This window comes from Salvelinus alpinus, chromosome 3, assembly GCF_045679555.1.
Source record: "Salvelinus alpinus chromosome 3, SLU_Salpinus.1, whole genome shotgun sequence".
NCBI lineage: Eukaryota > Metazoa > Chordata > Actinopteri > Salmoniformes > Salmonidae > Salvelinus > Salvelinus alpinus.
The window spans coordinates 64,856,471-65,000,493 of NC_092088.1; the positions used below are offsets into that span (position 1 = coordinate 64,856,471).

The 144,023-nt window shown below is 42.5% G+C and overlaps 2 protein-coding genes across 4 annotated transcripts; both read left to right on the plus strand.

Annotated features, from left to right (window-relative positions):
• The first annotated feature begins 24,256 nt into the window (after nt 1-24,256).
• LOC139571125 (glutamate--cysteine ligase catalytic subunit-like) lies at nt 24,257-68,960 on the plus strand. 3 transcript variants are annotated; one of them, XM_071393712.1, is made up of 16 exons: nt 24,257-24,834; nt 48,889-49,001; nt 51,847-52,029; nt 52,133-52,246; nt 54,274-54,332; nt 54,514-54,650; nt 54,861-54,935; nt 55,112-55,228; nt 55,511-55,649; nt 55,878-55,990; nt 56,127-56,219; nt 56,430-56,534; nt 60,444-60,525; nt 60,623-60,729; nt 66,370-66,490; nt 66,844-68,960. In XM_071393712.1, exons 1-16 carry the CDS (start codon nt 24,685-24,687, stop codon nt 67,023-67,025), a joined length of 1,890 nt encoding a protein of 629 aa, XP_071249813.1. In that variant the 5' UTR covers nt 24,257-24,684; the 3' UTR covers nt 67,026-68,960. The 3 variants fall into 3 exon arrangements, with proteins under 3 accessions (XP_071249813.1, XP_071249814.1, XP_071249815.1); XM_071393713.1 differs by lacking the exons at nt 51,847-52,029; nt 52,133-52,246; XM_071393714.1 differs by lacking the exons at nt 24,257-24,834; nt 48,889-49,001 and having other exon boundaries at nt 51,853-52,029; nt 52,138-52,246.
• A 55,373-nt stretch (nt 68,961-124,333) lies between these two features.
• Nucleotides 124,334-138,843, plus strand: LOC139571128 (very long chain fatty acid elongase 5-like). Its single transcript, XM_071393717.1, has 8 exons — nt 124,334-124,576; nt 125,773-125,837; nt 126,255-126,442; nt 132,886-132,963; nt 134,156-134,327; nt 136,926-137,050; nt 137,414-137,548; nt 137,757-138,843. Exons 1-8 carry the CDS (start codon nt 124,434-124,436, stop codon nt 137,886-137,888), a joined length of 1,038 nt encoding a protein of 345 aa, XP_071249818.1. The 5' UTR covers nt 124,334-124,433; the 3' UTR covers nt 137,889-138,843.
• Nucleotides 138,844-144,023: the final 5,180 nt, after the last annotated feature.

Genomic DNA, 144,023 nt, shown 5'->3' on the forward strand with positions numbered 1-144,023 from the left:
TCTACTGAAGAATTAGCCTACTATTTTATCCATCCAGGTATTTTTTTATACAGCTTTTCACAACACACATTACCTGTCGTTGTTGATGAAGTCATCTGTGTCATCAGGGCAGTAACTCGGGACAATATCCATTGAATATGATATAGTATGTATTAATTTGTGGATGTCCATCATCCCTTTCATATATGTTTCAAATTATGATTCTTATTGCAATTCGTACAGTATGTTATTAATTTGTAATACATATGATATGTTAGGGTTAAGGTTAGAGTTAGGTTAAAGGGTTAAGGTTAGGGGTAGCTAACATGCTAAGTAGTTGCTAAGTAGTTTCAAAGTAGCAAAAAAGTAGTAAGTGCTTGCAAAGTTTCTATTGAACTAAAATGCTAAAGTTGTCAGTGATGAGATTCGAACATGCAACCTTTGGTTTGCTAAACGTTCACATTATATGTCGACCCATCCACCTCAACCAACCATTCTTTCTTCGTTTTTGCCTTAAGTAACCTTCTGTCTTATGTAACCATACCAAACATAACATATCACGCTAATTTGAGTGTCCCGGATTTACATTTACTATGTTACATCTAGGCTATGAGACCAGGCTGCACCATAGCTGCATTCAATATTTATTTGTGCCCTAGACATGGGTTGCACCTCGGCGGCTAATGTGACTGTTTCATGTAAATTACACTAATCTACAGTGGCATGGAAATACGAAGACTTTGCTAAAGTAGGCAAATAACTAGTAGGAAACAACTTTGCCATATTATGATGTTGTAAAATGTACTTTAGAGAGATGGCAATGTTGCCATTACTGTTACTATCAAAGTTAGTCAAAAATAGCTAGAAATGCTAAAGTTGGCAAGCTAAAATAAGGTGGTCCCATCAATCTTATTTAACTGGCTAAAGTTATACTGCATCTAAAGTCAATCTGGCAACATCACAATCATGGCAAATGTTTTTCCTACTAATAATTTGCTTTCTTTTGAAATGTTTCCAAGCCAAAACTGAGTTGTTGGCAGTGCATCCTGCTGCTAGCATGCATTGCATGGTCAATCCGTAAAGGGCTTTTCAGTCTCAAACGGCCGTGATCCGTTGAACACTTTGGTTGGGGGCTATGAAACATGGGAGCCCCATTCAATGATGGGAAGCGAAGTGGCCGGAGGGGCGATTTGCAAGTGGAGTTTGGCAAAAGGGGGGATGATTTGTTGACATAATTGTAATCCAAAACCAACCATAATTTACTCGTTGTGACACACCGAAGTTCTAAACTCTGTTTTAGATGAGACTGATTTTATATCCAAAATTATCCTATTTGCACTTTGTAGTAATTTTGCCACTAGAATAAATGTTTGTCACGTGTGCTCCCTCTCCGTCCTCTGGGTCACCAGGCTGCTCGTTATGGCGCACACCTGTCACCATCGTTACACGCACCTGCACATTTTCAGACTCACCTGACTCCATCACTTCCTTGATTACCTGCCCTATGTGTCACTCCCTTTGGTTCCTTCCCCAGGCATCATTGTTTCTGTTTCATGTCTGTGCGTTGTTCGGGGTTCTTGTTTCGTATTATGTTCTGTTTATTTTATTAAAACACTCACTCCCTGAACATGTTTCCAGACTCTCAGCGAACATCGTTACAGTTTCTGACTCATATCGACGCCGGATAGGCCTTTTTCAAGCGATTAGTTGTTTTTTAGGGGCAGTCACTTTTTAAAGTTAATATACTGAAATTCGACACATTTGCAATACGAAGTAGAGAAAATGTTGCAGTTTTAAAACAAGTTTAAAGCAGTTTTACACATTTTGCAATTGTATAACAAATATCATGCAATTCTACTCCTTTTGCCATGGGGCAGAGAGACATTTGTGCATTTGTATAACAAATTCCATGCAATTCTACTCCTTCTGCTATGGGGCGAGGAAAAATGTTTGCAATTTCATAATACATTTAATGTAATTCTACTACTTTTACCATAGGGCAGACCATTTTTTTCAGTTTTAAACCAAATTTCCTGCAGTTCTACTAATTTTGCCATGGCATATACCATGTTAATTATATCTGAGTGAGAGTGACTAAGAAAATCCATGTGGGCTCTCTGGAGGTAAGGGCTCCTGGGTATGTGCCCTGCATTCCCAGTCCATATAGATAACTGGCTAAACTAACTTACCAATCAAAAATTATTAGCTGACATGGTCAATTGAGAGACTGTCAGTGACTGACAAAACAAGATTAAAAACTGCTGATGCACAACCACATTTCGAACTTGCACTTTGTGTATTCTACTATTCTAACTCAACAGTAAGTTGAGATCCCCGACTGAGTTTCTAAAAAACTCAGGAGTCGGCGTGCCCATAGTGGCCGAGGACCCTAAGCGACCGCTTATGCCTCTGTTGTGGAAAACTGTATCCAAAGAATCTAGGCAGAGAATATTTAAGGTATAATAGTGAATCTTTAATACAAGCAACTACAGGGTAGATCCCTCTCTGATCTCAGTCAGGGAAGGAGCTCGAAGATTAAATCGTTCCATGTAGGGATGCACGATATATCGGTGAACATATCAGAATCGGCCGTTATTAGCAAAAAATGCCAACATCGATATCGGCCCGATGTCTAGTTTAACGCCGATGTCAAAGCTGACGTGCATACCTAAACTCAGCAAAAAAAGAAACTTCCTCTCACTGTCAACTGTGTTTATTTTCATCAAACTTAACATGAGTAACTATTTGTATGAACATAAAATTCAACAACAGACATAAACTGAACATGTTCCACAGACATGTGACTAACAGAAATGGAATAATGTTTCCCTGAACAAAGGGGGGTTCAAAATCAAAAGTAACAGTCAGTATCTGGTGTGGCCACCAGCTGCATTAAGTACTGCAGTGCATCTCCTCCTCATGGGCTGCACCGGATTTGCCAGTTCTTGCTGTGAAATGTTCCCCACTCTTCCACCAAAGCCCCTGCAAGTTCCCAGACATTTCTGGCAGACTTGTTTACATGCTGCTGTGCGTTTTGTTGCTAACCTTACTTTATTACCTGACAACTTTACGTATTTTACTTTTTAATTACCGTTTATATTTTTTGTTTTTCCCTCGCTCTACTTTTTTTCATTCAACTTTTTCACTCCGGACGCTTTATCTGGACGTGGTTCATCAGGACCTTCACAAGCCGAAGCTAAGTAGTAACATTAACATGATGCCTTCTAATTGCAGTCGCTGTACTCATAATACACAGGAGAACAATCGCCTTATGGCGAGGATAGCTGTGCTGCAAGCCCAGCTTCAGACGCAATCTTTAGGCAAGGGTAATTTCAGTGTTGGAAAGGATGAAACAGCGTCTGTGCCACCAGTAAGTACAGATAGTAGTATAAATCCCCTCGCACAGCCCACGTAGCCGGACAACTTTCTCATGGCTTCTGGAGGGAAATGCTGTAGGAATGCTCAACCGGTGTCGCTCATTCAGCCGACAGAAACTTTCAAACGATTCTCCCCATTAAGCAGCGGGTCAGAGTCAGAGGCCGAGCCTTCTCTGGTCTCTACTCCTCCCGTTACGGGGTCTGAGACGCTGAAGCCTCCCACCATTAGCTCTGACAAATTGAAAGCCCTAGTCATTGGCGACTCCATTACCCGCAGTATTAGACTTAAAATGAATCATCCAGCGATCATACACTGTTTACCAGGGGGCAGGGCTACCGACGTTAAGGCTAATCTGAAGATGGTGCTGGCTAAAGCTAAAACTGGCGAGTGTAGAGAGTATAGGGATATTGTTATCCACGTCGGCACCAACGATGTTAGGATGAAACAGTCAGATGTCACCAAGTGCAACATAGCTTCAGCGTGTAAATCAGCTAGAAAGATGTGTCGGCATCGAGAAATTGTCTCTGCCCCCCTCCCAGTTATGGGGAGTGATGAGCTCTACAGCAGAGTCTCACAACTCAATCACTGGTTGAAAACTGTTTTCTGCCCCTCCCAAAAGATAGAATTTGTAGATAATTGGCCCTCTTTCTGGGACTCACTAACAAACAGGACCTAGCCTGGCCTGTTGAGGAGTGACGGACTCCAACCTAGCTGGAGGGGTGCTCTCATCTTATCCACGAACATAGACAGGGCTCTAACTCCCCTAGCTCCACAATGAGATAGGGTGCAGGCCAGGCAGCAGGCTGTTAGCCAGCCTGCCAGCTTAGTGGAGTCTGCCACTAGCACAGTCAGTGTAGTAGGCTCAGCTATCCCTATTGAGACCGTGTCTGTGCCGAGGTCGGCAAAACTAAACATGGCGGTGTTCGCCTTAGAAATCTCACTGGAATAAAGACCTCCTCCATTCCTGCCATTATTGAAAGAGATTGTGATACCGCACATCTCAAAATAGGGCTACTTAATGTTAGATCCCTCACTTCCAAGGCAGTTATAGTCAATTAACTAATCACTGACCATAATCTTGATGTGATTGGCCTGATTGAAACATGGCTTAAGCCTGATGAATTTACTGTGTTAAATGAGGCCTCCTGGTTACACTAGTGACCATATCCCCCACGCATCCCGCAAAGGCGGTGTTGCTAACATTTATGATACCAGTTTTCGCCTTTTGAGCTTCTAGTCATGAAATCTATGCCGCCTACTCAATCACTTTTTATAGCTACTGTTTACAGGCCTCCTGGGCCATATACAGCGTTCCTCACCGAGTTCCCTGAATCCCTATCGGTCCTTGTAGTCATGGCAGATAATATTCAAATTTTTGGTGACTTTAATATTCACATGGAAAAGTTTACAGACCCACTCCAAAAGGCTTTCGGAGCCATCATCGACTCAGTGGATTTTGTCCAACATGTCTCTGGACCTACTCACTGTAACAGTCATACTCTGGACCTAGATTTGTCCCGTTGAATAAATGTTGTGGATCTCAATGTTTTTCCTCATAATCCTGGACTATCGGACCAACATTTTATTACGTTTGCAATCGCAACAAATAATCTAATCAGACCCCAACCAAGGATCATCAAAAGTCGTGTTATAAATTCTCGGATAACCCAAAGATTGCTAGATGCCCTTCCAGACTCCCTCTGCCTACCCAAGGACGTCAGAGTACAAAAATCAGTTAACCACCTAACTGAGGAACTCAATTTAACCTTGCGCAATACCCTAGATGCAGTCGCACCCCTAAAAACTAAAAACATGTCATAAGAAACTAGCTCCCTGGTAAACAGAAAATACCCGAGCTCTGAAGCAAGCTTCCAGAAAATTGTAATGGAAATGGCGCCACACCAAACTGGAAGTCTTCCGACTAGCTACAGTACCGTGCAGTATCGAAGAGCCCTCACTGCTGTTTCATCCTATTTTTCCAACTTAATTGAGGAAAATAAGAACAATCCAAAATTTATTTTTGATACTGTCGCAAAGCTAACTAAAAATCAGCATTCCCCAAGAGAGGATGGCTTTCACTTCAGCAGGAATAAATTTAAGAACGTCTTTGAGGAAAAGATCATGATCGTTAGAAAGCAAATTACGGACTCCTCTTTAAATCTGCGTATGCTCCAAAGCTCAGTTGTCCTGAGTCTGCCAGGACCTAGGATCAAGGGCGACACTTAAGTACTATATCTCTTGACACAATGATGAAAATAATCATGGCCTCTAAACCTTCAAGCTGCATACTGACCCTATACTGACCCTACTGGCCCTCCTATGTTGTATATAATAAACGGCTCTCTATTCACTGGATGTGTACCAAACTCACTAAAAGTGTCAGTAATAAAGCCTCTATTGAAAAAGCCAAACCTTGAAACAGAAAATACAAAAAGCTAATCGGCCTATATCGAATCTCCCATTCCTCTCATTTTTTGAAAAAGCTGTTGCGCAGCAACTCACTGCCTTCCTGAAGACAAACAATGTATACAAAACGCTTCAGTCTGGTTTTAGACCCCATCATTGCACTGAGACTGCACTTGTGAAGGTGGTAAATTACATTTTCATGGCGTCAGACCGAGGCTCTGCATCTGTCCTCGTGCTCCTAGACCTTAGTGCTGCTTTTGATACCATCGATCACCACATTCTTTCGGAGAGATTGGAAACCCAAATTGGTCTACATGGATCAGTTCTGGCCTGGTTTAGATCTAATCTGTCGGAAAGATATCAGATTGTCTCTGTGGATGGTTTGTTCTCTGAAAAATCAACTGTAAATTTCAGGGTTCCTCAAGGTTCCGTTTTAGGACCACTATTGTTTTCAATATATATATTCTACCTCCTGGTGATGTCATTCGGAAACATGATGTTAACTTTCACTGCTATGCGGAATACACACAGCTGTACATTTCGATGAAACATGGTGAAGCCTCAAAATTGCCCTCGTTGGAAGCCTGTGTTTCAGACACAAGGAAGCGGATGGCTGCAAATGTTCTACTTTTAAACAAAACGGAGATGCTTGTTCTAGGTCCCAAGAAACAAAGAGATCTTCTGTTGAATCTGACAATTAATCTTGATGGTTGTAAAGTCGTCTCAAATAAAACTGACAAGGACCTCGGCGTTACTCTGGACCCTGATCTCTCTTTTGACAAACATATCAAGACTGTTTCAAGGACAGTTTTTTTCCATCTACGTAACATTGCAAAAATCTGAAACTTTCTGTCCAAAAATGATGCAGAAAAATTAATCCATGCTTTTGTCAATTCAAGGTTAGACTACTGCAAATGCTCTACTTTCCAGCTACCCGGATAAAGCACTAAATGAACTTCAGTTAGTGCTAAACATGGCTGCTAGAATCTTGACTAGAACCCCAAAATTTGATCATATTACTCCTGTGCTAGCCTCTCTACACTGGTTTCCTGTTAAGGCAAGGGCTGATTTCAAGGTTTTACTGCTAACCTACAAAGCATTACATGGGCTTGCTCCTACCTATCTCTTCAATTTGGTCCTGCCGTGCATACCTACACGTACGCTACGGTCACAAGATGCAGGCTTCCTTACTGTCCCTAGAATTTCTAAGCAAACAGCTGGAGGCAGGGCTTTCTCCTATAGAGTTCCATTTTTATGGAATGGTCTGCCTACACATGTGAGAGAGACTCGGTGTCACGACTTCCGCCGAAGTTGGCTCCCCTGCCTGTTCGGGCGGTGCTCGGCTGTCGTAGTCACCGGCCGACTAGCCGCCACCGATCCCTTTTTCCGTTTTCTGTTTGTTTTGTCTTATTCGTTGCACCTGTGTCTATTTGTGTTTGCCTGATGGGCTTCCTTATTTAAAGCTAGTTTACCCGCTCTTGTTTTGTGCGGGATTATTCTTGTGTTACGTGTTTGTGTTGTTGGGTGTGTTCGTGCTCCGGACCGGGTACCCTGTTTTTTGGGTTGGTCCATATTTTTCGCGCCCTGTGTTTTGGGCATTGCTTTTGGTGCCATATTAAAGTGCACTTCTCCCTATGGAACTCTCTGTTCTCTGCGCGTGATTCTTCCCTCACACACCTAGTATTCCGTGACACTCGGTCTCAACCTTTAAGTCTTTATTGAAGACTCATCTCTTCAGTAGGTCCTATGATTGAGTGTAGTCTGGCCCAGGAGTGTAAAGGTGACCGGAAAGGCACTGGAGCAACTAACCGCCCTTGCTGTCTCTGCCTGGCTGGTTCCCCTCTCTCCACTGGGATTCTCTGCCTCTAACCCTATTACAGGGGCTGAGTCACTGGCTTACTGGTGCTCTTCCATGCCGTCCCTAGGAGGGGTGCGTCACTTGAGTGGGTTGAGTCACTAACATGATCTTCCTGTCTGGGTTGGCGCCCCCCCTTGGGTTGTGCCGTGGCGGAGATCTTTGTGGGCTATACTCGTTCTTGTCTCAGGATGGTAAGTTGGTGGTTGAAGATATCCCTCTAGTGGTGTGGGGGCTGTGCTTTGGCAAAGTGGGTGGTGTTATATCCTGCCTGTTTGGCCTTGTCCGGGGGTATCATCGGATGGGGCCACAGTGTCTCCTGACCCATCCTGTCTCAGTCTCCAGTAGTTTATGTGTCGGGGGGCTAGGGTCAGTCTATTATATCTAGAGTATTTCTCCTGTCTTATCCGGTGTCCTGTGTGAATTTAAGTATGCTCACTAATTCTCTCTCGGAGGACCTGAGCCCTAGGACCATGCCTCAGAACTACCTGGCATGATGACTCCTTGCTGTCCCCAGTCCATCTGGCTGTGCTGCTGCTCCAGTTTCAACTCTTCTGCCTGTGGCTATGGAACCCTGACCTGCTACCTGTCCCAGACCTGCTGTTTTCAACTCTCTAGAGACAGCAGGAGCGGTAGAGATACTCTGAATGATCGGCTATGAAAAGCCAACTGACATTTACTCCTGAGGTGCTGACCTGTTGCACCCTCGACAACCACTGTGATTATTATTATTTGACCCTCCTGGTCATCTAGGAACATTTTAACATCTTGGCTATGTTCTGTTATAATCTCCACCCAGCACAGCCAGAAGAGGACTGGCCACTCCTCATAGCCTGGTTCCTCTCTAGGTTTCTTCCTAGGTTCTGGCCTTTCTAGGGAGTTTATCCTAGCCACCGTGCTTCTACACCTGTATTGCTTGCTACACCTGTATTGCTTGCTGTCCGTCCTGTCTCCCCACCTCTTTAAGGAATACCTAGGATAGGATAAAGTAATCCTCCTAACCCCCCCCTCCCCCTTAAAAGAGTTAGATGCACTATTGTAAAGTGGTTGTTCCACTGGATATCATAAGGTGAATGCACCAATTTGTAAGTCGCTCTTGATAAGAGCGTCTGCTAAATGACTTAAATGTAAATGTAAATGTTTGGGGTTTTAGGCTGGGTTTCTGTACAGCACTTTGAGATATCAGCTGATGTAAGAAGGGCTTTATAAGGGCTTGTAGGACCTGCCTTACAACAGGCCTACAAGCCCTCAGTCCAGCCTCTCAGCTTATTGCGGACAGTCTGAGCACTGATGGAGGGATTGTGCGTTCCTTGTGTGACTCGGGCAGTTGTTGTCATTCTGTACCTGTCCCGCAGGTGTGATGCTCGGATGTACCGATCCTGTGCAGGTGTTGTTACACTGTGAGACAATCAGCTGTCCGTCCTGTCTCCCTGTAGCACTGTCTTAGAGTCACAGTACAAACATTGCAATTTATTTCCCTGGCCACATCTGCAGTCCTCATGCCTCCTTGCAGCATGCCTAAGGCATGTTCACGTAGATGAGCAGGGACCCTGCGCATCTTTCTTTTGGTGTTTTTCAGAGTCAGTAGAAAGGCCTCTTTAGTGTCCTAAGTTTTTATAACTGTGACCTTAATTGCCTACCATCTGTAAGCTGTTAGTGTCCTAACGACCGTTCCACAGGCGCATGTTCATTAATTGTTTATGGTTCATGGAACAAGCATGGGAAACAGTGTTTAAACCCGTTAAAATGAAGATCTGTTAAGTTATTTTGATTTTTACTAATTATCTTTGAAAGACAGGGTCCCGAAAAAGGGACATTTCTTTTTTTGCTGAGTTTATATGACGTTATGACCCACGTAAAATTTTGTGCTACACGTGCAACACAGCATTCTAAACCTAGCCCACAATGTCTGTTGTGTGGATCAAGCAGTCAACAAATCGAGCGGTCATTTGAAAGAGTAAGAGAATGTCAGCGAGACAACTCAAAAGCGAATTCCATTAACACCAAGATAATGGCATTCATTGCCCTTGACAATCAACCAATCTCTGTCGTGAGAGATGTTGCTTTCGCGACTGTTTGAGCACCGGTACACACTACCAAGTGCGCTATTTTTCAGATGTTACCCTACCGGAGTTACACAGTAATAGCATTCAGATGTTTCCCTACCGGAGTTACACAGTAATAGCATTCAGATGTTGCCCTACCGGAGATACACAGTAATAGCGTCACTGCTATTAGTTTCACGACATAATATGGAACGCCGTTTGGGTCTTTCCGTGTCAAAAAAGATACGTCAAATAACACTAGTTAACAATAACACTACTTGATGCGTTAAATAAGCTTTTATTTTGACACATCAAATAACACAGTTCTATTATAGAATGCATTATAGAATGCTGTGTGTTCTGAATTTGCACGTGCAAGCCAAGCGCCACCACAACTATCAGTAGCACTGTCAAAGCTGTACCAAAAAGTCTGCAAACAAGCAAACACCAGCCACGAACGATATGTTTACAATACCGCGTTGGTAATAAAGCATTATTTATTCGATCGCAACTTCTGGGGTACCTAGCTAGCACCAATACAACCAGCCCGAAAACAATGACCAGTAGAAACTGCAGTCATTTTCATTATTCTTAGCAATGATTGAGGAACCCTTGTGAGTAAGTATTAGCTAGGTTAGCTAATAGCACTGCGCACCAGCGACTCCTGTGGCGGGCCGGGCGCAGTGCGCGCTAACAAAGGGAGCCAGGTCCACGGTGTTTCCTCCGACACATTGGTGCGGCTGGCTTCCGGGTTGGAGGTGCGCTGTGTTAAGAAGCAGTGCGGCTTGGTTGGGTTGTGTTTCGGAGGACGCATGGCTTTCGACCTTCGTCTCTCCCGAGCCCGTACGGGAGTTGTAGCGATGAGACAAGATAGTAATTACTAGCAATTGGATACCACGAAAATTGGGGAGAAAAGGGGGTAAAAATTAAAATATATTTTTTTTTTTAAAGAATGTGAAGCAATGAAATGGGGTATAAGTCTACTCGGCGGCACCCACAGAACACAACTGTGCAGAGTTTACACAAATATTAGCATTGTTAGCATTGTACTATTGCTCTTTTCACGGGACTGTGACTGTGTGAATCACCTCTCCAGTCAGCCTATTGTGTGTATTGACATTCATATTGCACTGTACAGCTTTACCCAAGGATTGGGGATCAATGAAATGGGGTATCAGTCTACTCAATACCCATCTCCACAAAGGAACTCTGGAGCACTGTCAGAGTGACCATCTCCCCCGATTGCTCAGTTTGGACGAGCGGCCAACTCTAGGAAGAGTCTTGGTGGTTCCAAACGTCTCCCATTTAAGAATGATGGGGGTCACTTTGTTCTTGGGGACCTTCAATGCTGAATTTATTTTTTGTTACCCTTCCCCAGATCTGTGCCTCGACACAATCCTGTCTATGAGTTCTACGAACAATTCCTTTAACCTCATGGCTTGGTTTTTGCTCTGACATGCACTGTCACCTGTGGGACCTTATATAGACAAGTGTGTGCCTCTCCAAATCATGTCCAATCAATTGAATTTCCCACAGGTGGACTCCAATCAAGTTGTAGAAACATCTCAAGTATGATCAATGAAAACAGGATGCACCTAAGCTCAATTTCCAGTCTCATAGCAAAAGGTATGAATACTAATGTAAATAAGGTTATGTTTTTATTTTTAATACATTTTCAAAAGATTCTAAAAACCTGTTTTTGCTTTATCATTATGGGCTATTGTGTGTAGATTGATGAGGGGGGGAAATGATTTAATCAATTTTAATTTAAGGCTGTAATGTAACAAAACGTGGAAAAAGTGAAGGGGTCTGAATACTTTCCTAATGTACTGTATATATCATTCACGACATCTGGGCGGGAGCTATAATCAAGTTAATTATGTGTGTTATTGCTTGAACTTGGATGAACTGCTTTCAATGGGGAAAGACTGATTCCGTACCCCGCTTCTGTGATTGTGTTGAAAACATCACTTAACCTGTGTGGACCTATCAATTGAGCTTTCCCCAATTTAAGTCTCGCCCTGATAACGCTCTGTTTGCCGGGCTTCTCTCACCTTGCTAACTTTGGCGGAAGCCACTTCCTTCCATTGAAAATGAATGAACTCTGCAATTTTGTCTGAGGCCATCACTCACCCTAGTGGACATTGCTGGTTACTTCCCATGTTAACTGGGAACAATGTATCGCCTAACCACTCTAGCTTCGTCCAGAGTGGCTCGCCATGAGGTTGCTATCAAGCCAAGAGCATGCTAGTCAGTGCTATATATACACACATCCAATTCAGTGGAGGCTGGAAGCTATAGTGAGCTTCGATTAGTCAATCATGCCAGGATATCGCCAAGTATTTGCTTAAAGTTCAGCTTTCCCAATGTAGGTCTCACCCTGTTCACGCTCCCTCGCGTCGCCCAACGGTTCCTCAGCCAATTTGCTTCTCATCGCTTTTATTCTATTGAAAATGACTGGCTTCCGTTGTTTCATCGCCCGACATTGTCCCCCGTTAACACCAGCCGTTAGGCCTACTTTGCTTGCATTACTCTAGGCTGGCACTTGACACAATGCATGACAGTAATTCCACTTTGACTTAGTGGTGATATTGGAACAGACCAACCAGTCCTATAATGGCATGCACTCAATCCTAATGTTCTCCTGGCTATGATGTCAGCCACAGAGCATTCTACACATTTCTTCCTGGTCTGTTACTCATTGTATTATGAAAAACTATGACTTTGGCATAATACCCAGTTTGGCAAATATGGCTAACTAGGTGAAAGACCAACACAGTAAGTGAAATCACTTGTCTTGCATTGTCATCATTACAATAGATTTTTAGAGGTACTTTGCGTCATGGTTTGTGTGTTTTCTGTTAAATGTCTGCTCAGCCCACACTCTATATATGTAATGTATACATTAACTATGTATTCATACTATGACTCTCCCATTCCATGGAATGCCCACTGCCCTAATATGACATGTCTGCTAAAATGTTTTATCTTCAATGACAGACAGAACAGATAAGGTAAAGGTATACAAGAAAAAATCCAACTCATTACATGGAATGTGCACAGCTCCATGATGGGAAAACAGCATATGGTTCTTGAACACTTAGAGATTGTCAGCAGATGTGGTTTTGTTGCAAGAGTTACATTTCAAAAAATGAGAAATTTAAAGAGCTGGGTTGGAGAGACCTATGCTGCCACCTATTGCAGTAACAGCAGAGGTGTAGGCATCCTGATAAATAAGGATACACCCTTGTCCCTTCTATCCCAGCACACAGACCAAGAACGCCATTTGTTTATGTTGAAATGTACCTTACATGGTGAAAAATACACACTAATTTAATTGTATATCCCTCCATGGGCAAATCTGTTGTTTTTAGATAGAATTCAAGCTATATTAGATCAATTCCAGAAAGTAACTTTTAATTTAGCAGGCGACCTAAATCGTACATTCGATAAGATTGACAGATGTAGCAACGCAAAAAGACACTTAAGGAACCTCCAGAGGCTGAAAAATGTAATCTCTACAAATAACTTACAGGGCACCTGGAGATTACTATTCCCAACTACAAAAGACTACTCCTTTTTTTCTCAAAGTAAGAAAGGCTATTCAAGAATTGGCTACATTTCTATTTCCCAAAATTCTTTCAATTTACTGGGTTCAAAAATCTATGACATAGTGATATCGGATCATTCTCCATTATCATGATGAGATTACACCAGCAGAAAATACACATAGCGACAGAATATGGAGAATGAACAAAGCACATCTTCAAGAACCGAAAAGTATTTAAAATTTGAACCTTTACCATTACAAATGTAGGCATAGGGGACAGAGAAAATCCGACCCTCTATAGAATTTGGAATGTTAATAACGAATACATTAGGGTAATGATAATCGCATACTTAGCAAAAGTTACAGTAAATCTGAGGTAGAAATTCAAATGGGATCTTTTTTTATAAATCACTATTTTAGAAAAAGCCCATAAATCTTTACAAGATAAATCATATTTTGTTTTAACTTAAGCTGGAATATGATCTTTTACTTTTGAAGAGAGTCAACTACAGGTTAAACTCAACTAAAGCATACTACTTAATGGCAAATATACCTGGTTAACATCTCGCAGCCCTCACAAAACGAATACAGACAAACCAGTTATAATTTTAAAAGTGATTTCTGTGGTGGTGGGTTTAGTCAGCGGAAAATGCAATGTGTAGGGGTTGGTAATATTCTCTAGTTGCGCCGTGATTGTCTGTCACACATGGGGACACTACGTCACTGCAAAATCTATGTGGAAAGCTCGAAAATTCAAGCCACTTATGTGCTGCCATAGATTTACATTAGAAGTACCCATCTATGAAGGCTCAACGTCATTGGCCACAGATAAAATGCCATCAAATCACGTTATATCTACCATAGGTTTGATTGGACTGATCATGTCAACATCATACTTGAAAGATTAGTGGAATCTGTGTGGGTAGCTGGACAGGTAGGATGACTGACAGTGAAGTGTGACAGGTGATAGAGGAATAGATGAGACTGAGGCAGGAATTCCTTTAACCATCAAGTGGTATATTTACTGAGTAGTCGGTGTTGCATAACAAAGGAAACAAAATAACATGTATCCAATTAAATTCATAATCACAAAAATCAAATCATAACAATCATTCATTATTAACATAATTAGGGAATTCAACAATCGAGTTCATTAGGAAATCGATAAGAATCATCCATGAGTCATTTAGGCTCGTAACTATTTATCATAAATCATGAAAGAATACAAACAGTGAATGGTTATTCAATCTATAATCCCCATTAGTTTGATATCAAAGTCGAACAGTTAGCAAACAATGACGTTTCTCATTTCACCCTTTCAATTGTCTTCATGTGTACATGTAATTAATTTCATTACATATTAACCATATCGATTACATAATTGGCCTATGATGATCCGTAGGGCCGTGATCATTGACCATTCACATTACACAATATGTTTGAAGCGTGCGCTCCAAGCCGCACTCCGCGGTAATAACTATAAACAATAACTGATGGCCCACTTTCCCGATCGCAACAGATAGTTCAGATGAAAGGTAACAGAGTCGGTGGACGTGGATTCATGGACGCACAGAACTTCTGGAGCAGACGGAGTTAAGGAAGAGACAGCAGCGAGTTCAGGGGATGGCGTTTTCCTCCTTTTATGGGGATGAGATCTGTCGGTCATTTCCACCTGACCTAATTAAAGCTCCCCTGGCCCAGCTGAGTAAGTGGCCATGAATTAAAGGATTATTCCACCAACTCCATGGGCCTTTTCTACAATACTTTCAAAATCTTCCCTAGCAAGCTAGACAAGCAGTCATCATCATGAATCAAGTCGACAATCTACTGTAAAATCCTTTTCAATCCTTGTCATATGAAAGTATAGATAAAACGTATTGGTGCTCATCTGCCATTGGACCTAAACATTACACAACAAGTTGTAAATAGCAATTTCAACAATGAGTGGTTTGGATGGAATTAGTGGCTAACTGCAAGCGTTGCAAAGCAATCACTAGCCTGCTATTCAGTGGAGAGAGTGTGTGGTCCAGGTCTGGGTTTAAGGATCTCTTTTCCAAGCTTAAAAGGATAAACATTCACATACAACATCATGGGCCAGAAAAGGTTGAGTACATTGGCATGTTGTCAATCCAGCATGATTTCTGCCGCATTCAAAACCACTGGAAACTCGGAACTGGGAAATCTCAGACTTCAGTGAGTTCAAGACAACTGGGAACTCGGAAAAAAACTAGCTTCAACTGGGAAAATACATTTGAACGGTCAACCAACTCGGAATTTCAAGTCGGGGACTCTGGTCTCTTTCCAGAGCTCCGACCTGAGCTCTGGAGCTTTCCAGAGCTCCGACCTTTTTTCCAAGTTCCCAGTTGTCTTGAAAGCACCATAAATCCAGAGAATGACTTTGATGACAAAATTTACCCACAAGAAGGACCGCTGCTCCACCTTCCTGTTCAAGTGGGCACAGCACAATAAAGTGAGTCCAAAAATGTATTGTATGCATAAATGATGTAATATGCCATGGAGATATGTATACTGTAGCTAAGAAAGTAATACTAAGTGTATGTTGTGTAGTAAGCTGTTAGTAGCCCATGTGCCTCACCCTAATAATTTGGTCCCTTTCCCCCTCATTACTTAGCCTACTGTGCTGACTTGGTGGTGCACATCAGGCCTATAGCCTGTTTTAGAGAAATGTGCTCATCGAATATTGTAAGAGCTTTCATTGTCTGCTTATATGCCCCTTTTATTTATCCCATGGTGTCACGACTCCTGTCGAAGTTGGCTCCCCCGCCTTTTCGGGTGGTGCTCGGCGGTCGTCGTCACCGGCCTAATAGCCGCCACCGATCCCTTTTTCTTTTCGGTTAGTTTTGTCTCATTAGTTTCACCTGTTCCTATTTTGTATGTGCTTGATTTGCTTCCCTATTTAACGTGTGGAACCCGCCCCTTTGTTGTGCGGGATTATTTTCATATTCACGTTTGTGTCGTTGGTGTTGTTTGTGCTCTGGACCGTGTTACCCGTTGTGTTGGGTTGGTCAGTGTTTTGCGCCCTGCGTGTTTGGGCATTTACTTTTGGTGCCGCATTAACCTCCCTGGGATATGTGGGACGCTTGGCCAATAGCAAGGGAAAATGTAGAGCGCCAAATTCAAAAAAATGATATAAAATCAAACTTTCATTAAATCACACATATAAGATACCAAATTAAAGCTACACTCGTTGTGAATCCAGCCAACATGTCAGATTTCAAAAAGGCTTTTCGGCGAAAGCATAAGATGCTATTATCTGATGATAGCACAACAGTAAACAAAGAGAGTGTAGCATATTTCAACCCTGCAGACGCACCTTTCTCCCAAGGTGGCTTAGCAGTTCAGACGTCTTTTTCTGTTCCGTATTGTCGTGTCCTGTATATATATATATATTTACACCTTTCTTCGCATATCTTTTATTTATTTTATTATCCAAGAACTCAACTACAAAAGCTTTCCTGCAAAAGCTTTCCTGCAACCCGCTCCACCAATTACAAAAAAGTATTATTTACCTCAATCTGAAAATCCATCGTGGAAGCTAGCCAGGGGCTAATTCAGAAGCTAGCCTGAAAGCTAACCAGAAGCTACTCCGATAGCTAGCCAGAAGCTAATCTGTAGCTGCCCCGAAATTAGCCGGTTTGCTGGCTAGCGTTGGTGTTTCAGCTGCCCACGTTTTGTGGTCATCAGCTATTCCTTTAGCTCGATAATCTACCGGCACTTTTGTGCAACGCGACTCGGACCGGAGCATTCCGGGACTTTTTTTTCTCTCAGTTTCCCCGGATTCCAGCCGCAGGCTCTGGACACTTGCACCTTGATCTCGCAGCTAGCTAGCTGCAAACCGTGTGACTATTGGCTTACGTCGACCCCGGAGCAAACTCAAATCATTCTGGAGCTAGCCAGCTGAGGAGTTCCATCAGCCATTCCTGGGTACAGTCACCTATCCGGACCCGTTTCTTTTGTTGTTGCTGCAGATACGGAGCCCCTCCGGGCCTTCACGACTGACTGCCGCGACTGACTGCCGACGTTATCTGCCCGAGGGATTTATCCAGCTGGCACCTCCGTCCCGACGTTACCTGAACGCTCATCTGGGGCCCGCTAATCGTTAGCTGTCTTATCGGCTGCTATCTGAATAAGTATATCGGACAACTATTATTATTATTATTATTATTTTTTTTTTTTCCTTGGGTCACTATATCTATTTTGCCAATTTGGATTGATCCCCTCTACCACACGGAACCCCACTAACCTACCGACGGAAACGCACGAGGTATCTACAAACAGACCTCCATCCTATGCTGCTACCGATAGCCATATACCCGGCCAGCTGTCTGGATCGCCACGACCCCAACCAACCTCTACTCACTGGACCCTTATTGATCACTCGATTAAGCATGCCTCTCCTTAATGTAAATACGCCTTGTCCATTGCTGTTCTGGTTAGTGTTTATTGGCTTATTTCACTGTAGAGATTCTAGCCCTGCTCACTATACCATATCCAACCTCTCAGTTCCACCACCCACATATGCGATGACATCACCTGGTTTCAATGATGTTTCTAGAGACAATATCTCTCTCATCATCACTCAATACCTAGGTTTACCTCCACTGTATTCACATCCTACCATACCTTTGTCTGTACATTATTCCTTTAAACTATTTTATCGCCCCCAGAAACTTCCTTTTACTCTCTGCTCTAGTAGCTCTAGGCGACCAATTCTCATAGCTTTTAGCCGTACCCTTATCCTACTCCTCCTCTGTTCCTCTGGTGATGTAGAGGTGAATCCAGGCCCTGCAGTACCTAGCTCCACTCCTATTCCCCAGGCGCTCTCTTTTGATGACTTCTGTAACCGTAATAGCCTTGGCTTCATGCATGTTAACATTAGAAGCCTCCTCCCTAAGTTTGTTTTGTTCACTGCTTTAGCACACTCTGCCAACCCGGATGTTTTAGCCGTGTCTGAATCCTGGCTTAGAAAGACCACCAAAAATTCAGACATTTTCATCCCCAATTACAAGATTTTCAGACAAGATAGAACGGCCAAAGGGGGCGGTGTTGCAATCTACTGCAAAGACTGCCTGCAGAGCTCTGTTTTACTATCCAGGTCTGTTCCCAAACAATTTGAACTTCTACTTTTAAAAATCCACCTCTCTAAAAACAAGTCTCTCACCGTTGCCGCCTGCTATAGACCACCCTCTGCCCCCAGCTGTGCTCTGGACACTATATGTGAACTGATTGCCCCCCATCTATCTTCAGAGCTCGTGCTGCTAGGCGACCTAAATTTGAACATGCTCAACACCCCAGCCACCCTACAATCTAAGCTTGATGCCCTCAATCTCACACAAATTATCAATGAACCTACCAGGTACCACCCCAATTCCGTAAACACGGGTACCCTCATAGATATCATCCTAACAAACTTGCCCTCCAAATACACCTCTGCTGTTTTCAACCAAGATCTCAGCGATCACTGCCTCATTGCCTGCATCCGTAATGGGTCAGCGGTCAAACGACCTCCACTCATCACTGTCAAACGCTCCCTGAAACACTTCAGCGAGCAGGCCTTTCTAATCGACCTGGCCGGGGTATCCTGGAAGGATATTGATCTCATCCCGTCAGTAGAGGATGCCTGGTCATTTTTTTTAAATGCCTTCCTCACCATCTTGAATAAGCATGCCCCATTCAAGAAATTTAGAACCAGGAACAGATATAGCCCTTGGTTCTCTCCTGACCTGACTGCCCTTAACCAACAGAAAATCATCCTATGGCGTTCTGCATTAGCATCGAACAGCCCCCGTGATATGCAACTTTTCAGGGAAGCCAGAAACCATTATACACAGGCAGTTAGAACAGCCAAGGCTAGCTTTTTCAAGCAGAAATTTGCTTCCTGCAACACAAATTCAAAAAAGTTCTGGGACACCGTGAAGTCCATGGAGAATAAGAACACCTCCTCCCAGCTTCCAACCGCTCTGAAGATAGGAAACACTGTCACCACCGACAAATCCACTATAATTGAGAATTTCAATAAGCATTTTTCTACGGCTGGCCATGCTTTCCACCTGGCTACCCCTACCCCGGACAACAGCACTGCCCTCCCCTCTGCTACTCGCCCAAGCCTTCCCCATTTCTCTTTCTCCCAAATACAGTCAGCTGATGTTCTAAATGAGCTGCAAAATCTGGACCCTTACAAATCAGCCGGGCTAGATAATCTGGACCCTTTCTTTCTAAAACTATCTGCTGAAATTGTTGCCACCCCTATTACTAGCCTCTTCAACCTCTCTTTCGTGTCGTCTGAGATCCCCAAAGATTGGAAAGCAGCTGCGGTTATCCCTCTCTTCAAAGGGGGGGACACTCTTGACCCTAACTGCTACAGACCTATATCTATCCTACCCTGCCTTTCTAAGGTCTTCGAAAGCCAAGTCAACAAACAGATTACCGACCATTTCGAATCCCACCACACCTTCTCCGCTATGCAATCTGGTTTCAGAGCTGGTCATGGGTGCACCTCAGCCACGCTCAAGGTCATAAACGATATCGTAACCGCCATCGATAGGAAACAATACTGTGCAGCCGTATTCATTGACCTGGCCAAGGCTTTTGACTCTGTCAATCACCACATCCTCATCGGCAGACTCGACAGCCTTGGTTTCTCTAATGATTGCCTCGCCTGGTTCACCAACTACTTCTCTGATCGAGTTCAGTGTGTCAAATCGGAGGGTCTGTTGTCCGGGCCTCTGGCAGTCTCTATGGGGGTGCCACAGGGTTCAATTCTTGGACCGACTCTCTTCTCTGTATACATCAATGATGTCGCTCTTGCTGCTGGTGATTCTCTGATCCACCTCTACGCAGACGACACTATTCTGTATACTTCTGGCCCTTCTTTTGACACTGTGTTAACAACCCTCCAGGCGAGCTTCAATGCCATACAACTCTCCTTCCGTGGCCTCCAACTGCTCTTAAATACAAGTAAAACTAAATGCATGCTCTTCAACCGATCGCTGCCTGCTCCTGCCCGCCTGTCCAACATCACTACTTTGGACGGCTCTGACTTAGAATATGTGGACAACTACAAATACCTAGGTGTCTGGTTAGACTGTAAACTCTCCTTCCAGACTCACATCAAACATCTCCAATCCAAAGTCAAATCTAGAATTGGCTTCCTATTCCGCAACAAAGCATCCTTTACTCATGCTGCCAAACATACCCTTGTAAAACTGACCATCCTACCAATCCTCGACTTCGGTGATGTCATTTACAAAATAGCCTCCAAAACCCTACTCAATAAATTGGATGCAGTCTATCACAGTGCCATCCGTTTTGTCACCAAAGCCCCATATACTACCCACCACTGCGACCTGTACACTCTCGTTGGCTGGCCCTCGCTTCATACTCGTCGCCAAACCCACTGGTTCCAGGTCATCTACAAGACCCTGCTAGGTAAAGTCCCCCCTTATCTCAGCTCGCTGGTCACCATAGCAGCACCTACCTGTAGCACGCGCTCCAGCAGGTATATCTCTCTAGTCACCCCCAAAACCAATTCTTCCTTTGGACGCCTCTCCTTCCAGTTCTCTGCTGCCAATGACTGGAACGAACTACAAAAATCTCTGAAACTGGAAACACTTATCTCCCTCACTAGCTTTAAGCACCAGCTGTCAGAGCAGCTCATAGATTACTGCACCTGTACATAACCCATCTACAATTTAGCCCAAACAACTACCTCTTTACCTACTGTATTTATTTATTAATTTATTTTGCTCCTTTGCACCCCATCATCTCTGTCTCTACTTTGCACTTTCTTCCACTGCAAACCAACCATTCCAGTGTTTTTTAGTTTTTATTTTACTTGCTGTGTTGTATTCACTTCGCCTCCATGGCCTTTTTATATTTTTATTTATTTATACATATATTTGTTTGCCTTCACCTCCCTTATCTCACCTCACTTGCTCTCATTGTATATAGACTTATTTTTTTCACTGTATTATTGACTATATGTTTGTCTTACTCCATGTGTAACTATGTGTTGTTGTATGTGTCGAACTGCTTTGCTTTATCTTGGCCAGGTCGCAATTGTAAATGAGAACGTGTTCTCAATTTGCCTACCTGGTTAAATAAAGGTTAAATAAAAAATAAATAAATAAAACACAAAACGCAGAAATAAAATATAAATCATGCCTTACTATTGGCACTCCAATATGTCCCATAAACATCACAAATGGTCCTTTTGTTCGATTAATTCCGTCCATATATGTCCAAAATGTCAATTTATTTGGCGCGTTTGATCCAGAAAAAAATAGCTTCCAATTTGCGCACAGTCACTACAAAATATCTAAAAAATTACCTCTAAACTTTGCCAAAACATTTCAAACTACGTTTGTAATACAACTTAAGGTATTTGTAAACGTTAATAATCGATCAAATTGAAGACAGGTCTATCTGTTTTCAATACAGGAGGTCAACAAACTAACGCTACTTTTCTAGTCTTGCGCAACTCTCAAACAGTTCACATAACGTTACACTGATTCCAGATGGCCGTTCTTCTTCATTCCACAAAGGAATAACCTCAACCTATTTCCAAAGACTGGTGACATCCAGTGGAAGCGGTAGGAACTGCAAACAGGTTGATTAGAAATCTAGTATCCCAATGAAAACCTATTGAACAGACGGTCACCTAAACAAAACAAAAAAACATCTGAATGGTTAGTCCTCGGGGTTTTGCCTGCTACATAAGTTCTGTGATACTCACAGACATGATTCAAACAGTTTTAGAAACTTCAGAGTGTTTTCTATCCAAATCTACTAATAATATGCATATCTTATATTCTGGGGATGAGTAGAAGGAAGTTGAAATTGGGCACACTATTTATCCAAAAGTGAAAATGCTGCCCCCTATCCTAGAGAAGTTAAAGTGCATCTTTTCCCTGGACCTCTCTGCTCTCTGCACCTGATTCCTATCTACACACCTAGCCAGCCGTGACACATGGTTCTGATTTGGTGTACAGAGAGAATACTGTAAGAACGGCCCATGTTCTGAATTCTGTCGCTGTACATTTCAAAAGTTCTTAACAAATAGTTATATTGACTACGTCCATCTTAGCTCGCTCATGAATGTCTTAAACGAAATTACGGATTGCCTCTTATCCGCTCATCGTTCCCTTATGCCATAGTTTGTACATCTCAATTGTCAGTAGAAACCACGTTTGTTTAAGCAAGTCAGCCATATCAGCTATGTTTTTTTTAAAGGCAGTAAATGAGGCTGAATGAACTGTTTTGCTGCCAGACAAAGCTCCTGATAGCCAGGTGTAGTGGTGGTAAGGATTCACTCCATGGTGCTGAAAAGAAAACTAACAGTTTGTGAGCATCGTTTGTCACTGTTATAGTGCAGTTAATGTATTGTTTAGGGTTGTGTTGTGTAGTGTAGTGGCTTTGTTGGCATGCATCTAAAAAAAAATACGTTTTTTTAGCCCCACCAAGATTAACATGCTAAAATCGACACTGTAACAGTGTATAGTAAAATGCACTAAAGAGGAACGATGGGTACATATTGAAGATACACATGGTCATCCCCAGAATCTTTTCACATGTCTATTTTCAAAGGATAAAGCTAAGAACATTAACAACATCATAGTTAAGAACACGATAACAATATGGAAGAAAATTAAACGTATTTTACAATAACCAATATCACTCCCTAAAAACACAACTGTATGGAACAATCCTTTCATAGTTATTCCGAATTCACCCATAAATTGGTCCACATGGAGAACTAATGTCATAGAAACCGTAAATGACTTGGTAATAGGAAATACGTGTATTTCCATGACAGAATTAAAAAGCAATGTTGGACTGACCAATGTAGATATTTTCAAATACATGCAACTTAAAAGTTTTGTATGAAGAAATTTCGATTTGAAATCTTTGGACATCAGAACAATCTTGAGGGAATCCTGTTTGTGTCATAAAATTATATTTATATGATTGCTAAGATATACAAAACCTTGGAGAGACCGATCCAAATGACATTCCCTTAGAAAAAGCATAAACTATTGGAACCAAGACTTTAAAAAACTGATATTGGCACAAGATGGAGGGGATGTTGGAACGTAACTAACTAAATTACAGTTAACGAAAATGCGTGCCTTAATCCAGTATCAATTAATGTATAGAATGTATTACACAAGAGACAAAATTCACAAATTCTAGAGCATAATAGCAGAGTTATATCTTTAGTGTAAAACTAACAATGACTCAATAGTCCATGGCTTCTGGGAACGCTATAAAGTCCCAAAATTATGTGCAGAGTTAGAAAGTTGGCTGTTGGAAGTATTACAATGTAAATTTACTTTTAATCTGTCTGTCTGCATATTTAAAGATATGGCATATGAAGGTGCAGTGAGACACACAATGGGTTGGAAGATTCTTTACTCGTCAACACAGACTTAAAAACTGGAAATCAACCAGCCCTCCATCGTTAACACAATGGAAAGGTAAAATGCTTATTATCTAAATGTTGAAAGTGTGTGGGTGAAGGAGAGAAACAAAATGGTCCAGTTTGAGGCCATGTGGCAGAGAGTGATGTGGGTGCTGGAGCTGGGGTGTGAGCAGCTGTGTCTGGGGTGGGGATGTTGTGACTGAACAAGTGACTGTGTGGGGGTGTGTCATGTTATGATTCAGCAATCTTAGCCTCCTCCCTCAAAACCTTAAATTAACATTATTTTATAGTTGATCTACCAAAACCAGTCTATTAAAGTGTGTGTACAAAAATATATTGTTTTTTTGTAAGATTATTTATTAATTATTTTACAATACAATGGGAAAAAAATACACATATAATAATAATAATAATAGTCTTGAAAAAGTATGTCTACTAAGTACACATACTTAGTAGACTGGTTTTGGCATGCCAAATTGAGAATAATGTTCATTGAAGGTTTTGAGGGAGGAGGGAAAGATTGCTGAGTCATAACATGACGCGCGCCACACGGTCACGTGTGTTCAGTCAACGTTAAGTCTGTGAACTAGGACATTTTGCACACTCAAACAGTGGATGCTTGGCTAGCGGATTGAATTGGCCGTTTCTCACTAACGTTATAAGGAAGTGATTCATTCCCGGGAAATATATTTAAGTGTAATTTCTATTCTGAATTAAATAGGTATTGCATGGGGTAACAACCTTGGCATTTCTATTCCGCGCGTGGGACATTGTATTAGCTTTCGAGATAGCAAGAGATATGTGAAGGCCTCCCCCTTTTTGTCTAGCTACCTAATAAGTATCAGCGTTACAATTTAAATAACTACATCAGTGTTAATTTTGCTCGAGTTTTGTTTTGTTGAAAGTAACTAGCTAGCTACATCGGTGAACTTGGCTAAATAACGTTAGCTAACGAGCAAAATTAATAGCTAACGGTAGCTAAACAAAATAGTACGCGCTAGTCTCGCTGTTGGTGCCGAACGCTTGTGCTATGGGCTTGCTGTCACAAGGGTCACCGCTCAACTGGGAAGAAACCAAAAAGTATGCAGACCATGTCAGGAAGCATGGCATCGTTCAGTTTCTCAACATCTATAACAAGGTGAAAGAACGACAGAAGGATGTATTGTTATGGGGTGATGAGGTAAGGCTGCCATGGCTGAACTTTTACATAAACGTATTTTTTGTATTACATGTGATCTCAGTAATGTCAGTCAGTGAGTGTGCGCTATCACCAGTGAAGTTGCAACTATGTTGACAACGTGCCAACTTGATTGTGATGATGAAACTTGTAACCGATTTACAGTAACAGTGTAACTAGTGTTGATATCAGTCACATCTGGGCATCAGTACAGTAGTTCATACAAATGATAATCATAATTTTTTTCCCAGTAATCACACAAATGGACATGGGTGGAAAGAGTACTGTAAAATCCTACTCAAGCAGTAGTACTGTTAATTTATTTAAATTGTAATCAAGTAAAAGTACTGGTGTAAAAAAAAAAATCAACTAAAAGTAAAAAGTAGCACATTTTTAAAAAGTACTCAGAGTAAAAGTTACCAAGTTCTAAAATAATTTGCTATTTTGATGGTTATTTTTATTCTCCTTTTACAATAACTTTTACAAAAACTTTTCAATATACTACTGTATATGTAATATTGTTTACATGTAATGTTTGACAGGCTAAATGTTCCATAAAACACCAGAAAATAACCAACAAGATAAGATTCAGCACAGCTGATTTTAATATTTAATCTTCAACTTAACATATACAAATGTTCAAAAGGCATATTTTTTGTGGAACTGCCTATTGAACACTTAACTCACTTCAGTTGTCTCTGAATTTGCTGTTCAGTTTCAGTAGGAGCTGATTTTCTAAGTTAATTGAGTCTATCCTAGCTCGCTTTGCAGTGAAGCGTAGTCCAGCACAGCTAAAAAGACGCTCACAGGCGGCAACTTATTTATGTACGGAAACAAATGAAGTAAATCCATTTAGTCCGATGGACTAGCAAGATATCCATCCACCTCCCCTGTACCTTCTGACCGTTTGGTTGTCAGTGATGAAGAAATCTTCATCAGATGAATGCTGCCTTAGATGAGCAGTCTCGTCCTGTGTGATTGTGTCAAGATGATTCTTCAGGTACGCCAAACCTGTACATTGGAAACAACACAACATTCACATATTCAGTGTTTCAGCAAACTCTGTGTTATGTGGCTGGCAACACAATCATAGTATTGGCATTGCAATAGCTCTAACACAGACTTCCGCACTTGTTATTCTCAGATACTGAGATTGATTTGAGTTGTTCAAATACATTCAGACCTAACAAATTCTCTAATGAGGTGAGTCCATGTCTGGCTGTACCCAAACATAGTTATATGAAAAGGTTATTGTCCAGCAACTTAAATAATGGAAAATAGAAAACAAAACAAAAAAAACTATTTAAGAAAAGACTCAGACTAAAATATATAATCATATGGACAATGAGGTTAAAACCTTTTGGAGTAAAGAAATCATACTGGCTGTGATGACATCAGCTTTGTCAGTCCAAGACGTCTTGAACTTTGGCAGAAGGATTGCAGCAGCAATAAGCTGTGGCTCCTCTCATCATTTCTCCAAAGTGCTTTTGGAGACCGTTCTGAATGGCTCTGATAAGTGGTAGGCACATTTGGCAAGATGCTTCCAGCCTTTGAAGTTTTGTTTTTAGTAAGAAGATCACTGGCAGCAGCCACCACATATGCGTGTTGATCTCAGACTGTAGAATGTTCAAAGCTGAGACCAAAGGCTTCATCACTTTGCAGTACTCATTCAAGAAGGACATTTCTGCCAGGCTCAGCCTGAAGGATTAAGGTAAATGTAGTACCTCTTAGAATTCTAAAATTTCATGGACAATACATATTACTGTAATAGGAAAACATAACTTGGATTCAAATAATTGCTACTCACATTTTCACTTTTAATTCTTCACACTAATTTCTTATGGCATCCTCCCCCTTCTCTTGTATGATACGTGTGATCCTCTCCACAGCCAGGTAAGTTGAGTACCAATGTGTTTGATTTGGACGGATGAACTGCAGTTTGCACTCATTCTCTACAACTTCAGCAGCTAAGGTTGAACGCCCCATTTTATTCCACATGGCTTGGCATTTGGCAAAGACGTCCTGGACAACCTTTTGTAGCTATCACTATTTGTTTCTGCCAACGCAGAATCTGTTGCAATGAGGTTCAGCAGGTGACATGCACACAATTGATGCTGAGGGAGTTTATATTCTAGGCCACTGTCATTTTTCAGGATGGAATATGGGTCTTGGTATGCAACCTGCTCTGCTGGCTCTTCAGCATCTGAGTCTCGATCTGCGGACTCTACTGCCTGGCTCTGCTCACCAAGAACATTGAATGCTTTGATGAAGTTTGATCCACTGTCGGTTGTGGTTCTTACCACTTTCCCCCTGATTCTGTATGCACAATGGATGTCATCGAGGGCACCTGCAAGCACATCAAATGTTTGGGAACCTCTCAATCTCTTGCAAGTGAGTGCAGCAGAACGTCTCACCAGAGTTTCTTCATCTGTCCAGTGACATGTGACCACGATGTAATTCCTTTGATGAGCTGTCCAACAATCGGTGATGGTGGCAACATAATTTACCCTGCCAAGGTGTACCATAACTGTGTTCTTCATGTGATTGGCAGCTTCATGTATTCTTGAACGAACAGTAGGTCTGGAGATCAAATCAAATGTATTTATATAGCCCTTCTTACATCAGCTGATATCTCAAAGTGCTGTACAGAAACCCAGCCTAAAACCCCAAACAGCAAGCAATGCAGGTGTAGAAGCAAGGTGGCTAGGAAAAACTCCCTAGAAAGGCCGAAGCCTAGAGAGGAACCAGGCTATGAGGGGTGGCCAGTCCTCTTCTGGCTGTGCCGGGTGGAGATTATAACAGAACATGGCCAAGATGTTCAAATGTTCATAAATGACCAGCATGGTCAAATAATAATAATCACAGTAGTTGTCGAGGGTGCAACAAGTCAGCACCTCAGGAGTAAATGTCAGTTGGCTTTTCATAGCTGATCATTTAAGAGTATCTCTACCACTCCTGCCATCTAGAGAGTTGAAAACAGCAGGTCTGGGACAGGTAGCACGTCCAGTGAACAGGTCAGGGTTTCATAGCTGCAGGCAGAACAGTTGAAACTGGAGCAGCAGCACGGCCAGGTGGACTGGGGACAGCAATGAGTCATCATGCCAGGTAGTCCTGAGGCATGGTCCTAGGGCTCAGGTCCTCCAAGAGAGAGAGAATTAGAGAGAGCATACTTAAATTCACACAGGACACCGGATAAGACAGGAGAAGTACTCCAGATATAACAGACTGACCCTAGCCCCCCGACACATAAACTACTGGAGACTGAGACAGGATGGGTCAGGAGACACTGTGGCCCCATCCGATGATACCCCCGGACAAGGCCAAACAGGCAGGATAGAACATCACCCACTTTGCCAAAGCACAGCCCCCAAACCACCAGAGGGATACCTTCAACCACCAACTTACCATCCTGAGACAATGCCGAGTATAGCCCACAAAGATCTCTGCCACGGCACAACCCAAGGGGGGGCGCCAACCCAGACAGGAAAATCACGTCAGCGACTCAACCCACTCAAGTGATGCACCCCTCCTAGGGACGGCATGGAAGAGCACCAGTAAGCCAGTGACTCAGCCCCTGTAATAGGGTTAAAGGCAGAGAATCCCAGTGGAGAGAGGGGAACCGGCCAGGCGATCCATGAACTGATCCATGTTGACCATTTTGGGTTTCCAATGTCTCCAAAAGAATGTGCTGATCGATGGTATCAAAAGCAGCACTAAGGTCTAGGAGCACGAGGACAGATGCAGAGCCTCGGTCTGACGCCATTAAAAGGTAATTTACCACCTTCACAAGTGCAGTCTCAGTGCTATGATGGGGTCTAAAACCAGACTGAAGCATTTCGTATACATTGTTTGTCTTCAGGATGGCTGTGTGTAGCTGCGCAACAGCTTTTTCAAAATATGTTGAAAGGAATGGAAGATTCGATATAGGCCGATAGCTTTTTTAAATATTTTCTGTTTCAAGGTTTGGCTTTTTCAATAGAGGCTTTATTACTGCCACTTTTAGTGAGTTTGGTACACATCCGGTGGATAGAGAGCCGTTTATTATGTTCAACATAGGAGGGCCAAGCAGAGGAAGCAGCTCTTTCAGTAGTTTATTTGGAATAGGGTCAGTATGCAGCTTGAAGGTTTAGAGGCCATGATTATTTTCATCATTGTGTCAAAAGATATAGTACTAAAACACTTGAGTGTCTCTCTTGATCCTAGGTCCTGGCAGAGTTGTGCAGACTCAGGACAACTGAGCTTTGGAGGAATACACAGATTTAAAGAGGAGTCTGTAATTTGCTTTCTAATGATCATGATCTTTTCCTCAAAGAAGTTCATTAATTTATTACTGCTGAAGTGAAAGCCATCCTCTCTTGGGGAATGCTGCTTTTTAGTTAGCTTTGCGACAGTATCAAAAATAAATTTGGGATTGTTCTTATTTTCCTCAATTAAGTTGGAAAAATGGGATGATCGAGCAGCAGTGAGGGCTCTTCGATACTGCACATTACTGTCTTTCCAAGCTAGTCGTAGGACTTCCAGTTTGGTGTGGTGCCATTTCCGTTCCAATTTTCTGGAAGCTTGCTTCAGAACTCGGGTATTTTCTGTATACCAGGGAGCTAGTTTCTTATGACAAATGTTTTTTGTTTTTTGGGGTGCAACTGCATCTAGGGTATTGCGCAAGGTTAAATTGAGTTCCTCAGTTAGGTGGTTAACTGACTTTTGTCCTCTGACGTCCTTGGGTAGGCAGAGGGAGTCTGGAAGGGCATCAAGGAATCTTTGGGTTGTCTCAGAATTTATAGCACGACTTTGATGCTCCTTGGTTGGGGTCTGAGCAGATTATTTGTTGCGATTGCAAACGTAATAAAATGGTGGTCCGATAGTCCAGGATTATGAGGAAAAACATTAAGATCCACAACATTCATTCCATGGGACAAAACTAGGTCCAGAGTATGACTGTTACAGTGAGTAGGTCCAGAGACATGTTGGACAAAACCCACTGAGTCGATGATGGCTCCGAAAGTCCTTTGGAGTGGGTCTGTGGACTTTTCCATGTGAATATTAAAATCACCAAAAATGTGAATATTACCTGCTATGACTACAAGGTCCGATAGGAACTCAGTGAGGAAACTGTAAACAGTAGCTATAAAATGTGATTGAGTAGGCTGCATAGATTTCATGACTAGAAGCTCAAAATAAGATTTTTTGTAAATTGAAATTTGCTATTGTAAATGTTAGCAACACCTCCGCCTTTGCGGGATGCACGGGGGATATGGTCACTAGTGTAACCAGGAGCTGAGGCCTCATTTAACACAGTAAATTCATCAGGCTTAAGCCATGTTTCAGTCAGGCTAATCACATCAAGATTATGATTAGTTCATTGACTATAACTGCCTTTGAAGTGAGGGATTTAACATTAAGTAGCTCTATTTTGAGATGTGAGGTATCACGATCTCTTTCAAGATGACTTTGCATTGAGGATGCAGTGTGGTTACCAACTCTTTAAAAGCTGGTTGTTCGACCACAGAGAATGGCTGTTGGCCCTCACAGATCAAATTAATGACAAGCTTGTCAACGGTTGCCTGTGAGACGCACCATGCGGATGGCTGGCTACTAGCCACTATAATGTCAATGCGGTAGTAGCCCGCACTACAGCTTATAGTTCCTTCAGCTGTGTAAAGATGTTGGTCAGGGTTAGCTTCTAAATAGCTAGCAACAGGATGAGCTAGCTAATGTTAGCATTATGCTACAGATTGATTGCAAATGGCTAATAGCAACACTTTGTTAGCCTACACAACAAACGCCATTCATGGTGATAAAATATATTTCTAACTTTACTTTTCGTACCATTACATGTTTCCTCAAGTTTGACGCAGAGTTTTTGTAGGCAGCCACCTCCACCATCTTTGGTAAGCAGAACTTACATTCCATAATTACACGGTCTCCTCTTCTCTGCTTGAAGCTGAAGTGTTCTTTGAGTTGCGGCCAGGGATGTCCTTCCTCGTGGTCTTCAGAAGACCTGGCTCTGTCTCTGTGTGTGTCTGAGCAGGTTCAGGTGACAATACAATCTCGTTAGGAACCATTTATTCTTCAAGTTGATTAGGAAACCTTTTTTTTCTTTCTTGGCATGTAGCTACCTTTTTTTTTTACTGCCAGAAAATCCTGCTACAGATCATCATATGGTTTGCATACACAGCTATGATTGGGCTGTTTTTGTGAAATGCGTCGAATTGAATTGTATTGGTCCATCTGGTCATGTTACTTGTCACTGACAAACAAGTGAACATTTCGAGCTGCTACAAAAGGCTCAAACTTTATGTGCTTGCCATGATGATGTGTATCCTTTTTCTAGATTGTACTCTGTAATGGATAGTTTTGAAAATGTACTTAAGTACACAACAAAGCTACACAATTACAGGAACGTAAGTAGTTGTAATTCGTTTCTTCCACCCCTGCAAATGGATGCTTTGATGTTTATACTCTGTCCATAAACATTGAACCCATTCAAAGCAGCTGACCATTGCATAACTGTCTTTGATTTAGACAGCTCAACTTTGTTCAGTAACTTATTTATTATTCAGTTATTTAAGCTATGGAACCATTTGTATGAATACTAGTCTCTTAGAAAATGGAGAAGTAGTAGTGGTAGTGTTTGTAGAAGAGGTCTGCTCCATTCTGCTCAAATGATCAAAAATAAAAGTTTAGCCTCATGGCTGATGATCTTGTATTGTCATTGGAGAATAGAAAAGGTTTGAGGTTATGGCACACCAGGGCCTAAAATAAATGTTTGGTCCACCAGCCAAAATATTTTTTCGGCACAATTACATACAGTACCAGTCAAAAGTTTGGACACACCTACTCATTCAAGGGTTTTTCTTTATTTGTACTTTTTTCTACATTGTAGAATAATAGTGAAGACATCAAAACTATGAAATAACACATCTGGAATAATTTAGTAACAAAACAATTGTTAAACAAATCAAAATATATTTTATATTCTTCAAAGTAGCCACCCTTTGCCTTGAGGACAGCTTTGCATACTCTTGGCATTCTGTCAATTAGCTTCACCTGGAATGTTTTTCCAACAGTCTTGAAGGAGCTCCCACATATGCTGAGCACTTGTTGGCTGCTTTTCCTTCACTCTGCGATCCAACTCACCCCAAACCAACTCACCCCAAACCATCTCAATTTGGGTTGAGGTCGGGTGATTGTGGAAGCCAGGTCATCTGATACAGCACTCCATCACTCTCCTTCTTGGTCAAATAGCCCTTACACAGCCTGGAGGTGTTGGGTCATTGTCCTGTTGAAAAACAAATGATAGTCCTACTAAGCCCAAACCAGATGGGATGGTGTATCGCTGTCGTAGCCATGCTGGTTAAGTGTGCCTTGAATTCTAAATAAATCACTGACAGTGTCACCAGCAAAGCACCCCTACACCATAACAACTCCTCCTCCATGCTTCACGGTGGGAACCACACATGGTGAGATCATCCGTTCACCTACTCTGCGTCTCACAAAGACAAGTCGGTTGGAACCAAAAATCTGTTGGACTCATCAGACCAAAGGACAGATTTCCACCCGTCTAATGTCCATTGCTCATGTTTTTTGACCCAAGCAAGTCTCTTCTTATTGGTGTCCTTCAGTAGTGGTTTCTTTGCAGCAATTCGACCATGAAGGCCTGATTCACGCAGTCTCCTATGAACAATTGATGTTGATATGTGTCTGTTACTTGAACTATGTGAAGAATTTATTTGAGCTGCAATTTCTGAGGCTGGTAACTCTATGAAAGTTATCCTCTGCAGCAGAGGGAACTCTGGGTCTTCCTTTCCTGTGGCGGTCCTCATGAGAGCCAGTTTCATCATAACACTTGATGGTTTTTGTGACGCACTTTCAAAGTTCTTGAAATTTTATGGATTGACTGACCATCATATCTTAAAGTAATGATGGACTGTCATTTCTCTTTGCTTATTTGAGGTGTTCTTGCCTTAATATGGACTTGGTCTTTTACCAAATAGCCCTATCTTCTGTATACCACCCCTACCTTGTCACAACACAACTGATTGGCTCCAACACATTAAGAGGGAAAAATTCCACAAATTAACTTTTAACATGGCACATATGTTAATTGAAATGCATTCCAGGTGACTACCGCATGAGGCTGGTTGAGAGAATGTCAAGAGTGTGCAAAGCTGTCATGGCAAAGGGTGGATACTTTGAAGAGTCAATCTAAAATATATTTAGATTTGTTTCACATTTTTGGTTACTACATGATTCTATATGTGTTATTTCATAGTGTTGATGTCTTCACTATTATTATACAATGTAGAAAATAGTAAAATAAAGGAAAAACCCTTGAATGAGAAGTTGTCTCAACATTTGACTGGTACTGTATATATATTTTACGGATGACCATGCTTTGTAATGTTTCTAAAACAATAAATATATTAGTAAGAAGTAATGTGGTATATTGCTCAGTTTCATTACATTTTTTGTGACCGGAGCTTTGGGTCTGTGACCGGAGTGTTTTTAATCCCAGTCCCATCATCACAAGAGGCTTTTTGGCTTTTGGTAGGCCGACATTGTATATAAGAATTTGTTCTTAACTGACTTGCCTAGTTAAATAAAAAATCTAGTTTTAACCAAAATATCAGAGACAAAATGTTCAGCTGCCCCTTTAAGTGCAGGTTACCGTGGGAATGGGGCCCCTTAAGTCCGTCATGTGTCTGTGAGATTTGGGATCTGAGTGAGTAGGACGTCTCTTCGTTATCTGTTGAAGTAACAGACTCAAAGTAACGTTGAAACACAACCTAGCTTCTGAACAAAATATTGTAAATTGCCAAGAAAAGCTTTCGAGTACATGAGGCCAATTTTTATGCCTGTGTGCAACGCATCCAAAAATGAATCTATCAGCACTTCACTCAGTGCGCACAGGTCCCCTGCCAGGCAGTGTTACTTCACCAGTTGGGATATATGATTCACATTTCTTTGTTTGATTAGCAGCTATGAAACAAAACAGAAGAAATACTTAGAAGAATGCTGCAGTAGCTGTTTTCAAACGCTACCTCGCACCTGCTCATATTTTACTTTTGACTATTTATTATTCACAAATGTAATACTTGCACTGTAGAGCCCTGCAAATTGACGTGGCTGGTTAAATATATATTCTTACCAGCCAATACTGAAATCGACCCGCATTTGGCGCCGGAGGAGATGACTGCCGTTTTACGATCTCCTAACCAATTGTGCTATTATGTGAGGTTTTTTCGCGATATTTGTAAATTATTTTGTACATAATGTTTCTGCAACCGTATCTTACGGCAAAAAAGAGCTTCTAGATATCAGGACAGCGATCACTCACCTCGGATTAGACAGATTTTTTCAACAACAGCAGCAAGCAGGACTCACACGATATTCTCCAAACACCCCACAGGGCAGACATCCCAATTATTCGCAAAAGGAAGCGACGCAGATGAAGAAGAGCCGGATGCCTCGTCCGGACCCGCAGAAGGCAACTAGGAAAGCTGCCTTTACCGTCAATATTACTCGCCAACGTGCAATCATTGGACAATAAACTAGACGAGGTACGATCACGAATATCCTACCAACGGGACATCAAAACTGTAATATCCTATGTTTCACGGAATCGTGGCTGAATGAAGACATGGATATTCAGCTAGCGGGATACATGTTGCACCGGCAGGATAGAACAGCACACTCCGGTAAGACGAGGGGGGCGGTCTGTGCATATTTGTAAACAACAGCTGGTGCACGAAATTTAAGGAAGTCTCTAGATTTTGCTCGCCTGAAGTAGAGTATATTATGATGAATTGCAGGCCACACTACTTGCCTAGAGAGTTCTCAGCTATACCTTTCGTGGCTGTTTATTTACCACCACAGACAGATGCCGGGAACTAAAACTGCACTCAGTCAGCTGTATAAGGAAATAAGCAAACAGGAAACCACTCACCCAGAGGCGGCGCTCCTAGTGGCCGGAGACTTTAATGCAGGGAAACAAATCAGTTCTACCAAATTTCCATCAACATGTTAAATGTGCAACCAGAGGGAAAAAAATTCTAGATCACCTGTACTCCACACAGAGACGCGTACAAAGCTCTCCCTCGCCCTCCATTTGGTAAATCCGACCACAATTCTATCCTCCTGATTCCTGCTTACAAGCAAAAATTAAAGAAGGAAGCACCAGTGACTCGGTCTATAAAGAAATGGTCAGATGAAGCAGATGCTAAACTACAGGACTGTTTTGCTATCACAGACTGGAACATGTTCCGGGATTCTTCCGATGACATTGAGGAATACACCACATCAGTCACTGGCTTTATCAATAAGTACATTGAGGACGTCGTCCCCACAGTGACTGTACGTACATATCCCAACCAGAAGCCATGGATTACAGGCAACATTCGCACTGAGCTAAAGGGTAGAGCTGCCGCTTTCAAGGTGTGGGACTCTAACCCGGAAGCTTACAAGAAATCCCGCTATGCTCTGCGACGAACCATCAAACAGGCAAAGCGTCAATACAGGGCTAAGATTGAATCATACTACACCGGCTCCGATGCTCGTCGGATGTGGCAGGGCTTGCAAACTATTACAAACTACAAAGGGAAGCACAGCCGTGAGCTGCCCAGTGACATGAGCCTACTAGACGAGCTAAATCAATTCTATGCTCGCTTCAAGGCAAGCAACACTGAGGCATGCATGAGAGCATCAGCTGTTCCGGATGACTGCGTGATCACGCTCTCCGTAGCCGACGTGAGTAAGACCTTTTAAACAGGTCAACATTCACAAGGCTGCGGGGCCAGATGGATTACCAGGACGTGTGCTCCGGGCATGTGCTGACCAACTGGCAGGTGTCTTCACTGACATTTTCAACATGTCCCTTATTGAGTCTGTAATACCAAAATGCTTCAAGCAGACCACCATAGTCCCTGTGCCCAAGAGCACAAAGGCAACCTGCCTAAATGACTACAGACCCGTGGCACTCACGTCCGTAGCCATGAAGTGCTTTGAAAGCCTGGTGATGGCTCACATCAACACTATTATCACAGAAACCCTAGACCCACTCCAATTTGCATACCGCCCAAACAGATGATGCAATCTCTATTGCACTCCACACTGTCCTTTCCCACCTGGACAAAAAGAACACCTATGTGAGAATGCTATTCATTGACTACAGCGCAGCGTTCAACACCATAGTACCCTCAAAGCTCATCACTAAGCTAAGGAACCTGGGACTAAACACCTCCCTCTGCAACTGGATCCTGGACTTCCTGACGGGCCGTCCCCAGGTGGTGAGGGTAGGTAGCAACACATCTGCCACGTTGATCCTCAACACTAGAGCTCCCCAGGGGTGCGTGCCGAGTCCCCTCCTGTACCCCCTGTTCACCCACGACTGCATGGCCAGGCACGACTCCAACACCGTCATTAAGTTTGCTGACGACACAACAGTGGTAGGGCCTGATCACCGACAATGACGAGACAGCCTATAGGGAGGAGGCCAGAGACCTGGCCGGGTGGTGCCAGAATAACAACCTATCCCTCAACGTAACCAAGACTAAGGAGATGATTGTGGAATACAGGAAAAGGAGCACCGAGCACGTCCCAGTTCTCATCGACGGGGCTGTAGTGGAGCAGGTTGACAGGTGGACACCAAGGAATTTGAACATCAACAACAAACTAGAATGGTCCAAACACACCAAGACAGTTGTGAAGAGGGCACGACAAAGCCTATTCCCCCTCAGGAAATGAAAAAAAAATTGGCATGGGTCCTGAGATCCTCAAAAGGTTCTACAGCTGCAAAATTGAGAGCATCCTGACTGGTTGCATCACTGCCTGGTACGGCAGTTGCTCAGCCTCCGACTGCAAGGCACTATAGAGGGTAGTGCGTACGGCCCAGTACATCACTGGGGCAACGCTGCCTGCCATCCAGGACCTCTACACCAGGCGGTGTCAGAGGAAGGCCCTGAAAATTGTCGAAGACCCCAGCCACCCCAGTCATAGACTGTACTCTCTACTACCACATGGCAAGCGGTACCAGAGTGCCAAGTCTAGGACAAAAAGGCTTCTCAACAGTTTTTACCCCCAAGCCATAAGACTCCTGAACAGGTAACCAAATGGTTACCCAGACTATTTGCATTGTGTGCCCCTCCCAACCCCTCTTTTACGCTGCTGCTACTCTCTGTTTATCTTATATGCATAGTCACTAACTATACATTCATGTACATACTACCTCAATTGGCCCGACCAACCAGTGCTCCCGCACATTGGCTAACCGGGCTATCTGCATTGTCCCACCACCCGCCTACCCCTCTTTTTACGCTATTGCTACGCTCTGTTCATCATATATGCATAGTCACTTTAACCATACCCACATGTACATACTACCTCAATAAGCCTGACTAACCGGATTCTGTATATTGCCTTGCTACTCTTATTTTCAAATGTCTTTTTACTGTTGTTTTATTTCTTTACTTACCTACACACACACACACACACTTTTTTTTCTCCGCACTATTGGTTAGAGCCTGTAAGTAAGCATTTCACTGTAAGGTCTACACCTGTTGTATTTGGCGCACGTGACAAATAAACTTTGATTTGTGTTAATTTTATGCCCTTGGCTTTTATTGATGTTGAAAGCCTCTGTGGGCTTGAGGTTCAGTAATATAAAAAACGTAAACTGATATTAATAACATGAAAATCATGTCGGTTGAATTTGAGCTGTGATAGTTTCTAGGCTTGATTGTGCATCTTATACACATTGAGAGCTGAAAGAAAATAAATAAATTCAGCTATCACCTTTATTTAACCAGGTAGGCAAGTTGAGAACACGTTCTCATTTACAATTGCGACCTGGCCAAGATAAAGCAAAGCAGTTCGACACATACAACAACACAGAGTTACACATGGAGTAAAACAACCATACAGTCAATAATACAGTAGAAAAATAAGTCTATATACAATGTGAGCAAGTGAGGTGAGATAAGGGAGGTGAAGGCAACAAAAAAAAAGGCCATGGTGGCGAAGTAAATACAATATAGCAAGTAAAACACTGGAATGGTTGATTTGCAGTGGAAGAATGTGCAAAGTAGCAAGAGAAATAATTGGGTGCAAAGGAGAAAAATAAATAAATACAGTAGGGAAAGAGGTAGTTGTTTGGGCTAAATTATAGATGGGCTATGTACAGGTTTGCAGTGTACTTGTGATATTGAGCAATGGCAAAAAAATGTAGCTCTACAAATTTCTAAACATGTGGGTAGTTGTCTTTCTAGCAGGCTTGTTTGTCACAGTCACAATTGTACTGTTATAGGCTCACCCTGCATTAATAACCAAGTGGAAAGGTGGTATTTGCCACGTACGACTGGGAAAAATCCACTTGAACACCCCTCCAACTGGTAATTACTAGTGGGAAACGCGTCTGTCATTCATGACTTCTCCCAAATGCTGACCTTCCTACTAAGGAAAGGACCTTGATAAAGCATTTTTGGCAGTTAAAGGCAACAACAAAACATAGTTTTTTTTATAAATAATCTATTCATATGGTTTTTGAACACTAATTTATTTACAAGCATGAAACCTATAGTTTTAGTTTGTTTGATCCAGCTTGTTTTATGCATGTACAGTACTTATAGGACTTACTAAGAATGTTACATGGTTTATTCATACTTACTGCTTTAAATTAGGATAATTCTCCTGTATATCATCTTAGCATGCAGACACAGAGATAGACGTGTGTGTGTGTGATCAGTCCTCCAAGTAAACCTCCATCAGTGGAGACAGACACCTGAATCTTGTGCTCCTTTCCTTTGAAATAAAAGTAAAGAAAACCAATGTTTGTTTATGCTTAATTGTTTCTTAGCATGAACAAATCCTTTATGCTTCATTCAATTATGTATAATGTGCCTTGAACAAATTTGTTTCGTTCAATTGTGCCGTGTACCTTGAACAAAATATACAGCTCACATTTATAAAATTGGTAACGTTATCCTAGTACACACCTGACTGCAGGACATTGAGGAAAATGTCCATTGGGACAGCTGATCGGCCCTGGGCAAAGCTCTTGTACGGGGAGTACTCTGACATAACTTCATCTGATGTAATCCTTGCCATAGGCAAGAGCTCCTTGTAAAAGGCAACCAGACTCTAAGAAATACCTATTTTACGTAAGTACTCAGACCCTTTGCTATGACTTGAAATTGAGGTCAGCTGCATCCTGTTTCCATTGCTCACCCTAGATGTTTCTACAACTTGATTGGAGTCCACCTGTGGTTAAATTCAATTGATTTGAAATGATTTGGAAAGGCACACACCTGTCTACAGTCGTGGCCAAAAGTTTTGAGAATGACACAATTATACATTTTCACAAAGTCTGCTGCCTCAGTTTGTATGATGGCAATTTGCATATACTCCAGAATGTTATGAAGAGTGATCAGATGAATTGCAATTAATTGCAAAGTCCCTCTTTGCCTTGCAAATGAACTGAATCCTAGAAAACATTTCCTCTGCATTTCAGCCCTGCCCCAAAATGACCAGCTCACATCATGTCAGTGATTCTCTCGTTAACACAGGTGTGAGTGTTGACGAGGACAAGGCTGGAGATCACTCGGTCGTGCTGATTGAGTTCGAATAACAGACTGGAAGCTTCAAAAGGATGGTGGTGCTTGGAATCATTGTTCTTCCTCTGTCAACCATGGTTACCTGCAAGGAAACACGTGCCGTCATCATTGCTTTGCACATAAAAGGCTTCACAGGCAAGGATATTGCTGCCAGTAAGATTGCAGCTAAATGAACCATTTTATCGGATCAAGAACTTCAAGGAGAGCGGTTCAATTGTTGTGAAGAAGGCTTCAGGGCGCCCAAGAAAGTCCAGCAAGCGCCAGGACCGTCTCCTAAAGTTGATTCAGCTGCGGGATCGGGGCACCACCAGTACAGAGCTTGCTCAGGAATGGCAGCAGGCAAGTGTGAGTGAATCTGCACACACCGTGAGGTGAAGACTTTTGGAGGATGGCCTGGTGTCAAGAAGGGCAGCAAAGAAGCCACTTCTCTCCAGGAAAAACATCAGGGACAGACTGATATTCTGCAAAAGGTACAGGGATTGGACTGCTGAGGACTGGGGTAAAGTCATTATCTCTGATGAGTCCTCTTTCCGATTGTTTGGGGCATCTGGGGGAAAAAAGCTTGTCCGGAGAAGACAAGGTTCTGTGTCATGCCAACAGTAAAGCATCCTGAGACCATTCATGTGTGGGGTTGCTTCTCAGCCAAGGGAGTGGGCTCACTCACAATTCTGCCTAAGAACACAGCCATGAATAAAGAATGGTACCAACACATCCTCCGAGAGCAACTTCTCCCAACCAACCAGGAACTGTTTGGTGAAGAACAATACCTTTTCCAGCATGATGGAGCAACTTGCCATAAGGCAAAAGTGATAACTAAGTGGCTCGGGGAACAATACATCTATATTTTGGGTCCATGGCCAGGAAACTCCCCAGACCTTAATCCCATTGAGAACTTGTGGACAAACAACCCACATTCTGACAAACTCCAAGCATTGATTATGCAAGAATGGGCTGCCATCAGTCAGGATGTGGCCCAGAAGTTAATTGACAGCATGCCAGGGTGGATTGCAGAGGTCTTGAAGAAGGGTCAACTGCAAATATTGACTCTTTGCATCAACTTCATGTAATTGTCAATAAAAGCACTTATAAAATGCTTGTAATTATACTTCAGTATTATATAGTAACATCTGACAAAAATATCTAAAGACACTGAAGCAGCAAACTTCGTGGAAATTAATATTTGTGTCATTCTCAACTTTTGGCCACGACTGTATATAACGTTCCACTGTTGACAGTGCATGTCAGAGCAAAATCCAAGCCATGAGGTCGAAGGAATTGTCCGTAGAGCTCCGAGACAGGATTGTGTCGCGGCACAAAAACTGCCACCATCCCCACGGTGAAGCATGGTGGTGGCAGCATCATGCTGTGGGGATGTTTTTCAGCAACAGGGAGACTAGTCAGGATCAAGGGAAATATGAATGGCGCTAAGTACAGAGAGATCCTTGACGAAAACCTGCTCCAGAGCTCTCAGGACAGCAGACTGGGGTAAGGTTCAACCTTCCAACAGGACAACAACCCCAAGCACACAGCCAAGACAATGCAGGAGTTGCTTCGGGACAAGTCTCGATGTCCTTGAGTGGCCTAGCCAGAGCCCCGACTTGAACCCGATCGAACAACTCTGGAGAGACGTGACAAAGCTGTGCAGCGACGCTCCCTATCCAACCTGACAGATCTTGAGAGATTCTGCAGAGAAGAATGGCAGAAAGTCCCCAAATACAGGTGTGTCAAGCTTTTACCATCATACCCAAGAAGACTAGAGGCTGTAATCGCTTCCAAATGTGCTTGAACAAAATACTGAGTAAAAGGTCTGAATAGTTATGTAAATGTCATATTTCAGTTTTTTTATATATACATTTGCAAACATTTCTAAAGAATGTTTTTGCTTCGTCATTATGGTGTATTGTGTGCAGATTGATGAGGGGGGGAAATGAATAAATTTTAGAATAAGGCTGTAACGTAACAATGTCAAAAGTCAAGGGGTCTGAGTACTTTCCAAATGCGCTGTACGTGTCTGCAAAACTGAGGAAATGCTGTACTTCGAGCAGTACATGACATCTCCCTTCGTGTCATGTCGAACCCATGGAAATCCTCTTTCCAGGTCAGAATGAATTTGTGCGTCCTTTTCTACTTGTATGCTGCCTTTTTAGCAGCTGGTTCAAGGTTTGATAGTGGTGGTGGCGCTTTCTTGGTGCCTGGCCAGCATTCGGTGCTTGTAGAAACATTTTATTAGACAGCTATACAATATACATGGATCATTAGCAATATGGCGCAGATAGATGGTCGCCTCGCTTTGAGTCCTTAGGAAACTATGCAGTATTTAGTGTGTTTAAGTATTATTTCTTACATTGTTAGGCCAGAAAATCACAAGTGTTATTACATACGGACGGGAAGTACTATTGGATATCAGAGCAACGGCAACTTCCAACATTACGACCAGGAATACGACTTTCCAGAATGGATCCTTTGTTTGGACCACCACCCAGGACCGTTGATCTATTCCCAGAAGCCGACCCAAAACAACGTCGCCGCAGAAGAGGCAGACGGAGTGGCCTCCTGGTCAGACTCCGTAGGCGTACACACCGCCCACCGCTTCCGAGTATACTACTCGCCATGGTCCAGTCTCTTGACAACAAGGTAGATTAAATTATAGCATGTGTTGCTTTCCAGAGAGACATTGGAAATTGTAACATTCTCTGTTTCAAGGACACATGGCTGTCTCGGAATATGTTGTCGGAGTCGGTTCAGCCACCGGACTTCTTCATGCGTCGCGCCGACAGAGATAAACACCTCTCTGGGAAGAGGAAGGGCGGGGGTGTATAATTCATGATTAACGACTCATGGTGTAATCACAACATAAAGGAACTCAAGTCCTTCTGCTCACCCAACGTAGAATTCCTTGCAATCAAATGCCAGCCGTATTATCTCCCAAGGGAATTCTCGTCAGATATCGTCTCAGCTGTGTATATTCCCCCTCAAGCAGACACCACGACGGCCCTCAAGGAACTTCACTGGACACTATGCAAACTGGAAACCATATATCCTGAGGCTGCATTTATTGTAGCTGGGGATTATAAAAAAGCAAATTTGAACAAGGCTACCTAAATTCTATCAGCATATTGATTGCAGCACTCACGCGGGCAATACACTCGATCACTGCTACTCTAACTTCCACGATGCATACAAGACCCTCCCTTCGGCAAATCCGACCAAGACTCCATCTTGCGCCTACCGTCTTACGCAGAAACTCAAACAGGATGTACCCGTGACTAGAACAATTCAACGCTGGTCTGACCAATCGGAATCCACGCTTCAAGATCGTTTTGACCACGCGGACTGGGAAATGTTCCGAGCAGCCTCAGAGAATAACATCGATCTATACGCTGACTTGGTGAGTGAGTTTATAAGGAAGTGCATTGATGTTGTACCCACTGACTATTAAAACCTACCCTAACCAGAAACCGTGGATGGGTGGTGGCATTCGCGCAAAACAGAAAGAGCATTTAACCATGGAAAGAGGACTGGGAATATGGCCGAATTAATATAAACAGTGTAGTTATTCCCTTAAGCAATGTTGCTATAGAGACAAAGTGGAGTTGGAATTCAACTGCTCAGATATGAGACGTGTGTGGCAGGGTCTACAGGAAATCACTGACTACAAAAAGAGAACCAGCTACGTTAGACACCAACATCTCGCTTCCAGACAAACTAAACACCTTTGCCCGCTTTGAGGATAATACTGTGCCACCATCGCGGCCCGCTAACAAGGACTGAGCCCCCCCCCCCCCCCCCTCTCCTCCGTGGCCGATGTGAGTAAGACATTTAAACGTGTTAACCCTCGCAAGTCTGCTGGCCCAGACAGCATCCCTTGCCGCGTCCTCAGAGCATGTGCAGACCAGCTGGCTGGTGTGTTTACGGACATATTCAATCGCTCCCTATCCCAGTCTGCTGTCCCGACATGTTTCAAGATGGCCACCATTGTTCCTGTACCCAAGAACGCAACGATAACTGAACTAAATGACTACCGCCCTGTAGCACTCACTTCTGTCATCATGAAGTGCTTTGAAAGACTAGTCAAGGATCATGCCACCCTAGACCCTCTTCAGTTTGCATACCGCCCCAACAGGTACACAGACGATGCAATCGCCGTCACACTGCACTATCCCATCTGGACAAGAGGAATACCTATGTAAGAATGCTGTTCATTGACTACAGCTCAGCATTCAACACCATAGTACCCTCCAAGCCCATCATTAAGCTGGAGTCCCTGGCTCTCAATCCGCCCTGTGCAATTCGGTCCTGGACTTTATGATGGGCCACCCCTAGGTGGTGAAGGTAGGAATCAACATCTCCACTTCGCTGACCCTCAACACTGGGGCCCCACAAGGGTGTGTGCTCAGCCCCCTCCTGTACTCCATGTTCACCCATGACTGCGTGGCCATGCACGCCTCCAACTCAATCATCAAGTTTGCAGACACAACAGTAGTGGGCTTGATTACCAACAATGACGAAGACAGCCTACAGGGAGGAGGTGAGGGCACTCGAAGTGTGGTGTCAGGAAAACAACCTCTCAATGTCAACAAAACAAAGGAGATGATCATGGACTTCAGGAAACAGCACCCCCCCCCCCCCCCCCCCATCCACATCAAAGGGACAGTAGTGGAGAAAGTGGGATGTTTTAAGGTCCTCTGCGTACACATCACAGACAAACTGAAATGATCCACCCACACAGACAGTGTGGTGAAGGCGCAACAGCGCCTCTTCAATCTCAGGAGGCTGAAGAAATTTGGCTTGTCACCTAAAACCCTCACAAACTTTTACAGATGCACAATCGATAGCATCCTGTCGGGCTGTATCACCGCCTGGTATGACAACTGCACCACCCTCAACCACAAGGCTCTCCAGAGGGTGACGCATCAATGTGAGAAAACTACTTGCCCTCCAAGACACCTACAGCAGCTGATGTCACAGGAAGGCCAAAAAGATCATCAAGGACAACAATCACCCAAGCAACTGCCTGTTCACCCCGCTACCGTCCAGAAGGCGAGGTCAGTACAGGTCCATCAAAGCTGGAACCGAGAGACTGAACAACAGCTATCTCAAGGCCATCAGACTGTTAAACAGCAATCACTAACTCGGAGAGGCTGCTAACAGACTCATATCACTGGCCACTTTTATAAAATGCCCCCAAACATACTTCCAAAGTTGTGGCAAAATGGCTTAAGGACAACAAAGTCAAGGTAATGGAGTGGTCATCACAAGGCCCTGACCTCCATCCTATGGAACATTTGTGGGCAGAATTGAAAAAGCGTGTGAGAGCAAGGAGGCCTACAAACCTGACTCCGTTACACCAGCTCTGTCAGGAGGAATGGGGAAGAATTCATCCAACTTATTGCGGGAAACTTGTGGAAGGCTACCCGAAATGTTTGACCCAAGTTAAACAATTTAAAGGCAATGCTACCAAATTCTAATTGAGTGTATGTAAACTTCTGACCCAATGGGAATGTGATGAAAGAAATAAAAGCTGAAATAAATAATTCTCTCTACTATTATTCTGACATTACACATTCTTAAAATAGTGGTGATCCTAACTGACCTAAGACATTGAATTTTTTCTTGGATTAAATGTCAGGAATTGTGAAACTGAGTTAATGTATTTGATTAAGGTGTATGTAAACTTCCGACTTCAACTGTATGTATATACTGTACCTTATACCATCTATTGCACCATGCCTATGCCACTCATCCTTATATGTATATGTACATATCCTTTTTCCTCCCTTTAGATTTGTGTGTATTAGGTAGTTGTTGATGAATTGTTAACTTGTTAGATATTACTGCACTGTCGGAACTAGAAGCACAAGCATTTCACTACACTCGCATTAACATCTGCTAACCATGTGTATGTGACCAATAAAATTTGATTTAATTTATATACAAAGGTATGTGGACACCTCTTCAAATTAGTGGATTCGGCTATTACAGGCTCACCCGTTGCTCTGACAACTGTATAAAATCGAGCACACCACCATGCAATCTCCATAGACAAACATTGGCAGTAGAATGGCCTTACTGAAAAGCTCAGTGACTTTCAATGTGGCACGGTCATAGGATGCTACCTTTCCAACAAGTCAGTTCATCAAATTTCTGCCCTGCTGGAGCTGCCCTGGTCAACTGTAAGTGCTGTTATTGTGAATTAGAAATGTCTACGAGCAATAACAGCTCAGCCGCGAAGTGTTATGCCACACAAGCTCACAGAACAGGACCGCTGAAGCACATAGTGCGTAAAAATCATCTGTCCTCGGTTACAACACTTACTACCGAGTTCCAAACTGCCTCTGGAAGCAACGGCAGCACAATAACTGTTCGTTGGGAGCTTCATGAAATGGGTTTCCATGGCTGATCAGCCGCACACAAACCTAAGATCACCATGCGCAATGCCAAGCGTCGGCTGGAATGGTGTAAAGCTCGCCGCCATTGGACTCTGGAGCAGTGGAAACGAGTTCTCTGGAGTGATAAATCACACTTCACCATCTGGCAGTCCTACGGACAAATCTGGGTTTGGCGGATGCCAGGAGAACCCTACCGGATGCCAGGAGAACCAATGCATAGTGCCAACTGTAATGTTTGGAGTAGGAATAATGGTTGGGAGCTGTTTTTAATGGTTCGGGCTAGGCCCTTAGCACTGACGATTCTGTGCTTCCATCTTTGCGGAAACAGTTTGGAAGGCCCTTTCCTGTTTCAGTAGGACAATGGCCCCGTGCGCAAAGCGACGTTCGTACAGAAATGATTTGTCGAGATAGGTGTGAAAGAACTTGACTGGCCGGCACAGATCCCTGAGCTCAACCCCCATCGAACACCTTTGGGATGAATTGGAACGCCGACTGAGAGCCAGGCCTAATCGCCCAACATCAGTGCCCTACTCACTAATGCTCTTGTGGCTGAATGCAAGCAAGTCCCCTCAGCAATGTTCCAACAATGGAAAGCCTTCCCAGAAGAGTGGAGGCAGTTATAGGAGCAAAGGGGGACCAACTCCATATTAATGCCCATTATTTTGTTCAACGAACAGGTGTCCATATATTTTTGGTCATGTGCATCTCCCGCTCCCATCTCCTTCAGTTAACACTGACGAGAGTAGGCTTCACACATTTTCAGAACGGAGGTAAAACCGCAGCCACACACACAGACAGGACAGGACACGTGACGAAAGAGAGACTAAAGATCAACCTCTCCAACTCACAGCTCAATTCATTTAGCCAAATCTCTGTAGTCTACTTGCAGCCTACACTGATTAGATAGTTATGAAATCTTTTCTATCTATCTGATATGGTGGGTGTCCTCTTGTGTTTTTTGAGGTGGAACGATTCTAGGATTTATTCACGTCACAACTGGTCATTCCCACCTTCCCACTTCGTTATGAATGCAGCGTCAGGCTACATTATGTTAACCTGTCTAGGATGAGAGTGGCGCTAGCGGCACTCCCCCCCCACCCCCACTGAAAAACCAGTGCCGCGAAATTCAAAAAAAATATTTTTTTTAAATATTTAACTTTCACACATTAAAGTCCAATACAGCTAATGAAAGACGCAGATCTTGTGAATCCAGTCAACATGTCCGATTTTTTAAATGTTTTACAGGGAAGACACAATATGTAAAGATGTACACATTAGCACCTAAAAACACATTAGCATAATCCACCATCTTTTATTTGTCCACCAACACCAGTAGCTATCACCAATTCGGCTAAACTAAGATATTTATAGCCCCTAACCAAGAAAAAAACTAATCAGATGACAGTCTGATAACATATTTATGGTATGGGATAGGTTTTGTTAGAAAAAAGTGCATATTTCAGGTAGATGGCATCGGTTACAATTGCACCCACCGTCACAAATGGAATAGACAAACTACTTAGAGCAACGTGTTTACCTACTTACTAATCATCAAACATTTCGTAAAAATACACAGCATACACGAATCGAAAGACACAGATCCTGTGAATACAGACAATATTTCAGATTTTCTAAGTGTCTTACAGCGAAAACACAATAAATCGTTATATTAGCATAGCACATAGCACATAGCAGCCCAGCATTGATTCTAGCCAAAGTGAGCGATAAAAGTAAACATCGCCAAAATATATTAATTTTTTCACTAACCTTCTCAGAATTCTTCAGATGACACTCCTGTAACATCATATTACACAATCCATATAGAGTTTGATCGAAAATGTTTATATTTAGCCACCAAAATCATGGTTAGACAATGTGGAATGTAGCTCAGCTGGTCAGAAAAAGTCTGTGCGCCACTTAGACAGTGATCTACTCTTATACATAAATACTCATAAACGTGACTAAAAAATATAGGGTGGACAGGGATTGATAGACAATTTAATTCTTAATACAATCGCGGAATTACATTTTTTAAATTATCCTTACTTTTCAATACAGCTTGCGCCAAGCGATGCTACGTCAAAAAACATGGCGTCCGAAGCCACTAAAATGTTTCGACAGAAACACGATTTATCATAATAAAAATGTCCTACCTTGAGCTGTTCTTCCATCAGTATCTTGGGCAAAGGATCCTTTCTTGGGAGAAATCGTCTTTTGGTGGAAAGCTGTCCTCTTGCCATGTGGAAATGTCAACTGCGTTCGGGATGAACTGAAAAGCGTGCCCAACTTTTCACATCGTTGCAAAAATAAATGTCCCAAAATCGCACTAAACGGATATAAATTGCTATAAAACGCTTTAAATTAACTACCTTATGATGTTTTTAACTCCTATAACGAGTGAAAAGATGACCGGAGAAATATAACAGGCTAAACTAACGCTTGGAACAGGAGCGGGTCGGTGTCCAGCACGCGCGTTACGCAGCAAGGAAAGACTGATTAGCCTCAGGGTTTTTTAATTTATAGTGCCTGTGAACGCGCAATCGACACGATTCAAATCGTCATCACGTAAAGACATCCAGGGGAAGACGTAAGCAGTGTCCGTATAGTCATAGCAATAACAGTGGCCTTTTAACTGACTCCAGACCAGTGGCCAAAATTTCTGGAATCTGACTCCATGTCAGGGAAATTGCTGTAGAATGGGCTCTGTTCCACTTAGAGACAAAATTTCAACTCCTATAGAAACTATAGACTGTTTTCTATCCAATAATAATAATAATATGCATATTGTACGATCAAGAACTTTGTGGGAAGCCGTTTCAAAAAATTACACGATTAGCATAAATAGCCACAACAGCGCCCTCATCCCCAACAGGTTAACACTAATCAACATGAGCTTTGATTCTACTTTCAATCAGTTTTTAGCCAATGGGTTCTGTCAGTGGTCAACATGTGCTGTAGGCCTAATGGATTTCACCATGATATGCATTGCATTTGCACACAGTTTTTCAGGCTTCAAATATAAACTGGTTATGTAAAATGTTTTTTTTTTCTCCCCTTTTTAGGTGGAATACATGTTGATTGAAATGGATGAGAAAAATGAAAAGGTTCGTCTTGTTCTCAATGGTGGGGAGGTTTTGGAAACCCTTCAAGACAAAGGTGAAAAGACAAACCCCAAGTAAGTCAGCTTTAAATCTGTTTAGAAATTGACGGGCTGCCATGTATATACCTTATGTTAAAGTAGAATCTTTCTTATTTACACTCATATCGCTTTTTTTATGTAAATGCCATGTTATTAAAGGGTACAGACAGTTTTTGCGTTCTAACTTATTTTTGAGAAACTTGCCCCAACCAGCGATTCACTTCCTCATCCTCGTTGTGCAGTATGGGGGCTCAAACCTTTAGTAATTTATTAGATGCTCTTATCCAGAGCGACTTACAGTAGTGATTGCATATACAGTTGAAGTCTGAAGTTTACATACACTTAGGTTTGAGTCATTAACTCGTTTTTCAACCACTCCACTAATTTCTTGTTAACAAGCTACAGTTTTGGCAAGTCGGTTAGGACATCTACTTTGTGCATGACAAGTAATTTTTCCAACAATTGTTTACAGACAAATTATTTCACTTATAATTCACTATATCACAATTCCAGTGGGTCAGAAGTTTACATACACTAAGTTGACTGTGCCTTTAAACAGTTTGGAAAATTCCAGAAAATGATGTCATGGCTTTAGAAGCTTCTGATAGGCTAATTGACATCATTTGAGTCAATTGGAGGTGTACCTGTGGATGTATTTTAAGGCCTACCTTCAAACTCAGTGCCTCTTTTCTTGACATCATGGGAAAATCAAAATAAATCAGCCAAGACCTCAGAAAAACAATTGTAGTCTGGTTCATCCTTGGGAGCAATTTCCAAACGCCTGAAGGTACCACATTCATCTGTACAAACAATAGTACGCAAGTACAAACACCATGGGACCACGCAGCCGTCATACCGCTCAGGAAGGAGACGCTTTCCATCTCCTAGAGATGTTCGTACTGTGGTGCAAAAAGTGAAAATCAATCCCAGAACAACAGCAAAGGACCTTGTGAAGATGCTGGAGGAAACAGGTACACAAGTATCTATATCCACAGTAAAACGAGTCCTTTATCAACATAACCTGAAAGGCCGCTCAGCAAGGAAGAAACCACTGCTCCAAAACCGCCATAAAAAAGCCAGACTACGGTTTGTAACTGCACATGGGGACAAAGATCGTACTTTTTGGAGAAATGTCCTCTGGTCTGATGAAACAAAAATAGAACTGTTTGGCCACAATGACCATTGTTATGTTTGGAGGATAAAGGGGGGAAGCTTGCAAGCCGAAGAACACCATCCCAACCGTGAAGCACGGGGGTGGCAGCATCATATTGTGAGGGTGCTTTGCTGCAGGAGGGACTGGTGGACTTCACAAAATAGATGGCATCATGAGGGAGGAAACATATGTGGATGTATTGAAGCCACATCTCAAGACATCAGTCAGGAAGTTAATGCTTGGTCGCAAATGGGTCTTCCAAATGGACAATGATCCCAAGCATACTTCCAAAGTTGTGGCAAAATGGCATAAGGACAACAAAGTCAAGGTATTGGAGTGGCCATCACAAGGCCCTGACCTCAATCCCATAGAAATCTTGTGGGCAGAAACGAAAAAGAGTGTGCGTGCAAGGAGGCCTACAAACCAGACAGTTACACCAGTTCTGTCAGGAGGAATGGGACAAAATAAATAAATAATAGCTGAAATAAATCATTCTCTCTACTATTATTCTGGCATTTCACATTCTTAAAATAAAGTGGTGAGGCTAACAGACCTAAGACATGGCAATTTTACTTGGATTAAATGTCAGGAATTGTGAAACTGATTTTAAATGTATTTGGCTAAGGTGTATGTAAACTTCCGACTTCAACTGTATTTTCATATATATTTTGTTTCCCCGTACTGTCATTCTGAACTTTATCAGCAACGCTATATTACATTTTGTTGCGACTCAAATGGAACAGCTGGATAGGGGAAAACTGCTTGAGTCGCACAAAATTGAAATAATGTTGCGGATATAGTTTGGAATGACATAATTTCATGTGTACAACATCTAAAGACCTGCATTACTTTACTGAGGGCATTTTGGTTTCTAAAAGGACGTATTTGGGTGTTTTTGGAGTGTTTGTTCATATTTTTTCAGAGCTTTGTACATCGCGATGAGGAAGTGAATCACTGGTTAGGATAGGTTTCTCAAACAAGTGAAATCACAAAACGTATCTTGACCCTTCTACAACATGTCATTTACATAAAAATAGACATTTGGTTGTAAAACCTTTTTTTACATTGCAGGTACTGAAGACATTTGTCACTGCATAAGACAGTGTTCCATTAGCCTCTTTAGCAACTTTAAAAAATAAATAAATAAAGGAGCTTCCCTTATGGCTCGCTCATGCAAAGGCTACTTTACAAGTATGCAACTTCAGCATGAGTTTTACTTTTATTTTTATTTTTTTAACTATGCTCTTACAAATACACTTGAGTCTCCCTGCCTGCTACACCGTGGGCTGTTAAATTCCTTCTGCAGGTTAAAAAGCCTTTATCTCTATTTTATGTACTTGTGTTTGTACAAGCCCCACAGTAATGGTCTTCTTGCTAATAGCCCATGACGTCCTAAATCTGTGAAGCCTACTTAACCCAGGGGAAATACCAGTGTCAGTGTGGAATTGTAGCTAGAGCTGTAGCATTCCTCATTACTGCCTCTGTCGCACATACTGAAGAGCACGTGCCCTGAAACACAAACACAGCATTTTCCCCCCTGCTGAGATAGTGTCTCACATTAGATTTAAAAAAAAAACATGTTTACTTTAATGTGAAAGATCAGCATAACACAATGGACTCTATCTGATCAAGGACCTTGTTTTGTTAGACAACATTATTCATTGGCCTCTAAAAACGTAAGTTGGCTTTTACATTTTTTTTTTTATAATGCTTTGTTTTTCTTTGGAGCCATCCTACCCTTTGGAGGCCAGAGTATGGCAGCTACATGATCGAAGGGACTCCGGGGCAGCCATACGGTGGGACGATGTCAGAGTTCAACACAGTGGAGGACAACATGGGAAAGAGGAGGCGAGAGGCCTCATCTGTGCTGAATAAGAATGAAACCCTTGCCACCATCACATCATTCCCAAGGTAGTTTAGTACCTATTCTGTCACTCACTCAACCATTTGAAACTTTGTTTATTTCATTTATAGTACCTTAACATTATTGTTATTCTTGTAACAATGGTTTTAGGTTAGGTTGTCCAGGCTTCACACAGCCAGAGTACAACCCAACACCTGTTGAAAAAGGAGTGTCCAAATCACTGTTTTTCCCAGATGAAGCCATAAACGGACACCCAAGATTCAGGTAGGCTTGAATGTATATATGTATGTATGGCGGAAGTTTACATACACTTAGGTTGGAGTCATAAACTTGTTTTTCAACCACTCCACAAATGTCTTGTAAACAAACTATAATTTTGGCATGTCGGTTAGGACATCAAATTTGTGCATGACACAAGTAATTTTTCCAACAATTGTTTACAAACAGATTATTTCACTTATAATTCACTGTATCACAATTCCAGCGGGACAGAAGTTTACATACACTAAGTTGACTGTGCCTTTCAACAGCTTGGAAAATTCCAGAAAATTGTCATGGTTTTACAAGCTTCTGATAGGCTAATTGACATCATTTTAGTGAATTGACTGGCTGCCATGTATACCTGTGGATGTATTTCAAGGCCAACCTTCAAACTCAGTGCCTCTTTGCTTGACATCATGGGAAAATCCAAATAAATCAGCCAAGACTTCAGAAAAACAATTGTAGACCTCCACAAGTCTGGTTCATCTTTGGGAGAAATTTCCAAACGCCTGAAGGTACCACGTTCATCTGTACAAACAATAGTACGCAAGTATAAACACCATGGGACCACGCAGCCGTCATACCGCTCAGGAAGGAGATGTGATCTGTCTCCTAGAGAGGAATGTACTTTGGTGCGAAAAGTGAAAATCAAGGCAATGCTACAAAATACTAATTTAGTGTATGTAAATGTCTGACCCACTGGGAATGTGATGAAAGAAATAAAAGCTGAAATAAATCATTCTCTACTATTATTCTGGCATTTCACATTCTTAAAATAAAGTGGTGATCCTAACTGACCTAAAACAGGGAATTGTTACTTGGATTAAATGTCAGGAATTGTGAAAAACTGAGTTTAAATGTATATGCAGTAGGTATCTCAGATAAGTGGGAGGGAAGCCTAAGAGGATTTTATAAATAGGCATCAACCAGTGGGTCTTGAGACGTGTATACAGAGATGACCAGTTTACAGAGGAGTATAGAGTGCAGTGATGTGTCCTATAAGGAGCATTGGTGGAAAATCTGATTCCCCAATTGCAAAGAACATCTAGCTGCTCGAGAGCACCCTAGATGCCGAGCTATAAATTACATCTCTGTAGTCTAGCATGGGTAGGATGGTCATCTGAATCAACGTTAGTTTGGCAGCTGGGTTGAAAGAGGAACGATTACGATTGAGGAAACCAAGTCTAGATTTAACCTTAGCCTGCAGCTTTGATGTGTGCTGAGAGAAGGACAGTGTACCATCTAGCCATACTCCCAAGTACTTGTATGAGGTGACTACCTCAAGCTCTAAACCCTCAGAGGTAGTAAGCACACTGGTGGGGAGAAGAGCATTCTTCTTACCAAACCGCATGACCCTATGTTTTGCAGGTGTTCAGAACAAGGTTAAGGGCAGAGAAAGCATGTTGGACACTAAGAAAGCTTTGTTGTAGAGCGTTTAACACATAATCTGGGGAGGGGCCAGCTGAGTATAAGGCATTGCGCTACCTTTGTTCCACATATACACTACATGACCAAAAGTATGTGGACACCTGCTCCCCCTTTGCTGCCACAGCAACCTCCACTCTTCTGGGAAGGCTTTCCAGTAGATGTTGGAACATTGCTGCGGGGACTTGCTTCTATTCAGCCACAAGAGCATTACTGAGGTCTGGCTGAGATGTTGTTGCTCCTAGATGTTTCCACTTCACAATAACAGCACTTACACTTGACCAGGGCAGCTCTAGCAAGGCAGAAATCTGACGACCTGACTTGTTGGAAAGGTGGCATCCTATGACGGTGCCATGTTGAAAGTCACTGAGCTATTCAGGAAGGCTATTCTACTGTCGATGTTTGTCTATGGAGATTGCATGGCTTTGTGCTCGATTTTATACATGTGGCTGAAATAGCCAAATCCACTCATTTGAAGGGGTGTCCACATACTTTTGTGTATATATTGTATATTTGCCGTATGTTGTCTCACTGCTATGATATGTCAAGTTTGAGCTCTTCTTTTGAATTCCCTTGAATACAGAATGTTGTTAATGTTTTTTCAGCACCCTGACCAGAAACATTCGTCACAGAAGAGGAGAGAAGGTAGTGATCAACGTACCCAGTAAGTGTAAATAAAAACAGGTCTTCACCATTTGCACTTAAAAATTACACCACTCAGTCAAATACATTTTGTCATTTTCTTTTTTCACTGGTCAAATTTAGGATATATTTGCATAAATACAAATTTGAAACGGCTTGCTTATCGGTATCTATTTTCCACTGTGCTTCTTTCTCCTTGTTAGTCTTTAAAGACAAGTGCACTCCATCTCCATTTGTGGAGAAGTTTCCGGAGGATGATGGGGAGGCCGCCAGAGCAGCGCTCCCTGATCACATCTACATGGATGCCATGGGCTTCGGAATGGGCAACTGCTGTCTTCAGGTATATGCTACACATTATACTAATAGTAACATTGTATACTGTCGTTATTTGTTTGTCTTTGGATGCATGTTCCTTTTTTCAGTCGCACATCATAAATTACATGTTCATATACTAGACTAGAGAATATTTTTTAAAGGTTGTGGGCATGTTTATATAAGCCTGTTGATTAGTCCTTAAATTAACTTGAACCTTTTTATGATGTTTTTCCAGGTGACATTCCAAGCTTGCAGCATTGAAGAGGCGAGGTACCTTTATGACCAACTAGCAACATTCTGCCCCATAGTGGTAAGATATATGCTTAGAAAATGTACAGAAAAAAATTGCATTAAGTAGTAATTTCTTTAATCCAAGGTGTCGTAGCTGTCTTTGTTTGAATCATTACAGTATTCAATAACGCTTTGGTTGTTTCGAGTGCTTTTTGTGTGGTGGAAACTGGAAAGCTAACTGTTGATTGTTTACAGATGGCCCTCAGTGCTGCTTCGCCGTTTTACAGAGGCTATGTGTCAGACATTGATTGTCGCTGGGGAGTTATTTCTGCCTCGGTGGATGACAGGACTGGGGAAGAGAGAGGGCTGAAGGTGAGCAGATCAATCAGGAAAAACTGGCCCCTAATTAAAGAAACATGACCTTGCCAAATAAGGCCCACTCGCTTGTCGCTAGTTGCTTCAGGGGGTTGAGTGTCCAGCTCAGACCGTGTCAGGCTCAGATAGGCATTATGAGTTTCTCTGTTGATTTCCTGGTGTTCAATTGTAACGTTTGTCAGAGCAGGTTTTCAGTTATTTGTTTGTTGAATTGTCAGATTTTCCTACTTCTCATATTCATGGTCTTTTAATGTCTGTGAAAATGTGTTGTCTTTGCAGCCTTTGAAAAGCAACAAATTTCGAATCTTGAAATCAAGATATGATTCAATCGACAGCTACCTCTCCAGTTGTGGCGATAAGTACAATGACATAGATCTGACAATAGACGAGGAGATCAACAAACAGTTGCTGGATGCAGGTAAACACTGTAACAAAGACATCTGTAATAGAACATGGTGAATGATAAGTGACTGGGGAAAAATATTATTTTAAAATGAATAGTAAAATAATCATACAAAAAGTGATGTATTGTTTAAGCATTGAAACTGTACGACAATGTTTTTTAAAAAGAAATGTATTCGATTTGTATTAATGTTTTAATCATAAAATGTTCTATAGAGAAGTGATCAGAATCTGTGTTTTGTAGGGATCGACAAACTGCTGGCCCAACACATAGCCCATCTTTTCATCCGGGATCCGCTGTCACTCTTTGAGGAGAAAATTCACCTGGATGATGAAAACGAGTCGGATCACTTTGAGGTTAAAATGATACCCACTGACTTACTGTGGCTGCATTACTGTTGAAAACCAGACCAATGCTTGTGACAGATTTTAAAAGGAGGAATTTTTGTTTATATAATCAAAATGCATTTTCCATGTCACGTCTCTCTTGTAGAATCTGCAGTCAACCAACTGGCAGACAATGAGGTTCAAACCTCCTCCTCCAAACTCGGACATCGGATGGCGAGTTGAGTTCCGCCCCATGGAGGTAGCATAAGCCTTTCAACTCTGACACAAAAGATTTAATATAATTAGGATATTTACCTGAAATATGCTCAGTGGCAATTTATATATGTCTGCTAAATAGTGTTACATGAACAAACAATACTTGCAACAGGATTTACATGTACTGTGTCTTAACTTATTTTTGTACAATGTTAGTGTAGAAATATTTAGTGCACGTTTTCTTTTATTTCAGGTGCAACTTACCGATTTTGAAAACTCTGCTTACGTTGTTTTCATCGTCCTGCTCACCAGGGTTATCTTGTCCTATAAACTGGACTTTCTCATCCCCTTGTCAAAGGTGAAAATGCAGTTGTTCTTCTTGTTACTTTTCATTCGCTGAATTTTATGAAATTCAATTAAGTTAGACTGGTTGTTTTTGTGGAATTCCCAGTACATTCAATTTCGAGTCTCATAGCAAAGGGTCTGAATACTTACGTAAATAAGGTATTTCTGTTTTATTTTTAATACATTTGCAAAAAAAATTAAACCTGTTTTCACTGTCATAATGGGGTTTTGTGTGTAAATTGATGAGGAAAACTATTTGATACATTTTAGAATAAGGCTGTAACCTAACATGTGGGAAAATGTAAGGGGTCTGAATACTTTCCGAATGCACTGTATATAGACCTTCTTACATCAGCTGATATATCAAAGTGCTGTACAGAAACCCAGCCTAAAACCCCAAACAGCAAGCAATGCAGGTGTAGAAGCACGGTGGCTAGGAAAAACTCCCTAGAAAGGCCAAAACCTAGGAAGAAACCTAGAGAGGAACCAGGCTATGAGGGGTGGCCAGTCCTCTTCTGGCTGTGCCGGGTGGAGATTATAACAGAACATGGCCAAGATGTTCAAATGTTCATAAATGACCAGCATGGTCAAATAATAATCAGGAGTAAATGTCAGTTGGCTTTTCATAGCCGATCATTTAAGAGTATCTCTGCCACTACTGCTGTCTCTAGAGTTGAAAACAGCAGGTCTGGGACAGGTAGCACGTCCGGTGAACAGGTCAGGGTTCCATAGCCGCAGGCAGAACAGTTGACACTGGAGCAGCAGCACGGCCAGGTGGACTGGGGACAGCAAGGAGTCATCATGCCAGGTAGTCCTGAGGCATGGTCCTAGGGCTCAGGTCCTCCGAGAGAAAGAAAGAAAGAGAATTAGAGAGAGCATACTTAAATTCACACAGGATAAGACAGGAGAAATACTCCAGATATAACAGACTGACCCCAGCCCCCCGACACACAAACTACTGCAGCATAAATACTGGATGCTGAGACAGGAGGGCTCAGGAGACACTGTGGCCCCATCTGATGATACCCCCAGACAGGGCCAAACAGGCAGGATATAACCCCACCCACTTTTCCAAAAGCACAGCCCCCACACCACTAGAGGGATACCTTCAACCACCAACTTACCATCCTGAGACAAGTGCGAGTATAGCCCACAAAGATCTCCGCCACGGCACAATCCAAGGGGGGGGCGCCAACCCAGACAGAAAGACCACGTCAGCGACTCAACCCACTCAAGTGACGCACCTCTCCTAGGGACGGCATGGAAGAGCACCAGTAAGCCAGTGACTCAGCCCCTGTAATAGGGTTAGAGGCAGAGAATCCCAGTGGAGAGAGGGGAACCGGCCAGGCAGAGACAGCGAGGGCGGTTCGTTGCTCCAGAGTCTTTCCGTTCACCTTCACACTCCTGGGCCAGACTACACTCAATCATATGACCCACTGAAGAGATGAATCTTCAATAAAGACTTAAAGGTTGAGACTGAGTCTGCGTCTCTCATGGGTAGGCAGACCATTCCATAAAAATGGAGCTCTATAGGAGAAAGCCCTGCCTCCAGCTGTTTGCTTAGAAATTCTAGGGACAATTAGGAGGCCTGTGTCTTATGACCGTAGCGTACGTGTAGGTATGTACGGCAGGACCATATCGGAAAGATAGGTAGGAGCAAGCCCATGTAATGCTTTGTAGGTTAGCAGTAAATCCTTGAAATCAGCCCTTGCCTTAACAGGAAGCCAGTGTAGGGAGGCTAGCACTGGAGTAATATGATCAAACTTTGTGGTTCTAGTCAGGATTCTAGCAGCCGTATTTAGCACTAACTGAAGTTTATTTAGTGCTTTATCCGGGTAGCCGGAAAGTAGAGCATTGCAGTAGTCTAACCTAGAAGTAACAAAAGCATGGATTAATTTTTCTGCATCATTTTTGGACAAAGTTTCTGATTTTTGCAATGTTACGTAGATGGAAAAAAGCTGTTCTTGAAACAGTCTTGATATGTTCGTCAAAAGAGAGCTCAGGGTCCAGAGTAACGCCGAGGTTCTTCACATTTTATTTGAGACGACTGTACAACCATCAAGATTAATTGTCAGATTCAACAGAAGATCTCTTTGTTTCTTGGGACCTAGAACAAGCATCTCTGTTTTGTCCGAGTTTAAAAGTGTATAGTTTGCATCCATCCACTTCCTTATGTCTGAAACACAGGCTTCTAGCGAGGGCAATTTTGGGGCTTCACCATGTTTCATTGAAATGTACAGCTGTGTGTCATCCGCATAGCAGTGAAAATTAACATTATGTTTTCGAATGACATCCCCAAGAGGTAAAATATATAGTGAAAACAATAGTGGTCCTAAAACGGAACCTTGAAGAACACCGAAATGTACAGTTGATTTGTCAGAGGACAAACCATTCACAAAGACAAATTGATATCTTTCCGACAGATAAGATCTAAACCAGGCCAGAACTGATCCGTGTAGACCAATTTGGGTTTCCAATCTCTCCAAAACAATGTGGTGATCGATGGTATCAAAAGAAGCACTAAGGTCTAGGAGGACAGATGCAGAGCCTCGGTCTGACGCCATTAAAAGGTCATTTACAACCTTCACAAGTGCAGTCTATGATGGAGTCTAAAACCAGACTGAAGCATTTCGTAAACATTGTTTGGCTTCAGGAAGGCAGTGAGTTGCTTACCAACAGCTCTTTCTAAAATTTTAGAGAGGAATGGAGGATTCGATATAGGCCGATTTTAGCTTTTTTGTATTTTCTGTTTCGAGGTTTGGCTTTTTCAAGAGAGGCTTTATTACTGCCACTTTTAGTGAGTTTGATACACATCCGGTGGATAGAGAGCCGTTTATTATGTTCAAACGTAGGAGGGCCAAGCACAGGAAGCAGGTCTTTCAGTAGTTTAGTTGGAATCGGGTCCAGTATGCAGCTTGAAGGTTTAGAGGCCATGATTATTTTCATCATTGTGTCAAAAGATATAGTACTAAAACACTTGAGTGTCTCTCTTGATCCTAGGTCCTGGCAGAGTTGTGCAGATCCAGGACAACTGAGCTTTGGAGGAATACGCAGATTTAAAGAGTAGTCTGTAATTTGCTTTCTAATGATCATGATCTTTTCCTCAAAGAAGTTCATGAATTTATTACTGCTGAAGTGAAAGCCATCCTCTCTTGGGGAATGCTGCTTTTTAGTTAGCTTTGCGACAGTATCAAAAATAAATTTCGGATTGTTCTTATTTTCCTCAATTAAGTTGGAAAATTAGGATGATCGTGCAGCAGTGAGGGCTCTTCGATACTGCACGGTACTATCTTCCCAAGCTAGTCGGAAGACTTCCAGTTTGGTGTGGCGCCATTTCCATTCCAATTTTCTGGAAGCTTGCTTCAGAGCTCGGGTATTTTCTGTATACTAGGGAAATAGTTTCTTATGACAAATGTTTTTAGGGATGCAACTGCATCTAGGGTATTGCGCAAGGTTAAATTGAGTTCCTCAGTTAGGTGGTTAACTGATTTTTGTCCTCTGGCATCCTTGGGTAGGCAGAGGGAGTCTGGAAGGGCATCAAGGAGTCTTTGGGTTGTCTGAGAATTTATAGCATTACTTTTGATGCTCCTTGGTTGGGGTCTGAGCAGATTATTTGTTGCGATTGCAATCATAATAAAATGGTGGTCCGATAGTCCAGGGTTATAAGGAAAAACATTTCCAAGATCCACAACCATTTATTCCATGGCACAAATCTAGGTCCAGAGTATGACTGTGGCAGTGAGTAGGTCCAGAGACATGTTGTACAAAACCCACTGAGTCGATGATGGCGCCGAAAGCCTTTTGGAGTGGGTCTGTGGACTTTTCCATGTGACTATTAAAGTCACCAAAATGTGGAATATTATCTGCTATGGCTACAAGGTCCACCATTTGTTTTAGTGTGTTTTGTCTCGTCTTTGAACAGGTTGACGAAAACATGAAAGTGGCCCAGGAAAGAAATGCAGTCCAAGAGGGCATGTTTTACTTCCGGAAGGACATCTATAAAGGTGAGATGATACAAGTCCATTGTTTAAAAACCTGGTCAGGGTGTGTTTTGTCAAAATGCCTAAACAGTTTAATGCTTCCTCTTCTCTTGTGTCATAGGCTGTAACCCTGTCCTCGATAGCTCCTCAGTGGCCCAGAACGGCTTGGACAGTGAGGGTGACAATGAGTACATACTGATGAGCATTGACACAATCATCAATGGAAAGGTGCTTATTAATAATAGTTCTAATTTAATATATCTTTCTCCTGAGCCCTTTACTGCAAATCAGGTTTGAGTTCAAATTTGGATAACCGGTACCACGAAAGTGGCTCACCTTTTTAGCCAGGTAAATTTCTATGGCAACAAATCCTTCAGAACTAACCTGCTTCGAACAGGCTAACTCAGGGATAACTACATTTATCCTGAATTAAGTGTCTGAGCTATGAGTTGAAGACTAATTAAATAAGATACCCTCCCTCTCGCAGAGATTGTATCCCCCTTTTTGAGTTTAATATATTTTTTTATGTTAAAATACCTATCACACATTTAGTAATGATAGCATTTGCTTTCCAAACTGTAAATTTTTTGCGCAATTGTATTTAAAAAATTGTAAAAGTATAATTGACAGCCCCAACCAACCATAGACATACACTATATATACAAAAGTATGGTGACACACCTTAAAATAAGTGGATTCGGCTATTTCAGCCACACCGTTGCTGAGAGGTGTGTAAAATTGAGCACACAGCCATGCAGTCTCCATAGACAAACATTGGCAGTAGAATGGCCTTACTGAAGAGCTCAGTGACTTTCAACGTGGTACCATCATAGGATGCCACATTTCCAACAATTTCTGTAGCTGCCCCAGTCAACTAAGTGCTGTTATTGTGAAGTGGAAACATCTAAGAGCAAAAATGGCTCAGCCGTGAAGTGGTAGGCCACACAAGCTCAAAGAACGGGACCGCCGAGTGCTGAAGTGCGTAAAAATCATCTGTCCTCAGTTACAACACTCACTACCGAGTTCCAAACTGCCTCTGTAAGCAACGTCAGCACGATAAATGTTTTTCGGGATCTTCATGAAATGGGTTTCCATGGCTGAGCAGTCGCACACAAGTCTAAGATCACCGTGCACAATGCCAAGCGTTGGCTGGAGTGGTGTAAAGTTTACTGCCATTGGATTCTGGAGCAGTGGAAACGTGTTCTCTGGAGTGATGAATCACACTTCACCATCTGGAAGAATCTGGGTTTGGCGGAAGCCAGGAGAACGCTACCTGCCCCAATGCATAGTGCCAACTTTAAAGTTTGGAGAAATAATGGTTTGGGGCTGTTTTTCATGGTTCAGCCTAGGCCCCTTAGTTCCAGTGATGGGAAATCTTAACGCGACAGCATACAATGACATTCTAGACGATTCTGTGCTTCCAACTTTGTGGCAACAGTTTGAGGAAGACCCTTTCATGTCTGCATGACAAAGCGTGGTCCATAGAGAAATGGTTTGTCGAGGTCGGTGTGGATGAACTTCACTTGCCTGCACAGAGCCCTGACCGCAACCATATAGAAAACCTTTGGGATGAATTGGAACGCCTACTACGAGCAGGCCTAATCGCCCAACATCAGTGCCGACCTCACTAATGCGCTTGTGGCTGAATGGAAGAAAGTCCCCACAGCAATATTCCAACAATGGAAAGCCACATACTTTTGGTCATGTAGTGTATAATCCATAATGGCAGTTCCCATTCAAGTCAAGACTGGCAGCCATTGTTAGTGTACCCATGAGTTTAACAGTCAAATTGCCAGGGTGGTTAGAGGTTCCAAAACCCGTCTATGGATTATATGTCTATGGTATCAATGCAACAAGCTGTTCCTCGGGAGTGATATTAGTTGGAAGAAGGTGATCATGCATTGATAAGTACACCAAAGACAGCAATGACAAAGTAATAAAATAGATTGCATTTCTAAAAGACTATTTCACACCATAGCATGCTGAATTTGCAAGGTAACTGTTCTTTCGTTTTGATTTCAGCACAAATGAAAATGGCACTGACTCATCCATGTTTGATGTTTCAGTAATGTCTCAATGAATAATTCTGTGTTCGACTAGCAATGTTGTTCAGGCATGTGCAGATACAAGCCTGCTAGATTTAGCTACAGGCCGACGCAGGGTTGCCAGGTCTAGCTAACCTGAAAAGTTTTTAATTTTTTTCTCTCGCAGCAAAAGATGAGTTGCCACATTTATCCAAAGGTGTCTCCATAATGACCATCTAAATACAACTGGTCAAATTGCTTTACCTTTTTTCTGCATTTCTCCCTTTTGTTATTTGTTCATCACACAAAAAAAAAAAAATTCTTGAACCAGAAGTGATTGATAGTGAATGGTTAAGATGTGATATAGTGTTAGTACAAGTCACATTGCTCTAAAACAATAGTATTTTCAACTGGAGTATAAAAATCAATAGCGCCAACCGTTTGCTTTTTAGCTTTTTATTTAATTGAAAAATGTCTATTCATGTGTGGCTGCAGCCTGATGTCGCCGTCATCCATCCCTCTGGAGCAAAATGGATAGGAAAGAGATCCATCATGAGTCCAGTACATCAAGTTTTATTCTACTATTAATCAATCATTCACTGCTATTATAATTTTATAGTCCGTAATAGAGTTAATCATTTCTCCTCTGTCCTCACCTATGCGCTGCTGTGTAACACTTTCTCTCTCTCCTCTGACTTCAGCTTTCTGGACAATGTTAGCTAGCTAGCTTGCTACATACAGGACTCCAGACTAACTTTTTCTTTACCGTCCCAGAATCTTCCCGAGGTGCAATTTAAATGTAAACATACTGTATATAAACTCAGCAAAAAAAGAAATGTCCTATCACTGTCAACTGCGTTTATTTTCAGCAAACTTAACATGTGTAAATATTTGTATGAACATAACAAGATACAACAACTGAGACCATAAACTGAACAAGTTCCACAGACATGTGACTAACAGAAATGGAGTAATGTGTCCTTGAACAAAGGGGTGTCAAAATCAAAAGTAGCAGTATCTGGTGTGGCCACAAGCTGCATTAAGTACTGCAGTGCATCTCCTCATGGACTGCACCAGATTTGCCAGTTATTGCTGTGAGATGTTACCCCACTCTTCCACCAAGGCACCTGCAAGTTCCCAGACATTTCTGGGGGGAATGGCCCTAGCCCTGACCCTCCGATCCAACGGGTCCCAGACGTGCTCAATGGGATTGAGATCCGTGCTCTTCAATTGCCATGGCAGAACACTGACATTCCTGTCTTGCAGGAAATCACGCACAGAACGAGCAGTATGGCTGGTGGCATTGTCATGCTGGAGGTTCATGTCAGGATGATCCTACAGGAAGTGTACCACATGAGGGAGGAGGATGTCTTCCCTGTAACACACAGTGTTGAGATTGCCTGCAATGACAACAAGCTCAGTCCGATGATGCTGTGACACACCGCCCCAGACCATGACGGACCCTCCAAATCTATCCCGCTCCAGTACAGGCCTTCATATAACGCTCATTCCTTCGACGACAAAAGCGAATCCGAGCATCACCTCTGGTGAGACAAAACCGTGACTCGTTAGAGGAGAGCACTTTTTGCCAGTCCTGTCTGGTCCAGCGACGGTGGGTTTGCGCCCATAGTCGACGTTGTTGCCGGTGATGTCTGGTGAGGACCTGCCTTACAACAGGCCTACAAGCCCTCAGTCCAGCCTCTCTCAGCCTATTGCGGACAGTCTGAGCACTGATGGAGTGATTGTGCGTTCCTAGTGTAACTCGGGCAGTTGTTTCCATCCTGTACCTGTCGCGCAGCTGTGATGTTCGGATGTACCGATCCTATGCAGGTGTTGTTACACGTGATCGCCACTGCGAGGACGATCAGCTGTCCGTCCTGTCTCCCTGTAGCGCAGTGTTAGGCGTCTCACAGTATGGACATTGCAATTTATTGCCCTGGCCAGATCTGCAGTCCTCATGCCTCTTTGCAGCATGCCTAAGGCACGTTCACACAGATGAGCAGGGACTCTGGGCATCTTTCTTTTAGTGTTTTTCAGAGTCAGTTGAAAGACCTCTTTAGTGTCCTAAGTTTTCATAACTGTGACCTTAATTGCCTACCATCTGCAAGCTGTTAGTGTCTTAACGACTGTTCCACAGGTGCATGTTCATTAATTGTTTATGGTTCATTGAATAAGACTGGGAAACAGTATTTAAACCCTTTACAATGAAGATCTGTGAAGTTATTTGGATTTTTACGAATTATCTTTGAAAGACAGGATCCTGAAAAAGGGACGTTTCTTTTTTTGCTGAGTTTATTTTTGGGGAGGTTGATATGCCAACATGGCTATGGTCATAGGACCTAGGTCATTCACAGTGATTTTAAAAAGCTAATGAGTAGCCTACTACTGATAGATAAATGCAGCTGTCAACTGACCCAGAAATGTACATTAAAAAAATAATACTCTAAAAAGGCCAACATTGGAATAATATTTTGCAAAATTGTACAGAAATAATTAACCTACATAGGCTGTAGCCAATATGCATATAACCTATCATGTCCACATCGATACTGATATGGAGGCGCCAGAAAATGTAGCTGAACTTTGAGATACATAAAGTCTAAAAGCCAGTCATGTTTGACAGTAATGTCGGATAATTAACATCTAAAGGCTTGATTCTGTTGAGATACTCTGTGCATGATTCGTTCAGATCAAATGGCCACGAGCCAATTTAACCAAACTTAATTGTTCAATACCTGGAGGTTTTACGTCATTTTATAAGGCGAAAATCAGACCATATTCTTTTATAAACACTATAAAATGTGCCATTGATACCAGTATTTTCTATTCTATTGGTTTTCAAATCGACTTCCTTGTCCACCAGGCAAAGGCACATCCTACTCAGATTAGACACCCATACTAGTTGTTGCATCTTTAGATCTCCTCTTTCTAAATTTATAACATATTTTAATCTCTGTCACATGAAAACGCTTGCATGTGCCATGCGAGTTTTAGAACAGTGTGTTCCCGCTAATTGCATTTTGGAACCTTCTCCCGTAGCCTACTGCCGTGTGCGCGTTGCTGCACTTATAATGTGAAGAAATAATATTTTATAAACATTTTAAGATAAACGTTCTGATCTGTTGCATTAGCATTATTGCTTTTAAATATTTGTTGATGGACAGTAGTTGTCCCAGAATCTGTTTAAACCATCCCAGACATTTTCTTTTTTTTTTTGCATCCCCGGGATGACGGGACAACCTTAATTTAAAGCCCTGGCAACATACCAAGTGAGAAAGCACATTCTTCGATCCTCTCTCTGAAACTGTTGGATGACTATTTCTCATTTTCTTTCCCTTGCTGTGTTGCCTCTAGTAGGCTAGTGATTAGTTAGACTGGGGTGCGGTCAGGATACAACGAACGAGGCAAACAAGAATTATAGTGGGAGAAGTATCTAGCTAGTGCTAATTACATCGTTTGTTGTTTTCACATCACTTGTCATGACTGCCTCCCTCCCCACCACTCACTGCCTGATAGTCAGCAGTAGCAGGTCACAGTGAAATAAAATAATAATAATTAAAGAAAAATTCCATGGCAGCTGCAGTGCAATTTAGAAGTGGCCCAAAAACCTGCAACCTCTGACCAATACGTTTTCACCCTGTTACATTGTTTTCAAAGTAGCCCATTTTTGCGGCCAACCCATGGACATGGCGACCCTGGGCGGAAAACGATATCCACCTTCGTAGTATGGATGAAGCCTGACGTGAAATGTGATGCTGGCTAGCTTTCTAAAAGCCTGAGTAGATCTAGCTTGCTTCGTAGGATAACACTCTCCACTCTTGAGTTGTTGTTTCTTATCATTTAGGAAGGAGTTTTTCAAGGGCTGATACCAATCCTTAACTGCTACCTGGAAAACATGGAGGTGGACGTCGATACAAGATGCACCATCCTGAACTACCTGAAGCTCATCAAGAGACGCGCCTCAGGTACAGTATATTTAGCAAATGGACAATGACAATTTGACGCTGGGTTGGGTAACATGTTTTTGTGGGCTATTGTTGTGGCCCATGGGATTATCACATCATTGGTGGAGCTTAGTAAAAGCATGCAGCATTCCAATAGTGGAAGGCACATTTTGCTCCCTGACACTGTCAACAAGGTTTGGTAGTTCTTTGTGCATTAGTGTTGAATCTGAACTGAAGCCACATGAAAATGTATAGGATTATAAATGCCAAACATTAACTTGTTTGTTTTTGGTGTATATCTTAGTGTAACATCTTAATTATCAAAACCCTCAAAAATCATGATATTGCTCGCTTTCTCCTTGTTGCTGATGTAGGTGAACTGATGACCATGGCAAAGTGGATGAGGGAGTTTGTCGACAAGCACACTCAATACAAGCAAGACAGCGTAATAACTGACAAAATAAACTACGACTTACTCCGCAAGTGTGACAGTATCTCAAAAGGAGAGGAGCGATGCCCAGAACTTATTGGAGACCCAGTCAATCGGGGCAAATAAACCAATTGTCACAGCTGTAATCAATGAATTAATGTGTTGTCCATCATCAATGATGCACGTGAAAAGAGAGCCTGAATATCTGGCTGAACAAAGAAGTGGTCCAAACTACACTAAACAAAAATATAAACGCAACATGTAAAGTGTTGGTTTCATGAGCTGAAATAAAAAATCCCACAAATGTTCCGTACGCACAAAAACGTATTAATCTCAACTTTTGTGCACAAATTTGTTTACATCCATGTTAGTGGGCATTTCTCCTTTGCCACGATAATCCATCTACCTGACAGGTGTGGCGTATCAATAAGTTGATTAAACAGCATGATCAGTACACAGGTGTACCTTGTGCTGTGGACGAAAAGAGCACTGTAAAATGTGCCGTCAAGTTTTGAGTGTCCACCAGAGCTGTTGCCAGAGAATTGAATGTTAATTTCTCTACCGTAAGTCTGTCGTTTAAGAGAATTTGGCAGTAAGTCCAACCGGCCTCAGCTGTAGACCATTTGTAACCACGCCAGCCCAGGACCTCCGCATCCAGCTTCTTTGACTGAGAGCAGCCCCCCAGACAGCTGATGAAACTGGGTTTGCACAACTGATTAATTTCTGCAAATAAACTCAGAAACCGTCTCAGGGAAACTAATCTGCGTGCTCGTCACCCTCACCAGGGTCTTGAACTGACTGCAGTTCGGCGTCGTAACCAATTTCAGCAGGCACATGCTCACCTTCAATAGCCACTGGCACGCTGGAGAAGTGTGCTCTTCACGGATGAGTACCGTTTTCAACTGTACCGTGCAGACTGTATATGGCATCGTGTGTGCGAGCGGTTTGCTGATGTCCACGTTGTGAACAGAGTGCCATGGTGGCGGTGGGGTTATGGTATGTGCAGGCATAAGCTACGGACAACAAACACAATTACATTTTATTGTTGGCAATTTGAATGCACAGAGATACCGTGACGAGATCCCGAGGCGCATTATCGTGCCATTCATCCGCCACCATCACCTCATTTTTCAGCATGATAACGCACAGACCCATGTCACAAGGATCTATATGTACACAATTCCTGGAAGCTGAAAATATCCCAGTTCTTCATGGCCTGCATACTCGCATGTCATACATTGAGCATGTTTGGGATGCTCTGGATCGACGTGTACAACAGCTTGTTCCAGTTCCCGCCAATATCCAGCAACTTCGCACAGCCATTGAAGAGGAGTGGGACAACATTCCACATGCCACAATCAATAGCCTGATCAACTATATGTGGAGGAGATGTCACGCTGAATGATGCATATGGTGGTCACACCAGATAGTGACTAATGTTCTGATCCACGCCCCTACTTTTATTTAAATGTTTAAGTTATCTGTGACCAAAATATGCATATCTATATTCCCAGTTGTGAAATCCATGTATTAGGGCCTAATGAATTTATTTAAATTGACTGATTTCCTTGTGAACTGTAACTCAGTAAAATCTGTGAAATTGTTGCATGTTGCATTTATATTTTTTCCAGTGTAATTAAGTTTTAATGGAGAACATAGAATTGCATGTGTGCATTGCGAAGGTGAAGCCGGTGTATTGAAGTTGTATATACTGTTACAGATAGACCATAAAAAAATGCAATCTGATGTGTTATTGGATATGTAAATATTTTTCTTCTGTTCATGGTAAATGTAGTGAACACAAGTTCATTTTAATATTTAAGTGTAAACTGTACTTCCATCTGCTCTACAAACATTAACAAAGGTTCTTTTGTTTCCGAATGTGGTATATCTGCATTTGTCTGAAATAATTGTTGCTTTTGTGAGAAATGTTAAATGAAATAAGTGTGATTTGCTGTGCTGACATGACAGTAGAACATTTTAAGAAAGTAGTATTGCATTGAAGTGAATGTTAGCATTTGGTTGGAATGTCTCATTGAATAAATCTGTGTACAGCACTAAGTACAGTATTTATCTTGGTTACTTGGTTCTGTTTCCTCGATAATATGCTCAGTGTGGAATGAGACCATTCACTAGAGGGTGCTAGTGGCATACCAAATGTACATTACTGTTGAATGGTTCCTTTGGAGCGTTATGCCAATCTAATCAATGTAAACATCTTCCATACATTACATATTAAGGATGGATCAAATCTACCCCATTTACATAGTACCTTCAAGGGGACCACACTTAGTTCTTTACATCTGCATTGATTTTTTTATTTATGTTCTACGCCCTAAAAATATAGGCCTACGCTTGAATAGTATAAAAGTGGCAACTTTTTTAGTTGTGAACAGAGTGCCATGGTGGCGGTGGGGTTATGCTATGTGCAGGCATAAGCTACGGACAACGAACACAATTACATTTTATTGTTGGCAATTTTGGCAAATGCCAGATTGGCTGGTCCAATATCAAATTGTATTGGGCATAAACACATGGTTAGCAGATGTTAATGCGAGTGTAGTGAAATGCTTGTGCTTCTAGTTCTGAGCATGCAGTAATATCTAACAAGTAATCTAACAATTTTACAACAACTACCTTATACACACAAGTGTAAAGGGAGGATTATGTACATAAAAATATATGGATGAGCGATGGCTGAACAGCATAGGCAAGATGCAGTAGATGGTATAGAGTACAGTATATACATATGAGATGAGTAATGTAGGGTATGTAAACATTATATAAAGTGGCATTGTTTAAAGTGGCTAGTGATACATTTATTACATCCAATTTTTAATTATTAAAGTGGCTAGAGATGAGTCAGTATGTTGGCAGCAGCCACTCAATGTTAGTGATGGCTGTTTAACAGTCTGATGGCCTTGAGATAAAAGCTGTTTTTCAGTCTCTCAGTCCCCGCTTTGATGCACCTGTACTGACCTCGCCTTCTGGATGATAGCGGGGTGAACAGGCAGTGGCTCGGGTGGTTGTTGACCTTGATTATCTTTTTGGCCTACCTGTGACATTGGGTGGTGTAGGTGTCCTGGAGGGCAGGTAGTTTGCCTATAAACGCAGATGGAGCACATTCTACGTTGTCACCTCATTCAAAAGTAAATTTTGGGCAGCTGAAACCATGATTTGGTCAAACAGTAAAGTGCATTTTCCTTATTCCTGTATTGAAACTGCACTGCCCCTGTCCCTGTTTTACTGGGGCCTGTGGCTGTGAAGCGAAAGCCACTCCTCTACCCCATGCGCTCGAGAGAAACATTTGTTCTGATCGTATAACATTTCAAAATGCAATTGTAGGAAAAACACCGCTTTGGAAGCTTCGTCCCCTTGTCCCTGTTGAAGAGAAGAGGGTCTCAGCTTGCTGTAGATATAATCTTTATTTCTTAACTCTCAATATTCCGCTCAATAGCAACTATTGTACAACCAAGATATTTGATATGGAGCAGAACAGATGCGATGGCACCAGCCAATGCGAGAGCATAGGCTTATAGATCTATAAGTATTTATTTTGAGATCTAGTTAGTGTATTGAGTCTCCAATTCCTCAGGTGTTGAACCCAAAATTAATTAGCCTATGATATTAGTGCACATAAAGATATGTAATTCATCTTTATTGAACAAAAACTATCAGGAAATTCTGGAGTCCTATTTTGACAGTAAAATATAGCAACTATAGTGTAATTGTCAACCCGAAATACATGACAATCATTGTATTAGGTTGCACATCAAAATATCTTGTATCATGCATTTCTGCTTGGGTGTGTTAGATTAATTTATTTATTGAATACCTCAGTAGTCCAGTATTACATTTCTTAATAAAGCACTACGAATGAATTTATAAGATGATTAGGTCTACTCATCATTTGGGTCTGACCAAATCATGGGCTGGTGCACGTGCAGTGAATTGGGCTAGTGTGGATAAAATGCCAGGGCCAAATTCTTGTCCCAGTCTGCCCCTGCTATCATAGTGCTGATGTTCAACCATTTGGCCCAGGCCATATTTTTCATAACCAAAATGTTTTTAAAGATGCTGAAATTTTTTGTAAGGTAAGCAGTTCAAACTTAATGTTTTTTTCAGGCTTTGAAGTTTCCAGAGCAGGTCAAGTAGGCTATGGTATGTTACTGCAGTTGAACTTTGTACATTTGATGTGTAGATATGGGCGGGTCGTAGCCTAGTTTTTAAGAGCGTTGAGCCAATAACCGAGTGGTCGCTCTTTTGAACCCTGAGCCGAGTAGGTGAAAAATCTGTCTGTGCCCTTGAGCAAGTCACTTAACCCTAATTGCTTCTGTAAGTCACTCTGGATAAGAGTTTCTGCTTAATGACAAAAATAAATAAATATAAGCCATATACAAAACATACAGAAACAATTAGGTTTAAGTGCCTTGCTCAAGGGCACAGACAGATTTTTCAACTCCCTGCTCAGGGTTCAAAAGAGTTTCTGCTAAATGACAACAAAATAAATACAAGCCATATACAAAACACAGTTTTAAAATAAAAAATAAATGTCTTCATGTTTAGTTACCTACACACTAGAGTTTGACCTTCTTCCCCACTAGAAGGGGAAGAAGGTTGCCACTGAGGCAACCGGGGCTGCAGTCCAAACTCAAAGTAGACGGCACTAGGCCCTAAACCCTCAGCACTTGAATGAGGTTTTACATCGTCGCATTCGAGTGTACCTTAAATATCCCTTGCCCAGGCGAGGGAGAGTGATGGTCGGAGTGGAAATCTTGAAGTTGAGATTAAAAACAACCAACCTAAAGCTATTAATGTGCCTACATTAGCAAGCTAACGTAGCAAGCTCTCCTGTCAGGCTACCATTTCCCATAGCTGGCTAGCTAGTTTTATAGTTTGGTTTTCCCAAACAGCTAGCTACATTCTACAGGCTCCTCACTACGAGACTAAGCCAATTTGGCAATGATCAATGGAATCTATACAGGGGGGGGGACTTTGATTTTACTAGTGGGGGGACCTAAACTGGCGGGGGGTCTGGGGGTCCTCCCTCAGAGCAGCATGACCAGGTGGACTGGGACAGCCAGGAGACATCAAGCCAGGTAGTTCTGAGGCATGATGCTAGGGCTCAGGTCCTCGGGGAGGAGAAGGAGAGAAAGAGAATTAGAGGGAGCATACTTAAATTCACACAGGACACCAGATAAGCCTGACCCTAGCCCCCCGGCACAGACTATTGCAGAATAGATACTGGAGGCTGAGACGGGTGGTTTGGGGGACACTGTCCCCATCCGACGATACCGCTGGACAGGGCCAACCAGGCAGAATCTAACATCACCCATTTTGCCAAAGCACAGCACCCACACCACTAGAGGTATATCAACAGACCTCCAACTTACTATCCTGAGACAAGGCTAAGTATAGCCCACAAAGATATCCTCTACCGCACGAGCCTGCGGGGTGCAAAACCGGACAGGAAGATCACGTCTGTGACTCAACCCACTCAAGTGATGCACCCCTCCTAGGGACTGCATGGAAGAGCACTAGTAAGCCAGTGACTCAGCCCCCGTAATAGAGTCAGAGGCAGAGAATCCTAGTGGAGAGAGGGGAGCCAGCTTGGCAGAGACCGCAAGGGAGGTTTGTCGCTCCAATGCCTTGCCTTTCACCTTCTAACCGCTGGGCCAGACTACACTCAATCATAGGACCTACTGAAGATATGAGTCTTCAGTAATGACTTAAAGTTCGAGACCGAGTCTGTGTCTCCCACATGGATAGGCAGACCATTCCATAAAAATGGAGCTCTATAGGAGAAAGCCCTGCCTCCAGCTGTTTGCTTAGAAATTCTAGGGACAATAAGGAGGCCTGCGTCTTGTGACCGTAGCGTACGTGTAGGTATGCACGGCAGGACCAAATCGTGAAGAGATAGGAGCAAGCCCAGGTAATGCTTCATAGGTTAGTAGTAAAACCTTGAAATCAGCCCTTATCCTTAACTGGAAGCCAATGTAATATGATTTTTAAAAATTGTTCTAGTCAGGATTGTAGCAGCCGTATTTAGCACTAACTGAAGTTTATGTATTGCTTTATGCGGGTAGCCGTAGACTAGAGCATTGCAGTAGTCCAATCTAGAAGTGACAAAAGCATGTATTACCTTTTGTTAGGAATTTTATGAATAATGACTAAAACAATGTCTACATTTAGATAAAACTATAACTAATTGAACTCTGCACGGTATTATTATTATATCTGATTAATAATGTTAATTCATAAGGAAGGGATTAGGTAGTATGAACAAGGAGGATAAAAACATTCCAACTTAGTTAGAGAGATTTGTGCTGTGGGTTATTAAGTAAGCAAAAAGGGTCGTTAAACTATGGTTGAACTGACCCAACTTAGCCCTGAGATGTTTAGATAAGGCAGTGAGTAACTTTTTAGGTCTTCCATTATCTTGAGTTGCCTGCTAAAGTGGTAATAAATTATAGTGAGCCTTCAGGAGAATAAATGATATAGTGTGTCGTGTGTGCGCTGGAGAGTTGGAATGAACTTTTAACCCTGTTTTATCTTGGTCAAGAGGAGGAGATTTATTCTGTAACCAATGACGTCATATCTTGTATATAAACCGTTGTTTATGGTTAAATGGGAGCGTGCTCCGAGATTAAATACTATTATCTAATTTTAATAAGACTATATCCTGTCTATTTTATGTTAATAAGTATCTTACAAATTCTTATAAATAGATTGATTTTAATTAATGAGGACATAGAGGAATTATTAAATTCCCTTGACAATTGGTCCTTCGAGCCGGATTTCCAAACTTTGCCTCTGTCGTCCGAAAATATTACGCCGAAAACCGTGCACGGGCGTGTCTGGACCCGTTATTTAAAGTACTGGCCTCTGAATTGAGGTTAAAAAACAGGCCGGTATATATATATCTGAGGTCGACAGAGACGGTGACGGAATCCAACCGGCATTGCTTTTCCCAGTCTGCAAGACGACGGTAAATAGTCTTTATTCTCGAATGTGGGGGGTATGATGTAAGTTATCTTTGATTTGAAGTTCTAAACATGTTTAGAATGTATCAATAATAGGAGCTTCGCTATTCCAAACAGATTGTGGGTTACTTGTATGACCGAAATACAAGGAGGAAGTTACAGGTCCGAAAAGACCTGGGGTAGGTGCACTACCGAAAATAAATATAATGAACTTAATGATACGGGCCTTGCAAGCCGTGAGGGTTATTAAGGAGGATATAGTAAGTGTTGTTAGATAGGACGGTGGTTTTGTACAAATAGGACAACCATTAATTCAAAAGACATACCTAAATAAAGTTTTAACCTAAGTGGTCTATCTGTATATGGGAAGTAGTCTGACTATGAAAAGTAGCGGATAGATATATTAAAACAGGTGAGGATAAATTAGGCTTGGTGAGAAGGCAGGGTAATCCTAGGCGAACGGAATAACTGAACATATTCAATACTGAAAAGAGATAATATCCAAAAGAGTGGGAGGGAAACTTAAAATAGCGAAGTGAGATTGGATAAATACAACCCGAGTTTAACCAGGGATGTATGTCCCCTAGGTAATAATTGACAGGAGAAAGTGAGATCTAATGTCCGATCGATAACAACGATATAGATAAAGTTTCCAGAGAAGAGAATTATATAAATTGATACACATAGATTATAACTAGGTAACGGTAAAACGCACATAAATAGATCATAGAAATATATACACCTAGATTGTGAGAGCGGTAGGAAGTGGTAACACACACATAGAAAAATAAATAAATAAATAGAAAGACATAGATAAGTGATAAATACCATAACTACTGGTAATGGCAAGGATTTATCAAACATGTGTAGTAAATCCTCCAAGGAGGTCCCAGTATTAACGGGAGACCAGCGTTTTATGGAACTGAAAGATAAGAGGAACTTAGAATTCTGTCCAAAATGGAGTAAGCGGTATGAATTTGATGGGAGGCTGAATGTTGAAAAACTAGAATTGCTTATAAAACAGATACATAAGGAGTGTGGTGAGGATGAGAAGAAGCAGAATAAACAAGGGTTGTACACAGCTAGGATCTGGCTTTCGGAAGCTAGGAAAAGAGTAGAGGGGAATAACAGGAGGAAACCTAAAGAGAGCCAAAATACGCTGCACTCCGCTCCCACAGATGAAAAAGTTAGCCGATGGGGTGGGAGTCAAATACTATGTCCTTCTCTAGTAGACCAAGTATACAGAGGTAATCCTGTTGATGAAATAGTCGTGGTGAGAATACGGCTGCAGGAGCTAACCGTACAACCACCACCCAAATATGTGGAGTCTGCTGGAGCCGAAGGAGAGATAATAGAGGTAGAGAAAAAAAAAGTCGAGAAAAGTGGGTAAGGTGAGTCAAAAGAAAAAGATGAAAATGTTTCAATTGCAATAATTTAGGACATATCGCCTGGGAGTGTAATATTCCCTGCAAACATTGTGACAGGTTAGGACATAAACATCAAGATTGTAATTTAATTAAGGGGGAGGTCAGGCGCGGGGATCGGGAGAATAAGAGAGAGTCAAAAACAACGAAAGCGAGATTAATAAGAATTCTCGCTGAGGAAAAGCTTGAGCTTTTAAATTGGGGATATTTTGTTGACTCGGGATTGGAATTACGAATACAGATAAATGTAAAGTCGGTTTAAATGCGGAGAATTTGTAGTTATTCACATACCTTTGGTGGTTCAGTGGTAGAATTCTCGTCCTGGAACGCGAGAGTCCCGGGTTCGGTTCCCGGTAAATAATTTGACTAAAATCTGAGTTTTTGATTGTAATTAAACTAATTATATGGTTTGTCTAGAAAAATACGGTCGCTAGTGTTTGTATAAGATATAAATTGAACATTTTTAATGGATTGTTTAGGTTAAATTGAGTGACTGATTTATCTAAATAAAAATAAATAAATAAATAAAATAACGAAACGAATTTCGATGCAAGACGATGTCTGTTGTCTAAATGATCTGTTTGAATCATGTAGTGGGAATGGAGTCATAATTAAAATGCTGAATCAAGGAAGAGACAGTTACCAAAATCTAATGAATTCTAAAATAATAATGAAGAGAGAATTACAATAGATTTATGTCCATCGAAATGTTCTTATAAATTTAGCGAAGTACATGGTACGTTTAAATTTTGGAGTAGGGAAAGTTTTTTTTTGCTTTAATAAGAGAATTAAAGCAAACGCAATCCAAATAGGGGATATATCTTGGCCAGGAGTTAGGTTGAATTGTATCGTGAAAACGTAAAACTGCGTCATTACGTTGGATACACAATAACGTTACTCAAATTGATTTGAAAGTTGTTTAGGGACAGACTCCCACTCTTTCCTGTACTTCTGGCAGTATAATTTTGATTGGGAGATGTTGATTGATGTTGTAAGTTCTATACAAGTTCTGACATTTGTGATAAATTGGGTTTGGTTTATCGAACCTGTAAAACTGCTGCTACAGTCAGTCAACTATGATTGTGCAATTCGTTGAAAGTCGCTGGGGCATGGCCACGAGTTGAGCGCCTGTTACTGACATCACTCACAATGCACTTTTGTCGCCACGGCAATGATGTTGTGACTGAGGGTGACAGAGGAAATTGTTTGTGTCATTTAGAAGGAAAATGCGTGCATTATAGCTTTGAGTCACCTTCCAGAAGTTGATCAAAGTTCCAAATACATTATTGAAAGTGTTAGGGTTGCGTCAATTCAATCTGGTATAAGGACAAGTATGACAATGAGTCACTAATTGTATGCTATGTACTTTTTATTAACTAAGTAATAAATGGGAAATGCAATTAACGTATATACGGGTTCAGTGTAACATCACGCAGGATGAAAAACAGAGAAGACACTTGTTCCTGACAAAGATATTATAATATACTCATGACAGAGATAGTTCCCGCTTCCGAGCCGGCCTGTCAGAGTGGAGACTGGGCGTGGTTTAGACTCACCCAGCCTATCGTTGGTGTTGGCGCTTAAGCTAGTCCTAGCCCCTTAGCGCATGTGATGTCCCGACGCTGTTGCTGTGTAGATTACGCTCCCTCACCCCAAAGACTGAGGTCAGACAGCTCTGCAACATTGTCTGAGCTATTTGCACCTGTATACAAAGCCCACTGTTCTCGCTCAAGGCTAACCACAGCTTCCCAGCACACTTATCTGGGGCTAACTGTTACTTCCAGCACACACACACAGACACCCAGGCGCCCAGGCCAACAGTTGCTAATATTCAATTTGAGTATTCAATCACAATCACATATAGTATTGGGTTGTAGTGCATAATTCATAACCTCACAGATGATCTTCGTGTGTATAGTTTATCTATTATTGTCTATTGTACACCATAGTCAGCAGTCTCCTGATTCACCCCCCTCCCTCTACACCCCTCCTGTGCCTCTCTAAGATTAGCACAGTTTCGGTCACACAGTACAGCGCCCTTCTTAACACACACACACATTTCACACTGCTGTTCATATCTTATGCCCTTGTACATTGTTGCATACACACACATATTTCAGGCTGTGGCCTCATGGTTAGGCTATGAGAACTGTTACTCCTGAGAACAAAGACAAATTGTCAGGCCTACATGAGTCAGTAGCTTAAACTTTAATTAATGTAAAATCCTTCTAGTTTATAGTTATTTTAGCACGCTAAGCCTAGCAAAACCCCACAAAGTAGCTGAATATCGTCAGGGTAGTCTGAAAAGATGCTAAAATTAGCAACAAAATTGCTAGGTGGCCATCACTGATTGATAGCGTTCACTGGGATATATTTGGCTATAAGAGAGGGAGATCTAAATAATTGAATCGTAAAACATTGTGATAATGTGTTCTAATGGTTATTGATTTTTGGTTTGATTATTTAGGTTACACCAGTGAATTTGAACAAGAAGTTGATGTATTCTAAACATGATCTGTTTTCATTACGGGGAACAATGAAAGGTCCGCAAAGTTATTGCTGGCTGAGTTTGTTTTATTTTAAAGGGACAGTACACGTTTATCACAGTTGGTTGTCTGAGTCTAATGGTATGTGTATTCTAAATAAGGTATTTAGATAGACTGAATGAATTACATGAAACATTGAGGAAATCTTAGAGGGGTACGCTCACATATGGAATATTAGGAGTTTTAATTATACAAGTGAATTTTTTTGATAAAGTTTTTTTTTTTAAATGTCTATGGTATGGAACATGACTATAAAAGGGTGGTATAAACTTTGACCTTTATCATGGCTATCTCTTGTGGTCTGATCAGCCTCAGGGGAGGGCCATTTTGGATAATGAAATTGTGGTCAATTGGGATACTAGGTTTAAGGTAAATTAATTATAATGGAGTTTATAGCTCTTGGACTTAATTGTGGTTTGTACCACAGAGGAAAAAGTGGAATTGAGATAGGACAAATTATGGGGAGCAGGGGAATAAACTCTAGTGAGAAAGAGAAAGTGGTTCAGGATTCTGTTTTTAAACATTGGCTATGAAGGTTTTGAATTGGCTATTATTGATTTGGTATTACAACAGAAAAAATCCCATTTGTCATCGATAATAAATGGGGGAAGATATGATACATTGAGGTTTGGACAGGAGATATTTTTAGCCAATTGTAACGGCAGTCTTATCTCTTCCTCCTCTTCGGACGAGGAGAGGCGAGAAGGATCAGAGGACCAATATGCAGAGTGGTAAGTTTCCATGATTTTAATATCCACGAAAACAAGATACAATACAAAATAACTAACCGTAACAGTCCCGTGTGGCACAAACACTGACACAGGAAACAAACACCCACAAACCAAATGTGAAACCCAAGCTGCCTAAGTATGATTCTCAATCAGGGACAACGATAGACAGCTGCCTCTGGCAGCTCCTGGCTGACTGGCTCTGGCAGCTCCTGGCTGACTGGCGGCTCTGGCAGGTCCTGGCTGACTGGCAGCTCCTGGCTGGCTGGTGGCTCTGGCGGCTCCTGACTGACGGACGGCTCTAGCGGCTCCTGACTGACGGACGGCTCTAATGGCTCGGGACAGACGGGCGGCTCTGACAGCTCGGGACAGACGGGCGGCTCTGACAGCTCGGGACAGACGGGCGGCTCAGACGACGCTGGGCAGGCAGGCAGCTCAGACGGCGCTGGGCAGGCAGGCAGTTCAGACGGCGCTGGACAGATGAGAGACTCTGGCTGCGCTGGAGAAGAGGAAGGCTCTGGCAGCGCTGGACAGGCGGGAGCAACTGTAGAGAGAAACCGGAGAGACAGCCTGGTGCGGGGGGCTGCCACCGGAGGACTGGTACGTGGAGGTGGCACCGGATATACCGGACCGTGAAGGAGTACAAGAGCTCTTGAGCACCAAGCCTGCCCAACCTTACCTGGTTGAATGTTCCCCGTAGCCCTGCCAGTGCGGCGAGGTGGAATAGCCCGCACTGGGCTATGCTGGCGAACCGGGGACACCATACGTAAGGCTGGTGCCATGTACGCCGGCCCGAGGAGACGCACTGGAGACCAGATGCGTTGAGCCGGCTTCATGGCACCCGGCTCGATGCCCAACCTAGCCCGGCCAGTGCGGCGAGATGGAATAGCCCGCACTGGGCTAAGCACGCGTACTGGGGACACCATGCGCTCCACCGCATAACACGGTGCCTGACCAGTACGACGCCCTCTCACTCCACGGTAAGCACGGGGAGTTGGCTCAGGTCTCCTACCCGGCTTAGCCACACTCCGCGTGTGCCCCCCGCCCAAAGACATTTTTGGGTCTGACTCTCGGGCTTCCAGCCACGCTGCCTCCTCATACCAGCGCCTCTCTGCCTTCGCTGCCTCCAACTCTGCTTTGGGACGGCGATATTCCCCTGGCTGAGCCCAGGGTCCCTTGCCGTCCAGAATCTCCTCCCAAGTCCATGAGTCCTGTGTCTTCTGCCGCTGATGCTGCTGTCCTTTACCACTCTGCTTGGTCCTTTGGTGGTGGGTGTTTCTGTAACGGCAGTCTATCTCTTCCTCCTCTTCGGACGAGGAGAGGCGAGAAGGATCGGAGGACCAATATGCAGAGTGGTAAGTCTCCATGATTTTAATATCCACGAACACAAGATACAATACAAAATAACAAAAGAACTAACCGTAACAGGTCCCGTGTGGCACAAACACTGACACAGGAAACAAACACCCACAAACCAAACGTGAAACCCAGGCTGCCTAAGTATGATTCTCAATCAGGGACAACGATAGACAGCTGCCTCTGATTGAGAATCATACCAGGCCGAACACAAAACCCCAACATAGAAAAACACACATAGACAACCCACCCCAACTCACGCCCTGACCATACTAAATAAATACAAAACAAGGGAAATAAGGTCAGGAACGTGACACCAATAGGGCAGGAAAATACATAAGCATTAAAATTATTAATGAAAAGAAATAAGTTTCAGTTCTTAGGAGTGGTAATTTACTGTAGATAAGGTATCCACACTGTAAAACATATATTTAATTATTTATGAGACTGAGTTTAAGGTTAACCAATGTTATTGTTAAATAAAATACAGTGGACTCCTGGGGGAGAAAGCTTATTAGTAAAGAATGGGTTTGATATGGTTAGCAGTTGTTTTTGCTTTATTTGACCATTAGAAGATTTTTTATTTAAATAGTATTAAAGTTGACAGGGATATATGACATATGTGATGATTTAGGATTATTGATAGGATGGAGATAGGTTGATTAAGGTTATGTAAGGACTTATTTTTTCAAAAAATCCATGATTTTAGATAAAGCCAAAACAGTGAGACACTTAGTTAATATTTGAAAGGAACACATAGTTTTTACTGACTATCATGAGAAAAAGGCAGACAGAGGGGTCTACCCCGCACTGTTGAGACCTTGAAGGTTTGAGAGCAGAGAGGAGAGGGGGGACCAGGAAAGGAGCAAGGTAGGCTGTGAAATAAGATAGGAGAGAAAAGGGTTACTGTTTAAATCAATAAATATATATATATTTAAGAACATATATAAGCAGCACAGATACTTCTTAAAGTAGATAAGTCACTTGACAGAGAATTGGAAAAGGATAGATATGAATGGACGCCCAAGGGAGAATTGAACATGCAGAGAATAAAAGGGGCGCTCCTACATGATAAGGTCAGACATAAGGATAATTTACTAATTTTACCTAAGTCATTGGTTAGGTTAGGCAATGTTGTTACCTGGCAGAGCCAAGTATCAAAGGGGGGATGGGTAAGTTGTGGTCTAGGATAGGATGTGGCCTATTGGATGATAAACTAATTTAAAACTAAATCTAGCTAAACAAGCAGATATAGAAGTAGAAAGAAGTATTGTTGATCACATGAAAAGGTTGTTTGTTAACCAAACCTGTATGTCCAAGATTTTATGCACTACAGGTGAATTACAGGAGAAGGTGATACACTCAATCCAGTCCCTGAGGAAGGGAAGCAGCCCCGTTGGGAGGGGCCGTACAGAGGACTCCTGGTGACAGCCTTTGCTGTGAGAATAGTTGATAGAGCTACCTGGGTGCATGTCACGCATTGTAAGAGGGTAAGACACACTGACACTGGCGAACAATCACAGGGGTAGGAGCAGAACCGATACCAACAGGGTACAGGGGTTACACTCCTACTGAAGACTTCCCTTATACCCGACCTTTCCCCGCTGTGAGCGTTCATAGAAGTGAAAGTATGGCTTGGCCTCTAGTTGAGGATATGTTCTCCGGGAGAGGGTGAGGCTTTACAGGACTGCTGATTGGTCTGAGCTGTCTGATCGTGGGAGCCATATTCCTGATACACCATGAACCCCGAGAAGGCCAAAGAGGGTAGCTATACACATAGTTAGAGAATGAGGATTTTGTATTAACCAAGCATAAGAGATCACTTGATCTGGATTGACAGGAAGTTAGAGTAGAGATTGGGAAGGATGTCTCTGTGGAGTTCTATGTAGACCAAATGGGGTCTCTGACTCCTTGGCAGTTAGGACTAAGAGCAGCCATTGTAGAAGACATCTATGCAAGTCCCTGTGTAGTTCATGGAAACAGGTTATAGCTCACATCATGAGAGAGGGCTACATAAATCTACATACCCAGTATGGAAGAAGATGGAGTGTAGTGAAAGTAAGGGTTTCAGTTGACAACCTAGTGCCATTCCGGGTACGAGAAGTTAGAGCACATGATAGTCAGCCAGAATACAAGCAGAGCTCCTGACAAAGCAGATACTGACCGTGGAGTTGTCCAGAGCCAAGGGCCGGTGTGAATAGTTCAGATGAAATTGCTACAACCATGGGAATGGCCTGTATGATAAAGCGGTTCAAGAGGGCAGGAAGCTGAACTATGACAGTTGCATTGATCTGTGATATGTGTCCCCAGGTGCCGATTACATCCAGATTTTCTCTTTCACAGTGACAGGATTTTATGGATCGCTACATAACACACGGATGAGAAGTAGGGGAAGTCAGTACATGCAATAGGACTGAGAATGTTACAACCGAGGAGACAATGAGGGACCTGACTGGCAGATAAAACGGTTTAGAGTGTGGAGGTATGAAGCTGTGACCTAACCTGCCTACCAATTGGACCGGTAGTGGTGCATTAGTGCAGGTAGGCATGCCCTTTACCCAGAGCCAGGAGAAGAAAGAGAAGGAGTGCTCAGTCATGATCTTTTGACAATAGAGTTACATTGATAGCATTGGTGTTCCAGTGGGGTGCCAGACGAATTCAAAGCGAGGAATTAGATCATAGCAGGATTAGAGTCAAGTATTTTCTGGTAGTCCACTCTCTATAAGAATGTGGACTAGATCAATTATATTTATTATAATCAACAGCGCTTCATCTATTATACCAGAGATGTAATGAATGGCTTGGCAGAATAGAATAGAATAGTTTTGGATATGTTGCTGGCTGAAAAGGGTGGGGGTGTATGGGGTTAGTTTGGTCCCCGATGACACAGCTCCAGACGGATCAGTGACCAAGGCCCTGGCAGGGGACTCTGGGGTGGATAATGCTCTAATGAATTTTTGATAAGTGTGTTTGTGAAATGAATATACGTCATGTTCACTGTGTTTTGGGCAACCTTCACCTGTGTGAATGTGTTAGTTTTGTGTGGATGTTGTGGGAAAGGTACTCATTTCTAGGACTCTGGAGTATTCGATGACAACAGATGGTGATATACGGACCAATCCTAAGTTCTGACCAGTGGAATGATGAATATATGGCTCCAGACCCTGCAGAGGACTCCGGATCTTTCACACCTGAGGAGACCATATTTGATGTTTAGAGAATTTAGATAGTTTCATGTTTCAATGTATAGACTGTTTCTTTAATAAAGATAGTAAGGAAAATTCTAATTAGAAGAGTTATGATTCTGATGTAGGTTAGAACAGTCATTGATGATGATCGAGTGTAAATACATGTATTGGTTTGGTTTATTCTTGTATAACATTGATGTTTCTATATAGTGTTTGATTTGTTGTTATGAATTGTTTTGTCATTTAGGGTGGATTGTTAGGAACTGTATGAATAATGACTAAAACAATGTCTACATTTAGATAAAACTATAACTAATTGAACTCTGCACGGTATTATTATTATATCTGATTAATAATGTTAATTCATAAGGAAGGGATTAGGTAGTATGAACAAGGAGGATAAAAACATTCCAACTTAGTTAGAGAGATTTGTGCTGTGGGTTATAAAGTAAGCAAAAAGGGTCGTTAAACTATGGTTGAACTGACCCAACTTAGCCCTGAGATGTTTAGATAAGGCAGTGAGTAACTTTTTAGGTCTTCCATTATCTTGAGTTGTCTGCTAAAGTGGTAATAAATTATAGTGAGCCTTCAGGAGAATAAATGATATAGTGTGTCATGTGTGTGCGCTGGAGAGTTGGAATGAACTTTTAACCCTGTTTTATCTTGGTCAAGAGGAGGAGATTTATTCTGTAACCAATGACGTCATATCTTGTATATAAACCGTTGTTTATGGTTAAATGGGAGCGTGCTCCGAGATTAAATACTATTATCTAATTTTAATAAGACTATATCCTGTCTATTTTATGTTAATAAGTATCTTACAAATTCTTACAAATTCTTATAAATAGACAGATTGATTTTAATTAATGAGTACATAGAGGAATTATTAAATTCCCTTGACACTTTTCTGCATACTTTTTTTAAAAACTTTCTGATTTTTGCAATGTTACAAAGATGGAAAAAAGCTGTCCTTGAAATATTCTTGATATGTTCGTCAGAAGAGAGATCAGGGTCCAGAGTAACACCGAGGTCCTTCACAGTTTTATTTGAGACAACTGTACAATCATCAAGATTAATTGTCAGATATCTTTGTTTCTTGGGAACTAGAACTAGCATCTCTGTTTTGTCCGAGTTCAAAATAAACAAATTTGCCGCCCTCCACTTCCGCCCTCCACTTCCTTATGTCTGAAACACAGGCTTGCAGGGTAGGACATTTTGGGGCTTCACCATGTTTGTTTGAAATGTACAGCTGTGTGTCATCCACATAGCAGTGAAAGTTGACATTGTGTTTCCCGGATCACATCACTAAGAGGTAGAATATAGTGAAAACAATAGTGGTCCTAAAACAGAACCTTGAAGAACACCGAAACTTACAATTGATTTGCCAGAGGACAAACCATCCACAGAGATGAACTGATATCTTTCCGACAGATAAGATCTAAACCAGGCAATCTCTCCAAAAGAATGTGGTGATCGATGGTGTCAAAAGCAGCACTAAGGTCTAGGAGCACGAGGACAGATGCAGATCCATGGTCTGACGCCATTAAAAGGTAATTTACAACCTTCATGAGTGCAGTCTCAATGCTATGATGGGGTCTAAAATCAGACTGAAGCATTTCGTATACATTATTTGTCATTAGGAAGGCAGTGAGTTGCTGTGCAACAGCTTTTTCTAAATATTTTGAGAGGAATGCGAGATTCAATACATGCCGATTTTCATTTATATATATTTTTTCCCGAGTCAAGGTTTGGTTTTTCAAGAAAGGCTTTATTACTGACACTTTTTGTGAGTTTGATACACATCCGGTGGATAGGGAGCCATTTATTACGTTCAACATAGGAGGGCCAAGTGCAGGAAGTAGCTCTTTCTGGAGTTTAGTTGGAATAGGATCCAGTATGCAGCTTGACGGTTTCGAGGCCATGACTATTTTCATGAATGTGTCGAAAGATACAGGATTAAAAATAATTGTAGGATTGTTCTTATTCTCCTCAATTAGTACAATGGTACTGTAGAGCTCTTTTCATTTGCACACAATATAGCTGGATCGCCCCGTCCTGGCCCTAGGTGTCAACCGCCCTGCAGCGCCCCAAGCCAACACACCCCACTCAGCTTTAGGATCTTAGTGAAGCATTCATTATTGGTTTCAGGTGTGTTAGGCCAAGGCCAGAGTGATAATCAACAGTACGGCAGACCCCCAGGACCAGGACTGAGCAGCCCAGCAGCTAGGGATTGCCTAAATATGCATCTCCCCTGACTTGGGCATGTTTTCAATACAGACCTTTTTTTTATACCCCCTTTTTCTCTCCAATTTCGTGGTATCCAGTTGGTAGTTACAGTCTTGTCCACTCACCGTAACTCCTGTACGGACTCGGAGAGGCGAAGATCGAGAGCCGTGCGTCCTCCGAAACACAACCCAGCCAAGCCACACTGCTTCTTGACACCAGGCCGCTTAACCCGGAAGCCAGCCTCACCAATGTGTTGGAGGAAACACTGTACACCTAGCGACCATGTCAGCGTGCATTGCTCCCGGCCCACCACAGGAGTCGCTAGTGCGCAATGGGACAAGAACATCCCTTCCGGCCAAACCTTCCCCTAACCCAGACGACGCTGGGCCAATTTTGTGCCGCCCCATGGGTCTCCCGGCCATGGCCAGCTGCGACAGAGCCTGGACTCGAACCAGGATCTCTAGTGGCACTGCGATGCCTTAGACCACTGCGCCACTCGGGAGGAAAATACAGACTTATTTTGTCGGACAGTATTCCATATAAAGCATCCAGACCTTATGAAAGTTGCACAGTATACCTTAATCTTGTAATAAATCAAATTAAGTGATGCATAACTTGACATTTCTGCCATCCATTGTGGGATGATAACCAACCTTCCAATTAATGCATTTCTTAGCCGCTAAAAATGACAGGTTACACAGTTTCTTCAACATTTCCAAGCAAACAAAAACAGGTAAAAGGGAGACTCTGTAGACATGCTGAGATAAAAGAACATACTCTTTTCCAGAATTCAGCCTGCCTTCACAAGAGCATAACATATGCAAATATGTCCCCCACCTCCAGCAGAGGAATTACATTTCTGAGTGCATGATATTCAGTTTCACTGGCATAAAGTGTGTTCTATGGATGGTCTTAAACTGCAGTAATTTATGTCTGAGATTATATGAACATGACTGGGCATTCAAACATATCTGTATCCATTCATCCTCATCAATATTGCCTCCCAGGTCTTCCTCACATTTTTGTTTTACATGTTTTGTGTCATCGGGAAAAGCCTCTATCAACCCTTGATACAGTTTGGAAATCAACTTGAGGTTTGTCAGACTGCCTTAAAATACAGTAGTTACAGTCTTTGAAGCTTCTGGTGTGTCCAGTGTTTGCTGCACAGACAGAATAAAGTGTTGCATCTGTAAAAGTTAACCTCGGTGCTGTCACCTACCGGTCTTCCCTGGTTGCCAAGCCCTGCTGAGACCCCATTTCACCATCATATCCTACTTAGAAGCAGCATAACAAATAATTACCTTGGTGTACATTTATCCATTTATACATTATATTATCCAAAAATAGAATCAATGGTTCAATAATTGAAATGACCATTATTCCCAGATCCCAGACTGTAGCCTACCCATCAACTCAAGATGGAACTTTGTATCCATTCACTGATTGTTATAATATACTGCAAAATTCACCTGAGTTCTGTACACTGGTCTTCCCTGGCTGTCTGACCCTGCTGGGACACCAATTACCATCTGATCCTGCTAAGACATGATGAGCATAATGTTGTGTACGGACTGTGCACCATGACAGTGAAGTAGAGCTGTTTATACCTTGTCAGTGTGAAAAGTAGGGAATCTCCTAGGGTAACTGACAGGTAACTGACAGATCAATAACGTTACGTTGTAGAATAATGAAAATTCACTTTGTCTGAGGATGACAGAGAACTAGTGTAGAGGGTCTATGACCCTAATATATGATGTACTATCTGACTCCACTATAATTCGAAGGCTAAAGGCCCATAATCGTATCCAGTGGGTATAGCCAAGGTTGTGAGCCTTGCGTCACCACTCGGAATACTATAAGATACACATGTCTAGGTTTACCGTTATGCAATTATTAAGAGGCTAAGGAACAAAGAGCTAATATCTAGCAATCAATGTCCTAGCATTAAATTATTGAGTTAACCTTAGCTCAGAGATGCACAGTTAGAGACAGAGTTTATATGCTATGGATATTGTGAATAACATTTACCATTAAACATTTCACCAAATGATAATTCAAGTAATATTACACAGAAATGTGAGGACTACGGTTCCTATCCATTTAAAAATAATCCGATTTATTACAGTTTCGCAAAAATAGAATTAACAAATGGTACATACCATAAATCTTCACGATGAAATTAATACAAAATATAAATTAAGTCTTTTAACAGTATAGAAAATTCACCACTATGACATACAAGTATATATCAGGAGATTGGTTTACCAATGACTCCATGATCAACATTTAAACCCAACTTAAATTTTTTACAAGAGCGCCAAATCTCAGTATCTCCCATCTTCTAATTAACATCACTTTGCATGGCCCAAAACATTAAAACAAAGGCATGAAAACAACACATATAAGTTGTGATGATTAGATCCAATGTATTTAAATTATACAGGTGCACCCCTGTGTCGCTCCTCTTTGAACTTTTCACTGTCCGATGAACAGAATAACAGTTTCTCTGTAACAATAAGTCCATAGCACTTACAGTACAATGAAACATATCAAAATGTATAGCTCTTTGTGAACTATTGAAATAATCCTAACATGACAATTTAATTCACACAGTGACATTCATTTAGTCAATTCAAGTTTCATCAATCTTCACCTCTCCTGGCTTCAGGACTTCTGAGGGAATGTCTCTTCATCAGGATTGCCACAGATAAGGTGGGTCAGATGATCTGTCATGCAAACAATGCCATAAATCCTGATTGTGTCATCATGCTGGGCCTTGGTACCAACAAGTCGCTAGACGCATCTTCATCATTCACATTTGTTCACTCTAATAATTTTTGCACTACAACATTGGTATACTGACTAATAAAAACTCACATTGCGCTATCAAAAAACGTCAGAATATCAGTCTTCGATCATTTGGCCACTGGTTTCATGTTTTATTCTATTGGGATTGAGGCAAAAATGATGGTATATCAACTGGAGAAAACAAGACAAGTTAATTTCCTTCTGTTGAAACGGGATAAAGCAAAGGCTACAAAACATTTCCATACACACAACAGCTGTTAGATACCTGACAGATAGCTAGAGGTTAGCTAGTTCATTCACTTTCATTCACATCAAACAGAACTTCAGTCGAGAGAGGATGAAACATCAGCTAACGTTACATGTCAGTTACACTACTAGCTCAGCACTGGGAATGAATACTTTTGTTCTGTTAAGTCAAACAGCAGTTACCTTGCCAGCTACATCAGTCAAATAAAGAGTAACCAGTTTCTGCTCTGCTTGCTTTTACAACTCGGAGAAAAAGCACAACACACACAGACAACAGCTGCCTCTTTTCGCATACTCTGGTGTCCGAGTGGTCCTTAATCCAGCCTGCTGAAACTTCCAAACAGCCTACCTGACCGCTCTGAGGCGTCCTCATGGTCCCAAAGTACACCGAAACCATTTCTTGAATCACAGTGCCATGATAAAACTGGGGAACACAAAAATGCAATTTCAGAATGTGGAGGGGGCATGACCCTTCCCCCGTCCCCAGTGAAAGTTGCGCTCCTGAATCTATATATATAGATATCTATACAATGTATAAGTGTGATGTCAGGGAAAGTTGTATGCACTAGCTAACGTTTCCAAAAGTGAACCAAACAAAAACATCATTATTTTACAATACGTGTTTGTGCCATCATGTGCATTAGTAGCAAAATGTCTAACTTATTTACATTTGTTTTTACTGGCACTTGTACGTTGACTTCCACATACTTATGCTGGTTTTAAGTTTTGGCAGACGTTTCAGTTTCCGGAGTGAACAGAATTGTACACTCGCAAACTCAATCACAAGCGAGGGCAGAGGGGCTTACATTGCCAACTTCCCTTGCTTGGCTAATCATTTGGACCGATGGCAAAGATGGCCGCGGGGATTCCCCCAAGGGCATAAGGCGAGGGTAAGTGGAGGGTGTGTCTTTTATGTGTTTGAAACACAGCCAAAGTTATTCACTCATTCCCTCGAGCTAAATCGAGGGTTGAGAGGGCAATATTTGTGAATTGGACCTCTACTTAAGATGGCAATCAAACTGCATCCGGTTCCGACGGAGGTGGGGGGGTGGAAGTGGCCAACACGAGGGCTGAGGGGGTCAAATTAAAAAGTGTTTGTACTGCTGCCCTGGTCTGCAAATCTCAAAGAGCATGCGCGTGCATCTCAGATGGTATTTTTGCATCTCAGATAGTAGGTGCGTGTGCAACCTGTAGATTTTTGTTGGTCGCTTCTATCGCTTTGTTCCAAGGCGTCAGTGTGCTATGCACACACCAGTCGATGCATTAGCTTTCGTCCAGGGCATTGTGTTAACCATTGTTGCTTGTGCAGCTAACTAGTACACGCTAGCTAGTACAACACTAGCTAGCTAGTACAACACTAGCTTGTACCTAGCCTCTAATTCAAAATGTACTCTCCACATGGGCTGTTGGTAGCAGTAATGCACCATCCTCTCTGGCAACATTAGAATTGCCTGATGACTCGAACTGAATTATTCTGCTGCTCAAGCATTCGCTACATAATTCACCCATTCTGAGACTGCAATCATTGAGTACCACAGTATGAGTGGAAATGGTTCCTGGAAAGCTGGAAATGGTTCCAATCGTTTTTCCACCATTCATTTTTCCATAGGGGATTGTAGAACTAAACTCAGCAAAAAAAGAAACGTCCCTTTTTCAGGACCCTGTCTTTCAAAGATAATTCGTAAAAATCCAAATAACTTCACAGATCTTTATTGTAAAGGGTTTAAAACTTCTCTGTGATATGTGGAACGCTAACGTCTCACTTGGCCAAAAGCCAGTAAAAATGCAGAGCGCCAAATTAAAATAAATTACTATAAAAATCAAACTTTCATGAAATCCCACATGCAATACACCAAATTAAAGCTACACTTGTTGTGAATCCAGCCAACATGTCAGATTTCAAATAGGCTTTTCGGCTGAAAGCAAACAATGCTATTATCTGAGGATAGCACTATAGTAAACAAAGAGAGAGAAGCATATTTTAACCCTGCAGGTGCGACACCAAACGCAGAAATAAAAATATAATTCATGCCTTACCTTTGACGAGCTTCTGTTGTTGGCACTGCAATATGTCCCATAAACATCACAAATGGTCCTTTTGTTCGATTAATTCCGTCGATATATATCCAAAATGTCCATTTATTTGGCGCGTTTGATCCAGAAAAACACCGGTTCCAACTTGTGCAACGTGACTACAAAATATCTCAAAAGTTACCTGAAAACTTTGCCAAAACATTTCAATCTACTTTTGTAATACAACTTTAGGTATTTTTTAACGTAAATAATCGATAAAATTGAAGACGGGATGATCTGTGTTCAATACAGGATTAAAACAAACTGTAGCTAGCTTTCTGGTCACGCGCCTCTGTCTAACAGTAGACTTCAAGTGACCCTCGTTCAAGATGGCCGTACTTCTTCATTACACAAAGGAAAAAACCTCAACTAATTTCTAAAGACTTTTGACATCCAGTGGAAAGGGTAGGAACTGCAAGAAGGTAAATTAGAAATCTGGATTCCCAATGAAAACTCATTGAAAAGAGAGTGACCTCAAAAGAAAATCTGAATGGTTTGTCCTCTGGGTTTCGCCTGCTAAATAAGTTCTGTTATACTCACAGACATGATTCAAACAGTTTTAGAAACGTCAGAGTGTTTTCTATCCAAATCTACTAATAATATGCATATCTTATCTTCTGGGGATGAGTAGCTGGCAGTTGAATTTGGGTATACTTTTCATCCAAACGTGAAAATGCTGACCCCTATCCTAGAGAAGTTAAACACTGTTTCCCATGCTTGTTCAATGAACCATAAACAATTAATTAACATGCACCCGTGGAACGGTCGTTAAGACACTAACAGCTTAAGACGGTAGGCAATTAGTCACAGTTCTGAAAACTTAGGACACTAAAGAGTCCTTTCTACTGACTCTAAACAACAGAAAGATGCCCAGGGTCCCTGCTCATCTGCGTGAACGTGCCTTAGGCATGCTGCAAGGAGGCATGAGGACTGCAGATGTGGCCAGGGCAATAAATTGCAATGTCCGTACTGTGAGACGCCTAAGACAGCGCTACAGGGAGACAGGACAGACAGCTGATTGTCCTCACAGTGGCAGACCATGCGTAACAACACCTGCACAGGATCGGTACATCTGAACATCACACCTGCTGGACAGGTACAGAATGGCAACAACAACTGTCCGAGTTACACCAGGAACGCACAAACCCTCCATCAGTCATCAGACTGTCCGCAATAGGCTGAGAAAGGCTGGACTGAGGGCTTGTAGGCCTGTTGTAAGGCAGGTCCTCACCAGACATCACCGGCAACAATGTCGCCTATGGGCACAAACCCACCATCGCTGGACCAGACAGGACTGGCACAAAGTGCTCTTCACTGATGAGTCACGGTTTTGTCTCACCAGGGTGATGGTCGGATTCACGTTTATCGTCGAAGGAATGAGCGTTACACCGAGGCCTGTACTCTGGAGCGGGATCAATTTGGAGGTGGAGGGTCCGTCATGTCTGGGGCGGTGTGTCACAGCATCATCGGACTGAGCTTGTTGTCATTGCAGGCAATCTCAACACTGTGCTTTACAGGGAAGTCATCCTCCTCCCTCATGTGGTACCCTTCCTGCAGGCTCATCCTGACATGACCCTCTAGCATGACAATGCCACCAGCCATACTGCTCGTTCTGTGCGTGATTTCCTGCAAGACAGGAATGTCAGTGTTCTGCCATGGCCAGCGGGACCTGTTGGACCGGAGGGTGAGGGCTAGGGCCATTCCCCCCAGAAATGTCCGGGAACTTGCAGGTGCCTTGGTGGAAGACTGGGGTAACATCTCACAGCAAGAATTGGCAAATCTGGTGCAGTCCGTGAGGAGGAGATGCACTGCAGTACTTAATGCAGCTGGTGGCCACACCAGATACTGACTGTTAATTTTGAACGCCCCTTTGTTCAGGGACACATTATTCCATTTCTGTTAGTCACATGTCTGTGGAACTTGTTCAGTTTAAGTCTCAGTTGTTGAATGTTGCTATGTTCATACAAATATTTACACATGTTAAGTTTGCTGAAAATAAACGCAGTTGACAGTGAGAGGACATTTGCTGAGTTTACTTTATATAAGGTCTGTTTTTCTTGTAGGCTTACCCTGGTGTGACGCTTTGATAACCTCACAAATCTCTCTAGGATGAGGTAACTTTTATCAATATATTCGCCTGTAATTACCCCCCCCCCCAAAAAAATAAATAATTGCCGTTAAAACACTACAGGGGGTGCTGTTTCAACTTGGACATTTATCGTTCCCAAATTAAACTGCCTCGTACTCAATTCTTGCTCGTACAATATGCATATTATTATTACTATTGGATAGAAAACAATCTCTAGAAAACAATCTCTAGTTTCTAAAACCGTTTGAATTATGTCTGTGGGTGAACCAGAACTCTTTCTGCAGCGAAATCCATGACAGGAACTGCGAAGGTCTGAAAACGAGGCTCTGTTCTCAGATCAGTTTAAAGCTCTGTATGTGTCCTATGGGTCGATATGAACTGCACCCGCCTTCCCCTGGATGTCAGTAACCAATGAGAAGTGGAATGGAGTGTCTACGTAGTTCTCAGAGCTTATAAAAGGCCAAGGAACGAAGTGCGCTCTCTTTTCGTCGTTCGTCATTGCGCAAAGCAAGACCTCAAGATGGCATTTTGAAACGCTCAGTTATCGGCCTTAGCTATATCCGTCTGTAATTTAATTCGATATAGGTGTTAGAAACATCATAACGAAGTTATTTTAAACCGAGTTATATCAGTTTATGCGAGTATATTGCTATTTTCGGAATTTCCTTAGTATTGCGTTTTGGGGATTTGGGAATGTTGTGGCCACATAGCTATTGTTAGCTGCTAATTCCGAAGTTGAAGACGACGTTTTACAACCAAGCAACGATTCTTTTGGACAAAGGACACCTTGCCCAAGATTCTGATGGAAGCTCGTCCAAAAGTAAGAACTATTTATGATGTTATTCCGTATTTATGTGGAAAAATGTAAACGCATTTGTCCGCCGTTATTGCGGCACTAGTCTGGCTGTAACGCACACTGTATGTCTAGTAACGTTAATTTTAAAAATCTAACTCAGCGGTTGCATTAATAACTAATGCATCTTTTATTTGCTGTCCAACCTGTATTTTTTTGTCAATCTAATCGATAAATAATCGTAAACTTAGGTGCCTTTCCAAGATGGCGCTGGCCAGAATGCATGACCTGTTGCCACTCATCACATTGTATAACCACGATTTGTGCTGCTAAATATGCACATTTTCGAACAAAACCTATATGCATTGTGTAATATGATGTTACAGGACTGTCATCTGACGAAGTATATCAAGGTTAGTCAAAAATTATATATCTTTTGCTGTCGCTAACCTGTGCTGCTGGTAAATTGCTTGTGTTTCTGGCTATTGTGCTAAGCTAATATAATGCTATATTGTGTTTTCGCTGTAAAACACTTAAAAAATCTGACACATTGGCTGGATTCACAAGATGTTGGGCTTTCATTTGCTGTACGCTGTGTATTTTTCTGAAATGTTTTAAGATGAGTAATTAGGTATTTGACGTTGGTCTCTGTAATTATTCTGGCAGCTTCGGCACTATTTCAGATTGCAGCTGCAATGTAGAACTGTGATTTATACCTGAAATATGCACATTTTTCTAAAAAAACATATGCTATACAATAAATATGTTATCAGACTGTCATCTTATGAAGTTGTTTCTTGGTTAGTGGCTATTTATATCTTTATTTGGTCGAATTAGTGATGGCTACTGATGGAGTAAAAAAAGTGGTGTCTTTTGCTAACGTGGTTAGCTAATAGATTTACATATTGTGTCTTCCCTGTAAAACATTTTAAAAATCAGAAATGATGGCTGGATTCACAAGATGTGTATCTTTCATCTGGTGTCTTGGACTTGTGATTTAATGATATTTAGATGCTAGTATTTACTTGTGACGCTATGCTAGGCTATGCTAGTCAGCTTTTTTACTGTGGGGGGTGCTCCCGGATCCGGGTTTGGGAGGAATTAGAGGTTAATTAGCCGCTAATGTGGCTATCATACAGAACTACATATTCTGTCGCAAGCTTTGACGTCATTGCTCAAGGCGCAGGGTTGGAAAAACTTCCACCTTTTTCATCGACAGGTAGCAAGTAGATATTATAGCCTTTTTAGTTTCTTGTGTAAATAATTGATATTGTGTATTTCTTGTGTGTATTCTTGTTTAACATTTTTCTAATTACCTAGCTAGCTTAGCATTTTTTTAATTACTTGAATTGTTTTAATTACCCTGGCCTTTGGAGCTAAATATACTAAACAAAAATAGAAAGGCAGCATGTAAAGTTTTTACATACGCCCAAAAAGTTTTCTCTCAAGTTTTGTGCACAATGTTTTTTACATCCCTGTTAGTGAGCGTTTCTCCTTTGCCAAGATAATCCATCCACCTGACAGGTGTGGCATATCAAGAAGCTGATTAAATGATCATTGCACAGGTGCACCTTATGCTGGGGACAATAAAAGGCCACTCTAAAATGTGCAGTTTTGCCACACAACACAATAACACAGGACCTCCACATCCGGCTTCTTCACCTGCAGGATCGTCTGAGACCAGCTACCCGGTCAGTTGATGAAACTGAGGAGTATTTTTGTCCTTAATAAAGCCCTTTTGTGGGGTAAAAATCATTCTGATTGTCTGGGCCTGGCTCCCCAGTGGGTGGGCCTATGCCCTCCCAGGCCTATGCCCCTGCCCAGTCATGTGAAATCCATAGATTAGAGCCTTGTGAATTTATTTCAATTGACTGATTTCCTTACAGTACCAGTCAAAAGTTTGTTCACACCTATTCATTCCAGGGGTTTTCTTTATTTTTACTATTTTCTACATTCTAGAATAATAGTGAATACATCAAAACTAAGAAATAACACATATTGAATCATGTAGTACCAAAAAAAGTGTTAACCGTTGTGTGGTGTTCAGGTCTGTGGGACCCATTTTCAATGTTTACAAAAATAAATAAATACATTTTTCAACCTGAGACTCATTGGCCTTGCCTCATTTTCTGTGAAGAACATGTAAAATAACACATTTTCATTGAGTATTGTCATGACGTGGCCCTTTCTGGGTATAGATCATTGCTTCCCACTCTCTCCTACACCCAGGTTCTGTTATCTCAGGTCATAAATTCCTGGCGGAGACTCTCTCCCCCTGGCCATGCAGAAAGAGAGAGAGAGAGAGAGAGAGAGAGAACAAAGGATTTCACGTGGCGAACTCCTAAATCCCCAAAATGGGAATTTGAAACAAAATGTCCACTTGTGGGAATGGTCCGTGGACACTTAAGGGATGGGTATGATGAGTGTGTTTCATTTGGTGACCTCAGTGAGGACAGGAAACACACATAACTATATCTCTGAATGTGTACATTTCTCAATTATGAGGTTTGCATCTAATTCTTGTTTAAAATAAATGAGCAAAGATGAAACTATTTGTGAAATGATGTAATGTGATGTTAAACCTTTAATGTGAGCGAATGAGAATATTCCCTTTAAAGTTTAACTAAGTAATTGGCCTGCCCCCGTGAACACAGACACGATCAGGCATCATAGAACCACCTTTTCTACTGTTATGAATAAAAAACCCTCCTGAGGAAATCCTCTTTAGACCACGAGTACCTCGGTGGAAACTGAGATGGCACAGGTTTTAGTTAGACTAAGCAAACCCACAGCGTGAGCTGTGATTGCGAATAATTATTGAATTCCTAACCATACCACGTGGAGCATTTGCTACACGGCTGTAAATGGTTAAACTCTGAGACTATCGATCCCTACAGAATAAGAGCAAATCTTAGACACTAATTACTAGTCTGCAGCTAGAAATTATGTAAACTTGGGATGCGATTACCGACAACCGCCGAAACATCTATCTATGAGAACATTTCTGAATGGTACTCTGAAGTATCCATTCTAACCACGAAAGACTGATCTTTGTCGTGGCAATTTCCTGTATTACCAAATGATGAGAGAGTAAACCACACACCAGTCAGAGTTATACTTAAACTTCACATTTAATAATCATTAAGCTTTTGCAATAGCATTTGACTTTCAACATTTCAGTATCTCTAATGAAATAGTTGAGAGTGCCTAACATAATGGCAACTGGGATCTTTTATAGCAAAGATCCTCCCCCTAGTCGACATGACAAACCACAGATATTAGGAACTGCTTCACAAAGAAAGACTTTTACTTTAGAGAGGAGTATCCCAAACAGAGACAGCATTCGCTATAAATTATCATTCAGTTTGATCTCCCAAGACAAGGTTTAAATCTCATGCTTGATACTTCACTGTCTATGAAAACATTACCTCATCCAATGGCATATATCAATTGTCAATCCTAGATACTCCCAAACCTGGACAAACTCAAAATCAGACAGTGAGCCTCTTAGGTCAAATACTAGGTCAAGATAAGGGCAACCTCAGAGGGGAAATACAATGGTTCCAGACACAGCCATACTCTTTCCCCCAATGAGAAAAGTAGGGAGTGACTGGCGTACAGACATTTTATGAGATAGTGACAATGGTTCCCCATTAATAACACCATCCCTTCCCATGGTTTAGGAATAGTTACATTGACATATGAAGACAAGCCTGACCTCTCCCCTCTCTGCGCCCCAATGTGACTAAGCCCTAGCCGAGAAGTGATAACTGCAACTACCAACCCTATAGACAAAGGGAAAGGTTTTAATGTCAAGTATCTCACAAGCATATGATGAAAATAAAACATCTTATCTATGTTACCCAACTCATTCTGATTCATCCCCAACATCTTCAGGGAAACAGAAAGAGACTCGGATGAACTCTCCAGCAGACGGACTGACGATTCCAACAGAGATCACGACGACACACGGGCGTAAATATATATTGACTGCAATTATTCCCGAATGAGCGAGCGTTCATGTGCAAAAGATTAGCATTTCAATTAATTTAATTATCAACTGTGTAGTGATCCCTTTTGTCTTTCCCGCATGTGCTCAGTCCACACCCACTTCCCTTTGTCCACCAAGCCGTCATATCGGCTTAGCCCACTAGGGAATCTTCCCTATCCTTGTTAGTAAAATATGTCTACTGTTGTTTGTTTATGCATTTCTGGGATTATTTAGTTAGTTAGTAAATAAATGATTAAGCCAATTGGTGTAAGGATGATTCATAGTAAAAGCTGGGTTCGTGCAGATAACCAACAATTTACGACATTTGGAATGAGACTGACGTGAGGTAAATAATAATTAATTAATAAGAAGACTAATTGATTAGATATTAAAATATCTGAAGAGTTATATTAGGAAAATTATAACTTTGTAATCTGAAGATTTTCCTTGGTGCCCCGACTTCCTAGTTAATTGCATTTACATGATTAGTTTAATCACGTAATAATAATTCCAGAGAATTGATTTGATAAAATAACAGTCTTCACTTTTAATGATGCCAAAGACACAACAGTGTGTACCGCCTACACATTTTTATGACATATGTGGTGTTCGGGTCCACTGGACCCGAGGGAAATAAAAGTGTGGAAAAGTGTGTGTATGTAGATGAAAACAAGTAAAAATGAAATAAAAAGGTTTGCTGTGATCCTTCACTCTGTCTTCCTCCTCCTTGGGCTTGCTGTTTTTACATAACACCAATAACCTGTCTGTCTCCCTGCCTGTCTGCCTGTCTCCTGCTTTTCTCACACTCTACCCTTTGTAGTGTGTGAAACTACACAATGTCTTGCGGGAACCTGCACAATGTTATTATAATACATTATTCGGATACATTGTAAAACACAAAATCTGTATTATCCCGCACTCTAACCCAGCCAGGTGCAAATTCAAGGAGGGACTCAACAAATAAATAGCTTTGCATGTGTGGCTCCTTACCACAATCAATCAGTTTGGCAAAAATAATCTCTGCTCACAGGGTCTTAGAAATAATTTTTGCAGAGAAAGAAGCTAGTGTGGAAGGAGGGTCTTCCACTTTGGAAGATTAAGAATTTTCAGAATATGGATCATGTCTCTGTCAATTCGGAGTCTGACATTGAGTTGGAAGAAGAGGACGAGATTGACCCTTAGCCAGCCCCAGGACCAGCCTGTCAGCAGCCAGCCCCAGGTCCAGCCTGTCAGCAACCAGCTCAGCAGCAGCCTGCAGGAGGAGAAATATGGATGTCAAAAATTGTGAAATTGAATGGTCTTCTTGCCCAAGGAATGAGACACCCCGCATGACTGCCAATGTGATAAGGATGCAACCAGGGCCGACGCGGATAGCGGTTACTCATGTGCAGGACATAAAGTCTTCTTTTTAACTGTTCATCCCAGACACCATCCAGAAAATCATTCTGGACTGCACTGGTTTGGAGGGAAGGAGTGTTTTTGGAGAGAGATGGAAGGAGATGGACCAAACTCATATACATGCATACTCTGGGGTTCTTATCCTTGCTGGTGTTTTCAGATCTAACAGGGAATCCACAGAATCCCTGCGGGATGCAGAAACTGGCAGAGAACTTTTATGTGCAACAATGTCTCTGGAAAACTTCCACATTATTTCCAGGATTATCCACTTCGATAACCGAGACAAGCTAGCTGCAATCAGGTCAGTGTGGGACAAGTTGGTGGACCGCCTTCCCCTGTTTTACAACCCTGGGCCCAACGTTACTGTTGATGAGTAGTGTCATGACGTTGGCCTGGGGGTAGGTTTATGAGAGTCATAAATACCTCTTTCCCCCCCGTTCCTCTCCCTACTCTACTGATGTGACATTAGAAAGCCCCTTTGGTTAACATAGAGATTCTGGGAACATCAGAAGTTGGGGGGAAATTAACTATATTCTGGTAATCCGACCAACTGGACATATGCGGTGGTACTTAAGGTATATTATGTCAGTTCGGTTGCCCTCTGGCACATTCTCATCAATGATAGAATGACATAAACTCTACTGTGGAAAGTCTAAACATCAGAGGTATCGGATTCACATGGAATTGTTGTTTAATTCAAATGTTTGAATATGAAATTATTTGTGAAGAGATTAAATGTAATTTTAGCTTCCAAATGAGAGATCTGGGCTTTCATAAGTTTAGGCCTCTGCTCAACCAGTGGCCCGCCCCTGTGAAGAGACATGGGTAATAAACTTTTCAGACACACCCCTCTCCCTCCACTATATAAGCCATTGACGAAAATGTAGCCTTCTGTTCCGAGGATATGGGGGTGACGATCCCATGTCAGAATGGCTCAGATAAAACTACATGACGAAGCCAACATCAGCATGAGCTTTGGTTGCGAATGGTATGAACTTTGAACTCTTATTCACGACAGAAGTGATACCTCCTAGCCGTTGAGTTAGCGACCGCAGCTGCAAACGCAGGTTAGGAAGGAACAGACAAAGTATCCCATCTACCACACAACGACGTTACTACAACTTATCCAAGTGACCACCAGAGACATTCTTCAAAGGACAGAGGACTCGGTTTGGCAACACGGTCTTCCATCTACCACCAACCTACTGAAGCGCAGCTCAGAGTAAATATTTATTGCATTTTCTTTTTCCAAATGGGCGGTAATTTAGGATGCATAAGATACTGTATTTACGATAGCACAGCTTCGCCTCTGTTCCAGTCTCCCGCTCTTTCACTCAAACACAGCCCCTTTTCCTTTGTGTAACAAGCTGTCATATTTGTAACGCCCGTTAGGGACGTTTTCCTTTATGACGGCAATTTGTAATCAAGTTATGATTTAATTGTGTATGTGTGATTCTGTGTGATTAGTTAGGTATTTAGTAAATAAATAATTAAACCCAATTTTGTATTGCTGATTCAACTTGTTAGCCAGGGTTCGTGAAGATAACCAATAATTTACAACTTTCAGATGAGACTGAAATAAGGTGACAATTAATATTGACTGCTATTGATGTAAAATATTATTAGGTCTTTAAGAGTTTATTAGGAAGATAACAGCTCTATAAATATTATTTCGTGGTGCCCCTCCTCTAGTTAATTACATTTACATGATTAGTTCAATCAGGTAATATTAATTACGGAGAATGTATTTTATAGAATAGCATGTCATAACACTTAATCCGGCATAGCCAAAGACACAACAGTAGCTTATGCCATTTAAGGGCCGCTGCCCCTTCCGACAGTACATACTGTCATGACTGCCCTTGGGGGGAGGATCATAGGCACCCCCCCCTTTCTCTCTCCCTCTCCACAGCTTTATGGCGGTCGTAAATACTCTGCTTCTGAGCTCTGTAGTATTGAGATTGGAATGTGACTGTGGAACACAGAGAGACACTAAACCCAAATTTAGAAAAAAAAATAATAATAATCCTCTCAAATGTTCTAATAATCTGCAATCTGACCTCAGCCGCGATATAAACCCTAATTATGCCATTAGCGGAAAAACAGCAAAAATTGCGAACAACGTTCTCCAAAATCAACCATCCGGCGCAAGCTTTGTAACGGTTCTCTCCGCTTTAGACCTTATGTATCGCCATCAAAGATTGGCATCGGTCCAGTACCGCAGTGCTCAGCAGAAGCACGTGCAAGACACTGCTGATATGAGGGGACAGGTGGAGAGAATCGAGCAACTATTGACAAAAGCAGGAAATGTAAACATTCTGCTAGCCAAGGAACTGCGTTTAAAAACGGAACAATTAAAAGTAATTGCAAATACTTATGACGATGAACGAGCACAAACTCTTCAACAAAATAGTTTTCTACAGGAACAACTCGATTTAGCCAAAACTAAATATGAAGTAGTCCACTCCAAACTAGATAAATCTGACGAGTTATCTACAAACAGAAGCGAGCAACTTGATAACATGCATGCAGTTTTGTTGAACGTTACTCAAAGTAACAATGTTCTAGTCCAAATGCTGCAGACCAAAGACACAATTAATGAAGTTAATGAACACAACAACTAAGTTGAATGACAAATCAGCAAAACTCATTGAAGTCGCTGACCAAATGAATGATGAGAGAACTCAGGTGATGAAGATGGAAATATTGATTTCCAAGCAAGCGGAGGAAATCACTGAATCTCTCGCTCCGTACTCAAGACCTCTATCTGCAAAACATGATAGATAAGTATGAGACCGAATGAAGCAAGTGCAACATTCACATGTCCAAAATCAGTACTTTAAGCGCTAAAGTAGACTCTGCTATGCAGCAGAATACCACCCTTAGGTACCATCTGGAGGAATTCCAGAACGGTCACGCTCTACAGCGTGACTACCCAACCAAGCATCTGGAGTTCAGTACTCAAAGGGGTGAAGACAATAGAAGGTTTCAGACTTTGCCTCCCTCATGCGTCCCTCAGTCTTCTCTTCTTGGCCATTCGGCACTGAGTAATGTGGCGCCTCTTTGCCAACAAATCCCAAAGCTTGGCTTCTCCTCTTGGCCTTTCGTCCCCATTTTTCCCACAGGATGAAGCCAACCCTCTCCACCCGCTTGGCACGGAACTCCTTGACAAACTTGTCAAAACTTTCCCCACCTTTGACCCCGATCCAGGTCAGCAAAACGATACTGAGACGTCCCTAGCTGACGTAGAGGATGCATTGGATGGCTACCCGAACACAACGGGTTCTGACAGGCTTTACTTGTTGAAGCGAACATCGAATAGACATGTGACGAGGTTAATTCGTCTACCACAGCAACACGTGCTAAACGACTACGCTAAACTTGCCACAGCTTCAAAACTAGAATTCAGTGGTTCGGCGACTTACAAATACAGTAGCTCACTGGCTTACACTGTCAAACAAGCTCAGAATGAACACCCACAAGCTTACCATCATAGGCTTCGTTCAGCTTACTTTGGCCTACTCACTGAAACAGGAATGGAAGAGCTGTTACCATTCAAACAAATGTTTCTGTTGAACATGTATCCCACCTTAATTACCTACTTGGCAACTACAGCCCATCTTACAACTCAGAGAGCTTGTACTCTGAGTGTACTCTGCTTCCGGTGATGCATCTTCCTCTTTGTGAGGGACTGTCACCTCTTACAATGACACTAATGGCTTTAGTCCTGCAACTGACCAGATGACTCCCACTGGCAAAACACTTTACAATATCACAGACAGATATCCTCGTCTCAGTTCGCAGGTACTGAAAAGGTTGCCACAAGTGGACGCTGACTGACAGTCCTCGACAGCCACTGAGCATTTTGAAGCACAAACACCAGGAGATTTGATTGAAAGGTTACAGCCATTCTAATGACAACGCTGGTCGATGACAACTTTTACATAGGGTGCGATCTTTTCGTTTGTGCCTCGGATACCAACACCAACCGCTGGTGGGGGGTTCCCGAGACACAAAGGGGGGAAATACTAGCCCAGACCCATGATGAGCCTCATCTAGGCCGGTGGGAGGTGGGTCGAGACTACGTGCAACACTGTATGAGGCCACCAGAGCAGAAAACAAAATCTAGTTGTAAACTCCCCTATGAGAACAGAGAAGAGCAGACAGGCCCTTCAACGGGGATAACCTTAGAACACATCTAAGATATCACTGAGGTGTACCACACTGGTCGTAAAAGAAGAAAACAAATGGCAAAAATAATAATTCCTTGCCATGTGTAGGTTCAACTACAATGCAACTAGTAACATGCTCTAATCATGTGTTCCGGTAGGATAACATTTCAGAATAAATCGGTAGGATAACTGGTCCCCTTGAGTACCAGTACCAATTCCAGCACAGTCAGGCCAGCCACAATCAGTAAGAAGGTTAGAGTACTCACAAGTCAAATTGCTATTGATAACAGCGATAGAGGAGTTAGTTGTCACTCAGATTGCAACACGTGTAAGGGAATCTACAGATCACTCTTATGATGGTTAACACACATGCCACTAATAAATAGAACCCTCCATTCAGGAGTAAAGTTATTAGAAGTCATAAACCATGATCACACCGCCTGTGACCGGTTCAGTGCTTCCGTCGTGAGATTAGCTCCTCCATGGATAACATAGCTATGAAATAGACTCTTTCATACCTATCACCACTACAATGATGTAAGACACATTGACATTTAATGAGGATTTATGCTCAGATCACTTAAGGGTCCTAACAAAATACCAGCCGTAGTAAAGTTGAACATTTACTCTGAGGCCTTTGACTCTACAGCTACAGTACTCACCAGTTTCTCCACAGAGGTCCATAGGTCATCCCTGTAGACTGCCCGAAGCTGGCGCCTTACAGCTGTAGACTTATCATGTAATTATCAACTTAGGATAGTGCCCTAAGCAACACACCGCAAATTATGAATGCCCTAGATATGACATTAGACAATGCCATGATATGGTCATTTTGCCAAGACCTTGGACATATATAGAACAGAGTCCAATTAGATGATTAAGGTGTGATAACTATATTTTGTATATATTTTGTTTATGCTTTTATTCCTTTTCGTTTCATTTCCTTTGACATTTAGGAATTGGTAGAGCCATAAACAAGTTCCCCAAACAACCATCACTTAGTGCCACAACACCACTCATTTGGGAAGAAATGTAATTATGTATTTCTTGAGAGTGTGTGCGTTGTTAACATCTGCCTAAGTTATTGCCTAGAACCACCAGCCTGGACGACCAGACGATGGGTCCGGAACAGCGATCCCGATCCGGACATTCGCGCTGCCCATCCTTGTGGCGGCCTGATCCATTTGCAAAAATCCTACCCGGATTTTGTGATCGCAATAGCGATCACCAACCAGGACCTCCCCAGACCATTCTTGTGGTGCTTTGCAGCTTTCATGAAGCCTACCCAAGTCAACTACCAGAGGGGTACTGCAACGATGATCCACAACCAGGACATCACAGGGTCATTTTTATGTTGGTTGGCAACTTGCAGGATAATCACAATTAAACAATATTTCTGTAAATCCAGACAGTTGGAATGGTCGGTGGGAAATCAAAGAACGACCATGTTGAATTTACTTCATGAAAAGCAGTATCGCTACATTACTGTATCTTTGTTTGTGTACACTTCTCAATTATGGGGTTTGCATCTGAATGTTATTATTAAGTATAAGAATAATTTTGGAAAGATAACAATGTGATCTTCGTCTTCTAAATGAGAATTGTTTTTCATAGTAACTTATGATCAGTCAGTGGCCACGCCCCCGTGAGCACAGACATTTACATCGCCGTCATGGAACACTCCCTTTTCTACTCCAGTATAAAACCCACTTCCGACAAAATGTACATTAGACCATACAGCATGGAGCAGTAGCTACATTTTGAAATGGTTGGCAATTTAAATAAAGACCAATTTAAATAAAGCGCCAGCTGAATACGTTACAAATGGTTGAGAAATCTACCACTCTATAGACCAATCAGACTAAGGCGTGAGCCAGATGTTGCAGAATGGTTTAAACTACAACTCTATCAAAGGACAAAATCCATTCTGGAGAACATTTCCTTATCAAGCGACAACAGGTACGTCTAACGTATCCATTACAACAGACACTATCCAGAGCCCGCTGAGAGAACTACATCCGCGAAAGATCTTGGGACTTCTGGGGAACGCAACCAGATACTTTTTGTCGACAGACGGACAGGCGATCACAGAGAGGGACAGCAAAGGCATACACTCGTAAATATGTAAATTGCTATTTATTTTCGAATGAGCGGCTGTTCATGTTCAAAGAATTAGCATTTCCATGGGTGTAGTTATCAGCTGAATGTCCGTGTTGTTTCTCTGACTTTCCCTCTCTTGAGCTGTGCCCACGCCTTTCCTTTGTCTACCAAGCCGTCATATCGGTTTCGTCCACTAGGGACTCTTTAAACAACATTTTCCCGTGGTGCCGACTTCCTAGTTAATTACTGTTGACGTGATTAGTTTAATCGGGTAATAATTACACAGAGAAGTGATTTGACATAACAGTCTTCACATTAATGATAGATAGTCAGCAAACATTACGACAATACCGTCTAAACCCGTAAAATATTAATCAAGATCTGGGCTGGCTGTGATGCTGCTTCATCATATGTGTGGAACTTGCAAGTGTATACGAGGAAGCCAGATGGAGGAGCCCCTGAGAACCAAGGGATGTGGGTTGTCCTGGACGTGACACAGGGACTCCGTGGCCACAACATCACATGCGATAGCTTTTTTATTTGGCACAAGCTGGGACAGGAGCTCCTCAAGAGGAAGCTGACGACGGTAGGAACAGTACGAGAAAAACAAGCCAGAGTTCCCACCTCAGCTGTTGAATACACGGAACAGGCCTATAAATTCCTCTAAGTTTGTGTTCACGGCCGACACGTCCCTAGTGTCCTACATGCCAAAGAATGGCAAAAATGTGGTACTCATGAGTACGCTGCATAGAGATGGGAGAATCTGTGGCCAGGAACATCAAAAAACAGAAGGATTCAGGAGGAGGATGCTGGTGCCCCATCCGCCCGACCCACAGAACCAACATCTCCAATACCGGAAGTAAGTGTGAATGATGTTGTTACATGTGTGTGTGTCTGACTCTCCTACCTTGGCCTGCTGTAACTACATACTGTATGTGAGTGAGTAAGTGAGTAAGATGTTAGTAAAATTCCTGAACTAAGTGTTTTCATCATTCTAGATTGCAGCCGGTACCAACAAGAAGAAGCGCTGCAATGTGTGTGGACCCAAGAAGGACAGGAAGACACAGTACACATGCATTAAGTGCAATAAATACTTTTGCAACACACACACACACACAGTAAAACTCTGTCCCTCATGTGGTGTGTAGACTGGCCTTAATTTGTGTTCAATGGGGCTCATTTATCATTTCCATAAAATACTGTATGTAAAGTTTGTCCTTCCAATTTGTTCAGTTCAAAGCAATAAACATCAATCATGATGAAAACCTTGTTTCATTTATATTTGTTCAAGATAAACATGATTTATTGTTTACAAAAATAACATTTTACAAAAGAAAATGAATCGCGCTTTTACCTCTAGCAGAGGTAAATTGCAACTATTAACCATGTATTCTGTCCATATTGCTTGTAATGTATATAAGTCAAGTCTAGGTATTAAGTATTTTTAAGTTAATTGTTATGGCTGTATTGTTTTAAAAACCAAATGTTGTGGGTCCATCAGACCCACGAATATTGGGTGAATAACAAAAACATGAACACCACACAAGGGTTAAATAAAGTCTACACCAGTTGTATTCGGTGCATGTGACAAATAACATTTGATTTGACATAGAATTATAATAGGAAAAAAATTATACAATAGCAGGCCTATTGCCTGCACCAACCATGGTTATTCCTTTCGGGAAAAATAAAGTACATGCTTTTTCCACTTGGAACCGACATTTTGCTGGACCTTATTCGTGGTTTCTTTGATCATAAAGGTAGTGGAATTATTAGGGAATTAAGTCAAGGACAGAATACTGAAAATCTGTAGACACACCTCCAAAACACCTTAATTTAATCGATCTCCACCCCCAAACGAATAGCGGGTAATTAGAATGCCATTATCATGCTTAACTTCAAGGTCAGAAAACACAGAGAGAGAAGAGCATAAAAAGGGAATATTGTTCCAGTTACACGCACTTAACCCCCTTTCTTCAAGTGCAGTCGCAAAAACCATCAAGCGCTATGATGAAACTGGCTCTCATGAGGACCGCCACAGTAAAGGAAGACCGAGAGTTACCTCTGCTGCAGAGGATAAGTTCATTGGAGGTAACTGCACCTCAGATTGCAGCCCAAATAAATGCTTCATAGAGTTCAAGTAATAGACACATCTCATCATCAACTGTTGAGAGGAGGCTGAATGAATCAGGCCTTCATGGTTGAATTGCTGCAAAGAAACCATTACTAAAGGACACCAATAAGAAGAAGAGACTTGCTTGGGCCAAGAAACATGAAGCAATGGAAAATAGACCGGTGGAAATCTGTCCTTTGATCTGATGAGCCCAAATTACAGATTTTTGGTTCCAACCACTGTGTCTTTGTGAGATGCAGAGTAGGTGAATGGATTATCGCCGTATGTGTGGTTCCCACCGTGAAGAATTGCGGAGGAGGTATGATGGTATGGGGGTGCTTTGCTGGTGACACTGTCTGATTTATTTAGAATCCAAGGCACATTTAACCAGCATGGCTACCACAGCATTCTACAGCGATACGCCATCCCATCTGGTTTGCGCTTAGTGGGACTATCATTTGTTTTTCAACAGGACACTGACCCAACACACCTCCAGGCTGTGTAAGGGCTATTTGACCAAGAAGGAGAGTGATGGAGTGCTGCATCAGATGACCTGGCCTCCACAATCACCCGACCTCAACCGAACTGAGATGGTTTGGGATGAGTTTGACCGCAGAGTGAAGGAAAAACAACCAATAAGTGCTCAGCATATGCGTGAGCTCCTTCAAGACTGTTGGAAAAGCCTTCCAGGTGAAGCTGGTTGAGAGATTGTGCAAAGCTGTCATCAAGACAAAGGGTGGCTACTTTGAAGAATCTCAAATATAAAATATATTTTGATTTGTTTAACACTTTTTTGGTTACTACATGTTATTTCATAGTTGTGATGTATTCACTATTACTCTACAATGTAGAAAATAGTCAAAAGAAAAGAAAAACCCTTGAATTAGTAGGTGTGTCCAAACTATTGACTGGTACTGTACATACACTCAGTTTTGGCCTACAGTTTCTACAAGTAATAAAATGAAAATGGAAAGTGGACTACCAGTGGTTTCTGCTGTTGTGCAGGCGCATGATGTTAGGCCTATAATTTGTTTTTCATGTTGCTTAGGCCTACTTACTGTATCTTTCGCTGAACCTGCAAATTAATCAGGGGAAAGTGGACAGCGTGGAGCCGTACCCAGTTGATACAATGTTGCAAGTTTGATATAGCGCTCAAGGCAGATAGAAAGGGGGAAAAAAGTTTTCAACAGAATCGGCTCAATGAATACACACACAAACATAGTTCACGTTGATAGCAATGACATACAAACATCTCCTTGTATATATAATTCCTTCTCGCATCTATCTACGCGCTCTCCTCCTCTCACATTTTCTCTGCCCTTGTGGACTTCAGTGTTGCCAACTCCTCAGTAAGGAAAGTAGCTATTGGCTGTCCTAAAAGTCGCTAGAAGTCGCTAAATGACGTCATCGCCTAATTTGCACAATTGGCCATGTGCATGTAATTGTGATGGACGCTGTAGGAGAGAGGAATAACGTCGTGGGGGAGACCAAAAGTGAGTAAAAAACACCCTAAATATGTTTAGAACTACAAATTAACTTTCTTCTGTCGATTCTTGTTTTTTTTTATGTCACAATTCCAACCCTCCTTCTTTATCCGGGCTTGGGACTGTCAAAAGTGACCCAAAAGAGACACTCTGGCAGAGTTACTTCGTTTTTTCATTTTTTTGTTGTTCGTTTTTTGTTCTTTTTTAGTTTAGTTTAATTAATTTGGTTTGGTTTTTAACCTTATGGTCACAGTAGAACATGAACATTTTTGTATACAATCTACATTAACAATCTAAATGGACCAAAAACATTTAGATGGCAATATGAGAAAATTATGGTAACTAGTCTGGCCCTAATTCAGGTGAATTGTTTGTTTTTTCCAGACCCCCCTCCACACACACACAGGCTGTGCTGGCTCACAGAAAGAGTGGGTCATCGTCATTTTGGTCAAGGCTCTCTATGGCAGGTTCAGCAACTGAGGGAGCTGACTTAAATGAGTAAGCAGCTTATGTGCCAAAAAGCTGCAACACATTAAACATGTGTTTTTTGTCTCATTCCATTTACTAAGATGGATGACGCCATTGCTGGACAAGCTTGTCTATCTCTGCAGGGCAGTAGCCAAGGAGCTTGACTATTTTTTCTATTTCTCCAGGGCTCTTTTTGTGCCTTAGAGTTTCCTCCACATTGAAAACTGACATGTACTGCAATGCTTTGATGTTGTCTGGCAGTCTCACCCTCAACTCATTAGTGAGGGAGATGGTGAAGGCTACACACTGCTTTCAGACATTGTTTTCATCCTCAGGCGCAAGGTGGAGCTCAGCTGCCTTTGACTCAAAAAGGTAACCAAGGTACGGTTTGGGACTGATGTATCCATCTATTGGCCCTTTGAGTACATCAACATTTGCCAGTGGATTCAGCACCCTGCTGCTCACAGACTTGATCAGGCTAACCAAGCTGTCAAGTAGCTTAAGAGGATCTACTTGCTCTCCCTCAAAAGCCTTGATGGCCAACTGTACCTCACCTAGCACTGACTTCAAAAAAGTCAGATACAATATGTTTTGAGGATCACTGTACATGGAGTATACAACCTCAGCCATGTAGCAGTGTTCACTGGACTTGGTGACTGCAAAATGCAGCCTAAGCTCCTACCACTGGTTCAAAATGCGTGAAACCGCGGGTTCAATGGAGAGCCAACGTGTGGCACACACCTTGAATATCTGTAAAGGTTTCTCCCCACAGTTGATGGTCTCATATATGGCCTTGTAGGCTTCCCTGCGCTTTGAAGACACTGAAAACCAGTTATAAGTCTCTCGTACCAAGTACTCCACACTACGGGGGATGGTGTCATTGGAAGCATAACTTACAGCAAGCTGCAGAGAGTGGCACACACAGCAAATAAGAACCAGATATTTGAGGCCATACTCCTCCTTCAGCACTTTATGGACCCCATTGTTAATCCCCGTCATAACAGAGGCATTGTCAGTCCCTATCCCCAGGAGTTTCTCTTTTTTAAGACAATCCTTCTCGAGGAAAGCCACAACAGCACGGGCTATAGATTTGGCATCTCCTCCCTCCAACTCAACAAGCCTCAGAAATGTTGATACAATTGTCTGCTTGGTGTCACTAAAGTACCTTATCACAACCCCCAGGTACTTAGAAACACTTACATCCGTGGACTCATCGAGGAGGAGGCTGAAATGCTGGTCACCCACATCTGCGACCAACTTTCTCAGAAAGTATGGTGCTAGAACACCATTAATAATTTCTGTGCACTTTGTCCTGTGCATTTTGAAGTGGGTAGCAGCAGTGGAGTCTGAGAAAGCAGCTCTACATGCTTCTCCAATGTGATCACATGCCAGCATGGAACAGTGTTCAGCGATAGCTAATGCCATGGTGGCCTCAGCCTTTTTTGCAGAGTCAAATTTTTTATCCATAAATGGCAGCTTGTTTTGGGTGGAACTGTTATAAGGCTTTGCCTTTTGAGTATGTTTTTGAGTTGTCATGTGTTTTTTTTTACATCACTAAGTTTGGTGTAGCCTTACAATACAGGCAGTATGCCAGTGTATCATCTCCAATAAACGGCTTCAACCAGCCTTTGAATTCAGGGTTTGATTCCCACTCCTTTCTGTATTTTTGAGTGTACAGTTTAGACTGAGACATGATGAGCTAGCCAGCTAGATGTTTAGCTTATGTCACAGAGAGGCACAAACACGGTGGACAAGGTGAGTAAGTGACTGAGGCTGTGTGAGTCAAATGCAGTGATTTATTTTTGTGACAGCCTCACCTGATTTATTTTAGACAAAGAACATTTTACATTTACATCCCGCCCATTTACATCCCAGCGGCGGCTTCCCGCATGCGCGATTCATTTGCAGTCTGGACGCGGAGGGGTGAACATCTCCTGCTCTGACTGCAGCTGGGAGGGACTGCTGTGCGAGGACTGGGCCACCTGTGGGTGCTTTGGTACGGGGGTGGGGCCACGGCAGCACCCGCTGCTCATTGAGAAGAGTAAGAACTATACGTGCTTTCACGTCAGAGTCTCCAAAAGTCTCCAATAACACCAGAAAAAGTGGCTAGATTTGTCGCTAGTCGATTGTTTTGAAAATGTGTTGCTAGAGGAGTCTGAATACTCGCTAAATATAGCGACAAAGCAGCTAAGTTGGCAACACTGGGAGTGCGTCAAAAACGCAGCGATGCGTACGACAACGATTTGAAAATATATACTTTTTTTTTTACCAAATCACAAATCTTTTCTCGTTGGATATGCGTTTCATGCATTTTGCTTCGAGACGCCCTAGTGAAAGGAAAGCGAGAGCAGCATGGCTTACCTCTTCTTGGCAAAGTAGAAATGACAGCTACCTAACGAGTGAATGCCGGCCATTGAATTAGCTTTTTCAACAATCTCGGAAACCTGGGTTGTTGGGTTGGACAATCTGGACCATGTCCATGTCAATTAGTGGTGGGTCTAAGTGCCGGCTCTTGTAGGTGAACGTTGGGAGCCAACTCGCATATCAGAAGAGCCAAATCTATTTATACAAATTTTTAAAAATTAAGATATGAATAATCAACATTTTTAAATGAATAGAATGAACTAATTCAAAGAACGAAAAAATAAATACAATTATGTAGGCCTAAATGCTCAAGCGCACACACATTCGTTCTTACTGTCTGCTCAGACTAACAGCCTCACCTGTTGTTCCTGTCAATCAGACATGCCGTGTCAACCAATGCGTGAGGGAGGGCCGAGCCAACAGTCACACGCAGCCGAGGAGAGAGAGGAAGGACAGCTGTGAAAACAACAGCTGGAAAATGATTCGGAAGCACTGTAGCATTTGGATGCATTTTAATAATGTAGACAATGTTAGAGTACAGTGTAGAATTTGCCAAAACAAAATCTCATATAAAGCCGGGTCTACGCACAACCTATACCGGCATATGCGAACTGTGCACCCAACTATGAAGCTAGCTGTAGCGGAGCTTCGAGAAACATGTGGAGATGTATCCACTCAGTCAAGTAGGCCTACTCCGCGACCCACAGCAACGCAGTCTTCTATGGACCAGTTTATGGCAAAGTCTGTGTCTGTAGCAGAACAAGGCCAAATTGATTTTGCTGTCACGACTTCCGCCGAAGTTGGCTCCTCTCCTTGTTCGGGCGGCGTTCGGCGGTCAACGTCACCGGCTTTCTAGCCATCGCCGCTCCATTTTTCATTTATCCATTCGTTTTGTCTTGTTCCCTTCACACCTGGTTTTCATTCCCCAATCACACTACATGTATTTATTCCTCTGTTCCCCCTCATGTCTTTGTGTGTGATTGTTTCGTGTTACGTATCATTTTTGATGCGCTATTTTCTGGTGTGCGTTATTCCGTGTTTTATATTCACGAGGTATGTTTATTTCTTTGTACATTATTGTTTTGACTGTTTGCGCGTTTTTGCACTTTGGCATATTGGATTGAGGTTTCGATGCAGTGGCGTCTGTCTGTTGCTTTCCCCTGCATAAATAAAGTGTGCGCCTGTTAACAACTCTCTGCTCTCCTGCACCTGACTCTGCTCCCAGTACGCACATCATTGACAGAATCACACAACCAACCATGGAGTCAGCAGGAGCAGGTACCCCGGTCAGAGGAGTCGAGAAGCGCGTCCAGGAACACTCAGCAATGCTGCATCATCTCGGTGCCATGATGGATTGCGTTGGAAGTCTCTCCAGCGCCTCGACCAGCACCACCGGGGTTACCTCTACCCGTCCCGTCTGGATCCAGTTCCAGTGGGATGCGTCTCTCCCTTCCCAGGGAGTATGACGGGACGGCAGCACAGTGCCAGGGGTTCCTCCTACAACTGGACTTATACCTGGCCACCGCTCACCCAGCTCCCTCGGGAAGGGAGAGATTGTCCGCCCTCGTCTCATGCCTCTCGGGGAGAGCTCTGGAGTGGGCAAATGCCATATGGGGAGAAGGAGACGCGGCATTGGACCACTTCGAGGGTTCACCCGGGCCGTCTTCGACCATCCACCCAAAGGGAGAGCGGCGGGGGAACGGCTCTTCTATTTGAGGCAGGGGACGAGGAGCGCACAGGAGTTCGCACTGGAATTCCGGACCATGGCCGCCGGAGCAGGATGGAACAACAGGGCCCTCATCGACCACTACCGATGCTGCCTGCGCGAGGACGTCCGACGGGAGTTGGCCTGCAGGGATGCCACCATCACCTTTGACCAACTGGTGGATCTGTCCATCCGGTTGGATAACCTGCTGGTCACCCGCGAACGTCCAGAGGGAGCTCTGTTGGTTACATCTTCCAGCACTCCTGCTCCGGTGCCCATGGAGCTGGGAGGGGCTATGCGTAGGGAGGCAGGAGGAGGGGCCTTCACGTGCACCATCTGTGGCCGCAGAGGGCACACTGCCGGTCGGTGCCGGGTTGGTCCCTCTGGGAGTCGAGGCAGCAGGCAGGGCACTCTGGCGTCACCCCAGGTGAGTGCACCACTCTCATCCAGAGTCCTCTGTTGTCCACCTGTTTGTACCTGTTTGTTTTCCTGAGTTTTCCCCGCATTCCCAGCATAAGGCGCTCGTCGATTCAGGCGCAGCTGGTAACTTTATCGACAGAGCGTTAGCCCTTAGTTTAGGGATCCCCATTATTCCTGTGGTTAGACCTTTCCCTGTACACGCTCTGGATAGTCGACCATTAGGGTCCGGGTTAATCAGGGAAGCAACCATCTCCCTGGCCATGGAGACGCAGGGGTGTCACAAGGAGTTTCTTCCTCATTGACTCTCCTGCATTTCCCGTGGTACTAGGCCTTCCCTGGTTGGCTCGTCATAACCCCACCATTTCCTGGCAACAGAGGGCTCTCACGGGGTGGTCGCGAGAGTGCTCGGGGAGGTGTGTAGGGGTTTCCGTTGGTGCTACAATGGTGGAAAGTCCAGACCAGTTCTCCACCGTGCGCATTCCCCCAGAATATGCCGATTTGGCTCTCGCCTTCTGTAAAAAGAAGGCGACTCAATTACCACCCCATCGACAGGGGGATTGTGTGATAAATCTCCTGGTAGACGCTGCACTTCCCAGGAGTCACGTGTATCCCCTGTCTCAAGCGGAGACAGTGGCTATGGAGACATATGTCTCCGAATCCCTGTGTCGGGTACATTCGGTTCCCCACTTCACCCGCCTCCTTGAGTTTATTTTTTGTGAAGAAGAAGGATGGAGGTCTGCGCCCGTGCATTGACTATCGAGGTCTTAATCAAATCACGGTGAGGTACAGTTACCCGCTACCTCTTGACGCCATGGCGATTGAGTCAATGCACGGGGCGCGCTTCTTCACTAAACTGGATCTCAGGAGTGCGTACAACCTGGTGCTTATCCGGGAGGGGGACGAGTGGAAGACGGCGTTTAGTACCACCTCAGGGCATTATGAGTACCTCGTCATGCCGTACGGGTTGATGAATGCTCCATCAGTCTTCCAATCCTTTGTAGATGAGATTTTCAGGGACCTGCACGGGCAGGGTGTAGTGGTGTATATCGATGACATTCTGATATACTCCGCTACACGCGCCGAGCATGTGTCCTTGGTGCGCAAGGTACTTGGACGACTGTTGGAGCATGACCTGTACGTCAAGTCTGAGAAATGCCTGTTCTTCCAGCAGGCCATCTCCTTCCTAAGGTATCGCATTTCCACATCAGGGATGGAGATGGAGAGTGGCCTCATTGCAGCCGTGCGTAATTGGCCGACTCCCACCACGGTAAAGGAGGTGCAGAGATTTTTAGGGTTTGCCAAATACTACCGGAGATTTATCCGGGGTTTTGGCCAGGTGGCTGCTCCCATTACCTCACTGCTGAAGGGGGGTCCTGTACGTCTGCAGTGGTCGGTTGAGGCGGGCAGGGCTTTTGGGCACCTAAGAGCTCTGTTTACCTCAGCTCCCGTGTTAGCCCATCCGGATCCCTCTTTGGCGTTCATAGTGGAGGTGGATGCGTCCGAGGCTGGGATAGGAGCCGTGCTCCCTCAGCACTCGGGCACGCCACCAAAGCTCCGCCACTGAGCTTTCTTCTCGAAGAAGCTCAGCCCGGTGGAGTGGAACTATGATGTGGGGGACCGGGAGCTGTTGGCTGTAGTTAAATCAAATCAAATCAAATGTATTTATATAGCCCTTCTTACATCAGCTGATATCTCAAAGTGCTGTACAGAAACCCAGCCTAAAACCCCAAACAGCAAGCAATGCAAGTCTAGAAGCACATTGGCTAGGAAAAACTCCCTAAAAAAGCCAAAACCTAGGAAGAAACCTAGAGAGGACCCAGGCTATGAGGTGTGGCCAGTCCTCTTCTGGCTGTGCCGGGTGGAGATTATAACAGAACATGGCCAAGATGTTCAAATGTTCATAAATGACCAGCATGGTCAAATAATAATAATCACAGTAGTTGTCGAGGGTGCAACAAGTCAGCACCTCAGGAGTAAATGTCAGTTGGCTTTTCATAGCCGATCATTAAAAGTATCTCTACCGCTCCTGCTGTCTCTAGAGAGTTGAAAACAGCAGGTCTGGGTCAGGTAGCACGTCCGGTGAACAGGTCAGGGTTCCATAGCCGCAGGCAGAACAGTTGAAACTGGAGCAGCAGCACGGCCAGGTGGACTGGGGACAGCAAGGAGTCATCATGCCAGGTAGTCCTGAGGCATGGTCCTAGGGCTCAGGTCCTCCGAGAGAGAGAAAAAAAGAAAAAGCGAAAGAGAGAATTAGCATAATTAAATTCACACAGGACACCGGATAAGACAGGAGAAGTACTCCAGATATAACAGACTGACCCTAGCCCCCGACACATAAACTACCACAGCATAAATACTGGAGGCTGAGACAGGAGGGGTCAGGAGACACTGTGGCCCCATCCGATGATACCCCTGGACAGGGCCAAACAGGCAGGATATAACCCCACCCACTTTGCCAAAGCACAGCCCCCACACCACTAGAGGGACATCTTCAACCACCAACTTACCATCCTGAGACAAGAGCGAGTATAGCCCACAAAGATCTCCGCCACGGCACAACCCAAGGGGGGCTGCCAACCCAGACAGGAAGACCACGTCAGCGACTCAACCCACTCAAGTGACGCACCCCTCCTAGGGACGGCATGGAAGAGCACCAGTATGCCAGTGACTCAGCCCCTGTAATAGGGGGCTTTGAAGGCGTGGAGACATTGGCTTGAGGAGGCTAAACACCCTTTCCTCATCTGGACTGACTACCGCAACCTGGAGTACATCCGGGCAGCAAGGAGACTGAATCCTCGTCAGGCAAGGTGAGCCATGTTCTTTACCAGTTTTGTGTTTACCCTGTCCTACAGACCAGGTTTCCAGAATGTGAAGGCAGACGCACTCTCCCGGCTGTATGACACAGAGGAGCGGCCCATGGATCAGATTCCCATTCTCCCGGACTCCTGCCTGGTAGCGCCGGTCGTGTGGGAGCTGGACGCGGACATTGAGCAGGCGTTGCGTACAGAGCCCACTCCACTCCAGTGTCCCGTCGGGCGTCAGTACGTTCCGTCTGCTGTCCGTGACCAGTTGATCTATTGGGCCCACACATCACCCTCCTCTGGTCATCCGGGGATCGGTCGGACGGTGCGCTGTCTGACTTGGAAGTACTGGTGGCCCACCTTGGCTTGGCACGTGAGGGTTTATGTTTCCTCCTGCTCGGTGTGCGCCCAGTGTAAGGCTCCTAGACACCTGCCCAGAGGTAAGCTACATCCCTTACCCGTTCCACAACGGCCTTGGTCACACCTGTCGGTGGATTTTCTAACGGATCTTACTCCCTCACAGGGAAACACCACGATCCTGATCATTGTGGATCATTTCTCTAAGTCCTGTCGTCTCCTCCCTCTGTCCGGTCTCCCTACGGCCCTACAAACTGCGGAGGCCCTGTTTACACACGTCTTCCGGCACTACGGGGTGCCTGAGGATATAGTGTCTGATCGAGGTCCCCATTTCACCTCGAGAGTCTGGAGGGCGTTCATGGAACGTCTGGGGGTCTCGATCAGCCTCACCTCAGGTTTCCACCCCGAGAGTAATGGGCAGGTGGAAAGAGTGAACCAGGATGTGTGCAGGTTTCTGCGGTCCTATTGCCAGGATCGGCCGGGGGAGTGGGCGGCGTTCGTGCCCTGGGCAGAGATGGCACAGAACTCGCTCCGCCACTCCTCCACTAACCTCTCCCCTTTTCAGTGTGTCTTGGGGTACCAGCCGGTTCTGGCACCGTGGCATCAGAGTCAGACCAAGGCTCCTGCGGTGGATGATTGGTTCAGCGCCCATGGTCACCTCCAGCAGGCCGCGCTTTGCCAAAAGACCAGCGCGGACCGTCACCGCAGTGAGGCCCGGTGTTCGCACCAGGGGACAGGGTCTGGCTCTCGACCCGAAACCTGCCCTTCCGCCTGCCCTGCCGGAAGCTGGGCTCGCAGTTTGTGGGGCCATTTAAAGTCCTGAGGAGAGTGGACGAGGTATGTTACAGGTTACAGCTTCCCCCCGATTACCATATTAACCCCTCGTTCCATGTGTCTCTCCTCAGTCAGGTGGTGGCTGGTCCGCTCCAGGAGTCTGAGGTGCGGGAGGTTCCTCCGCCCCCTCTGGACATCGAGGGGGCCCCGGCGTCCTCCGTCCGTTCCATCCTGGATTCGAGGCGTTGGGCGAGGGGCCTTCAGTACCTCGTGGAGTGGGAGGGGTACGGTCCGGAGGAGAGGTGCTGGGTTCTGGTAGCGGATGTGCTGGACCTTGAACTGCTGCGGGAATTCCACCGTCGCTGGCTGGATCGCCCTGCGCCTCGCCCTCCGGGTCATCCCAGAGGCCGGTGTCGGCGCCCTGCTGAAGCCGCGCGTCAAGGGGGGGTACTGTCACGACTTCCGCCGAAGTCGGCTCCTCTCCTTGTTCGGGCGGCGTTCGACGTCACCGGCTTTCTAGCCATCGCCGCTCCATTAATCATTTATCCATTCGTTTTTTCTTGTTCCCTGCACACCTGGTTTTCCGATTGCCACCGACTTCCAGCCATTGTCGATCATGGAGGACAGAGGTTTTAGAAATTATAGCAATTGTCTAAATATAATGTACACAATTCCAAGCAGGAAAACCCTTTCAAAATCACCTATTCCACAACTGTACGAGAGCACACAGACTTCAGTGTGGTAAAGAGTCCAAAAAGCTACTGCAGTTTGCCTTACCACTGACTGCTGGACATCAAGGGTAACCACTTCTTACATGTCGGTTACATGTCACTTAATTGAAGATTTTTCAATGTCTAGCTCTCTTCTGGACTGCTTTGAGTTCAGTGACAGACACACCTCAGAGAACTTGGCAGAGGAACTGTTGAGAGTGGCCAGAGAATGGCAAGTAGATGGAAAAGTAGTCTGTTGTGTTAGCGACAATTTAGCTAACATAACCAAAGCCATGGAAATGTTAAAATGGACCCATCATCCATGTCTTGTCCACACAATCAACCTGATTGTAAGAGATGCTCTGAAGGTGATGAAGCCCACTGTGGACAAAGTGAAAGCAGCTGTGGAATACTTCCACAGGAGCACAGTAGGGATGGGGATGCCTGAGCTGAGGCCTAAACAAGACTGCACTACAAGGTGGAATTCAACATTTTATATGTTAAAGCGGTTTCTTGAGTCAAAGGATGCCATCATCTCTACCCTAGCCATTGTCAATGCACCTGTTGATGCTTTGATCCAAGAGGAATGGGAGGTGGTGGAGGAGGTGTTCATAGTCCTGGAACCCTTTGAGCAGGTCACTGTGGAGATCAGTGGAGAGAGGTACAATAAACAGTTATTACTACATCATTAATTAATCCAGTATTATATATGTATATGAGCAGTAGATGAGAATCTAGTATCAGTAGACAAAACATGAACCTGAACTAATAAGTTACTGTTCTCTCTTTTCAGCTATGTGACAGCCTCAAAAATGATACTCCTGTGTAAGGGTCTGCAGCAAAATCACAGCCAGCCGCCAGAGACAAGCAAATGTAACCACAGGACATGTGACAGAGTTGATGGAGAACCTATGTTCATCAATGGACAGAAAGTTCCACGGAATGGAATATAATCACGTGCTATCAGAAACCGCTGCACTTGACCCCAGGTTTAAGAAGTTAGCCTTCAGTGATGCCATGGCGATTGATGAGGCTCTTCAAAGAATAACCTCAGCAGCAGGGAGGGACAGCCCCAGCAGTCAGTTGGGTCAGGCACCAGGGCAACAGGAAGAGGACAACTGAGAGGGGGGATCAGATGGAGCAGAAGCACCAGCAGTAATGCCACAAACGTCTGCTGTTTGGATGCTGTTTGATGAGAGACCGACTGGGGATGCAGTACGAAGGAATCACACAGCAGATGCCATAATGGAGGTCCGGTCCTATTTGGAGGAGCCCCTCCTCCAAAGATCTGCAGACACTCTGAGCTGGTGGAAGAACAAGGCCTCGGTTTACCCACGGCTTACTAAAGTCATGACAGGGAGACTCTGCATAGTGGCCACATCCATTCCCTATGAGAGGGTCTTCTCAAAAACGGGACAAAAAATTACTGAGAGAAGAAACCGCATCAGCCCCTCGAAACTGAGACAGCTTGCATTTCTGAATGCAAATCTCTCATAAAAGCAAAATATGGTCAGCATTGCTGTGTGCTGCTGGTTATAATATGGCAATAAAGAAGAGAGAGAAAAGAGGGACCAGTTTAATGTTTTAAGTGGGATGCTGCAGTTTTGCACATTGTTATTTATTTTTCTTTGATTAGGTGCAATATTATTTTATTATGTTGTTCAGATTGAATACATTTTGAATTGTTACATTTATATGCACTTTGTTTATATACATTAAAAAAGTTATACTTCAAATGCACATGTGTAATAGCATCTTCCTTTTTTACCTTTATTTCAATTTGTGGGATGCTGCAGTTTTGCAAATTGTTATTAATTTTTCTTTGATATGGTGCAATATTATTTTATGGTGTTCAGATTGTATTAGTTTTGAATGGTTAGATGTATATGTACTTTGTTTATATACATTAAAAAGTTATACTTTAAATGCAAATGTTTAATAGCATTCTTTTTCATAACAAACCAATGCATTTTTAAATACATTGTGGTTATGATTTAATTTAATAATTTAATTAGAATTGTTTTAACACCAATCATAGTGAAACTATCGCAAACTGACTTGAAAAAAAATATATAATAATTTTTAAAAAACTGTTTGGCAGTCAAAAGAGACGGCTCTTTTTGGTGAGCTGAGCCGAACGAGCCGGCTCACTGAAAAGAGCCGGAATGGCCTAAATTGTCAATGGGTGCTTGTGCAAGAATCTCTCACCATTGAACGGGTGATACAAGATAGATCAGGCTATACAGATCTCTGCTGGAGCCAGACCCATAGAGATAGATAGAGGACTCATCTTTGTATTTGTGCAATTATAGAGAGCAATGGTAATGGGATATTTTTGTAGGCACTAACTCCTGAGTTCTCTGTAGTTTTTTTTTGCATAAACACCCCAAATAAGGTCTGTGGTAAACACAGGTTTAGGAGATCTGATATGTTTTGTTATATGAGATAATCTTCATCAGCTAACATCACTTTATTTTTTATTAAGCATTTACGTAATCAAAAAGCACATAAAGGCTTCATAATTCATCAAGGCCATTTTATCTGACTGATATTATCTCATAGAACAAAACGTATATGATCTCCTAAGCCTGTGTTAAACTCAGACCTTATTTTTTTGCATTTATCCCAAAACCCTATTCTTTCAATATAGGAATAGCTGAACAAACCAGGAGTTACTAATTTCTGGGGTTTAGGACTACAAACTGGTGAGCACTAAGCAGCTGTGACAACATAAAACATTTTTTTAACTAGGAAGTCGGTTAAGAACAAATCATTATTTACAATGGCGGCCTACCGGGGAACAGTGGGTTAACTGCCTTGTTCAGTGGAAGAACAACATATTTTTACCATGTCAGCTCAGGGATGTGATCGGGTAACCTTTTGGTCACTGGTCCAATGCTCTAACCACTAGGCTACCTGCCGAGCCATTGAGGCTATCTCCATAAAGTAGTCAATTTTCTTATTCACGATTGGCTGATCCCGCCTGATGACCCGGTTGGACATGACTCCAACGGGGTCAGCCAATGAAGTTGGAAGTCCCACACAGTTGACTACATTAAAATGGTGGAAGCTCAATCGCGAAAAGGCCTCTATCGTTCTCTATGGCCAGACTCTGCATAGCCATGTGAGTGATGCAGTGATTTGATTGGTTTCCACTGACGAGATGTGAATGGGGTGATATCTCCGCACATGATCGGCCAATGCCTTGGGGCAGAGGCCATTCGTTTCCGTGTCTTGTTACTTTTTATAAATCCAGGGTTCTATAAAACCCCCAAGAGTAACCTTGTCCTTACTCCTGACATAGGACAATTCCCTGGATTCTGCATTTTTAAAAATGTCGCGCAAATGTCATTGGCAAATAAAGTTACACGTAAAATAGTGCGCAAATATTATTAAATAAACACATTGTCTAAAAGAGAATAGGTCTTTGGCATGTGTAAATGTGCATTTGGGCATTATATTGGACACGTTTATCTGTGGCACGCCAACATCAGCAGATTGGCAAATCACTTTCTAGCTAATCTCTCGTGGTCAGATTCTCGTCGACAGATGAAACGGTGAGAATCTGTCGTTGGTAATGTAGAATTATGTGTGATTTTCGTCATTGATTATTTGGAAGAATCAGGATTAGGCGGTGTTTAAACTGGTGCGGTGATTTTCAAAACCATGTGCAGATGATACATGGTTTCCATTAGATTCAACAGCCACAAAATCTAAATTGTCTATATTGTAAAATTCATGAAAAAAAAAAATTGCCTTTTGGCCATTATAAACACGGGTGAAATTCGCGGAAGGGAGGGGTTTGGCGGAGAGTTTCCGTTTGTGAGGGAAGTCTTGACTTCCTTGCATTGCATAGGTAATGGGCTCGTTTGAGTAAGGCGAAAGCAACAGACTGCAGACGAAAATCGAGGAGTGAAATCATAGCAGGTGCATCTGCCACAGTCGAAAGTAGGTTTTCCCAAAGCAAGGCGCAGTGCAACATGGCAGCAATGTTCACTCTAAACTGGCACTGTTCCCCCTGGACTGCGTGCAGAATACATATCAGCCCGTGCAGAGAAGCATAGCTTGAAGTTCACTCAACTTTCTAGTTTTCTCTCTTAGTAAACACTATCAACGTTTCCCTTTACGGTGGGAATTGTGATCGAATCAACGCAATATTAGCCAATGTTAATGCAACATACCTACACAAAATTAACTATGCAAAACTAACTATGCAAGAGATGTTGTAGGCAGAATGCATCGGAGTAGGATTCTACTGGATTGATACACACGACTCAGCCCATACTCTACACACAGACCGGTGCGGCATAACCAATCAGAGCTGTAGTAGGCCTCTATGCAAAAAGGCCATAGATCGATCTGTGCCATTCAATTTGAACTGTACTGCCTTTACCGCATGAGCGGTAGTGAGTAGATAGCTTGTTTTGAGATCAAAGTGAGAGCTGCATGTAGCCATGTGGGCACATTTGTTCATATCCTTTGATAGTTAGTGAGTTATTAGTCCAGTTATAGATCATTTGTAGTGAGCAATGGGGCAGATATTGCTTCCTACAAGAGCACAAAACATGTACATTTCTAGACATCTTTGAAAGAGTGAAATAGCTTTTTATGTCTTAAAGTGGCAGTGTTGTATTTTGAGACAGGCTTGAATAAATTAAGTAGCCAATAGGCAGAAGGTAGCATAATTAGACTGATAATGCTCTGGGAATAATAATACATTTTATCTTGTAAAGTTATTTCTTGTATCAAACAACACAACAACATTTTCAGTCACCTCCTTGTCTGGAGGACAAGTGGATAAACAGGTTAATGTCAAGCTCTGCATGTTTTTTTTCAAAAGTCTCATGGAATGTAGGCCTACATTGAACACGACACATTGGCTGCTACTGTAGGCTGAATGATAGAACAGCTATTTCCTTGTTAAAATGTTATGGGATGCATTTTCTCCGTAGTTTTTGATGGTAGGCCACTCTGGTAGGCCTACATTATGATCAAATAGCAACAGTAGCCTACTAGACCACTGTCTAAAACTAACTGTGCAGGCCACTCAAATTAACTGAACTCGCTGCAGTGTTCCAGGCAATGTTTTTCCGCTCCTCAGTTGTCCAGTGTTGGTGATCATGTGCCCACTGTATCCGCTTCTTCTTGTTTTTAGCTGATAGGAGCGGAACCCGGTGTGGTCGTCTGCTGCAACAGCCCATCCGTGACAAGGATCAACGAGTTGTGCGTTCTGAGATGCCGTTCTGCACACCACTGTTTTACTGCGCCGTTAATCGTCTGTTTATGGCCCGCCTGTTAGCTTCCACGATTCTTGCCATTCTTCTTCGACCTTTCTCATCAACGAGCTGTTTTCGCTTACAGGATTGCCACTGACTGGATGTTTTTTGTTTGTCGCTCCATTCTCGGTAAAGTGAAAATCCCAGAAAGGCGGCCGTTTCTGAGATACTGGATCCGGCGCGCCTGTCACCAACAATCATACCACGCTCAAAGTTGTTTAGGTCACTCGTTTTGCCCATTTTAATGTTCAATCGAACAGTAACTGAATGCCTTGATGCTTGTCTGCCCGCTTTATATAGCAAGCCATGGCCATGTCTGTAGGAGCCATACATTTTTGTGAAATTGGTGGTGTAGCTAATAAACTGGCTGGCGAGTGTATGCGTGTACATTGTACTATTAATTTGGTGTGAGAGAGACTGAGAGTCTGTCTATTTGTTTTCCCTTTTGTACTTCAATTATTTGCCAGTAATATAAGATTTGACATGTCTCTATTCTTTTGACACTTTTGTGAGTGTAATGTTTACTGTTTATTTCAGATTGTTTATTTCACTTTTGTTTATTATCTATTCCACTTGCTTTGGCAACGTAAACATGTTTCCCATGCCAATAAATCCCTTGGAATTGAGCGTCAAATTGAGCGTCAAATGTCACATTCAATTGTACATATCCACTCTATGCATGAATTGCGGCAAAGTTAGTTCCTGTTTCAGTCAAGTCTTTGGTCACGTTTGCATAGGTCAAAAAAGAACACCCTAATGATTGGTTGACAATAGAGCCTCCCACAATGCAGGTGATGACTGCATGATAAAGTGGTGAAGAGCAACTGAGTAAAGGTGCAGTCGACTGAAGTCATAACTTCATGACCTTTGATCACATGGTTTTTGTAAAGTTCATGCAGTCGTCATCTGTAGTCTGAAATCGGAACATTTTTATTCCCACAATGCAACACACTTCGCAAGGCGTTGACCTGACAAAAGTGATCTGCTCGACGCGCCCTGTGTTTCTCCGGCTGTTTCCACTGACTGACGAGGCTACACATTTGTGCTTAGGGACCCGTCAGCCAAGGCTACGCATCTTCCAGGGGTACGTTTATGAGCTGGAATGTGATTTGAAATAAGATGGTCTTCGTTTTCATTGAGTTGTGGATATGCTAACAATATTTACATATTTTATACACTTGATAATATAATTTAAGAAGCGGTTTCATAGTTCATGTCTCGCCAACTAGGTCCTCTAGCTAGGCTATGTAAAACAATTGATGATTAGTCGGTGGCCTCCTATGCGAACGATTGCCATTGTTATTTGCGATATGTTTCCGGATTTGGGCAGCTGATTTAGACATACATTTTTACTTTTTGTTAACGACAACATTATAATAGTAATATAGGCTTTGGCTACACGACTACATTTAGACAGTAGTGAGGTTATGGTAAACTACATCCTGATCCAGCACAGCAGACAGGCTATCCAACTTTCCTGCTATAATAAGTTGATGCGCTATTAGGCTATGATGCTCTCTGTTATATTTACTTTTTGCTTTGTTTTTATTAGCGAACTTTAAACAAGATGTTTAGGTGCTGTTTAGATAAAATGACAACATTTGGAGACAAGTCAGTAATAACTACAAGTATTACTTACAATGAAGAGAGCTCATTAACCTCTATTGACCCATAAATTATCTTACAAGAGTAATTTAAATGTTTGTATCCGTTTGGGACTGCTTGAACAGCTCCTTTGGCACCATAATAATTATAAAGGAAATATCCGAATGATGAAAAATATCTAAGAGTGGTCAAGAAGTAACCAGATTCTATAGCCTTTGATGAATTTGACGTTATCTTCTTATGAATGGCAATGCATTACACTTTTGTCACAGTGACTGCCAATTGCATTGGGCCCGTAGTCGGACTATCGCTTAAGTCTTAACCTTCTGAAATTTACTTTATAGCTTGCCTAAGCAGAAAGCAGACTGGCATCTTTGCGTGTTCTTTCAGTCCAAAGTTGGTTGTGCCAAATGATCGTACCTCTGGTACAATGAACCAAGCTTTGATTTCCCTTAAGCTGCTGTGTGTAATTTAAGAGACAAACATATTTGTCAACACAGTTAAGCTGATTTACTCAGTCACATTCCAGCAGTGCTGCTTGAATATGGTATTTTATTTATACCAAAGTGGTAGTTTACCATACATTTCAGGTCTTTCAGAATGTATAACTATGGCTCTGGTGATGAGCTGCAATGTGTGACTTGGTACTCTCTTCTCTTTCATCTGTCTATTTAGGTCAGAAATGGAGACTTTTAATTATAAACTAAACATGTACATAGACTCATGGATGGGTCCCAGAGGTAAGTGTTATTACTGTTTCATTACGTGATTTTAAATTACAGTTTAGGAATTATCATATGAATAAATGCTTAATTATTAACACAATTAATTATGACACTATATCTCCTCACGAAATGTTTGCATTGTGTGTTAATACATGCAGTGGAATACACCATGTCTTTTTGCACCTTTATGATTCACCTTTATGCGCAACCTTTCCTGGAGTTAAACAAACATGCTTTGTAGTCACAGCCAATTCTCACTCAAACTGTATTGTGTCCTTTTACCCTCTTCAACCAATATGCCTGTCCTGCAATGTAACTACCCCTCTCTATGCTCTCTATCTCACTGGATAGGAAATAGAGTAAATATGGGAATAACGTGCAGAAAAGAAGGAGCATCTCACTGTATCAGGTTGTTCTGTCCATGTATTTCAGATGAGCGGGTACAGGGATGGCTGCTTCTGGACAACTACCCTCCAACCTTTGCACTAACAGTAATGTACCTGCTGATCGTATGGATGGGGCCCAAGTACATGAGACACAGACAGCCGGTGTCTTGCCGGGGTCTCCTGTTGGTCTACAATCTGGGCCTCACGATCTTGTCCTTCTATATGTTCTATGAGGTAGGCAGGCTACTCCTGATCTGAACTGATACAGACATCCGAAGGAGGTGTTTGTATCATCGCAATGCAACACTGCAGGCGGATAAGGGGAAGTGAGAGGATCGGGTGACTGGTAGTCGTGGCTAAAGGATTGTTTTATTTGGCTAATTTTGTTGAAGGATTCTGTGAGGATTAGGGAAATTGTGATTCTGATTAGACAAAAATGGTGTCTTGCACTGAAGCCACCCCAGAAGACAATGCTGTGGGGGAGCGAGTGGGACACAGCTGGTCTCTGACAGGATCATTGTTAACACAAACAAATCTCTCACCCAACATCAACAAAGCCCTCAATTGTTTCTGAAAACCTGCTGATATTATTAGAAAGTCCTACCATACCCTTGTCTGTACATTATGCCTTGAATCTATTCTACCACGCCCAGAAATATGCTCCTTTTATTCCCTGTCCCCAACGCATTAGACGACCAGTTCTTATAGCCTTTAGCCTTATCCTACTCCTCATCTGTTCCTCAGGTGATGTAGAGGTTAACCCAGGCCCTGTAGCCCCCAGTTCCACTCCTATCCCCCAGGCGCTATCATTTGTTGACATCTGTAACCGTAAAAGCCTTGGTTTCATGCATGTTAACATCAGAAGCCTCCTCCCTAAGTTTGTTTTATTCACTGCTTTAGCACACTCCGCCAACCCTGATGTCCTAGCCGTGTCTGAATCCTGGCTTAGGAAGGCCACCAAAAATTCTGAAATTTCCATCCCCAACTACAACATTTTCCGCCAAGATAGAACTGCCAAAGGGGGTTAAGTTAGCCTGCAGAGTTCTGTCATGCTATCCAGGTCTGTGCCCAAAAGAGTTTGAGCTACTACTTTTAAAAATCCACCTTTCCAGAAATAAGTCTCTCACTGTTGCCGCTTGTTATAGACCCCACTCAGCCCCGAGCTGTGCCCTGCACACCATATATGAATTAATTGTCCCCCATTTATCTTCAGAGTTTGTACTGTTAGGTGACCTAAACTGGGATGTGCTTAACACCCTGGCCGCCCTACAATCTAAGCTAGATGCCCTCAATCTCACACAATTTATCATGGAACCTACCAGGTACAACCCTAAATTCGTAAACACGGGCACCCTCATAGATATCATCCTGACCAACCTGCCCTCTAAATACACCTCTGCTGTCTTCAACCAGGATCTCAGTGATCACTGCCTCATTGCCTGCGTCCGTAATGGGTCCGCGGTCAAACGACCACCCCTCATCACTGTCAAACGCTCCCTAAAGCACTACAAGGAACAGGCCTTTCTAATTGACCTGGCCCGGGTATCCTGGAAGGATATTGACCTCATTCCGTCAGAGGATGCCTGGTTGCTCTTTAAAAGTGCTTTCCTCACCATCTGTAGAACTAAGAACAGATATAGCCCTTGGTTCACTCCAGACCTGACTGCACTTGACAGCACAAAAACATCCTGTGGCGTATTGCATTAGAATCGAATAGCCCCAGCGATATGCAACTTTTCAGGGAAGTTAGGAACAAATATACACAGGCAGTTAGGAAAGCAAAGGCTAGCTTTTTCAAGCAGAAATTTGCATCCTGTAGTACAAACTCCAAAAAGTTATGGGACACTGTAATGTCCATGGAGAGCACCTCCTCCCAGCTGCCCACTGCACTGAGGCTAGGAAACACTGTCACCACCGATAAATCTACGATAATCGAATTTCAATAAGCATTTTTCTACGGCTGGCCATGCTTTCCACCTGGCTACCCCTACACTGGTCAACAGCTCTACACCCCCAACAGCAACTTTCCCAAGCCTCCCCCATTTCTCCTTCATCCCAATCCATCAGATAGCTGATGTTCTGAAAGAGCTGTAAAATCTGGACCCCTATAAATCAGCTGGGCTAGACAATCTGGACCCTCTCTTTCTCAAATTATCTGCCGCAATTGTTGCAACCCCTATTACAAGCCTGTTCAACCTCTCTTTCGTATCGTCTGAGATCCCTAAAGATTGGAACGCCTCCGCGGTCATCCCCCTCTTCAAAGGGGGTGACACTCGAGACCCAAACTGTTACAGACCTATATCTATCCTACCCTGCTTTTCTAAGGTCTTTGAAAGCCAAGTTAACAAATCACCGACCATTTCGAATCCCACCGTACCTTCTCCGCTATGCAAATCTGGTTTCCGAGCTGGTCATGAGTGCACCTCAGCCACGCTCATGGTCCTGAACGATATCATAACCGCCATCGATAAAAGACAGTACTGTGCAGCCGTTTTCATCGACCTGGCCAAGGCTTTCGACTTGGTCAATCACCGCATTCTTATCGGCAGACTCAATAGCCTTGGTTTCTCAAATGACTGCCTCGCCTGGTTCACCAACTACTTCTCAGATAGAGTTCAGTGTGTCAAATCGGAGGGCCTGTTGTCCGGACATTTAGCAGTCTCTATGGGGGTGCCACAGGGTTCAATTCTCGGGCCGACTCTTTTCTTGTATATATCGATGATGTCGCTCTTGCTGCTAATGATTCTCTGATCCACCTCTACACAGACGACACCATTCTGTATACTTCTGGCCCTTCTTTGGACACTGTGTTAACAAACCTCCAGACGAGCTTCAATGCCATACAACACTCCTTCCGTGGCTTCCAACTGCTCTTAAATGCAAGCAAAACTAAATGCATGCTCTTCAACCGATCGCTGCCCGCACCCGCCCGCCCGTCTAGCATCACTACTCTGGACGGTTCTGTCTTAGAATATGTGGACAACTACAAATACCTAGGTGTCTGGTTAGACTGTAAACTCTCCTTCCAGACACACATTAAGCATCTCCAATCCAAAGTTAAATCTAGAATTGGCTTCCTATTTCGCAACAAAGCATCCTTCACTCATGCTGCCAAACATACCCTGGTAAAACTGACTATCCTACCGATCCTTGACTTCGGCGATGTCATTTACAAAATAACCTCCAACACTCTCTACTCAGCAAATTGGATGCAGTCTATCAAAGTGCCATCAGTTTTGTCACGAAAGCCCCATATACTACCCACCACTGCGACCTGTATGCACTCGTTGGCTGGCCCTCGCTTCATATTCGTCGCCAAACCCACTGGCTCCAGGTCATCTATAAGTCTTTGCTAGGGAAACCCCCGCCTTATCTCAGCTCACTGGTCACCATAGCAGCACCCACCTGTAGCATGCGCTCCAGCAAGTATATTTCACTGGTCACCCCCAAAGCCAATTCCTCCTTTGGCCGCCTTTCCTTCCAGTTCTCTGCTGCCAATGACTGGAACGAATTGCAAAAAATCGCTGAAGCCGGAGACTTATCTCCCTCACTAACTTTAAGCATCAGCTGTCAGAGCAGCTTACTGATCATTTCACCTGTACATAGTCCATCTGTAAATAGCCCACCCAACTACCTCATCCTCATATTGTTATTTATTATTTTGTTCCTTTGCACCACAGTATTTCTACTTGCACGTTCATCTTCTGCACATCTATCACTCCAGTGTTTTAATTGCTAATTTGTAATTATTTTGTCACTAAGGCCTATTTATTGCCTTACCTCCCTAATCTTACTACATTTGCACACACTGTATATAGACTTTTCTATTGTGTTATTGACTGTACGTTTGTTTATCCCATGTGTAACACTGTGTTGTTGTTTGTGTCGCACTGCTTTGCTCTATCTTGGCCAGGTCGCAGTTATAAATGAGAACTTGTTCTCAGCTGGCTTACCTGGTTAAATAATGGTGGGGAAAAAATAAAACCTTCATGAAATCGATCTCCACCTTAAACGAATAGCGGGTAATTAGAATGCCATCATCATGCTTAACTTCAAGGTCTGAATACACATAAAGAGAGAATAATAGTGAAGACATCAAAACTATGAAATAACACATGGAATCATGTAGTAACCAAAAAAGTGTTAAACAAATCAAACAAGTTAAACAAAGATTCTTCAAAGTAGTCATCCTTTGCCTTTATGACAGCTTTGCACACTCTTGGAATTTTCTCAACCAGCTTCATGAGGCAGTTACCTAGAATGTGTTTCAATTAACTGGTGTGCCTTGTTAAAAGTTAATTTGTGGAATTCCTTTACTTCTTAATGCGTTTGAGCCAATCAGTTGTGTTGTGACAAGGTAGGAGGCTATACAGAAGATAGCCCTATCTGGTAAAAGGCCAAATCCATATTATGGCAAGAACTGCTCAAATAAGCAAAGAGCAACAACATTACTTTAAGTTTCTTCAAGTGCAGTCGCAAAAACCATCAAGCGCTATGATGAAACTGGCTCTCATGAGGACCGCTATAGGAAAGGAAGACGCAGTTACATCTGCTGCAGAGGATGAGTTCTTTAAGAGTTACCAGCCTCAGAAATTGCAACCCAAATAAATGCTTCCCAGAGTTCAAGTAACAGACACATCTCAACACCAACTGTTCAGAGACTGCGTGAATCAGGCCTTCATGGTAGAATTGCTGCAAAGAAACCATTACTAAAGGACACCAATACTAAGGAGACTTGCTTGGGACAAGAAACACAAGCAATGGACATTAGACCGGTGGAAATCTGTCCTTTTTGTCTGAGTCCAAATTTGAGATTTTTGGTTCCAACCGACTTGTCTTTGTGAGACGCAGAGTAGCTGAATGGATGATCTCCGCGTGTGTGGTTCCCACCGTGAAGCATGGAGGAGGTGTGGGGTTGATTTGCTGGTGACACTGTCAGTGATTTATTTAGAATCCAAAGCACACTTATCCAGCATGGCTACCACAGCATTCTGCAGCGATACGCCATCCCATCTGGTTTGCACTTAGTCCCACTATCATTTGTTTTTCAACAGGACAATGACCCAACACACCTCCAGTCTGTGTAGGGGCTATTTGACCAAGACTGAGAGTGATGCAGTGCTCCATCAGAGGACCTGGCCTCCACAATCACCTGACCTCAACCCAATTGAGATGGTTTGGGATGAGTTTGACCGCAGAGTGAAGGAAAAGCAGCCAACAAGTGCTCAGCATATGTGGGAACTCCCTCAAGACTGTTAGAAAAGCCTTCCAGGTGAAGCTGGTTGAGAGAATGCCAAGAGTGTGCAAAGCTGTCATCAAGGCAAAGGGTGGCTACTTTGAAGACTTTAACCTTTTATTTAACTAGGCAAGTCAGTTAAGAACAAATTCTTATTTACAATGACGGCCGTCCCAGGCCAAACCCGGATGACACTGGGCCAATTGTGCGCCGCCCTGTGAATCTAAAGTATAAAAATAACATTTTGACACTTTTTTTGATTACTACATTATTCCATTTGTGTTAGTTCATATTTGTGATGTGTTCACTATTATTCTACAATGTAGAAAATAGTAAAAACAAAGAAAAATGCTTGAATGAGCAGGTGTCCAAACTTTTGACTGGTACTGTATATGGACATTTACCCCATATATCCTTCGTTTTGAATAAGAATAAAGAAGATTTAGTATTAGTGTAGTACTGATAAATGTTGTATTATAAGTCAAGGAAAATAGCCTAGTCTGCAGTATATTGTTGTGAATAATTGTTTTGCTAACATAGTAAAAGTGGGCATGCAGCATTACATTTAAAACAACAGGCATAACAATGTCATTGTTGACGTGATTAGTGTCTGTGTTGAGACTTTTGTGTATTTGATGTGTCCTCTGCATGTACGAGATTACCCAGTTGAGTAGTGGAGCACAACATTTGCCAATCACCCTGCTTTTTTACCATCCTGTTCTGTACTGGGTCCTGTCTCGATTCAAATGCACTAAAATCCTGTGGGAAAGATTAATTTTCTTCAGAAAATGTTTTATTCAGTACAACATAAAAAGGGGGGGTAATTCTGTCCCTGAGTAGTGCTCTGAGTTTGAGCACATAACACAGCTAAAATAATACACTTTAAGCTGAACCTGAATCTGGACATTTACACTCGTTACATTTAACCCTTTGTTTTTGTCAGTTATTCAAGGCAGTGGTGGATAAAGGCAGAGCCATTTCCATCCATCCCAAATGAGATGAAATGTGTGAACAAGGCCTCCATTTAGTAACTGTGGCATCACTGGTCTGCTCAACAACAATAAACAATGCAGTCACAATGTTGCAGTGGCAACAAAAAGGGTACTGATATTCTCTCTGGTAAATGAGACTAAAATGGAGAGGAGGAGACACAAAATTACTCAAGGATATAATATTGCCCACTGTCCACGCCTGCAGCAAGTATGTGAAGCTAGCATCCTAAATTCCAATGTAAATTCTAACAGGTTTACAATCAGATTTTGTATGGGAGAAAGCTAAATTCTAAATTTTTGGGATCTTATGACACTTGCAATACAAGAATGAAATAAATGTGATATTACAATACAAGGGCAGTGAGGTATTAATGTGATTCAAACTGTGTGAAGATACCAAAGACATGACAATCTAGGTGTTTCTAAATCACCTTGTTCTCTGTCCCCAGATTGTGTCTGCTGTGTGGCACGGGGATTATAACTTCTATTGCCAAGACACACACAGTGCAGGAGAAACCGATACCAAGGTAAAGCAGTCTCATTCTATATAACCCCTCTGTTTTATATTAAATTCTATATAACGTGAACAATCTGTTAGATTCAAAATGTGTATAGTATGTGGGGTGAGAAATGCATTGACACCAGCTTGACTTCACCCTTTCGTTCATTCTTTTTGTGATATTTCCATACCCTTTGGCTCACTACCAGAGATGCAAATAATAGCTTGACGACAAACTTCAAAGACAAACTAATTACCAGATCAATATGTACTGAGCTACTTTTATTGATATGTTCTTGTCCTGGTGGCTTCCAATTCTACTGGTACAGTTTACCTCAGCCAGTACCTGCAAATTCTAACAGATAACCAACTGGGCTCAGACATCAGTTCGTCTAGTTTTGATTTACTTTTGGTTCTCAACTAACGTGAATTCAGTGTGAAATCACCAACAAATGTCACCATGTCCTTGGATTTAGGTCAGAAGTTGGGTGAAAAAAATATGTAAAGCCCTTACATTGATGACTTTTTGCAAATCCAATCAGTTTTCCACATCGATTCAACATCACAGATTTTTTTGGTTGAAATGACATGGAAACAAAGTTGATTCAACCAGTAGTTTTTGCCCAGTGGGAAGCCAAAGGGTCAGACAGCCAGTCTATTTAATCTGTGCTGCTGTCATCAGTAGTGAAATGTGTGATTGGATTGCAGTTCTACAGCAGGGTTTCTTAAACTATGGGTTGGGACCCAAAGTGGGCCCTGAGTTTGTGGGAGGTGGGTCACGATTTATGAGAATACATATATAATCACTCACTATTTCTTCTTAATTTGGGTTGTTGGAGGACGATTTGGGGACGATTTGGGTCACGGGAGGACGGTCAATTTCTCATTTGGGTCTCGAACTGATAAAGTTTAAGAATCCCTGTTCTATAGTAATTAAAACTTGTAAAAGTGTCCCTGCCGTCACAGCAGTGGATGATCATATTTTTATTTGTGTCCTTAATAGAGATTTCAAGAGCATTTCAGTACAGATGACCATTTTTTGTCCCTCAACACAACTTTTTTGGTCAAATGATTTTCACTGGCCATTCCTCATAGGGTGAAATACAAATCTGGCAATGTATGAATATTGAGTATGTCCTTGCAGGAAAGTGAACTACTAGAAAAAGTATTGTATTGGCTGAAAGCTTGACTCTTATTCTTCGCTTTTTTTCTCATTTCAGATCATAAATGTGCTGTGGTGGTACTACTTCTCCAAGCTCATAGAGTTTATGGATACCTTCTTCTTCATCCTACGGAAGAACAACCATCAGATCACGTTTCTGCACATCTACCACCATGCTAGCATGCCCAACATCTGGTGGTTCGTCATGAACTGGGTGCCCTGTGGTCACTGTGAGTGTTCTAACACAGTATTTCCCTTCTATCCTCAACACAGTGGAATAAGCAAGTCAGTTTACACAATTAATAATTCAGAACCACTAAAGTCAAATCCACTGAGCTTTAGGTGAACCTTTATACGCAATTCCTGAAATAGGCTTGGACAAGTAGCATATATACAGTGCATCCGGAAGTATTCAGACCCCTTGACTTTTTCCACATTTTGTTACATTACAGGCTTATTCTACAATGGATTACAAAATATATATATCCTTATCAATCTACACAAAATACCCCTTAATAAAAAAAGAAAACATGTTTTATAGAAATGTTTGGAAATTTACATAAGTATTCAGACCCTTTGCTATGAAATATGAAATTGAGCTCCGGTGCATCCTGTTTCCATTGATCATCCTTGAGATGTTTCAACAACTTGATTGGAGTCCACTTATGGTAAATTCAATTGATTGGACATTATTTGGAAAGGCACACACCTGTCTATATAAGGTCCCACAGTTGACAATGCATGTCAGAGTAAAAACCAAGCCATGAGGTTGAAGGAATTGTCCCTAGAGCTCTGAGACAGGATTGTATCAAGGCACAGATCTGGGCAAGGGTACAAAAAACATTTCTGCAGCATTGAAGGTCCCCAAGAACATAGTGGCCTCCATCATTCTTAAATGGAAGAAGTTTGGAACCACCAAGACTCTTCCTCGAGCTGTCCGCCCGGCTAAACTGAGCAATCGGGGCAGAAGGGCCTTGGTCAGGGAGGTGACCAAGAACCCGATGGTAACTGACAGAGTTCCTATGTGGAGATGGGAGAACCTTCCAGAAGGACAATCATCTCAGCAGCACTCCACCAATCAGGCTTTTATGGTAGGGTGGCCAGACGGAAGCCACTCCTCAGTAAAAGGAACATAACAGCCCGCTTGGAGTTTGCCAAAAGGCACCTAAAAACTCTCAGACCATGAGAAACAAGATTCTCTGGTCTGATGAAACCAAGATTGAACTTTTTGGCCTGAATGCCAAGCGTCACGTCTGGAGGAAACCCGGGCACCATCACTACAGTGAAGCATGGTGGTGGCAGAATCATGCTGTTGTGATGTTTTTCAGCAGCAGGGACTGGGAGACTAGTCAGGATCAAGGGAAAGATGAATGGAGCAAAGTACAGAGAGATCCTTGGTGAAAACCTGCTGCAGAGTGCTCAGGACCTCAGACTGGGGCAAAGGATCAAATCAAATGTTATTTGTCACATACACATGGTTAGCAGATGTTAATGCGAGTGTAGCGAAATGCTTGTGCTTCTAGTTCCGACAATGCAGTAATAACCAACAAGTAATCTAACCTAACAATTCCACAACTACTACCTTATACACACAAGTGTAAAGGGATAAATAATATGTACATAAAGATATATGAATGAGTGATGGTACAGAACGGCATAGGCAAGATGCAGTAGATGGTATAGTGTACAGTCTATACATATGAGATGAGTAATGTAGGGTATGTAAACATAGTGGCATAGTTTAAAGTGGCTAGTGATACATGTATTACATAAAGACTGTTGGGTCGGTAAGCAAATGTTGTTTCCACCTTCTCCACTACTGTCCCGTCGATGTGGATAGGGGGGTGCTCCCTCTGCTGTTTCCTGAAGTCCACAATCATCTCCTTTGTTTTGTTGACGTTGAGTTGGTTCAGCTTCCAACAGGACAACGACCCTAAGCACACAGCCAAGACAACGCAAGAGTGGCTTCGGCACATGTCTCTAAATGTCCTTGAGTGGCCCAGCCAGAGCCCGGACTTGAATCTGATCGAACATCTCTGGAGAGACCTGAAAATAGCTGTGCAGCAACGCTCCCCATCCAACCTGACAGGGCTTGAGAGGATCTGCAGAGAATGGGAGAAACTCCCCAAATACAGGTGTGCCAAACTTGTGGCGTAATACTCAAGAAGACTCAAGGCTGTAATCGCTGCCAAAGGTGCTTCAACAAAGTACTGAGTAAAGGGTCTGAATACTTATGTAAATGTGATATTTGTTTTTTTTTAATTTTTAATAAACTTGCAAAAATGTTTAAACCTGTTTTTTCTTTTTCATTATGGGGTATTGTGTGCAGATTGATGAGGGGGGAAAAAACGATTTAATACATTTTAGAATAAGGCTGTAACCTAACAAAATGAGGAAAAAGTCAAGGTGTCTGAATACTTTCTGAATGTGCTGTACATGGTATATTATTATAAGTAGCCATACAGGTGTCTTTGACTACATGTTTTTCTTGATTTGATTCTGTGAGTGAGATACCTTCAAGTGAAGTAGATCCGTTGTTAGAATTAAGTGTGAATTGAGCCTACTTTTATTTCAGGACTGCACAGCATGTTTTTGCAGTGATATACTGTACCCTCACCTCGTAATAGCTTTACCCTCTCATTGTGGCACACAGTGTCCTAGAATAGTAATGTATTAATCATCTATGCAAAGAAAGTTAGAAAACAGGCATAAAATGGCAATAATTGTAATTAATTGATGTCTAATGTAGATTAATTATCTACCCCATAGTCTCTGACACTGCTAATGTAGATTAATCATCTACCCCCTATCTTATGTCTCTGCCTCAGCCTACTTCGGTGCCTCCCTGAACAGCTTCATCCATGTCCTGATGTACTCTTACTATGGGCTCTCTGCTGTCCCGGGCTTGCGGCCCTATCTATGGTGGAAGAAATACATCACACAAGGACAGCTGGTGAGCCTGCATTTCCATATGTATTGTTTAAAACCCTCAGAGATGGACTTTCACATCCATAGTAATCATCCAGTGTATAGTTCATCCAATCTCAGGGTCTTTGTGAATGTGACAAAGGCCACATGAACCATTGGGCCATTGGTACAGAGTGAAAGTAGCATGTGCATTCTAATCCCTCTTATCTTCTGCACTGTATGCAATGGCAATGTTTTCCGTGGATGGAGCAGTGTTTTAAGTGCACTGAGTTACAGAAATATGTATTTTGGAGATGTTCCAAAACTCTTTGATTATTTCTGCGTGTGTATTTGATATTCACTTAGTTTACAAACAGGTCATTTGAGTTTTGTCTCATTTACTCTCTAGATTCAGTTCTTTTTGACCATGTCCCAGACGACATGTGCAGTCATTTGGCCATGTGGTTTCCCCAGAGGGTGGCTGTATTTCCAGATATTCTATGTCATCACACTTATTGTCCTTTTTGCAAACTTCTACATTCAGGTGAGCAAATATAAAACCCTTGCATTAATTAGACATACTGTAATTATTATTGTTATTATTATTAATGAATTATGGTGTTATGAAGTATTTTACATTGCCCTGATGGTGACGGGGTTAAATATAACAGTGCATTGTTGTCAGTCATTTTGGGGGGGGGTTCAGATTTTTAGCACATCCTAATATATTGACTCCTTCCCTCTGTTTTTAGACTTACAAGAAACACCTTGTTTCACAAAAGAAGGAGTATCATCAGAATGGCTCTGTTGCTTCATTGAATGGCCATGTGAATGGGGTAACACCCACGGAAACCATTACACACAGGAAAGTGAGGGGGGACTGAATCTTGAATACTGTTACAATCCTAACTGTAGGACATATCTACTGTATGTAATGTTGCTAGGAGAGATGGGATAATACATTTCTTCATGAGGATTACTATTGAAGAAATGTATTAGAAGAGTCTAAGCTAGTTAATTCACAAAAGACAAGACATGTTTATCTGAAAGAGATTCCTAACATTTTGCACACCGCAACCTGTTATTATTCATATTGAATCAAAGTTCATTAGAGTTTCTAAACAAGCATAGCATAGGGAGTACACCACAGCACAGTAACCCCAGAGACCCACTTCCTTTTAATGCTGCACAAGATGTTCAACTTTGTCTGTCTTCAGTGTGGTGGGGACAAAGCTTTAATCAACCTTGACCCATACAGAAATAATAACTTATTTTCTATGTTTTAATTCACAACATATGCACTTGTCTACATGCTTGTCCATGAGGGAAAAATATATATTTTGGGGATTCTGTTTTGTAAAAGGTACTATATCTGTTTTTTTTCTCTCAATATATTTTATTTGACCACAAGGTCATACAATCATTTATAAGTATGCAAAAGAGTTGCTTCAAAAAAATGCATTAAAATACATAAGCTGTACAATATCAACATAAATAATTAGATACTGATTTGTGTTCCAAAATGGCTTTGCATACAAGAAAGGAAAGAGAAAAAAACAAACAGGATTGTCACTTATGGCTGAGCATTATTACCTAACATACCAGTAATAGATAGTGATCTTTTTCTTTTTTACACCATGTGTCCGTATCATTCCCACCCTCCCTTCCCAATGTTCCTCAAGGATTTTCTTTTCTTTGTATCCTCTTATTGAGGTTCCCGTTATGAGTATATACACACTAGTACAAATCTAAACTCAGGTACATAATCAATCTGACACCGGTTTCGGTTTCAACAAAAGAAAAATTTGCCATGTCTTATAAAATAAAGTTGTGGATCCACTTTGTGTACATTTCATTTTCTCCAAAGGGAGAATTTGCAACATGCTATTAACCCACTGATTGTAAAATGGTCTGTTTGGCTTTTTCCTGGGGGTCAAAATCAGGTTTCTGGCAATCAGACAGGCATAAACCAAGGCATTTGCTTCCGCCTTTGCTATTCCAGAATTACCAACGGTTGTCCCAGATAGATATTAGTGGGTCAGGACTTATAGATACTTGTGTTATATTGGACATTGCATTAGACATAGCATCCCAATAGCCTTTTAGTTTTGGACACTCACACAACCAGAACATATTTTCATGAGTTGCATAGGTATGTTGGCATTGTTCACATTTGTGGTCAACTTGGGAGTAGAACTTAGACAGCTTGGCATTTGTGTAGTAACTTGTGTGTAACAACATGAGTGGTACATATAGAAGAGCTTTTAAAAAAATATTTGTTTTTTCCAAACTGTTAATTTGGTGTTCACATAAAAGCTGTGAAACCTATTGTTATTCTTAGATTTTTTTTTCTTGACATGGGCAAATAACTCGAGCATAGATTGGGAACCTTTTTTCTAATTTGGCACACAAACTATACACCATAAGTAACATGGTGAAAAATAATTGTACTGATTGGCATGAAGGTGGCGCTGTTACAAGCAGTCTCACTTAAACCCTCATATCTGCAGCCCCATATGACATGGAGACCTTGTATCTAGGTGTCTTTCCTCATGCTGAACAAATTTGCCTCAAGGACCCATAAGGTCTGTCAGGATAGATTTTCCAAATGTGGTATGTAGGCCCATGGTACATGTCTGAACTTAGTTTGAGAAAAGCTAAGGGATTGGTTAAGAGAGGAAATCTAATTTTACTTGTCCATTTAAATCCTTTGTAAACCCTCTTCACAATGGACTATCAACTTGAAACTGTTTAGGGTCATCAAAGACGTTACCATGATGAAGCATGTTAAGTTTGGCATTGAAATCTTAAAAAAATAAGGAAATGATTAACAATTAACTTTTTGGACTATGCAACGCTAATGCTTAAAATAATCATAAAGAAATCTCATGAACTAAAAGTCATATTCACTCCAAATGTGGTTTTTGGACTCATCACAATAGTCCCTAAAGAGTTGGAGAAAATAGTGTTGATGCATTCCAAGATGGCCACACTATAACATTAGATGCATATTAGCACATATGCTAAGAAATACTTCAGAAATCTTATTCTCATGAACCATATGACCACATTTGGAACGTAGGCTCATGGTTTATGTCTTAACTTAGCTTGAGAAAAGCTATGGGATTAGTCAAAAGATGGCTGAGTTATTGACAAATCAGATTTTACGTGTCCATTTAACCCTTTACACTTGTGGGAATCAGCCTATATGGATAGGGCTAGATTGAAACTAACTGGTATCTCCAGGTGGCCACACACCTGTCCAAAATGTACACAGTTCCTAAGTAATTTCAATGCACTTTTATGACTCATAAAGAGTCAACAACTATGTGGTGCTTTTTTGAGCTCTCCTAGCTGTGCCATTGAGGAACTAGGCCAAGCTCACTTGTAGTTGTTTTGTTTGGAACACAACCATTCAACCCCGCCCTCAGACAATTACTGTTTTTGTATACGTAATCCAAAAACGGTCCATTATAAATCACAGTCTGGGTCAGGTGGGCATCATTTGGATCCTGTTCTATTGCCAACATGACTAGCTAAGTTATAAAATATGATATATCAGTGTTATGCTTTCACAAAGAAAATTCAGGGAAACATGCATTTTGATGTGCATAGAAAGGAGACGTGTGCATTCAGGTGTGAGTACCGTGGCAAATTTTCTTCACAATAGACAAATGGGGTAATTCTGTTCAGAACAACCAAGGGTATGATGCCATGTCATCTTGTAACTGTACATCAAACATAGTGATCATAAACATTGACACTGTATATGACATGAGTTTTATTATACGGAAATATTTCACTTGCTTGTATGACATCAAAGCGGTATTTATTATAATCCTCAATGTCTCAGTCCTTTTAATTTACAGCATTTTCCTCACTCAGAATTTATATATTTGCAAAAGTTGCCCAATTTAGCTGGAGGGATGGGGGCAACTTCCATCCCGCGTGTGAGGTGCTCAGAATGGCTGTCCGTCAAAACCAATACAGTGCTGTGAAGCACAGAGCTAGAGCTCTGATGTCATGTAAAGCATGTTACTGTACAGCCACTGCATTCCAATTTAGGCATTTATCAGTGCCCAAATCTGTAAATCCACTCCACAGTGGCCTATCAAATTGTCATCGCTATAATGGACGTCCCACACTGAATTTGGTGTTGATATCTCAAAAAACAAGGAAACTTTTAACAACTCATTCTTCACATATGTAATGCTAATGCTGAAAATCATCTCCAATCATCTTCTAATGAACCATATGTCAGATTCACTCCATATTTTGTATTTAGACTCATCATTGCTCGTAAAGATATTGTTCCTACATGATAGAGTGCTTGCTTTGTTATCCAACTAATCTTGTCCTTTCTGTCATCCTGTGAACCCCATTCATTGCTGCTCACAGTTATATTTTTAATTTAAAATCCTAAATCCTGTTCCTAAGTTTATCTCAATGATTGTAGGCATGGAGTGCCAAAAGTTCATAATTTTGAATACACAGTGGATGGGCAAATTTTGGCGTTGTGTTGAATATGTCACCCAAAATGGTGTGAGATGGTACCTGTGGGATATACAGTGGGGAGAACAAGTATTTAATACACTGCCAATTTTGCAGGTTTTCCTACTTACAAAGCATGTAGAGGTCTGTAATTTTTTATCATAGGTACACTTCAACTGTGAGAGACGGAATCTAAAACAAAAATCCAGAAAATCACATTCTATGATTTTTAAGTAATATTAATTTGCATTTTATTGCATGACATAAGTATTTGATACATCAGAAAAGCAGAACTTAATATTTGGTACAGAAACCTTTGTTTGCAATTACAGAGATCATACGTTTCCTGTAGTTCTTGACCAGGTTTGCACACACTGCAGCAGGGATTTTGGCCCACTCCTCCATACAGACCTTCTCCAGATCCTTCAGGTTTCGGGGCTGTCGCTGGCCAATAGGGACTTTCAGCTCCCTCCAAAGATTTTCTATTGGGTTCAGGTCTGGAGACTGGCTAGGCCACTCCAGGACCTTGAGATGCTTCTTACGGAGCCACTCCTTAGTTGCCCTGGCTGTGTGTTTCGGGTCGTTGTCATGCTGGAAGACCCAGCCACGACCCATCTTCAATGCTCTTACTGAGGGAAGGAGGTTGTTGGCCAAGATCTCGCGATACATGGCCCCATCCATCCTCCCCTCAATACGGTGCAGTCGTCCAGTCCCCTTTGCAGAAAAGCATCCCCAAAGAATGATGTTTCCACCTCCATGCTTCACGGTTGGGATGGTGTTCTTGGGGTTGTACTCATCCTTCTTCTTCCTCCAAACACGGTGAGTATTTTTGTCTCATCAGACCACATGACCTTCTCCCATTCCTCCTCTGGATCATCCAGATGGTCATTGGCAAACTTCAGACGGGCCTGGACATGCGCTGGCTTGAGCAGGGGGACCTTGCGTGCGCTCCAGGATTTTAATCCATGACGGCGTAGTGTGTTACTAATGGTTTTCTTTGAGACTGTGGTCCCAGCTCTCTTTAGGTCATTGACCAGGTCCTGCCGTGTAGTTCTGGGCTGATCCCTCACCTTCTTCATGATCATTGATGCCCCACGAGGTGAGATCTTGCATGGAGCCCCAGACCGAGGGTGATTGACCGTCATCTTGAACTTCTTCCATTTTCTAATAATTGCACCAACAGTTGTTGCCTTCTCACCAAGCTGCTTCCCTATTGTCCTGTAGCCCATCCCAGCTTCGTGCAGGTCTACAATTTTATCCCTGATGTCCTAACACAGCTCTCTGGTCTTGGCCATTGTGGAGAGGTTGGAGTCTGTTTGAGTGTGTGGACAGGTGTCTTTTATACAGGTAACGAGTTCAAACAGGTGCAGTTAATACAGGTAATGAGTGGAGAACAGGAGGGCTTCTTAAAGAAAAACTAACAGGTCTGTGAGAGCTGGAATTCTTACTGGTTGGTAGGTGATCAAATACTTATGTCATGCAATAAAATGCAAATTAATTACTTAATCTTACAATGTGATTTTCTGGATTTTTGTTTTAGATTCTGTCTCTCACAGTTGAAGTGTACCTCTGATAAAAAATTACAGACCTCTACATGCTTTGTAAGTAGGAAAACCTGCAAAATCGGCAGTGTATCAAATACTTGTTCTCCCCACTGTGTGTATATATATATATATATACACTGCTCAAAAAAATAAAGGGAACACTTAAACAACACAATGTAACTCCAAGTCAATCACACTTCTGTGAAATCAAACTGTCCACTTAGGAAGCAACACTGATTGACAATACATTTCACATGCTGTTTTGCAAATGGAATAGACAACAGGTGGAAATTATAGGCAATTAGCAAGACACCCCCAATAAAGGAGGGGTTCTGCAGGTGGTGACCACAGACCACTTCTCAGTTCCTATGCTTCCTGGCTGATGTTTTGGTCACTTTTGAATGCTGGCGGTGCTTTCACTCTAGTGGTAGCATGAGACGGAGTCTACAACCCACACAAGTGGCTCAGGTAGTGCAGCTCATCCAGGATGGCACATCAATGTGAGTTGTGGCAAGAAGGTTTGCTGTGTCTGTCAGCGTAGTGTCCAGAGCATGGAGGCGCTACCAGGAGACAGGCCAGTACATCAGGAGACGTGGAGGAGGCCGTAGGAGGGCAACAACCCAGCAGCAGGACCGCTACCTCCGCCTTTGTGCAACGAGGAGCACTGCCAGAGCCCTGCAAAATGACCTCCAGCAGGCCACAAATGTGCATGTGTCTGCTCAAACGGTCAGAAACAGACTCCATGAGGGTGGTATGAGGGCCCGACGTCCACAGGTGGGGGTTGTGCTTACAGCCCAACACCGTGCAGGACGTTTGGCATTTGCCAGAGAACACCAAGATTGGCAAATTCGCCACTGGCGCCCTGTGCTCTTCACAGATGAAAGCAGGTTCACACTGAGCACGTGACAGACGAGACAGAGTCTGGAGACGCCGTGGAGAACGTTCTGCTGCCTGCAACATCCTCCAGCATGACCGGTTTGGCGG

Bases quoted from the DNA above. Each gene is read 5' to 3' on its own strand.
- LOC139571125 (XM_071393712.1), top strand. From the start codon at position 24,685: ATGGGCTTGCTGTCACAAGGGTCACCGCTCAACTGGGAAGAAACCAAA. The intron at 24,835-48,888 runs GTAAGGCTGCCA...TCCCCTTTTTAG, and splicing joins TATTGTTATGGGGTGATGAG to GTGGAATACATGTTGATTGA. The intron at 55,650-55,877 runs GTAAACACTGTA...TGTGTTTTGTAG, and splicing joins CAAACAGTTGCTGGATGCAG to GGATCGACAAACTGCTGGCC.
- LOC139571128 (XM_071393717.1), top strand. From the start codon at position 124,434: ATGCAACACACTTCGCAAGGCGTTGACCTGACAAAAGTGATCTGCTCG. The intron at 124,577-125,772 runs GTACGTTTATGA...CTGTCTATTTAG, and splicing joins AGGCTACGCATCTTCCAGGG to GTCAGAAATGGAGACTTTTA. The intron at 132,964-134,155 runs GTAAAGCAGTCT...TTCTCATTTCAG, and splicing joins CAGGAGAAACCGATACCAAG to ATCATAAATGTGCTGTGGTG.